At 34.7% G+C, this 144,179-nt stretch overlaps 11 protein-coding genes, 2 long non-coding RNA genes and 2 pseudogenes across 16 annotated transcripts; 7 read left to right on the top strand and 8 right to left on the bottom strand.

Annotated features, from left to right (window-relative positions):
- Positions 1 to 8,818: 8,818 nt before the first annotated feature.
- LOC102660187 (dnaJ protein ERDJ3A) lies at positions 8,819 to 11,504 on the bottom strand. Its single transcript, XM_026126277.2, has 5 exons — positions 11,364 to 11,504; positions 10,652 to 11,019; positions 9,898 to 10,236; positions 9,419 to 9,772; positions 8,819 to 9,336 (listed from the first exon to the last, which is right to left on the bottom strand). Exons 2-5 carry the CDS (start codon positions 10,994 to 10,996, stop codon positions 9,169 to 9,171), a joined length of 1,206 nt encoding a protein of 401 aa, XP_025982062.1. The 5' UTR covers positions 10,997 to 11,019; positions 11,364 to 11,504; the 3' UTR covers positions 8,819 to 9,168.
- A 125-nt stretch (positions 11,505 to 11,629) lies between these two features.
- LOC102660519 (uncharacterized) lies at positions 11,630 to 12,177 on the bottom strand. The gene is made up of 3 exons (XR_001385292.3): positions 12,137 to 12,177; positions 11,871 to 11,954; positions 11,630 to 11,772 (listed from the first exon to the last, which is right to left on the bottom strand). It is a non-coding gene; the product is annotated as an uncharacterized lncRNA (long non-coding RNA).
- A 4,859-nt stretch (positions 12,178 to 17,036) lies between these two features.
- On the top strand, positions 17,037 to 18,347 carry LOC102660060 (ERBB-3 BINDING PROTEIN 1-like; annotated as a pseudogene).
- A 15,349-nt stretch (positions 18,348 to 33,696) lies between these two features.
- Positions 33,697 to 36,014, top strand: LOC102661032 (protein SCO1 homolog 1, mitochondrial-like). The gene is made up of 4 exons (XM_006599845.4): positions 33,697 to 33,715; positions 35,117 to 35,329; positions 35,678 to 35,767; positions 35,932 to 36,014. The coding sequence occupies exons 1-4, from the start codon at positions 33,697 to 33,699 to the stop codon at positions 36,012 to 36,014; spliced, it is 405 nt and encodes a 134-aa protein (XP_006599908.3).
- Positions 36,015 to 39,417: 3,403 nt separating this feature from the next.
- Positions 39,418 to 43,158, bottom strand: LOC121173665 (uncharacterized). Its single transcript, XR_005888971.1, has 2 exons — positions 42,525 to 43,158; positions 39,418 to 40,431 (listed from the first exon to the last, which is right to left on the bottom strand). It is a non-coding gene; the product is annotated as an uncharacterized lncRNA (long non-coding RNA).
- A 1,144-nt stretch (positions 43,159 to 44,302) lies between these two features.
- LOC100800348 (chlorophyll synthase, chloroplastic) lies at positions 44,303 to 70,395 on the top strand. Its single transcript, XM_014768972.3, has 15 exons — positions 44,303 to 44,488; positions 44,715 to 44,759; positions 50,265 to 50,353; positions 51,657 to 51,744; positions 51,946 to 52,031; positions 52,140 to 52,226; positions 52,313 to 52,378; positions 52,454 to 52,537; positions 52,632 to 52,693; positions 68,676 to 68,751; positions 68,849 to 68,911; positions 69,041 to 69,122; positions 69,609 to 69,685; positions 69,813 to 69,860; positions 69,991 to 70,395. The coding sequence occupies exons 1-15, from the start codon at positions 44,371 to 44,373 to the stop codon at positions 70,051 to 70,053; spliced, it is 1,134 nt and encodes a 377-aa protein (XP_014624458.1). The 5' UTR covers positions 44,303 to 44,370; the 3' UTR covers positions 70,054 to 70,395.
- On the bottom strand, positions 54,965 to 67,231 carry LOC102659388 (leucine aminopeptidase 2, chloroplastic). The gene is made up of 17 exons (XM_041010225.1): positions 66,900 to 67,231; positions 66,714 to 66,785; positions 66,486 to 66,541; positions 63,384 to 63,476; positions 60,382 to 60,457; positions 60,179 to 60,294; positions 59,555 to 60,007; positions 59,416 to 59,463; positions 58,582 to 58,978; positions 58,295 to 58,489; positions 57,923 to 58,148; positions 57,131 to 57,257; positions 56,672 to 56,767; positions 56,305 to 56,382; positions 55,902 to 55,962; positions 55,498 to 55,684; positions 54,965 to 55,168 (listed from the first exon to the last, which is right to left on the bottom strand). The coding sequence occupies exons 7-16, from the start codon at positions 59,672 to 59,674 to the stop codon at positions 55,551 to 55,553; spliced, it is 1,482 nt and encodes a 493-aa protein (XP_040866159.1). The 5' UTR covers positions 59,675 to 60,007; positions 60,179 to 60,294; positions 60,382 to 60,457; positions 63,384 to 63,476; positions 66,486 to 66,541; positions 66,714 to 66,785; positions 66,900 to 67,231; the 3' UTR covers positions 54,965 to 55,168; positions 55,498 to 55,550.
- A 335-nt stretch (positions 70,396 to 70,730) lies between the features above and the next one.
- Positions 70,731 to 71,646, bottom strand: LOC100801781 (protein SLE1-like). The gene is made up of 3 exons (XM_041010221.1): positions 71,494 to 71,646; positions 71,337 to 71,359; positions 70,731 to 71,173 (listed from the first exon to the last, which is right to left on the bottom strand). The coding sequence occupies exons 1-3, from the start codon at positions 71,538 to 71,540 to the stop codon at positions 71,013 to 71,015; spliced, it is 231 nt and encodes a 76-aa protein (XP_040866155.1). The 5' UTR covers positions 71,541 to 71,646; the 3' UTR covers positions 70,731 to 71,012.
- Positions 71,647 to 75,421: 3,775 nt separating this feature from the next.
- Positions 75,422 to 76,930, top strand: LOC102670326 (uncharacterized). Its single transcript, XM_006599170.4, has 2 exons — positions 75,422 to 75,495; positions 76,244 to 76,930. Exons 1-2 carry the CDS (start codon positions 75,458 to 75,460, stop codon positions 76,659 to 76,661), a joined length of 456 nt encoding a protein of 151 aa, XP_006599233.1. The 5' UTR covers positions 75,422 to 75,457; the 3' UTR covers positions 76,662 to 76,930.
- An 8,828-nt stretch (positions 76,931 to 85,758) lies between these two features.
- LOC102661183 (histone H2A.Z-specific chaperone CHZ1-like) lies at positions 85,759 to 86,470 on the top strand. Its single transcript, XM_014768446.3, has 2 exons — positions 85,759 to 85,846; positions 85,935 to 86,470. The coding sequence occupies exons 1-2, from the start codon at positions 85,759 to 85,761 to the stop codon at positions 86,468 to 86,470; spliced, it is 624 nt and encodes a 207-aa protein (XP_014623932.2).
- Positions 86,471 to 86,645: 175 nt separating this feature from the next.
- Positions 86,646 to 88,658, top strand: LOC102660054 (uncharacterized). Its single transcript, XM_014768445.3, has 4 exons — positions 86,646 to 87,163; positions 87,278 to 87,869; positions 87,941 to 88,458; positions 88,560 to 88,658. Exons 1-4 carry the CDS (start codon positions 86,651 to 86,653, stop codon positions 88,656 to 88,658), a joined length of 1,722 nt encoding a protein of 573 aa, XP_014623931.1. The 5' UTR covers positions 86,646 to 86,650.
- An 11,782-nt stretch (positions 88,659 to 100,440) lies between these two features.
- On the top strand, positions 100,441 to 109,147 carry LOC100306543 (uncharacterized). Of its 4 annotated transcripts, none has more exons than NM_001400398.1 (6): positions 100,441 to 100,592; positions 100,691 to 100,780; positions 104,816 to 105,068; positions 105,360 to 105,462; positions 107,932 to 108,199; positions 108,743 to 109,147. In NM_001400398.1, exons 4-6 carry the CDS (start codon positions 105,379 to 105,381, stop codon positions 108,889 to 108,891), a joined length of 501 nt encoding a protein of 166 aa, NP_001387327.1. In that variant the 5' UTR covers positions 100,441 to 100,592; positions 100,691 to 100,780; positions 104,816 to 105,068; positions 105,360 to 105,378; the 3' UTR covers positions 108,892 to 109,147. The 4 variants fall into 4 exon arrangements, with proteins under 4 accessions (NP_001387327.1, XP_006598703.1, XP_040866099.1 ...); XM_006598640.3 differs by having other exon boundaries at positions 104,811 to 105,068; positions 108,743 to 109,091; XM_041010165.1 differs by lacking the exons at positions 100,441 to 100,592; positions 100,691 to 100,780 and adding an exon at positions 102,704 to 102,961 and having other exon boundaries at positions 108,743 to 109,091.
- Positions 101,341 to 102,701, bottom strand: LOC121173678 (protein trichome birefringence-like 3). The gene is made up of 3 exons (XM_041010347.1): positions 102,539 to 102,701; positions 102,162 to 102,411; positions 101,341 to 101,368 (listed from the first exon to the last, which is right to left on the bottom strand). The coding sequence occupies exons 1-3, from the start codon at positions 102,699 to 102,701 to the stop codon at positions 101,341 to 101,343; spliced, it is 441 nt and encodes a 146-aa protein (XP_040866281.1).
- A 1,329-nt stretch (positions 109,148 to 110,476) lies between the features above and the next one.
- LOC102661445 (protein MAIN-LIKE 1-like) lies at positions 110,477 to 111,952 on the bottom strand. Its single transcript, XM_006599848.1, has 3 exons — positions 111,800 to 111,952; positions 111,027 to 111,686; positions 110,477 to 110,923 (listed from the first exon to the last, which is right to left on the bottom strand). The coding sequence occupies exons 1-3, from the start codon at positions 111,950 to 111,952 to the stop codon at positions 110,477 to 110,479; spliced, it is 1,260 nt and encodes a 419-aa protein (XP_006599911.1).
- An 8,434-nt stretch (positions 111,953 to 120,386) lies between these two features.
- Positions 120,387 to 121,131, bottom strand: LOC102661710 (squamosa promoter-binding-like protein 8; annotated as a pseudogene).
- Between the last annotated feature and the right edge of the window lie 23,048 nt (positions 121,132 to 144,179).

Below are 144,179 nucleotides of genomic sequence, written 5' to 3'. Positions count from 1 at the left end.
ATTCTTAGAGATAGAGAGTACATTAGTGAATGCGAAGTTGAAAAGGGGAAAGAGAGTGAGGAAGATGAGGAGGAAGTGGAGAAAACACCAGAGGGAGAATTGTTGTTGATTAGGTGGTTACTTGGCCATCAATTGAAGTCTATGGAGGAAAGTCAAAGAGAAAACATTTTCCACACTAGATGTTTGATCAATGCAAAGTTTGCATGGTGATCATTGATGGAGGGAGTTGTACCAATGTGGCAAGTGCAAGACTTGTGTCTAAATTGAATTTAGTCACAAAACCACATCCTAGGTCGTATAAGCTTCAATGGTTTAGTGAGGATGGAGAGGTGCAAGTAAGGAAGCAAGTGGAGTTGGATATTTCCATTGGAAAGTACAATGATAAAGTTCTTTGTGATGTTGTTCCTATGGAGGTCATCCACTTACTCATGGGGAAACCATGACAATTTGATAAGAGGGATAATCATGATGGTTTCACCAACAAGATCTCTTTCACGCATCAAGGCAAAAAGATAGTGCTCAAACCATTGAGTCCACAAAAAGTGTGTGAGGATAAAAGAAAAATGAAAGAGAAAATTCTTCAAGAAAAGAGAGAAAAAGAAAAAGAGAGTCAAACACTTGAGAGTTCAAAAAGTCAGGACAAAAAGAGGGAAACATGAGAGGAAAAAGATGAGTGAAACACTTGAAGTGAGGGAGAATTTACTAGCTACAAAAGGAGAGGTCAAAGGGTTGTTTCATTCAAAACAACCCCTATACTTGTTGATTTTCAAAATTTATGTTTTGACCACTAACACTTTTGACAACTTTGAATTTCCTTCTAGTGTGAAAACTCTTTTGCAGGAATTTGAGGATGTGTTTCCATCAAGTGTTCCAAGTAGGTAGCCACCATTGAAGGGAATTGAGCATCAAATTGATCTCATGCCGGGAGCTTCTTTGCCTAATAGGCCAACTTATAGGAGCAACCCTTAAGAGACCAAGGAGATCCAAAGACAAGTGGAAGAACTCATTGGTAAAGGATGGGTAAGAGATAGCATGAGTCCATGTGTTGTCCCGGTAATTTTGGTTCCAAAAAAAGATGGTTCTTGGAGGATGTGCTCCGATTGTAGAACTTTAAACAATATTACCATTAAATATAGGTATCCAATACCTAGACTTAATGATTTGCTTGATGAATTGCATGGTGTTTGTTTCTTTTCCAAAATTGATTTGAAAAGTGGTTACAATCAAATAAGGATTAAAGAAGGAGATGAATGGAAAACCGCTTTCAAAATAAATATGGATTATATGAATGGTTAGTTATGCCTTTCGGTTTGCTAATGCACCAAGCACTTTTATGAGATTAGTGAACCATGTTTTGAGAGAATTCATTGGTAAATTTTTGGTGGTGTACTTTGATGATATCCTTATTTATAGCACAACCCTTGATTTTCATGTTGCACACTTAAAATCGGTGTTGTGTATGCTTAGGAAGAAACAATTGTATACTAACCTTGAAAAAAGAATTTTTTGCAAAGACCATGTTGTGTTTCTTGGTTTTGTAGTGAGTTCCAAAGGGGTTCAAGTTGATGAAGAAAAGGTCAAGGCTATCCAAGAGTGGCCTACACCTAAAAGTGTGACCGAGGTGAGAAGTTTTCATGGCCTAGCAAGTTTTTATAGGCTATTTGTGAAGGATTTTAGTACCTTGGCAGCACCTTTGAATGAGGTCATTAAGACAAATGTTGTTTTCAAATGGGGAGAGAAACAAGAAGAAGCTTTCAATGCTCTTAAGCAAAAGTTAACCAATGCCCCCATACGTGCTTTGCCAAATTTTTCAAAATCTTTTAAAATTGAATGTGATGCTTCAAATGTCAGGATTGGGGCTGTATTGTTACAAAAAGACCATCCAATTACTTATTATAGTGAAAAATTAAGTGGTCCTGCCCTTAACTATTCTACTTATGATAAAGAGTTGTATGCCTTAGTGAGAGCATTGAAAACGGGGCAACACCATCTTTATCCCAAGGAGTTTTTGATCCATAGTGACCATGAGTCCCTAAATTACTTAAAGGGACAGGGTAAGCTAAACAAAAGGCATGCCAAATGGGTGAAATTTCTTGAGCAATTCCCTTATGTTATTAAACATAAAAAGGGAAAAGGAAATATTGTTGCAGATGCCTTCTCAAGGAAACACATTTTGCTTTCTATGCTTGCAACAAAAATGATTGGATTTGATTGCTTGAAAGAAATGTATGAAGGAGATGACACCTTTGATGAAATCTTCAAAAATTGTGAAAAGTCTTCTAAAGATGGTATTTATAGATATAAGGACTAGCTTTTCAAAGAAAATAAATTATGTGTGTCCAAGTGTTCTACTAGAAACTTGCTTATGTGTGAAGCCCATCAAGGTGGGTTGATGGGGCATTTTGGGGTCCCAAAAACCTTAGATACATCGAAAGAGCATTTTTATTGGCCTAACATGAAGAAAGATATGCAGAATTTTTGTGAGCGTTGTATTGTTTGTAAAAATGCCAAGTCAAAGGTAATGCCTCATGGTTTGTATACCCCTTTACCAATTCTGGATTCTCCATGGATTGATTTATCAATGGACTTTGTTTTAGGGTTGCCTAGAACAAGTAATGGTAAGGATTCCATATTTGTTATTGTTGATAGGTTTTCTAAAATGGCTCATTTTATTCCTTGTAGGAAATTTGATGATGCTAATCATGTGGCGGATTTGTTCTTCAAAGAAGTGGTGAAACTCCATGGATTACCAAGAAGCATTGTTAGTGATAGGGACTCCAAGTTCCTAAGCCATTTTTGGAGGACCTTATGGGGAAAGTTGGGTACTAAGTTACTATTTTCTACTACTTGTCACCCTCAAATGAATGGACAAATGGAGGTCGTGAAATAGGACTTTGGGTACCTTGCTAAGGACCGTTTTGAAAAAGAATCTTAAAAATTGGGAAGTTTGCTTACCTCACATTGAATTTTCTTATAATAGGGTTGTGCATAGCACCGCTAGTAGTTCTCCTTTTGAGGTTGTATATGGTTTCAATCCACTAACTCCTCTTGATTTGTTGTCAATGCCTAATATTTCAGTTTTTAAGCATAAGGAAGGACAAGCCAAAGCGGACTATGTGAAAAAGATCTATGAAAGAGTCAAGGCCCAAATTAAAAAGAGGAATGAGAGCTATGCTAGACAAGCAAACAAGGGGCGCAAAAAAATTGTTTTTGGGTTCACATGAGAAAGGAAAGGTTTTCAGAGCAAAGGAAATCCAAGCTTCAACCAAGAGGGGATGACCCATTTCAAGTACTTGAAAGGATAAATGACAATGCATACAAGATTGAATTGCCCAGTGAGTATAATGTGAGTACTACATTTAATGTGTCTGACTTAACTCTTTGGGATGTAGATGGAGAAGCCGATTTGAGGATAAATCCTTTTGAAGAGGGAGAGAGTGGTGAGGACATGACAAGGAATAAGGGCAAGAAAACTTTAGAAGGACTTGGAGGACCTATGCCAAGGGCTAGAACAAAGAAGGCCAATGAAGCTCTTCAACAAGTGTTAACCATGCTATTTGAATTTATGCACAAGTTACAAGTGGAGAAGCTTCAGATTGTCAATTGCATCATGTTCCAAGAAAAGTAGAGAGTGCCACCTTTGTTGAGTGGTTTTATTAGCATTTTGTTAGGTGAAATAAAGGCCCAAACTTGTGTTAAAGTAGTTGTCAATTCTCTTTGGATTTGCACCACCTATGGGCTTGTTTTAATTTAAAGAAATTAAGGTTTAATAAGGTGGAAACTCTAGGCTTGTGGCTGCCTCTTGGCTGACCAAGAGTTAAGCATTTTTCCACATGCTTTGGTGTCTTAATTCTAGTTTAATTAGGTATAATGACACCATCAATTGTTGTTATTGGTGATCATTTGTCTTAATTCTAGTTTTAATTAGATATAATAACACCATCAAGTGTTGTTATTGGTGATCATTTCATCTTCTCACTTGTGTAACCAACTTGATGTCGTTCCTATTTATGGGTTGTGCATTTTCTAATAAAAAACAGACCTTGAATTGAGTTTTAATCACCTTCTAAAGTGTGAGAGTGAATCTCCTTAGTTACTTGAGTGATTCAAGAAATTGATTTATCAAGGAATACCACCTTGTGTGTGACACCAATTCCGGAGGAGTGATTCTTCCAACCACCTTCTTCATTATCCCTCTTCATCATTCTAAACCTTCATTCTTTAATCCCACTTGAACATCATTGTTATCATCTTCATTCTCCATCCAAACACATTCAGACTTTGAACCAAATCCCTTCCAATCAGCCCTCCATAAACTCGCTACTTTCTTTCTCCTTATCCATTCCATTTTCTGAATTTCATACAAGTAAAAAAAAAACTCTTTAAAGATTCATCCTTAACCCTTGTGCAAATGGACTTACATCGGAAGGACCTTTTAGAGTTTGACACAATTTGAAGAATAGAGCTTACAAGCTAGAAGAACTATCCTAGAAAGTCATTCTGAGGACTTGGAACTCCACACATTTAAAATTCTACTATAGCTAGGTGCATTATTGCAATGGGTGTCATACTCTTTTTCCTATCTCAATTTTTTATCCCTATAATAATGTGAAAGGGTTTTTACCAAGGTTTTAACGAGGCGCACTCTGGCAACCAACTATTAATCAAAATTTTCTTATCTCTATCTTTGATTACAAGCTAAACACATTCATGTAAATTATTAATAGTTCCCTTCCAAGTACACTCCTAAACTAAGGTTGAACTTCGACGATTCATTAACATTTATCTCCTGATTCATTAGCAAATTATATTGCTTATGTTAAAATTTCTTTCATTTCAATTAAAATGTAAACTTACACTTGCACAATTTACTTTTATCATTTTACCACCAAAGATTGTGTTGGTCAAATACAAAAACAGATAAGTCAATCGACTAAATAAAAAACATAGTAAGCAAACCAATTCTTCAAAGGGAAATTCCATTAATATTAAGTTGAAAAATGAAAACAATGATTAGAAAAGAGATACACAAAAAATTTGTACTTGTAAACCTAAAGAACTCAATACCTAGGCCTTACATGGTCTTCATCCTCGACCCCGACACCTTTAGTATGTAAGTCCTTCGTCGAGGTCGTCAGCCTCTCTGGCTTAGGGGCAACATCCTCTAGAATGTTGTCAATCATCATCAAATCCCCATTGTAGACATCTTTGTTGATGTCAAACACACTTGGGTCAGAGACTTCACACAAGTGCATCACCTGCCGAAGGCAATGGTTGAAGCCCGCCTCATATGCATTATATACATCATCAAAAGTTTTTTGTTGAATCCTCTCTTTATCAACAACAACCTCATTTTTCTCCTTTTTAGCAACTGCCAAGGCTGACCGAAGCCTAGAAATCTAGCTATCCCAAGACCTAACCAAGGCCTCCGCATTAACATTGAGCTTCTCCAACCTGTTTGCCTCGATGGTCAACACAAGCACTTGATCCTCCAAGTTCTTGTTATTCCCAGGCAACTTCATGTTAGCTTAAAGTGGCGAGTTCAAAGAGTCATCAACCTTCAATAGCTGGTCCTTCAAGGCTTCACCATTCAAGGACCCCTGGAGATGCTAGGCCATAACCAAAGCCCTAGAAAGAAAGGCCCATAATGTAGCCCAGTTGGCGACATCATCACCCTTGGTTAGTACTTGCTAATCATGGTCGGGTTGATGAAACAAACCGGCTAAAAATCCTTAACAAAAAACCTTGGTTGGTCAGGGCTGATAAGTTGGCCAAGGTCCCAACACTGGTGGGATGGAATTTAAGCATTTGTTGCTTGAGTATTTTATCGTAAGAGTTACTATCCCAATGCTCCCAAATTGCTTCGGTGTTTATGGTGACTCCTTTTTTGTGTTGTTGCTTCACCTTGGGATCTTTGTTAGGAGGAGGCACCACATCAGCTGAAGCATCTCATGGCCCCGATGTTTGATTCAAAGGGGGATTCGGAGAAGGATCTCTATTGATGGCAATTCAGTTCCTACGAGCCAAGCGGAAGGCATTCATGTCGGCACCGACATGAGTCATGATTCCTACAAAATAATAGAAGTGATAAATGCACAAGTTAGAGTGAGAAATTGGCGCACACTTGAAAAGAAACATAATAACCCTCAAGATCCTGGACAGGTTCCAAAGATTGCAAAAGTGACACTAGAAGCCGAGCAGGAAGTTGCCGAGGGAGTGTTTCAAGGAACTCGAGGTCTCGACCTTCAGAAGCTCCTTTGGATACTTGTCGTATTGACGAAGGCATTGTTGTCAATGGAAGGGAAACAAAGGGTTGCCCGCCAAGTCATAGAAAAATTCTTCCCAGTGACAGGCCATATTGTTACTGTAAAATAACCAATTTTAAAATTCTTGTAAGAAGATGTGAAAATATGAAAGAGAGGACCCTTTGGTATCCAGATCAACGATATCCATTGAGTCTTGTCTTGTGGACGACTACAAAATTAGTGCAAGAAGAGTCCATGCATTGCCAACACAAGGCTATACAAGTAGAGTGCATGGAACGTTTGCATGGCCGTCTACCCATTTGGATAAAGTTGCATTGGAGGCATGTTTAAGATACAAAGCATGCCTGCTGTGATATCACCAAACGGGACCCTTACATGCAAATCACAAAACAAGAAATCATATATGTAAAATAAATCTTTGTTCGTCCTTTCTCAGTTCATGAACACAAACTCCGCAGGTGGAGTAGCATCCAACTTAACAATATAAAGTGTAACCAAACAGTACTTCGGTTCCATTATTGTACTAATCGACAACTAACTCAAAAGGTTGAGTAGATTTGACTCGTGGTTGTATTTGGAGAAGTAGGTACCTACCTCTCCATCAACCTAATTGTACTTGAGAAGCATAATAGGGGGAGGTGAACACTTATCCTTCAACATAGGGTGCTTCTTAGGCCAAGGTGCAACTTTCATGGAAGTCCCCTTCTCGACAGCAGGCACCAGCACTGGAGCTACAATATTCTCACTCACCTTTTTTAACAAAAGGCTCAAAAATGCCAAAAAGTCACAGACCCCTCAATGGCTGAATGGTCAATTGAACTTGAAAAATTCGACCCCAAGGAGTAAGAATCAAACGACACCTCAAAAACTTCGTTATTGTACCCATGAACCTTAGACTCATTATCGACCGACTCCCCTGACAATGAACCTTCGATCGAAACCATTATTACATACCTTAAAAAGAATTCTTTTATAAGACTATCCAGCTCAGAACAAAGGAGTAAATATAAGCAGTGAATAAGGTGCCCCCCTATTTATAGAGTTAGGCATGCCAAGAGGCCCAGCCAACAACCTATCCCACTGTTAGATAAAAATAAATCTACGGAGGGAAGAGATCATGAGATGTTCTAGTTCCCTACGTGAGAAGATGGAGAGACATGTGATTTAACCGTTACATCCACGATGTAACGGTTACATCATACCATTTAAAAAACATAACCATCGGAGAAGAAGATCTTAACTGCTCTAGCACAGAGAGTAAAGGCCTTCTTTTTGGTCGAGGATAAAAAAGGGCTTAGAGGGCCAGTATACCGGATAAGTATTCGATCAAGACGAGAGAAACCTGATGCAATATACCCTATGAAGTCGAGTACCCTCTTAGCCATATACCCACATATTTCATACAACACATCTCGACCTTTCACATATACAAGTGATGAATACCATTCGACCATGATTATAGTCAATAAACATGCTTAAGGATAATTACTTGGTTAAAGGTACCTAAGCGGGATTAAGAGGCGTATTACCAAATTGGTAATCGGAACGTGCATGCATGTAGGCCCAAGGCCTAGTAAGGTCAGTATATAAAGGGAAGGAGCCCCAGGTAGATGGACTGATTCACTCTTGAGTATTCATTAGATATAATCAATAGCTCTCAATCGAATCCTTACTTGAGCGTTGGAGTGCCTTTTGCATGTATCCCCTTCTCTTTCAGACTTGTACACATCGAAGACATCGACAAGAACACCTCCTGACCAAAGTTCAAATTAATCAGGATCTCTTTCTCATAATGAACCAGGGGATTAAAAGAAAAATCTCATTCTAATCAAATGAATTAAGAGTCCCATGTAGCAAATATGAAAAGAATTAAACACATGAAGGTTCAGATGACAATCCTCCTTTTTATTTTATTTGAGAAGCCTGAGGATGAACTTGGGAGGAGAAGGTGGAAGCATATTATGTAAGCATACACAACTCAATATGATTATATTTTACTAGTTAAAAATCTATTTGATTATCCAGTAAACAAATTTTTTTTAGTAACATAACATTTTTTTGTTTTTAACTTATTATCTTATAGCTTTTTATATTTTCTTCTTTTGTATCTTTAATATATTTATCAATTTTTTCATTATCCTTTTTAAATAAATCATAATTTTTTTATTTTATATTTTTTTTATCTACTTTACCATTTAGTTTTGTCAAACACACATAATTTAGTATGCTAATTTTTTCACCTCAACTAACTTTTTCAACTAGTTAAACAATAAATAACATTTTTTATTATTATTAACATAGGGCCCAAAACAGCAAAATTACATAACCGTGGGGTAGTAATAGCCTGCCTTAGCATCCAAACTAAGCAATTGCTTCAGCAAAATTACAAATGGCCCTTTTTAGGTGTATGAAGACAAAAGCACCAATATTTATCTATTTTTTATTTATATAAAAGCCTTTATATCATACTCTTTTTTCTTTTTTTCAGTTTCTTCCTTACCAAAGAAGGTACATTATCATCTATTGTCTATTTTTTTTTCTTTTCACTTTCCTTCCTAATCCAAATATACCACCAATGGCGAATTCACAATGGCAGTAAAAGCTAGATAAAACATCCTTGAGGAATTAGCATGGATCAATAATATCCTATGTGCCGTTATCTTAATTAGATCATTTGTACTCTTGATAGTATAAAAAAAACAAAAGATTCCATGTATCTCTTGACTCTGTACATGAGCATGCAGCCATAACAGTCAAAACCTACTTTTATGACCTAATACTCTAGTACAGGCTTCCCCCGTGTTGCTTCTCTGAAGGGTACATCTCCACTGAGAACGGAGCTAATGAAATTCTCTATCTCCTCTATTGTCATTTCACCCATAAATATACTATACTTCCCTCTTCAAGGTTTATAGGCAATCAACAAATTATTTGATGATTTATAACCTGTTTTGTCAAATGCCTTTAGAAATGATTTTTGCTTTGCAGCATCTAAGAGAGCATAGGAAATGGAGTCCCTAGAGCTGCTGGATCCCTGATTTGGTCGTCTTGACAAAGATTTTGGAGAAACCTGAAAATTTTGCACAATCACCCTTTGAGAAAAAGTTTACATAACCCCCTTAAACTAGTAAGTGAATGAAATGTACACTTACCAAAGAGAGGATTGATTCAAGCTTTTCTCTAGCTTTAGAAGATCTGAAGGCACCAATTATGCAGACTGGAGTTTTCTCACCACATAGAGCCTCAATGTTTGATTTAGAAAGTAATGGTACGCGTCCCTCGTCTGAGTCAGTTTGTGCCTCCTTGGCCTGACCTGATGATTCCTTTTTACTTACTTTTTCAAAACTATCAAGTATGTTACTAAGATCAAGAACTGCAGATTTTAAATCTTTCACAGATATCCCAGTTTTTAGAACACGCTTTTCTCCATTTGGTAGCCAACCTACAATAGCTGGAAGTGCATCAACTCCTAGCGTTTTCACTCTTGGATCAGAAACATCATGAACCTACAAATCATTCAAGATATACATTAAATCTTACCCTTTAAAACAAAGCATAAGATTTTCCTTATAGGTCCAAAGAAAGAAATTAACAGAGAAAAATGTGTTTCACATCCACCCCTTTTACATACCTCTGCATCAATGAAAGTAATGCGTTTGTGATACAAGCCACTAAGGACACGCCAAATTACAGGAGTGTCCTTCTTGGTGGAGAGAAGCAGCACCATAGGCAACTTTCCAGTAGTGCTGAATTGATCAAGATGATTCAAGTCAGTTCGTTTTGAAAACCTTGGCAAATATTCTTGACAGAAAGCCTTCAAATTCTTAGCAGCCAAGTCTCCCCTATACTCGACCAAATAACCTTTTTCATTCTCCTTGTAAGAAAAAACAATAAGCCTTGGAGCTCTGCGTGGATATATGCTAAGCTCCTTACAGAATGAGACTTCCTTTTCACAGTTTATGCTTCCAACCTGTCACACAAAAGAGAGATATAAGCCATGCCAATTACAAAACAATCAACGAAAATGAATGAATTAGAATAGGATAAAATATGCTTTTAATTCATGTAAATACGGTTAAATTTGATTTTAGTTCACCAAAAAGCTTTTGTTTGTTTGTTTGTTGTCGTCGTCCCCATCAATTTTGTTTTAAAATACTCTATCACCACTTATTGATGACATGACATACATTTAAATATGTCATCATCCCAAAATGGTTATTGACACAGCATGCATCTAAACATGTCAAGTCAGCACTAAGTGGTGCTAAGGACCATTCTCAAAATTTTAAAAATTTATTAAGAACATCAACAACAAAAAATAAAGAACTAAAATCATATTTAGTCACATTTATAAATTTAAGCCAGTTAAGAAATTAAGTAAGAACCTTCAAAGCTCCATGCAACGAACTTGCAACCTCCTCTATAGTGGATTCAAAGTATTGGATCTCCATCGAAGAGGGCATATAAGATAACAAAAGCCAAGTCATCCCTGCATTCTCTATTTCTTTCTTGTAAATCTGTGAATTTACAGCTCTAAGACTTTTGGAAGAACTCTTGGACCCAGATTGAGACTTGGCTGAACTGCCAAAACCACCAAACTGACTCCCACCACCTCCACCACCGAAAAAACTGCCAAAAAGATCATCCAAGCCAAATCCAAAAGGATTGGAATCACCTGAGCCACCACCAACGGAAAAGGAGAATGACTTAGATCCTCCCTGACCACCCATACCTTCCAAAGATGAGCAATGTCCTTAATTGGCAAGAAACCACAAGAAAAACCATAAATGACCTCTATCAGTGTAACTATGACAATAAAGCTTCATCGGAGTTTCTCCATAGCCAATGACAGTTTTCATCATTTAGAGATCAAAATCCACACAGCATGAAAATTAGGCAAAGAAATCCCTTCGAGCAATACACATGAAGCAACCTAATTTCTTTCCAATTTTACTAAGCTGAAGCTTATATAGTCTATGACTTTACACCTATCAACCAAAGGTACAATAAAGAAAGGCAAGGCAACATGTAGTAAAATCCAAATCAACTTGTATTTTAAAAATGAAGATACAGTAAAAAAATGTTACAGTTGATTACTTTCTTTCCTGGCCTGACAAGCCTCAAGGCCACCTCAGCAGCAGTATTTGCGGCAGCAATGACATCAGCTGCCCTTCCTGTAACAGGACCTTCCTGAAGAACATGGGTGTGAGCTACGGCAGCAATGAATCCATCTATATGACATGCCATATCACTGCAACCAACCAAAGAAACAAACATCAACTTCCAAGTAGTATAAAAAACCACAAACTCCATTCTCCGACCACTCATCACAAATTTCATGCATTGAAAGCCTTACATTTTCAATATATCACCTTCTTCCAACACTGCCTCGTCACTGGCTAGTGGAGAGAAATGGCAGACAACGTTGTTTACAGACAAACATGTAGGGAAAGCAACACCTCTCTCAATCTTCCTCTTCACATTCTTGTACACATTTCCAGTTTGCCTACACACCCACAAAGCAAACCCTATAAGCTAAAATTCATAAATATTAAAAAAATGTCAAAGACAATGCTCCTTCATTTATGAATATTATAAGCTTACTCTCGAATGTATGAATCCCCTTTCTCACAAATATCCACAATCTTCGCTTTGGTTTACATTCTGAAATAACTAGCTTCAAGGCCTCTGTAAAATCATAGATAAACACAAGAAAAAAAAAACATCAAATCTTAGTAGAACCAAAAAATATAAATTAAAAAAAATGAACTTCAGCAAGGTTCCAGGAAAAATTGTGTCCAATGTATGAAATAACCAAAACCCAAATAGAATTTGAGACCACAAAGGCATTAAAAGAGTGAGGAACAAACTGTTAACGATCTCAGCCGCGGTTTTGTATTTGGTTACAACTTCTGCAGAAGAGAGATCCAACTCCTTATGATGAGAATCATGAAACTGGCCAAATACAGGCTAAAGGCCCAAGTGGAGAAGGACAAAGGCCTAAGTGGAGAAGGACAAAGCCCCCGAGTGGAGAAGGATGAAGGCCCAAGTGGAGAAGGATGAAGGCTCAAGTGGAGATGGATGAAGGCCCAGAGGCAGAGACACTATCAAGACAATTAATTGTTGCTGAAGGCCCAAACTAATTTGAAGGCCCAAGTTAAATATGTTTTTAGTTATAATTTTTATTTATTGTAGTTTTGGCCCAACCTATTTAGAAGACCCATGTCTATTTTTATCTTTTTGTTCAGATACACTATAAGTATTGGTTTTTATTTTCAATAAAAAAACTTTTGACATTTGATAAAATTTAGTGAGAGTTTCTCTCTAGGTTCCTTGTTGAACCAATTATCAGACTTATCAAGGTAATCCTTGTGGCGTCTACCCAGACTTATCTTCCTTCATTGGAAGTGGCGTCTACCCAGACTTATCTTCCTTCACTGGAAGTGGCGTCTACCCTGACTTATCTTCCTTCACCGGAAGTGGCGTCATCCAAAAACTCTACAGCCTGTATCAAGTGATCCGCCCCGTAAGGTTCACATCATCTGGTATCAGAGCTTCGGCTCTTGATACAGGTTCTATCTTATCCTATTATTTTTCTTTGTAATTTGTCCTGGTTCGTGTTTTGTCCTTGTTCTGTTATTTGTTTTTCTTGTTTGCGTCTTGTTGCGTTCTTGTTTGTGTCTTTGTTTCGTTCTTGTTCTTGTCACGTTTGTGTTCTTGTTGTTGTTCTTGTTTCTAGTGTCTTTCAGACTTTGTGTCATAAAAAAAAATTGTTTGGGTTCTGTTTCAAGTAAAAAAAAAAAAGTTGCAGAAATTTTGAAAAAAAAAAAGAGAAGAAAAGAAGAAAGAGAAAAAAGAGAAAGTGGGTGTTTGATCTTTGAACACGAAATTGAGGCAGTTAGAGGCTTTTTTTTTTGGCAGAAAATCGTGTACCAAATCCCCTTATCTAGATTCTCCTCTGAATTCTGAGCGTTTTGATATATAGTGGGCCTCAAACAGACAACCGTAGCAAAAGTTATGAGCATTTGAAGTTTAGTTGTCATATCTGTTATCTTATCTGTTATCCTATCTGTTATCTTATTTGTTATCATACCTGTTATCCAAATTAAATCTAATTTGTTATCCCAAATCTGATCTATTATCCAAATCAAATCAAATCAAAAAAATTTATCCAAATCAGATTTGTTATCCAAATCTAATCTGTTATCCAAATCAAATCCAATCTGCTATCCAAATCAAGTCCAAGTTGTTATCCCAAATCAAATCTGTTACTCTGATAATTCTATTGTCTTTCCTTTTATTTTATATTACCTTGTGTGTCTAATTCGGTCTATCCAGGAACTTAAGAGGGAGTGAGTGGTAAAAGGCAAGAGTGAAAACATCACACAAAAGCCTATATTGAGAGCATCAAACACGAGTGAACTACCATTAAAGAGAGAAACACGTGAGTAGAGTGTGGTGAGGTCCTGATTTTTTTATTAATTTACTGCAACATTCTTTGTTCCTTAATCATGGCAAGAGCTGGTGACAATGGTGGTGTATATCATCAACTGGACGAATCTCAACGCTTATTTCTGGACGCGTGGACTACACAAATGCAACGTTTGTTGAACCGTAACAAAGAAGAGCCCTACAAACGAATAGCCAAATCTTCCTCGTTTACTCTTAAACCTCTATCCCATAGAGAAGTGTGTGATGACCAAATCAGAATGAGAGAAAAGAGAGAACAAGAGAAAGAAAATAGTGAGGCACCACAAAGGAATATGAAAAAGAAGAGTGATACACCCGAGGAAAAGAGTGATACACATAAGAGAGAGAGTGATACACATGAGAGAAAATTTAATTATTTTGCAGAGGCGAGTGAAGTGAGGAAAGTGTTACCTGCTCATGAACCACTCAATCTACAGTATTGCAAAGACAGTAAAATTTCTACTGATAATTCTAATGAGTTTACTATTTCTATTTCTCCTAGTGTTCAACCATTATTGCAGGAATTTAAAAATGTCTTTCCTAAGGAGATTCCTCATGGACTACCACCTTCAAGAGGCATAGAACATCAAGTTGATCTCCTCCCCGGAGCTTCATTGCCTAACAGACCAACTTACAAAAGCAATCCCCAAGAGACTCAACGTAAGGATGCACATGCCAAAGTTGAGTATGTGAAAAGATTGTATGACCAAGTGAAGGTGCAAATTGCAAAAAAGAATGAAAACTATGCCAAGCAAGCCAACAAGAAAAGGAAGGAAGTGGTACTTGAACCCGGTGATGATCCTGGACATTTGAGGACAAATGTTTTCCAAGAAGGAGGGAATGATGAGAATCATGAAACTGGCCAAATACAGGCTAAAGGCCCAAGTGGAGAAGGACAAAGGCCTAAGTGGAGAAGGACAAAGCCCCCGAGTGGAGAAGGATGAAGGCCCAAGTGGAGAAGGATGAAGGCTCAAGTGGAGATGGATGAAGGCCCAGAGGCAGAGACACTATCAAGACAATTAATTGTTGCTGAAGGCCCAAACTAATTTGAAGGCCCAAGTTAAATATGTTTTTAGTTATAATTTTTATTTATTGTAGTTTTGGCCCAACCTATTTAGAAGACCCATGTCTATTTTTATCTTTTTGTTCAGATACACTATAAGTATTGGTTTTTATTTTCAATAAAAAAACTTTTGGCATTTTGATCAAATTTGGTGAGAGTTTCTCTCCGGGTTCCTAGTTGAACCAATCTCAGACTTATCAAGGTAATCCTTGTGGCGTCTACCCTGACTTATCTTCCTTCACCGGAAGTGGCGTCTACCCTGACTTATCTTCCTTCACTGGAAGTGACGTCTACCCTGACTTATCTTCCTTCACCGGAAGTGGCGTCATCCAAACCTCCGTAGCCTGTATCAAACGATCCACTCTTTCATCGTCCGACATGGTGGTACACCTCTTTAGTCCCTGTGACCTCTGAAACACCCAAATGAAATGGGACGAAGAAATGAGTAAAACAAAAACAAAAATCAAATCTTTATCCAATTGGGTCGTCCAAGAGAATGAAAAGTTGGGAAATTGATAGATTTTGAAGTAACACTCACTGTGGGGAGGTTGGGGCCGATGGCAGTGCTGATGAATGAGCGAAGAAGAATAGGGTTTTAGGAATGAAATGGTAAAGAAGCAAGTCTTGAAGAGCCAAACGGTGCTACCTGTGCTATTAGGGTTACAGCCAGAGGCAGCTTTGCCTTATATAGGAGTTTTTCATTTTCGTTGTAAGAGGACAAACCTTGGAGTAGGGTTTTTACATTCCATTTTTTCCCTTATTTATATTTTATATTTATACTACATTACTCATTTTGTACTGTAATGTGTACTGTACTATACACAACAAGTTGACTCTACAACATGGATGTAATAAAAAAAATCAATAAAAAAATATTAGGAGATATTTTTTGTTTAAAATAATTTTATGACTAGCTTTATTATTTATCATTAGATTATAAATATATGTTTTTATTCTTAAGAAAGGTGATAAATATTTATAATTTTTATTTTTAATATATTATTTATCATTATTTACAACAGAGTTCGATAAATGTGAACTATGAGGCACAACGAAACTCCTCGTCTGTAATGTGCATTTCTCACCTTATGCTGTTTTGTTCTTTTGAGATTACTTGGTTGTCATTTTAAGCTTTTTGAACCTTTTTTTTATCTGCATGATGAATGCTATCAAGCACTTCCATAAACAACCTTGGTTTTTTTTTGTATTCTGATTCTGATTCAACTTGGTTTATAATATATTGTAAATTTGATAGGCTGATCTCTGTATGATGAAGACATTATTGGTTATGGATAAAACTCCAATGAAGCCTGTTTGTCATAGTTACACTGACAGAGATTTCTGCAATTTGTATTCCATCTTGTTATGTACCTGTATGATGAACTTTATCATGTACTAGTGTCAAACATTTTTTGTATTCTGATAAAATTTTGGAAAATATCTTGACAGGTCTCTCTTGTTTCTTTCCATATCCCTCCTCTTAAAACTATCTTATTTGAATCCATAATATTATATTGTAAATTTTATGAACTGATCTCTATATGATGAAGATATCATAGGCTATGGGTAAACCCCAATGATGCCTGCTTTTGTCATAGTTACACTGATAGAGAATCATTCATCCACTGTTCTATATATAGTGCCCACCATTTGTCATCACATAGAGAATTGTTCATCCTGTTATAGCTTTATCAGCGTATATGTGGATTTTAATATTTTGTTGCATATGCTAAGGCAACTTTGCCGAGGTGATCAGGTACCATATTGGTTTCCTCTTTTCCCTGTTGCCAATACTAGAACTGGCTGAAAATAGTTTCATGGTTGTGCTGATTATATAGTCAGTACACTTGACTAGTCTAGCCAACATAGTACAGTACTACTGTATTAATTATTAAAACATTACTTAACACAACGTAGAACTAGAGAAGAGGAATATAATACAATATTCAAACCGTTAGATTAGTTGAGTTATTTTATTATTCATGGAATTGAATACAGTAGCATTTATAAAACCTTTAGTAAGGAAAACTTTGCTTTGATGATTGCTGGTATATTGATTTCCCCTTTTCTCTGTTGCCTAATTTAGAATAAGCTTTAAATTATTGTAGTTATGATGATCTATTAGTTCAACACGTTTGTCTATTTTAATCAGCACAGTATTAATATTATTATTCATAATTTCATATACATAAATGGCCTTATTTTAATTAGTGTTTTTTTTTTTCTTTTATCCACAGATCAAGGATGTAAGTGATGCAATTCAAAAGGTTGCTGCTGCCTATGACTGTAAAATCGTTGAGGGTGTGCTTAGCCACCAAATGAAGCAGTTTGTTATTGATGGGAATAAAGATGTGCTTAGTTTGTCTAATCCGGACACAAGGGTTGACGAAGCAGAGTTTGAGGAGAATGAAGTTTATGCAATTGATATAGTAACTAGCACTGGGGACGGCAAGGTAGTTCAATTATATCAACATATTTACTAGTATGGTAGAGCTTATGCATGATATAAAGTAAATTTTCATCCTCTTGCAGCCTAAGCTGTTGGATGAGAAGCAGACAACTATCTATAAGAGGGCTGTTGACAAGAGTTATCACTTGAAGATGAAAGCGTCTAGGTTCATTTTCAGTGAAATAAGCCAAAAGTTTCCTATCATGCCGTTCTCTGCTAGGTAATTTGATTACTTGCATGTTTATAATACTGTGTCTAGTTGGTGTGCTAATTATTATTGTCATCACTATTCTTAAAATTTTATTTGTTTTATAATAACAGGGCTTTGGAAGACAAAAGAGCTCGACTTGGTTTGGTGGAATGCGTCAACCATGAGCTCTTGCAGCCATATCCTGTTTTGCATGAAAAGCCTGGTAAAGAACTTTTGGCCAGTAGGCATGATTAAATCCTGTGTTGGCATTTATGTGAGCCTTCATGTCATGCATTGCATTGGTTGCTTTACAGGTGATTTTGTTGCGCACATCAAATTCACAGTCTTGTTGATGCCAAATGGATCGGATTGAATCACAACTCATCCACTCCAAGAATTGCAGCCTACAAAAACAATAGATGATCCTGATATTAAGGCTAGCCTTGGGCACAAAGACAAAGAAGAAAGGTGGTGGGAAGAAGAAAAAAGGTAGGCTCGAAGAGCATGTTGCTATTATTCTATAATAATTCCTTGTGTTGCCTCATGCTTCTGTATTATTGCACAGAACTCCATCATTTGCATATGTAAAGTTTCAATGTTACTTGTCGAATGGCTCAACAAATAATGCTTCTTGGTTGTTTGCACACAGGTAAGAAAGGGGACAAGGCAGATGAGACAACTGAAGCTGAGGCTATGAACTCAACAAACGGGGCCACTCCTCAAGAGTGACTTAACTACCCTTCCCTCTCCTCTCCTCTCCCCAAACAATGAAAGAAGCTTTTTCGTTTCATTTTCGACACCTCTTTTCAATTTTGGTACATTGTTCACCAAATTGTATTTTGCTTGCTTGGATGTCAATTTTAGTATAGTGTTCCGACATTGATTTTAATAGGAATTTATATATGCACATTTTAGTTGGGGGTGTGTGCATGGCTCCTTTTTTTCAAAAAAGAAAAAAGACAAACCGAACCAGTTAAATGGTTTAGTTCTTCATCCAAACTGGTTGATAATAATAAAGCGGTTTGGTTTTTGGTTAACTGATTCTGAACCAGTTTGAGTTGAAACATTTCCAAGCTGTTTCTTTTGTGCTGAACCGTTTTTAAAACCGTTTTTGAATGTGCAGCTTTTGAAATGATTTGTGAAATAATATGCAGCTTTTTAGGTGACAAACCAAAAAAAGGCTTTTTGAATTATCTATTATAATCTCAAATTAACTATGAAAAGAAACTGATAAGAAGTTATCTTCCATCTTCTATACTTTTTATGCTATGCAGGATGTGTTTTTAAAATCAGTTTCAATGATTTTATAATACCCGATATCAATTATAAAAAAAGATTCAATGTTGCTGAAGGGTAATGCAACCAGTATGGAATTAATATCAAATAATGAAAGGTAAACGGTGTGTGATTAAAAAGGAAGCAAATTTTAGAGTAAGCGTGTGTTTGATTTCATGTTCGATTTTTTATAATAGTTCAATAAATTCTAAAAATTTTAGGCTTACTTAATAACTAATTCACGCTTACTCTCAAATCTAATGTATTATGAAAGCCTTTTGGTTTGTCAAACATTGGTGCATTATCTTCCACCAAAAGGCATGGAGATTACCTAATGTGTATCAAACAATGGACAATATAAGAACTTATCATGATTTTATCATATCCTAAAGGTTCAAGTTCTCTTTGTCGATATCAGTTAAGCATGTTCAATTAATGAGTTTCATGTGCATGATAAAAAGTAGAAAGGGAGTATGTTAAACACTCAGTTTTGATTCATTGCATTGTTTAGTGAAGGTTATAGACTCAATTATTGATTCATTGTATTGATTGTTGAAGTTTCACATACAAGAACTTACTTATATAACACTATCTATCAGTATCATTGATAACTGAAGAAGAAAGGGGAGCAAACATAAACACTCAATTATTGATTCACTGTAGTGATTAGTGAAGGTTCCCATGCAAGAGCTTATATAATCTCTTTCTCAATATAAGTCAATCGTGTTCAATTAATGAGTTTTACATACATGATCAAAGAAGAAGAAAGGAAAAGAAATATGTTAAAGACACAAGTATTGATTCATTACTTTCATGGGTGAAAGTTCACCTGCAGAGGCTTATATAAAACTAGGGCTGCTCAAAATAACCAGTTTTATATAAAACTAGTCATGATTATAGATATAATATCCACTTATAATCTAGTTATTTATTAGTTATATGGTTATAGTTATGTAAATACTCAAACCATGAACACCCCTATATAACACTATTTTCAAGTATCAATTGGTATTCAACTAATGAGTTAAACATATATGATAAAATAAGAAAGAGGAACAAATATGTTGAAGACTCATTGTTTCATTGGATTGAGTAATGAAGGTTAACATACATGATCTTATTTAATGCACTCTTATCAGTGGATCATGTTCAATTAACGAGTTTAACGTACATCATAAAAGAAGAAAGCGAAACAAAAATGTTAAAGACCTAATCATTGATTCAGCCACTCTTTCTCAGTATATAAGTCAATTGTGTTCAATTAATCAACTTCACGTACATGCTAAAAAAGAAGGAAAAAAAACAAATTTGTTAAAAGATTGAAGTGTCGCATTGATTGATGAAGGTTCACAAAAAGGAGCTTATATAATGCTCTTTCAATATCAATCAATTGTGTTCAATTAAAGAGTTTAACTGTTTAACATACAAGATAAAAGAAGTGTTGGAAATAAGGCTTTTTATGTTTAGGAAAAGTGTTTAGGAATATTGGAGACTTTGAATAGAAACTTGATAGGAAGGAGAATTCTTTATGGAGGAGAGAACTTTGTATTTTTGCTTGATACAAATGTGTAGGATTACATCTCTATTTATACTACTCTAAGGAGAACTCTAGACACACTAATTCTAGAGAGTTCTCAACTCTAGAGATCCAAAGAGTATTCTAGAGAATATTACAACCATAAGAAATATCTAGACACTCCAAACACTACAAGAATTCTCTAGAAACATGACCCATAATTACTTAAGCTCAAAATAACTAAGTCCAAGGAACCAAATAATTAATTTAGGCCAAAATCAAGTTTATATTTCAACATCCCCCCTTAAACTTGATTTGTGACTCCAAGCATACTCCTTAGCTTCACGAAAGTTTCCAACTTGAGTGGCTTTGTGAAAATGTCGGCAGCTTGATCTTAAGACATCACATACTTCAACTTTACCTCTTTCTTCTCAATGCATTCTCTTATGAAGTGGTAACGGGTGTCGATGTGCTTACTTCTTTCATGAAATACTGGATTCTTTGCCAAAGCGAGTGCTGATTTATTGTCAACACATATTTCCATAGGTTCTTCTTGTGGCATTTTTAACTCTTTCAACAAGTTCCTTAGCCAAATTGCATGACAAACGCATGATGTGGCAGCGACATACTCAGCTTCACAAGTTGATAGTGTGACTATTGGTTGCTTCTTTGACAACCAAGTGAAAGCAGTATCTCCCATAAAGAACACAAAACCAGTAGTGCTCTTTCTATCATCCAAGTCTCCACTCCAATCGCTATCACTATAGCCAACAATGTTATAATTGTCAGAAGAGTAATAGTGCAAGCCAAAGTTTGTTGTACCTTTGATGTATCGAAGGATTCTCTTTGCCGCCTTGAAGTGAGTTGTGGTTGGAGCTTCCATGTAGCGACTTACTACTCCTACAGCATAGAGAATATCCGGCCTTGTACATGTCAAGTAACGTAAACTTCCAATCAAATTTTTGTAAAGAGTTGGATCCACATTCTCTCCTTTTTCATGCTTGCTCAACTTGCTGCCACATTCCATCGGGGTGCCAACTGGATTGGCGTCATCCATCTTGAACTTCTTAAGGACTTCTTTGGCATAGCCTTCTTGGGTGATGAAAATTCCTTTGTCTTCTTGTTTTACTTCGATGACGAGATAATATGCCATGAGCCCCATATCCGTCATCTCAAATTCATTTGACATATCTTTCTTGAACTCTTCGAACATGCTTGGATTGTTCCCTGTAAAGATCAAGTCATCTACATATAAACACACAATCAAAATATCTCCACTTTGCGCTTTGATATAGAGTGCATGCTCATATGGACACTTGATGAAGTTCTTGTCTTGAAAGTACTTGTCAATTCGAACATTCCAAGCTCTCGGTGCTTGCTTGAGACCGTACAACGCCTTCTTCAACTTCAAGACTTTTTCTTCTTGCCCTTTTACTTCATAGCCCAGTGGTTGCTCAATATAGACTTCTTCTTCGGGAAAACCATTCAAGAAGGCTGACTTCACATCCATTTGATAGATCTTCCATTTATTTTGGGCTGCCAAAGAAATGATCAGTCTAATAGTTTCAAGACGAGCAACAGGAGCAAATACCTCATCATAGTCAATTCCTTGTCTTTGACTATAGCCTTTAGCCACCAATCTTGCTTTGTATCTCTCCACATCTCCTTTAGCATTCTTCTTTGCCTTGTACACCCATCTTACTTCGATTGCTTTGTGTCCTCGTGGAAGTGTAGTAAGTTCCCACGTATCATTCTTCGTGATTGACTTGATTTCTTCGTCCATGGCGTCTTTCCACTTTATGTTTTTCGTTGCTTCTTGATAGCTTAGAGGCTCACAATCACCAAAAAGACAAAAGAGGTTAATGTCGTTTAGGTTTTTGGTTACCTCATAAATCTCTTCAATGCTCCTTAGTCGCGGTGTCCTCTCACTTGAACTTGTTTCATCCAACCTTGGTGTCGGTGAGGCAGGTGGTGTAATATGTTCCTCTATGATTGGTTGTTTAATTTCATCTTCTTCTTCAAAATAAGGAAGAAAATCATACTTATCTTCTTGAACACTCCAATGCCAACAATCTTCTTCGTCGAACTCCACGTCGCGACTTATGACGATCTTTCTACTATTTGGATTATAGAGCTTGTACCCCTTGGATCTTAAGTCGTAACCCACAAACACGTACTTCTCACTTTTATCATCGAGCTTTGTCCTCTTTTCGTTTGGAACATGGGTATAGGCAATGCTTCCAAACACTTTGAGGTGAGAGATCCCGGGCTTCCTTCCACTCCATGCTTCTTGTGGTGTCTTCTCATGCACGCTTCTTGTTGGGGAACGGTTTGTTAGGTAAACTGCACATGTCACTGCTTCAGCCCAAAACTCCTTCGGCATCTTTTTGCTCTTGAGCATGCTTCGCACCATGTTAAGTATGGTCCGGTTCTTTCTCTCTGCTACTCCATTTTGTTGTGGCGATCTTGGCACTATCAGTGGGCGATGGATTCCATGGTCTTCACAATATTTGTTGAACTTATTTGAAGTGAACTCTCCTCCTCGATCAGATCTCACGGCCTTGATGGAAAGACCACTTTCTTTCTCCACGAGGGCTTTGAACTTCTTAAAGTTTTCAAACACTTCTGATTTCTCCTTCAAGAAATAAACCCAGGTTTTTCTGGAATAATCATCAATAAAGAGGAGAAAGTACTTATTCTTACCAAATGAATTGGGTTTGATTGGTCCACAAACATCGGTGTGTATGAGCTCTAGCGGCTTTGTTGCTCTTGTTGTTGATTCCTTTGGAAAACTTTTACGAAATTGCTTCCCAATTAGACATCCTTCGCAATGTTGGTTTGGGTGGTTGATGCTAGGCAAGCCTCTCACCATCTCCTTCTTCGCTAAACGTTCTAGACCGTCGAAGTTGAGCTGCCCGAATCGTAGATGCCATAGCCACGAAGAGTCGGTATAGCAAGCCTTGAGACACTTTGCCACATCATTTTGAATGTTCAAGAGGAACATTCTATTCTTTGACATAGGCACCTTAGCAATCAAGTTATGTCTACAATCTCTTAAGAAAAGACTATGTTCTTTCAAATGGATGTCATAGCCTTTCTCTAATAATTGTCCCAAGCTCAAAATATTATTCTTCATGTTAGGCACATAGTAGACATTGGATATAAATTGATGACTCCCATTCTTCAAACGTATGAGAATTTCACCTTTGCCTTTGACTGGTATCTTTGAGTCGTCTCCAAATGAGACATCGCCAGTTGCCGCTTCATTGATCTCCATGAACATGCTTTGATTGCCGCACATGTGGTTGCTTGCGCCGGTGTCGAGGTACCACTTGTTTCTTTTATCTTCAAATTTGTTTTGGCACGCGAGTAGCAAAGTTTCTTCTTCTCCTCCTTTTTCTTCTACAAAGTTAGCTTTCTCTTCAACCTTCTTCGAGAATCTACACTCGGATGCGTAGTGACCAATCTTGTTGCAATTGAAGCACTTGATTTGTGATTTGTCATACCTTGACCATGAATTTCCTCTTCCACGACCTCTTGTTACTTGTGGATTCCAACTTCTTTCTCCATTGTTGAATTTGTTGGAGTCGTTGTTGTAACCACCTCTTCCTTCTCCTCCATGTCCTCGTCCACGTCCACGATCTTGGCCGCGACCTCGTCCTCTTTGGCTCTTGTAATTTGCATAGTTTACTTCCTTTACGTTGAGTTGTAGTAGTTGCTCCGTAGCCTCCTTTTGTTTAATTTTTCTCTTTTGTTTTTCTTCGTACGCTTGTAAGGAACCCATGAGTTGCTCAATAGTCATGGTCTTTAAATCCTTGTTTTCTTCAATGTTGGTAACAATGAAGTCAAAACTTGGATTTAAAGTTCGAAGTATTTTTTCCATGACCTTCACCTCATCAACATCTTCACCATTTCTTTTAAGTTGATTGACTACGGTCAATACTCGAGAAAAATAATCATAAATTGACTCGGACTCCTCCATAAACAAACGCTCAAAGTCACCTCTAAGAGTTTGAAGACGAATCTTTTTTACCTGCTCAACTCCTTTGTTGCAAGTTTGAAGCTTATCCCATGCTTCTTTGGCCGTCGTTGCGTTGGATATCTTCTCAAATGTATCTTCATCCATCGATTGATAAATGAGAAAGAGAGCTTTCTTGTCTCTCTTTCTTGACTCCTTCAACGTCTCCTTTACACCTTGGCTTAGCGAGGCTTCATCTTGCTCCTTGAAGCCATTCTCTATGATATCCCACACATCTTGAGCTCCTAGTAGCGCCTTCATCTTGATACTCCAATTATCATAGTTGTTCTTTGTGAGCATTGACATTTGGAAAGGAAAACCTCCATTCGCCATCTTTTGAGGATCTTGAAGCTCTGATACCACTTTGTTGGAAATAAGGCTTTTTATGTTTAGGAAAAGTGTTTAGGAATATTGGAGACTTTGAATAGAAACTTGATAGGAAGGAGAATTCTTTATGGAGGAGAGAACTTTGTATTTTTGCTTGATACAAATGTGTAGTATTACATCTCTATTTATACTACTCTAAGGAGAACTCTAGACACACTAATTCTAGAGAGTTCTCAACTCTAGAGATCCAAAGAGTATTCTAGAGAATATTACAACCATAAGAAATATCTAGACACTCCAAACACTACAAGAATTCTCTAGAAACATGACCCATAATTACTTAAGCCCAAAATAACTAAGTCCAAGGAACCAAATAATTAATTTAGACCCAAATCAAGTTTATATTTCAACAAGAAGAAAGATGAAAAAATATGATAAAAGACTCGATTATTGATTCATCGCACTAATGATAAAGGTTCACATATAGGAGTTTATATAATGTTTTCTGTTAATATCAATCAACCATGCTTAATTAATGAATTTCTCATACATGATAAAAGAAGAAAAGGAAATGGAAATGTTAAAGACTCAATTATTGATTCATTGTATTGATTGGTGAAGGTTCACCCACGTGAGCTTATATAACAACACTCTTTGTTAGTATTAATCAACCGTGTTCAATTAATGTGTTTAGTGAACAAAATAAAAAAGAGGAACAAAATTTGTTAAAGAAGGATGTAATCGGCGCAAGTCAAAATTTTCTTGCTGCCTATGATTGTAAATTTGTTAAGGGTGTTCTTAGCCACCAGATGAAGCAGTTTGTCATTGATGGGGATTAAGTTGTGCATACTTTGTATTTGTCTAATCCGGACACAAGGGTTGACGAAGCAGAGTTTGAGGAGAACGAAGTTTGTGCAATTGGCATGGTAATTAACAAGCAGTGGGATGGAAAGGTAGGTTAATTATATATATATATATATATATGTGTGTGTGTGTGTGTGTGTGTGTGTGTGTGTGTGTGTGTGTGTGTGTGTGTGTGTGTGTGTGTGTGTGTGTGTGTGTGTGTGTGTGTGTGTATTGTGTTCATTCTCTTGCAGCCCAAGTTGTCTGGATGAGAACTGATAAGCATGAAAGCATCTAGGTCAATGATATAGGCCAAAAATTTCAAATGATGTCATTCTCTGCTAGGTAATTTGGCTTCTTTCATGTTTTTATTACTGTGTCTAGCTAGCTGGTGTTATAATTATGATTCATTTCATTGCTCCTAAATTAAAATTTCATTTCTCTTATAATAGGATTTTGGAAGAGAAAAGAGCTCGTCTTGGTTTAGTGGAATGCGTCAATCATGACTCCATGAGCTCTTGTAGCTAGTCATTTCTTGTTCTTCATGAAAAGCCTGATAATGGCCAATATCATAATTTGATCCATCCTCCATGGTGTCATATTCATGTGATCCTTCATTGCCATGCATTATATTGTTTGCTTTTCAGGTGTTCACATCAAGCCAAAAAGGACCTATCAAATTGATAATAATCAAGTTCATATACTATAAGAATTTCGAATTTTACTATTGATGTGTAATATTTCATTTTTCGTAAAATAAAAAAATATATTTTCTTTAAAATTAAATAGAGTTTTAAAAACAAATAATGGTATTTTTGTAATTAAATAAATGACGAGAAAATAGTTTTATTAATTAAAATAATAGATTTTGAAATAAATAAAATAAATATATATTTTAGAAAATAAATAGATATTTTAACGAGTTATTTATTTATTTAGAAGGAGTTACATAGAGTTCTTTTATATAAAATAATAAAGTAAAAAATAGAGTAAATAACAAGCTCAGATTATCCTATTTATAAATAGAGATATATTATGTTAGTTTTTATATCTACCATTGGTCTCTCTCTTCCTCCCAAATTCGTCTCTTTTTGCCGCACATATCAAAATTTGTTCCAGTAAAACTACGATCTCAGACTCATTAATTGTTTATTGTCGTGAAATTTGGACACCACGTTAATAGATGAAGATTTGTGAAGTAATGTCTGTAGACAGAGGTATGCCCCTCACATAGAGAATAAATTTGATGCTCGGATCCCTTCTTCTTCTCTCTGATGCTTGGAAACCCTAGCAGAGTGACCGAAGGAGAAGCTTGAAGAATCTTAGGGAACCACTAGAGATACCACTACAGGCGTGATCCCACTTAGAGGCAAGGGATGGGTTATTGATAGATAGAGAGTAGTGAGAACATGTGTAGAGATCCTTAGCGGATCAATTAGGATGAGTTTTTGGATGTTTTTGTTATTTTGATTCTATCTTTACAATTATAACGGAGAATTGTATATGTTTAACAAATCAATTGATGTATCAATGCGAAATTACTATGAAATTGATGTGTTCTTGCGTTGAGCGTGAACCCTAGCATAGTGTGATAAAACTGAATGATTAGTATGATATATTTACTAATAAATTTGCATTATGAGTTTATATTTGAATCTAGCATAGTGTGATAAAGAATAAATGGTCAAAAGAAAAAAAAAATCCATGTGTTTGTTTTACATATTGCGGTAGATTGAAAAAGGTATTGTAATATTATATTAAAATAAATTTTCAAATCAAACCGAAATTGTATGCAAATTTTTATGTCATGTACCATTGCACTTTTGATATTTGATACCACACACATCAATTTCACTTTATTAAATAACGTGAATTGTAGTCTAAATAATCTTCTTTTTAGTTGCTTATTTTATACAAATTATTGACTTTATTATGTATCCTCCCATGATGATGATCAACATAAAATAATAAATTAAAAAAAAGTTGTAAAGTTAATACTTGCAAAAAATGTTCGTTGTAAACTCATTCTCCTTAAATCTGTTTAATAATCCTATTAATTTTGTAATTTTGTTTCTCTATTTTAATTGTCTACAAAATGCTCAATGAAATCCCTTGCTCAGATTAATAAGTGAATTGAAGTTCGAACCTTATTGAATTGTGTCTCTGAGTCAACCTACGTTATTTCTATATTATAAAATTGTTGAAATCCTAATTTGTTTTGAAACGATTCAACATTGTTATCAAATAACAAATAGTAAACTCAAGGTTTCACCTTCATGGACATCAAAACAAGGGTTCCTCCACTTAGACCTAGCAACCATTACATTTCCTTACCTCTGTCTCATACACACCCAAAAATCAATACAATTCAATTCTTTGAAGAAAGAGGCATCGACATTACATTCCATAGTACCTAGAAGCGGTGGTGTCCAACTATGATGGTCATTGAAAGGAGTACGATTTTGAAAAGAGACATTATCACTATTAGTCCTAAATCATTGCTGATAAAAAGTGTCATGTTATACTTCCTAGTTTCTATTGTATTTTCTAAATTTTACAAATTTTTAATTTGTATTTCCTAAATTTTATAAATTTTTTAAATTAAAAATGTAGAATTTTAAGATTAATTGGGTGATTACACTAACAAGGAGAGAGGAAGAATCTTAGATTCAAATCTCTCTTTCCTACAAAATAATAACAAATAATATTTACCTATAAAAAATATAAAATTTATAATAAAAACATAAATTTTGATTCTTCATAAGTCAATCATATGGTTCAAACATTTTTTTCGTAATAACTTATATAAAAATATAATAAAATAAAATTATCTTGTAAATTAAAATTCACTTATTATTTTATTTTTATAAAACTCTTTATTTTATTTTTAAAAAAAACTTGGTATACATAAATTAATTTTGTTTACGATAATAAATAATTTAATTGATTTTCTTATATGAAAATATTTTTTGAAAAACTTATTTAATGGACTCTGGAAATGAACCAATGAGTTTATGATATTTTAGTAAATTTTAATTGACAAAAAATATATTAAAAAAAGTGTGATTTGACGAAAAAATTGGTTTTTTTTTATGAAAAAAAACATTGTTAAATGCAACTTGAGGAAGCATTCTCCAACTACTAAACACTGGTCTTTTGTCTGCAATGGTTTATGGTTAAGGTTTTCACATAATTCCTCTAATGGCATACATCGTATCCAGCAAGGTTAACCAATTTCGCTATTCCACGCGCCTTCTCTTCTCACACCTTCTTCGCCATGGCAGACCCTCCACGCTTTTACCACCCTTCTCTTCTCATCTTCAACCACTCCATCACCCTCACCAGGTTCACTTTCCTTTCTCTTTTATTCACCCCTAAAGAGAGCAACAACAAAAGAAGAGGCCTTCATCTTTCTCCACTTGGGCCTTCAATCATCATCAATGGCAGCTATACAAATGACCAGCCTTGTCTCTATGACGTGTTGGGTCTGTTTAAGTCTGCCTCTGGTCATGGGCCCTTGAAGTGCTTCATGGTCCTTGTCCTTAGTTGTGTCCTCATCACTCCCTCCTTCTTGAAAAGGATTTGTCCTCAAATCCAAGGCTCCTCCATCTGCATCAAAAAGAGATAGATAAGACAAATTGAAAGTGACACTTACATTATACTCACTAGGCAAGTCAATCTTGTAGGCATTGTCGTTAATCTTCTCCAACACTTGGAATGGTCCGTCTCCTCTAGGTTGAAGCTTGGACTTCCTATGTTCTGGGAACCTCTCCTTCCTCAAGTGTACCCAAACCCAATCACCTGGTTCAAACACGACTTTCTTTCTACTTTTGTTGGCTTGCCTTGCATAGCTCGCATTTTTCTTTTCAATTTGAGCCTTCACTTGCTCATGCAGCTTCTTCACATACTCAGCTTTATCCTGTGCTCCTTATGCTTAAACATAGCAATGTTAGGCATAGGCAACAAATCAAGAGAGTCAAAGGATTAAATCCATACACTATCTCAAATGGTGAACAATTAGTTGTGTTATGGACAACCCGATTATAAAGCAAACTCAACATGAGGCAAAACATGCTTCCCAAGATTTAAGATTTTTCTTTAAAACAGTCCTAAGCAGTGTACCTAAAGTCCTATTGACTACCTCAGTTTGACCATTAGTTTGTGGGTGACAAGTAGTAGAAAACAACAATTTAGTACCAATCTTACCCCACAAGGTCCTCCAAAAGTGACTAAGAAATTTTGCATCCCTATCACTGACAATGCTCATCGGCAATCCATGAAGCCGCACTATTTCTTTGAAAAACAAATCAGCCACATGACAAGTGTCATCCACTTTCTTGCAAGGGATGAAGTGTGCCATCTTAGAAAACTTGTCAACAACAACAAACACAGAATCCTTTCCATTCTTGGTTTTGGGCAACCCCAAAACAAAGTCCATAGATATGTCAGTCCAAGGATATTCAGGAACAGGCAAAAGAGTATACAATCCATGAGGTTTAACCTTAGATTTAGCTTGTTTACACACAATGCAATGACCATAAAACTTATGCACATCACGCCTCATATGAGGCCAAAAGAAATGCTCTTACAGAATTTCCAGGGTCTTTTGACTCCCAAAGTGTCCCATCAACCCCCCCTCATGTGATTCACTCACAATCAACTTTCTAATGGAACACTTAGGCACACACAATTTATTTGCTTTAAACAAGAATCCATTATGCCTATAGTAACCATTTTCAGAAAACTTTTCACATGCAGCAAAAATTTCAGCAAAGTCCACATCATTCACATACATGTCTTTCAAAGACTCGAGACCAAACAATTTAGTTTCAAGCATAGCAAGTAAAGCATGTCTCCTAGACAATGCATCAACCATTACATTCTCTTTCCCTTTTTTATGTTTGATGACATATGGAAATTGCTCTAAAAACTCTACCCACTTAGCATGCCTCTTATTAAGCTTTCCTTGACCTTTTAAGTATTTTAAGGACTCGTGATCACTATGGATGACAAACTCTTTGGGTAATAAGTAATGCTGCCAAGTTTGTAAAGCTCTAACCAAAGCATACAATTCCTTATCATAAGTTGAATAGTTAAGGGCAGCGGCTCCTAACTTTTCACTAAAATAAGCTATCGGATGTCCCTCTTGCAACAAAACAACCCCAATATCCACATTTGACGCATCACACTCAATTTTAAATGATTTTGCAAAATTAGGCATAGCAAGAATGGGTGCATTAGTTAACCTATGTTTGAGGGCAGCAAAGGCCTCTTCTTGTTTCTTACCCCATTTGAAACCCACATTCTTCTTAATAATTTCAGTTAGAGGTGCAACCAATGTACTAAAATCCTTAACAAATCTCCTATAGAAACTTGCTAAACCATGAAATCCCCCCACCTCACTCAGTGTCTTAGGTGTTGACCATTCTTGGATGGCCTTAACCTTTTCCACATCCACCCGTACTCCCTCAGCACTAACAACAAAACCCAGAAACACCACATGATCAGTACAAAAGGAGCACTTTTCTAGGTTGGCATACAAATTTTCTTTCCTAAGCACACTTAAAATAGATTGCAAATGTTCAACATGCAAATCAAGACTAGTGCTATAGATAAGAATATCATCAAAGTACACCACCACAAATTTCCCAATAAATTCCCTTAAAGCATGGTTCATCAATCTCATGAAAGTACTAGGTGTATTAGTCAAACCAAATGGCATAACCATCCACTCATACAAACCATATTTTGTTTTAAAGGCAGTTTTCCATTCATCTCCCTCTCTAATTCTAATCTGATTATAGCCACTTTTCAAATCAATTTTGGAAAACACACATGCACCATACAGTTCATCAAGAAGATCATCTAACCTGGGAATTAGATGCCTATACTTGATGGTATTGTTGTTTATGGCTCTACAATCAGAACACATCCTCCATGAGCCGTCCTTTTTGGGTACTAGAATGACAGGTACAACGCACGGACTCATACTATCTCTCACCCAACCTTTGCTCAGGAGTTCGGACACTTGTCTTTCAATCTCCTTAGTTTCTTGTGGGTTGCTCCTATAAGCTGGCCGATTGGGCAAGGACGCTCCTGGAATGAGATCAATGTGAAGCTCAATTCCCCTCAATGGTGGTAAACCATCCGATACACTTGCTGGAAATACATCATCAAAATCCTGCAGAAGAGACTGAATACTAGAAGGCAATTTAAATTCATCAATTGGGTTAGCATGCAACATCTGACGTTGAGAAAACAATAAATAGAGGGGTTGTCTCACACAAAGCACCCTCCTTACCTCCCTTTTTGTTGCTAAACAAAGTTGTTTGCCCTCAAGTGTTTCACTTTTTTTGTTTTCTCTCTTTTCCCTCTCAAGTGTTTCACTCTTTTTCTTTCCTCTCTTTTCCTTCTCAAGTGTTTCACTCTTTTTCCTCTCAAGTGTCTCACTCTTTTTCTTTTCTCTCATTTTTTATCTGATCCTCACAAACCTCTTTAGGAGATAACAGTTTGAGAATAATTTTCTTGTCAGCTTCTTGAAAGATATTTTGTTGGTGAAGCCATCATGCACTGCCTGGGTATCATACTGCCACAGTCTTCCTAACAACACATAGGTCGCTTCCATTGGGACCACATCACACAACACCCTATCATTATATCTCCCAATGGTGAGACACACCTCAACCTGTTGAATCACTTTTACCTCTTCATCTTCACTAAGCCACTGAAGTTTGTATGGTCTAGGATGAGGCTTAGTTTCCAAATTCAGTTTGGTCACTAATGAGCACAACTTACCATTAATTACACACCTGGTGTGGAAAATATTTTCTCTTTGATTGTCATCCAGTGGCTGCATTTGATTTCCCAACAACCTTCTCACCATCAACATATCACCCTACATAGCTTCCTCCTCATACTCTTCTTCTTCCACTTCTTCTTCACTGATTTTAGACTTACTAGTGATTTCTCCATCAGCCTTTATGATCATGGTCCTCCTGGTTGGACATTCAGAAGCAATATGTCATGTGCCTAAGCACTTGAAACATTTTATGTTTCTGATTCCAGTATTGGATGAGGAAGTGGAGGTGTTATGTTTGCTTCCACCTACACTGGACGCTGCTGACTTTCCATGCGGGGATGTGGCTGCAGGGCAGAACGAATTACCTCCTTCCTTCTTGGATCTGTTGGTCCAGTTTTGGTTGTAAGTATTGGGTGAGTTCCTCCTTGTTGCACTTTTTCTTTTAATTTGCTGTTCAACCCGGAACGCCCTATGTAACAAGTCATCCAACGCCACATACTCCTGTAATTCAACAACATCTCTGATTTCAGGGTTTAGACCATTCAGGAAACGAGCCATAGTGTCTTCGGAGTCCTCTTCGATGTTGGCCCTCACTAACGCCATTTCCATCTCTTTATAATATTCTTCCACGGTTAAATTCCCTTGGGACAACCCTTAGAGTTTCTGTCGCATGGTTCTGTTACAGCTAGTGGGCACATACCTTTTTCTCATCACCCTTTTCATCTTAGTCCATGTATCTACCTCTCGCCATTCCTCTCTCTGGTATTTATGCCACCAAACAAGGACATAGTCAGAGAATTCAACTGCTGCTAGCTTGACTTTCTGCTCATTAGTGTAGTCATTACAGGCAAATACATGCTCAATCTTCATTTCCCAGTCCAGGTAGGCATCTGGATCACTTCTGCCTTAGAAGGGAGGAACATTGAGCTTTACTCCCTCAACCCGGTTCTGCCTCGGTCCGTCATTACCGCCATTGTTACCTCTATTCCCATCTATATTTCGTCTAGCATTCTGATTGGGTTGGTTCTCCAAAACTTCTAGTCATCCATAGACCTCCTCATTGGTACAGTCCAACAAACGTTGCATCTGTGCATTCATCACATCCAATAACAGACGTTGAGCTCCGTCCAACTGATGATACTCATCACCACCACCACCTACTCCAGCCATAATTCAACAGGAAAAAAATGTGCAATAAAAATTATTAAGGGTTTCAGGACCTCACCACACTCTACTCACGTGTTTAACTCTTAGATGGTAGTACACTCGTGTTTGATGCTCTCAATAGGCTATTGTGTAATGTATTCCCTCTTGCCTTTTACCACTCGTGTTTCCTCTTAAGTTCCTAGATGGACCAAATTAGACACACAAGGTAATATAAAATAAAAGGAAAGACAATATAATGATCATAGACAAATTTGATTTGGGATAACAACTTGGACTTAATTTGGATAATAATATATTAGATAGGATAACAGATATGACAACAGATAGGACAAGTAATCTTCAAATGCTCATAACTTTTGCTATGGTTGTCCGTTTGAGGCCCACTATATATCAAAACGCTCAGAATTCAGAGGAGAATCTAGATAAAGGGATTTAATCCACGATTTTCTTTCCCAAGAAACACCTCTAAATGCCTCAATTTCGTGTTCAAAGATCAAACACCCAAATCTCTTCCAAACTTTTTTTTTGCAACTGTTTCCTTTTTTTTGTCTTTCTTTTTTCTTTCTTTCTTTCTTTCTTTTTTTCGTTCTCTTTTTTTCTCTTTTTTTGTTTTTTTTTTCAGACGTCCAGCTAGTAGAATTCATTCAATAGGCAATCATCATTAGGCAAATTTGACAATTTAGCAATTTGACAATTAGGCAATTTTTACCCCAAACAGAATTTGAATAGGCTGAAACAAAAGTTATGAACAGAAGACATAATACAATATGACAGGCACAAGAACTTGACAAGAACTCAAACAGATTTTTTTTTGACACAAAGTCTGAAAGACACAAGAAACAAGAACAAGAACGTGACAAGAACAAGAACAAGAACGCAAATAACAGAACACAAGATGCAAACAAGAACGAAACAAGATGTAAACAAGAACGCAAATAACATAACAAGGAAAAAAAACACGAACCTAGACAAATTAAAAAGAAAAAAATAGGATAGGATAGGATAAAACCTGTATTAAGAGCCAAAGCTCTGATACCAGATGATGTGAACCTGACTAGGAGCGGATCGTTTGATACAGGCTACGAAATTTTGGATGACGCCACTTCCAGTGACGGAAGATAAGTCAGGATAGACGCCATAAGGATTACCTTGATAAGTCTGAGATTGGTTCAACAAGGAACCCAGAGAGAAACTCTCACCAAATTTTATCAAATGCCAAAAGTTTCTTTATTGAAAACAAAAACCAATACTTGTAGTGTATCTGAACAAAAAGATAAAAATAGACATGGGCCTTCTAAACAGTTTGGGTCAAAATTACAATAAATAAAAATTATAACTAAAAACATATTTAACTTTGGCCTTTAAATTAGTTTGGGCCTTCAGCAACAATTAATAGTCTTGGTAGTGCCTCTGCCTCTGGGCCTTCATCTTTCTCCACTTGGGCCTTCAATCATCATCAATGGCAGCTATACAAATGACCAGCCTTGTCTCTATGACGTGTTGGGCCTGTTTAAGTTTGCCTCTAGTCATGGGCCCTTCAAGTGCTTCATGGTCCATCAATTAGCCAGGTCGAATCTAGTTTGAGGGTGAAGTTTGTGTACAGCAGTACAGGATATACAGTGCCACATTTCAATTTGATCAAATAGTCCTGTTTCCTGATGCATTTCAATTTGATTATGAGGTATTGTGATGTTTTGTTCTTCCATCTATTGATTCAAATTTTATTGCTGCAGGGATACGTACTAATACGGAGGCTGTTAAGCAGGGACCTTCTACAGGAAAAGCTGCAATTGGGGGTCCATTTCGCGTTATCAACCATCACGGAAAACATGTAACTGAAAAGGATTTCATGGGAAAGTGGACTTTGTTATATTTTGGCTTTACTCACTGCCCGAATATCTGTCCAGAGGAACTACAGAAGTTAGCAGCTGCTGTTGATAAAATAAGTAAGATTTTGTAGATGATTTGTTGGTGTATGTCAAGCTAAGTTTCATACTATACAAAGCAAAATATGATATTTTATTCTCATTATAGTGGTCATTGAACAATTAAAATACCAAGTGATGTCTGAAATAACAAAATTCATGAGATGTACAGGTCTGAAGTGTGGTTGATCTGTTGAGATTCAATGGGATAGCGATGCAAATGACATTGGAAGTGTTTGTTGTTCTTGGCAAAATGATTTAACCAATGGTTGTTAAGAAAGCACATTGCAGTTTTTCAATCTTCAAGTTTTGTTCTTGTGATAATGTACTAATGGTAATCATATCCATGTCTCTTTTGGTTCCTTGCAGAGGAGAAAGCTGGAATTGAAACTGTTCCGGTTTTTATCTCTATTGATCCTGAGAGGGATATTGTTGAACAAGTCGGTGAATATGTCAAAGGTGCTTGGCAGTTGGCATCATACTTCTTAAATTACTTTTATGGTCTATTGTGTTTGTTTCCTATTTGTTTTTCCTGGATGCGGAGGGGGAAGTGGGATACATAGATTGGTTTATTATATCAGTTATTGAATTCTAAGGTCATTGCGTTAATTTATACTTTTCAGAATTTCATCCGAAGTTAATTGGATTAACTGGTAGCCCCGATGAGGTCAAGAATGTTGCTCGTGCATATCGCGTTTATTGTTAAAAAGAACAATGACATACAAGTTTTAGAAAGAATGCTCTTTTTCTTAATCTTCAAATTCAACTACTGCAGTTACAAAGTTACAATATATAGACTACTGCAGTTACAATATATTTAAAACTACTCCACATAACTACTCCATATAATTATTCCACATAACTCCTATTTACGAAACTACCACTAACTTCTTAACTTCTATTTACACGTCAGCATTCCCTCCCTTAAACTAAAAAGAAAAACAAACATTTAGTTTATAACTGACGCATCAACCATTCCCAGCATACTCTGTAATTTCAAGAATTGTTCTAACTTGAGAGGTTTTGTCATTATGTCTGCAACCTATTCTTGAGAATTACAGTAACTCAACTCCACAATTTTGTCTCTGGTCAAATCTCTAAGAAAATGAAACTTTATATCAATATGTTTGCTTCTGCCATGAAAAACAAAATTCTTTGATAGCTGTAGAATTATTGTCACATTGAATCAAAGTACTATTTTCCTCCTTATGACCAAGTTTCTCTAAAACTTTTCTCAACCAAATACACTGACAGACACAAAATGCAACAACTATGTACTCAGCCTCAGTAGTAGACAATGTCACTACAGGCTATTTTTTAGAAGACCATGAAACTGCTCCAGAACCAAGTAAGAATGCAAAGCCAGAAGTGCTCCTACGATCATCCAAATCACCAGCAAAATCATTGTCGGTGTAAGCCACCAAATTTGTGCAACCATCCTTTTTGTAGAAAATTATCAACATTGCCCAATGATCATAATGACCATTAAACCTTGGAATTGCAGGCTGCACGAAACTGCTACTCCCACCTTCTGCCATTCGTCTCAACTCGTTCTACTCGAAATAAAGAAAAACTGCAGTTTCTTTCTTGACTCACACTCACTGTTTTCCTCACACACTCATTGTTTTCCTCACATGCACTCAATATCAGGCCCCTACCATGGAGCTCTGATACCAATTGTTAAAAAGAACAATGACATACAAGTTTTAGAGAGAATGCTCTTTTTCTTAATCTTTAAATTCAACTACTGCATTTACAAAGTTACAATATATAGACTACTGCAGTTACAATATATTTAAAACTACTCCACATAACTACTCCATATAACTACTCCACATAACTCCTATTTACAAGAAACTACCACTAACTTCTTAACTTCTATTAACTTCTATTTACACGTCAACATTTATTACATGAAGACAACAGAGGAAGACTCAGATTATCTTGTTGATCACTCCATTGTTATGTATGTAATACTGTTTGTGCTTCAATAATACGACATTCTGTTTTACCAATTGCTCTTGATGTCGTATGCTAGTAGTCTGTCTATGAATTTGGAATCTTGATGTTTGGAAATGAAATTTGCAGATGATCTAATCTTTGAAATATTTCAATGGCAAGGATGAGAGTAGAAATAGTGGAGGTAATCTCCATAAAGTTTTGAATAACCTTTCTTTGAAATATACTCATCATGACTGACTGTTAACTTCACGTGCATGCCATGCACATATGTATATCCATCTTATTTAGAACTTAGAAGTCTATGATGGTCCTAGACATATTTCAATAACTTTTGACCATATTGAATTAATAGAAAAATTGAACATTTCTAATAAATTTCCATTTGTGTTTCAGTTATTAGTGTCATCATACCAGATATTGGATATTTTGGCTATTTGTTTAGCTATTAGCTTGCATAGCCAGATAGTTTCAGTGTCCTGGTTACTCCTATCTATTGACTCTCTTTCTGGTTATGCTTATGCATTTGCAGACATGTAATTGTATTTGTAAATGTAATTGCATCTGCAGGATAATATTGTTCTAATGAAGGATGTTTCTTGTTGCGTGATGAATACTAATTTGATAACATGGTTATTCTTTCCAGATACTTGATGAGTCTTGAGATGGAATTCGTAAAGTTTTTTGGCATAAACAATGATGTTGACTCACTTACTGATGGTGTTATTAAAGAGGTAGCGTAACATAAGAAATAACCTGCACAACCAGGCTATTGATACCCTCATTTCTTTATTGTGGAAACGAAATTGTCAATAAATTTTGGCCTTGTGGTAGTAAACTACACCAACATGTCTGGTTTTACAAAGCAACTTATTGGTGTCATTGTTTCAATGTTGTTGTTTAGCATTGTGCTTGAATTTTTTTTTTGGTGATATGTTATTGGTGTATTTTGAGATGCAACGACATTACAATTGTCATGTTCAACATGCCTTACATCAGAGGTGGCATCTATAATAAGAACTACCATGGTTTATATTGAAGATATATTAAATTATGATCTTTCTACAGGGAAGAGCTTACAATTAAAATGAATCTGATTGGTTTCCTTTCTTTCATTGGTAGCAATACCCTTTTGAATGTTACACTCTCCATCGATCATTTGCATGAATTTCTGTATGCTGGTTTAAATGTGGCTAGTTACAAATTTAGGACAACTTAAATTAGCTAAAGTTCGAATAACTAAAAAATGATAAAATAATTTGAAGTCATTGTTAAGCTACGCTCTGTGTATCCTATTGTGGCTTATTTTTCACGCTCATTTATAGCGTTTGATGGTTTTGCCTAGCTACCCCTAACGAGCATGATGATGTCAGCCCCAACACTCTTTTCACCCCCTGCGTTAAGGTTTCCTATTGCTTCTGTGATCCTTCCTTTTCACCTTGTCTGCTTTTAAACGAATTTTACTTTATGGTTGAATCTATCACATGCAAAGCATATTTGGTGAAGCATTTCATACTCGATATGAAAGTTTGTGTCTCATCACTTATACTTTTCGCACCAAATGCTTGGGTATAATATAATAGTCCCCTGGAATGCATTGACATAAGCCTGTCAATTTTGAATATCGATATATCATCCTTAGAAGAGTTGTATAGCTCAAGAAGTTGTTATTAGTATATATTCACATTTCCTTCTATTTCTTTTTTCCCATGACATGATAGTTGAAATAATCCTAACTAGGTTAACACCTCAACAAACATGAGAGGCATACACCAATCTCACGACGACACTACTAAAAAAAAGGTCTTCTACATCAATTTTAATGGCCTTTCTACACCGGTTACGACGCGTGGTGGTAACACAGTGTCGTTGAATACCGACATCGATTGGAGGACCGTCTTTGAAGGGTGACCTTTCTACAACGGTTGTGTAGCTCAACCGATGTAGAATGTGAGCTTTCTACATCGGTTCTAAGGTTGAAACCGATGTTGAATGGTAAGGTTTCTACATCGGTTATCAGTCAACCGATGTAGAATGGGTAATAATGGCAAGGTTTCTACATCGGTTATAAGTCAACCGATGTAGAATTTGAAGGGTTTCTACATCGTTTATCACTCAACCGATGTAGAATAATGAATTTTTTATTATTATTTTTGCGAAATTTATAATTTCCCCTTCAAATATTGATGTGATGTTAAAGTGCATGATTGTGGTTTACTAAATGTAAAAATACACATATTAGCACATATTTGAGCTAGTAATAGAAAAATCACAAACTACGTGTAAGACTAATGTGAAAAATCAAGAATATCAAGAAACAGTTTTATCATAATTAAATACTAAAAGAGTCCACTAGTGACAAAGCCAAAGAATGTATAGGACAGTAAAGTTATTATTTTTAGTATTTTGCTTCTACTATATTCAACAAGTTAAAAAAAAAGGTTTAGCAGCTTTAATTTTTTTTATAGCAATATCCATTATACCCCTTTGCGACTTATTCTATCTAATATAAGTTCCTTAGCGAGGAACCTATGTCACAAAGGATATTTTGAAGCGCATTGGATTCTACCTTTGATCCAAAGAGGTTATGCATTATAGCATCTCTTGTATCAAAATCAAAAGACACTATGGCCTACGGATTCCACCCTTCGTTTGCAAGGTTGGCAACCAAAAAGGGAGTGAATTAAAAGTTGTATCAGAAACTATATATGACTAAGAAGTTAAGACATATATATTGGAATCCAAGAGACATTGGATCTTGTAAAAGCAGGAAAACATGAGCACATATAAAGTGGAGCCAGTGGATGAAATAGAGCCACCTAAGCAAATAGGAATCTCCATGATGCCTAAACTAGTAATATTTAATTCATTGATGCAAATCAGGTTGTCTGCACTTGAGAAAAGCTCAATGCATTGAGCTGAATATGTACACCGTAAATTATGTTCATTGTTAACTAAGCACTATAGCTAGTAAATAGTAATTATCACAAGCATCATACTAAAACATCAAAAGAGCATCATGAGCAAATTTGTTCTTTAAAATAAAAGATAAAATTTCCACTTACATAGAAATGGTCCAGTTCCAGCAAAGTCACCCTCCACAAGCTTGAGCTGGATGGTCACTTTCCGAAACATATATTTTCTCTTAGATCCAAATCCAGCACCTGCAGTGTTCAAAAAAAGGTCACATGTTTAGATGAAAAATAACACATTTTGCAGGAAGAAATAGAGTCTTGAATTGGTGATTGTTGGCGGCAACCACCCTCTCCAAAGAAATCTCCCCAGGAAGAGTCTACTTGAATAACCATGGAAAAACAAATCTATAGCCTGAAGTACCTGGCCTAATCCTCTACATATATCTCTACTATCCTTCAGGATTCTAGACATATCACTTAATATTCTGCCGGGTAATAGTTTTAGTACCTTATTATATATCCCTCATTTTCCTTAAATGTTAATAATTGAAGTTTGTAAAAATTATAGATAACTTTAGTGCAAGAGACTCGTGAAACTTTGGATAAAACTCGCAGTGACAATATTATGCACGTGTTGCAGCAGGAGAGAATCAATAAGAAACCTTAGCTCTTACACTCAGTAAAGAACATACAGAGGATAGGCAAAAAAATTCTGCTGGATTACATAAAACAAACATATATTGTGCATATGTACTTCAGCAGTGCTGTTTACACCTTTTTTCTTTTTACATTCTTTCTCCGCACCCCCTTTGTCCCCCCTATAATATAGTTCCCCTGGGGTAGTATAAAAAAAAGATATTGTTATACCTTTTAAACACCGTTACATACAGGCAAACTAATAAAAGAATTGCACCCGTAATAGCATGGAGTATATTAATTCAATGGGATAGAGCCTTGCAAAAAAATAAAAAACCAAAATTAAACACGTTAATGTTTTAACAGCATTTTAATAGAGTTCATAAAAATATTGTAAGATAAGGGCAGGACCTCTGTTATGTAAAAGCAAAAATCCTATCAGTAATACTTGTGCGGCATATTGGACACTCAGAACAAGCAAGTGAACAAGATTTACACACTACAAGATCAAACAAGAGGCTATAAATATTCAGACAAAAATTGTAAATCCAAAAAAGGAAAATCACCAACAAATTTTTTGGGTAAGAGATTTAGACAAGTTAGGAAGAGACTCACAACAAAAATGTCGGCATGGAAGCATAATTGCTGTAGTTGGAGATTCAAAACATACTTTACAAACATGGGAATTGGCATTGCCATTTCCAAGGTACTTGAGTTCTTTTTCCTTCATTTCTTGCATGCGCTCTTGAAATCATAAATCGCACTAAATCTCTGAAGACCTTTCAACATGGGAATTGGCATCGCCATTTCCAAGGTACTTGAGTTCTTATTTCCTTAATTAGGATTATTAAATTGTGTTACCTTAATGGATTTAGGACTTGTGCCAATAATACTACTACACTTGACCATAATATAATTATAAACTAGAAACACAATTGCACGCTGCGCAAGCATCTTAATGTTTTACAGAAAAAAAATTTAATAGTAATAGGATATATTAAAAAGTAATAAAAAATTAATAGTAACAGGATACATTAAGTTAAAGAATGTCATTCGTTCCAATTTATATCCTTAGAAATCTAATTGTTTCTTATAATTGGATGTTTGCAAGAGATCAATTTTTTTATTAGGCTTTCTCGTGACTATCACTACAATATGTGTTTGAAAGAAATTAGTTAGTATATTACTTATAAGTTATAGAGAAATATTTTTGGTCAGTTTTGTATGTCTTCCTACAAAATAGGTTGGACATACTTCACTGATGTTTTGGTATATTTTCAATAAAAGTGTAGGAGTGCAGTAAAAAAAAAAAAAAGAATAGGAGTATGATGTTGATTGTGCTCATTTAAACTCTCTAGTTGAAACTAATTAGATGCATAGATGCATCTAAAATAAAGCTTGTAACTCCTAATCTAATTTATGCTAATTTCTCTAAAGACATGAAAGAGATAGATTGACGAGAATGGTCTATATAAAGTATAAAGACAATACCTAGTTAGCAAAATAAGATTGAAGTTAAGATTATTGGGTCAGTATTTTGTATCACAATCATATCATATCAAATAAATATCCCATTATTCACGGTCTTGATTCTCTCTTTTCCTTCTTCCCTACCTAAACCCTATTATTTCAAAACCAGCTAAAGAAAATCAAATAAGAATTTTCTAGGACAAAGAAAAGTATAAATAGCTGCACAATAAGGTTACCTTGAGGCGAACAACCAAGGGATCTTCTTTGGGCATTTCCTCATCTAGTTTCGGTGCATCCAAAATATGCTCCTTGGGAACAATATTACTTTCAACGTCATTAGTTTTTGGACCATTTATGTGTTATGCACCATCATTTTTTTTATCGATGTTTGATTCTGGAACAGCACCCCCGTCTTTTTTTTAACTTAGCAACAAGGACCCACATATTTGCTAAATCATTATCCAAGGCTTCTTCTCTTCTCTTGGCCTCTTCAGTTTTTTTCCGGTACTGCTTTTCCACAAATTCCTTCTCGGCTAATGCAACTTCCAGAGCTGCCTCTCGTTGTTTCCTAGCCTGTAGTTCTATCTTTAAATCATCAGCATCAAGACTCCTCAACTCAAAATCATCTACACCAGTTCCTGAAATTTCATTAGCACGGCTAGAAATCCTCCCCTTCCTTCCAGCTCTTGGATCATTGTGAAGAGGAGAAGGAGAAGACAGCTAGGGAGTGGGGAGAGGAACAGACCCCAGCTGGGAAAGAAAAGGAATGAGTGCCACATTTGTGGAAAGAAGAGGAACGGACGCGAGGGCGCATTAAAAATTAAAATGGCATGTATTCAAAGATGGTTTTCCGAAACCGCCTTTGAAATGTTCGCAATATTTACGAAATTGCCATCCTTATACATACTAAGACATTTTCCTATGACCGTGGTAAATATGATGTCGTAAAAAGAAGCTTTTTTAGTAGTGCGAGAGACATAAAGCTCTACAAATACCATAAATACTTTATTAATTCTTTCAAATCAATTTACTTAATTTTTTTTAAGTGTAATTTATGTTTCTCAATTTTTTAAATATCACAAATTTCTCAAAATGAGCTTAGGGAATAAGTATTTTCAGCAACTTAATGGTTGCTTTTATATATATATATATATCCGTCTCATTTTTTATTATTCAAAAACCGTGTCTTTTTAAAAACAGATAATATATTATTGACCTAATTGCATCTTTACTCAACTTTTATATTTTTGACGAATTTTATAAAAAAAAATTGAGAATAAAAAGTACAACTGTGTTATGAATAAAAAGACAAAGGGTAAAATTCTTAAATTTTTTAAAAGATGAGATAAAATATATTAAATTAATTTTTTGAAGTAACATATATAAAAAACTAAGGGTAAAAGTATTACTAATTCTTAGGTTTCTTTGTAAGTACTTTTATGAGAAGAAAATAAGAAAAAAATCATGAGCTAAAATTAGTTATTCAATAGTTTTTCATTAACTAATTTTTAAGATGTCCTCTCATCTAACTATTTATCAAAACTCGTTTCAAGAATTTTTTTTAAAAAAAATTAGGAATATTTTAGTAATTAAATGAAATATTATTATATTTTCATCCAATCACAAACTAATGATTTGTAGTTGGTTAATGTAAGAATTTGTACATTCATAATTAAATATAGGATTTTTCAATTAGGGTATTGGTTGAGGAATTTTAAATAGAAAACTTTTATATTGAAATTTAATACATTCAAAATGTGTTGGAAATCATACCAGAGAGACATTAATGACATTTTTTTAATGATAACTTGGTGCCTTTAAGAAATAAGAAGGTTAAATATATACTTGGATTCTTGAACTAAATTTGTAGATCCATTAGATTTAGAATGGACTTAATTAAGAAGGTTAAGTAAAAAAAACTAAATTTGGAGCGAGAATCGGGTCAAATAGAACCCTGTTTGAACCAGCAGTAAGTGACAATTGTCTTTGTTTATTCCAACTAGTTTATCACTACCACTTAAAGGATCGATAACCCGTGTCTTTTTCTGTGTATCCAAGGCATCTTCAAGCTCTAAATCTGCAATGGCTTCTCTACTCAACATGGTTTCGGTTCCACCAAGAATATCACCAACCTCACACACCAGAATCACTTCGCTTCAAGCTCGACCCGTTTTGCCAGCCTTTTCTGTCTCATTTTCCAGTAGGTGACTCACACCACCTCTTTCTGGTTGCTATTTCAGTCTACTCTTGTGTGTTCTGAATACCGTTTTGGCCCTTCTTTTGTTTCCCCATCTTCAATGTGCTAACCAATCATGTTCTAATAGTTTCTTAGCGACCAAGATGGTCAAAGTTGCAGTTTTTATGCTTTTTTGATGTGGCTTGTTTCAGTGGATTTGAAATTCTTGTTGTTTTTATGGACATTCCAGGGAGGAGACAATCAATTAGAGCAACAGAAACTGATACCAATGAAGGTGTTTGTTACGAGAAGCAACCCTGAACCGCAAATAACCAGGCCCAATGACGATAACAACTAGAGGTTAGCAGCAGGAAGGCCCAAGAGAGGAAGCAACACTCCTAGCTACTTGAAAGACTACGTACTTGAAGTTTAGAGCATTCATGAAACATGCAGAGGCGAGGATAACATATGGCATATTCTAGAAGTTGAGGGATAATATGGGGTATTCGTGTAATAATTCTGTTAGGCCATTAGACTGTTACGTAACCAAATTGAATGTATAAAAGGCTGAAAACGAGCTTATGAAGGATATCAGAAATAATATACATAGCCTTTTCTCTATTCTCTCTCTCTTTCTCTCTCTCTCTCTCTCTCTCTCTCTCTCTCTCTCTCTCTCTCTATATATATATATATATATATATATATATATATATATATATATATATCGTCTTCTTTCTCACGTAGCTACCCTCGTTCATGGAAGCCACCACTAACATTGGTGCTTTCATTGAATCCTCTCCGCCATGGCCGAAGCTACATGCTCCAAGACTAGTGTTGATCGTTGGGAAGATGCCTTCGCGAAACTCTCAGCGTCAATGACTTCGAAGTTCGATGAACTCCTTAATCGCATGAATCAGTTAGAAACTTCACATACCAACCCCCACGCTCCTCCGTCGTTTGCTGGTGCTTCCACGGCGGCCACAACAAACGTAGCCTATAGGTTGAAGTTGGAGGTTCCGCGATTTGATGGATCAGATCCTGAAGGATGGATATTCAAGGTTACGCAAGTCTTTGAGTACCATGCGACACCGGATCATGATCGCTTGACGACGGCATCATTCTATATGGAAGGGCCTGGCGTTAGCGTGGTTTCAATGGATGTATCGTAGCAGCCAACTCTCCTCGTGGTCAGCTTTTCTCCATGCCATTCACACAAGGTTTTCGTCTTTAGCTTACGAAGATCCTACGAGAGTTTTGTGCAAATTAACGCAGAGATCCACGGTATCAGCGTACCTTTCGGAGTTCGAAGCTCTCGCTAACAGAGTTATCGGCCTTCCGGTGCCGTTTGTTCTTAGTTGCTTTGTATCCGGCCTTAGCCCTGCGATTCAAAGGGAGGTACAGGTTATGCAACCTCACTCCCTGGCTCAGGCAGTCTCATATGCATGACTCATGAAGAAAAACTTCTCGACAGTCGCCGTCAGGGAGGTAGACCTCCTTCCACTGCACCACCTGTAGTGAACAACACGCGACCTTCACTTTCCTCGAATGGACCTTCGCCAGAATCATCCCTACTGCCATCTGTGACCAAACCACGTTCAGCAACCATCCCTTTCAAGCGGTTAACGCCATCTGAATTAGCCCTCCACCGTGAACAAGGTTTATGTTTCAACTGCGGCGAGAAATATTCGCGAGGCCATAAATGCACATCTTCTTTGTTCTTATTTGTCACAGAAGAATACGAGTACACTCAGGAAATTGATCCCGGACCTCCTTCGTTAACTCTTCCTCCCTCGCAGGAAACGTCACCAGTGCAGATTAGTCTGCATGCCCTCTCCGGTCAAGGAGCACCGAAAACCTTGCGCCTCACAGGCTTAATCCAGGATCATCGAGTCCAAATCCTCATAGATGGCGAAAGTACGCACAACTTCCTACAACAGGAGTTAGTATCTTCTCTACAATTAAGCCCACGAGATACTTCCACGCTGCGAGTGACGGTAGGTAACGACGAAGAATTACAGTGCAACCAGGTATGCACAAATATCTCAGTGAAGATCCAGAAGCATGATTTCCAGGTGGACTTCCACGTTCTACCAATTCGAGGGGCTGATGTAGTATTGGGGGTTCAGTGGCTCAAATCCTTGGGGCCAGTCCTAACGGATTACACTGCGCTTACTATGAAGTTTATCTACAATGGGTAACTGATCAAGCTCATAGGGGATCGCGATACGTCTCTGCAAATGATTTCGCCCTCTCAATTGTGTCGCCTGGTAGACACAGGTAATACCAACACCTATTTTCATATTAAAATGGAATCCCCCACCGTGACACCACTGCCAATTACGCACCCGATACCGGCAATCCAAAAGCTCCTCACTAAACATTCTTTCCTTTTCCAACCATTATCTGCTTTACCTCCATCGAGACCCACAAACCACACTATCACACTTCTTCCACACTCAGCCCCGGTTAACGTGAAACCCTATCGTTACCCTCATTTTCAAAAGAAAGAAATAGAAACCCAAGTCGCAGCCATGCTCAGGCAAGGTCATATACAACACAGTTCTAGCCCATTCTTATCTCTGGTATTGTTGGTTAAGAAGGGCGATGGAACTTGGCATTTCTGCGTTGATTACAGGGCACTCACGCGATCACGGTGCAAGATCGTTTCCCCATACCGATGGTGGATGAACTCCTGGATGAGCTAGGAGGCGCGGTCTGGTTCTCTAAGTTGGACTTGATGCAAGGGTATCACCAAATCCTGATGCGAGAATCCGATATAAGCAAAACAACGTTTCGCACCCATCATGGGCATTACGAATTTCGCGTAATGCCCTTCGGGCTTTGTAATGCGCCTTCGTCATTCCAAGCAACGATGAACAGGTTGTTCCAGCCACACTTACGAAAGTATATCATCGTCTTCTTCGATGATATACTGATCTACAGTCACAGCTTGGATGAGCACGTGCACCATTTAGAAATTGCGTTTCAAGTGTTGAAGGATGGCAAGTTTACCCTCAAATTCGCAAAGTGTTCCTTTGCACAGAAGCAAATAGACTACTTGGGTCACATTGTTTCCGGCGACGGTGTTCGGCCTATACCTGAGAAGGTACAAGCTATTCAGAGATGGCCGCAGCCATGAACAACTCGAGCCTTGCGTGGTTTCCTTGGTTTAGTAGGGTTCTATCACGGATTCATAAAGGGTTATGCGACGATAGCCAATCCTCTCTCTCAACTATTAACTAAGGCAGATCTTCTGTAGTCACCGGAGGCGGAGAACGCGTTTTAGACACTTAAGAATGCAGTCACGACGGCGCCGGTGCTTGCTCTTCCCAACTTCACTAAGCCCTTTACAGTCGAAACATATGCTTCGGGCTCGGGAATGGGCATTTTTCTCTCACAAGAAGGACACCCAATCGCCTTCTTCAGCAAGCAATTATGTCCAACGCTACTTAGGTCCTCCACCTACGTCTGTGAACTGGCCACCATCACCGCCACGGTTAAGAAATGGCGGCAGTATTTGCTAGGACATCATTTTGTGATTTTGACAGATCATAGAAGCCTAAAGTAACTGATGAATCAAGCTATTCAAACTCCTGAACAAAAAAAGTACCTAGCACGATTACTGGGCTTCGATTATGTTATTCAATATAGAACAGGCAAAAGCAATGTGGTTGCAGACACATTATCTCGGTCAGGGGGATCAACAACTGCTTCACTTCTCATTCTCTCGGTGCCTCACTTCACTTTCCTTGAAGATTTGCGTAGGGAATTGCAGACGAACCAAGAGTTTGTCACCTTGAGGGAGAAGATACGCGCAGAGATGCAGGCATACCCTGACCATTCATTAACTCAGCACTTCATCTTACATCGAGGTCGAATTTGGTTACCTCCAAACTGTTCGTTCATTAAGACCCTGCTCTCTGAATTTCATCAGTCCCTAACAAGGGGACACATGGGTTTCCGTAAAACCCTAGATCGCGTAGCTGAGAACTTCACTTGGGATGCTATGGCGAGCGACACGCACAACTTTGTTGCCAACTGCTTAGTTGTCAACTCGTGAAGTATGAGCCAGCAAAACCAAAGGGACTGCTATGTCCGTTATCTGTGCCGTCGCAGCCATGGAAGGACCTTTCGATGGACTTCATCGTGGGAATCCCTGCTTATCGTGGTAACACGTGCATCTTTGTTGTCGTGGACCGCTTCTCCAAAGGGGTGCACCTTGGTATGCTTCCTCCTCACCCACATCCCAGACCGTGGCTCAACTGTTCATGGATATGGTAGGCAAGTTGCACGGCATGCCTCGGAGCATCACGTTTGATCGAGATCCTCTTTTTGCCAGCAAGTTCTGGCAATCGCTATTTTCCCTGAGTGGTACTAAACTCAGAATGAGTTCTGCCTATCATCCTCAAATGGATGGGCAGACCGAGGTTGCGAATAGGATCATCGAGCAATATTTACGAGCGTTCATGCATCGCCGGCCAAGCGTATGGGGGCATTTTCTTCTGTGGGCGGAGTGGCCATACAATACATCCACTCACTCAGCCACAGAACTGACGCCGTTTGAGGTCACTTTTGGCCGCAAACCACCAAGTTTTCCACAGTACCTGACGGGCACGTCTACGGTGGCGACAATGGATGAGTTGCTCAGTCAGAGGGAGGCCATGTTTACCCTACTTCGACGAAAGCTTCAGAAAGCTCAGGCTCGCATGAAGGAAATCGCGGATGGACATCGTAGAGATCATGAGTTCCAAGTGAATGAATGGGTCCTGGTCAAGTTGAGGCCGTATCAACAAACCACGGTGTCTGGAACAGGTCAATCCAAGCTTTCAAGGCATTTTTATGGACCCTTTAGAATCATCGTGAGGATGGGCCCAATTGCATACAAGCTTGAACTCCCAGAGCACTCTCGCATCCATCCTGTGTTTCATTGCTCCCTTCTGAAGCCCTTCATGGGATCACCTAACACAGTGGAAGTTGAGAAACTACCCTCAGGGGCCATGGATAATCAACCTGTTTCCACACCCTTAGCTATTTTGGGCCATAAAACGATTCCTACGGACCATGGGCCAAAACAGATGGTTTTAGTGTAGTGGCAGGGCCTGCACCCCGACAAAACCTCTTGGGAAGATTGGGCAAGTCTTCAGGAGCTTCATCACCTTGAGGACAAGGTGTTGTTTGAAGAACAGGGGAATGTTACGAGAAGCAACCCTGAACAGCAAATAACCAGGCCCAATGACGATAACAACCAGAGGTTAGCAGTAGGAAGGCCCAAGAGAGGAAACAACACTCCTAGCTACTTGAAAGACTACGTACTCAAAATTTAGAGCATTCACGAAACATGCAGAGGCGAGGATAGCATATGGCATATTCTAGAAGCTGAGGGATAATATGGGGTATTCGTGTAATAATTCTGTTAGGCCGTTAGACTGTTACGTAACCAAACTGAAGGTATAAAAGGCTAAAAACGAGCTTATGAAGGATATCAGAAATAATACACGTAGCCTTTTCTCTATTCTCTCTCTCTCTCTCTCTCTCTCTCTCTCTCTCTCTCTCTCTATATATATATATATATATATATATATATATATATATATATATATATATATATATATATATATATATATATATATCGTCTTCTTTCTCACGTAGCTACCCTCGTTCGTGGAAGCGACCACTAACAGTGTCTTGGTTTTTTTTTTTTTTTTTTTTGGTTTGGTGGTGCTGCTCATTTCCCATTATTTTTGTGTTTCTCACAGAATTTTTTTTTTGCCCCAATTGGTGGGGTGTTTAATTTGAGCAATTCAATCTCAGGCACCGGGTGCAGCGCCATCTAAAGATGGTTCAAGCTTCAATCAGCTTCTTGGTATCAAAGGAGCTGCCCAAGAAACAGTGAGTCTACCTCAACTGTTCTGCAATTACAATTTTCTTTCCATTATCTGATGTAGATTTGTTGATTGTGTAACTACAGTCATAGAATCAGTCTAAATTCAGAGAATTGCAATCACTTGATTCCTTAGGCAGAAATTTTGCTTTTGCGTGCTTGTGTGTGTTTATAGCAGTTCATGGCTAGACAAAAAGCCTTATATATAGTCCCCTAAGTGATTGGGTAACTACAGTCATAGAATCAATCTAAATAAAGAGAATTGCAACAATTTTATTACCAAGTGACAAGGTTTCAACTTGCAGTTGCGGTTATGATTTTGTTGCTCTATTTGATATTGTGAAAAATTGTAGACAAATGTTGTTTGGAACCTTTCCACGTGATTCCTTGGGCAGGAATTTTGCTTCACAGGTCAACTAAGAACCACTAAATTAATAAATTTGGTGTTGGTTTAAATTGGTTGATGAAAGTATTATGTGTCTGTTTTAATATGTCAAAACGTAATTACAAATAGTGCTTACTATTAGCAGAGTGTAGTACAAGGACAAAGTGGCATGAATTAGATCACATAGTGAACTTTAACTATTTTCTTTTTAGCTTACCTTAGAATAGCCTGGGTTGCTTCCATAAACTTTTTGGGTAATCTCAATCTGCAAAGGCTTAAAGTAGGTGAAGACAATAGGTTTTCATAATGGCATATTTAGCAATTGATAAACTACTTTATATTAAATAGGCACTTCCTTCCTTTGAAATCAAGGTTTGCAAATTTCTGTTAGAGACATAACTAACTGGCTTTCCAAATGGCTATTCCGTTTAACCCGTGAAATATGTAAGATGCGATTGAACTGATTGAAGGGTTGGGAAAAAAAGTGTCATCATTTGCAACTAAAATGTTGAACCATGCATGATGCATCATTGGTAAACAAGCTGATATGAATCTAAATTCCTAAACTGATGATTGGACCATCTTGTAGGAAATTGTCTTTATATTGTTATTTGCAAACTCTTCCAAAAAATTTGCTGACTTCACTGGTGCACAGTATATTAATCTGAATATGTGTCTTTTACAATCCACCAATGCCCATTAATCTATTCTTATTTTCGTACACATTATTGAAAATTTATTTTAATATTTTGAGACATGGTAAGCTTGACTTTGGTTCTAAATTACTAACAATTACATTTGCAAGTTTATATAGCTTTGTAAAATTATGCAGTTACCAGATAACTGTAAATTAATGCAGTTATTAGATAACTTTTTTTAAAAAAAAATATTGTGTTTCTTAATTGATTGGGTAATATATGGTGCAGAATAAATGGAAGATTCGTCTTCAACTCACAAAGCCTGTCACTTGGCCTCCGTTAGTTTGGGGAGTAGTTTGTGGTGCTGCTGCCTCGGGTACTAAATTCTATCAACTAGCATAATGTTAAAACTTGACATGCATTTTCACTAAAATGTTTGGTCCTGCATATTAATGTGATAATTGTTTACACATGTTCAAAGTTCTATATTTAATGCTCCATCCTTCATGGTATAGAATCTTATATTTTATTTGAGACAACTTCTTGAAGTCCTCAATCTACTATGATCTCCGGTCAGGAAATTTTCATTGGAATTTTGAGGATGTTGCTAAATCAATTGTGTGCATGATGATGTCCGGCCCATTCCTGACAGGATATACACAGGTAGTGTTTTTTTTCTTATTTATATAAAGTTTTGCCAATTGCTATTGGATGGGAATATCTCACTGACATAAGTATAACTTTGAATTATTGGGTTGTTAATTTTTTTAGACTCTGAATGATTGGTATGACCGAGAAATTGACGCAATAAATGAACCTTATAGATCAATTCCTTCTGGGGCAATATCTGAGAATGAGGTATGTTTTAAACCTGAGACTGAGATGTCTTTTCTAGTTGCCATGTTTCATTTTTATTGTTTTACCTTTTGCTCAAAATCTTGCAGGTAATCACTCAAATATGGGTGTTGCTGCTTGGTGGTCTTTCTCTGGCTGGTATATTGGACATATGGGTGGGTACAATACACAATAGTCTCATGGTCGTTTTTTATCAGAAGCTTGATTGGTAAAAGTATTCTCTTTTACAGGCAGGGCATGATTTCCCTATAGTATTTTACCTTGCAGTGGGTGGAGCCATACTGTCTTATATATATTCTGCGCCTCCTTTAAAGGTAGTTTTTTTTTAATTGTCCTGATTTTTTCTTTATATTTTCTATTTCTCTTGCTTATTTTGATCATTTGACCAAGTTCTACATTTCTTTCTAGTTAAAACAAAATGGATGGATTGGAAACTTTGCCCTTGGAGCAAGTTACATTAGCTTGCCATGGTGTGGTATCTTCTACTTCGATAAACTCTAATTGCTATAGATTTAAACTGTTATCCTGGTTCAAGCTTGATGATCGGAGTGAGAAACATGTGTTCATTGGCTATGATGCAAGCTCAAAAGGCTACAAATTGTACAATCCAAACAATGGAAAGACAATTGTGAGCCGAGATGTCGAGTTCTATGAAGAAGGCACATGGAATTGGGAGGAGAAAGAAGACACTTATGATTTTTTCCCGTACTTTGAAGAAATAGATGAAGAAGCCTTAACTCCAAATGATTCAACTCCAGCACTTTTACCAACTCCTTCAACCAATGAAGCCTCATCATCTTCCAAAGGGAGTTCAAGTGAAAGGCCAATAAGAATGAGAAATATTCAAGAATTATATGATGAAACTGAAGTTATAAATGATTTGTTTTATCTTTTTGTTGACAGTGAGCCCTTAAACTTTGATGAAGCAATGAAAGACAAAAGGTGGAGACAAGCCATGGAAGAAGAAATCAAAGCCATTGAGAAGAACAACACTTAGGAGTTATCAAGCCTTCCCAAGGGTCAAGAAGCAATTGGAGTCAAATGGGTGTTCAAAATCAAGAAGAATGCAAAAGGAGAGGTTGAGAGACACAAAGCAAGACTTGTAGCTAAAGGCTACAAGCAACAATATAGAGTTGATTATGATGAAGTGTTTGCACCGGTTGCCCGCATGGAGACCATTCGTCTTCTTATTTCCTTGGCAGCTCAAATGAAGTGGAGAATTTTTCAGCTTGATGTAAAATCGGCATTTCTAAATGGCTATCTTGAAGAAGATGTCTATGTTGAACAACCAATGGGTTTTGTCATCGAAGGTCAAGAAGGAAAAGTCTTGAAATTGAACAAGGCGTTGTATGGTCTAAAGCAAGCACCGAGGGCATGGAATACTCGCATTGACAAGTACTTCCAAGACAATGGGTTTGTTCGTTGTCAAAATGAGTATGCTCTTTATGTTAAAGCTTTTAATAATGGTGATGTCTTATTTATTTGTCTTTATGTGGATGACCTTATCTTTACCGACAATAACCCAAATTTGTTTAAAGACTTCAAGGAGTCCATGTCTCGTGAATTTGATATGACAGATATGGGACTCATGTCATATTACTTGGGAATGGAAGTGAAGCAAACGGAGAATGGTATCTTTGTCTCACAAGAAAGCTACACAAAAGAAGTGTTGAAGAAATTTAATATGCTTGATTGCAATCCCGTGAACACACCTATGGAAGGTGGCTTGAAGTTATCAAAGTTTGATGAAGGAGAGAAGGTAGACTCCACAGTCTTCAAGAGTCTTGTGGGGAGTTTAAGGTATCTAACCAATACAAGGCCCGATATTCTATATGCGGTGGGAGTTGTGTGTCGCTTTACAGAGGCTCCTACCTCTCCTCATCTATAGGCCGCAAAAAGAATTCTTCGTTACTTGAAGGGTACAATTGATTTTGGATTGTTTTATTCTCCCTCCAATAACTATAAGCTTGTGGGATTTTGTGATAGTGATTTTGCCGGAGATGTTGATGATAGAAAAAGTACTACCGGATTTGTATTTTTTATGGGTGATTGTGTTTTTACATGGAGTTCTAAGAAGCAAGGCATTGTGACACTTTCTACTTGTGAAGCCGAGTATGTAGCTGCAACTTCTTGCACATGTCATGCCATTTGTCTAAGAAAATTGTTGGAGGAACTTTAGTTGTTGCAAAAGGAAAGCACAAAGATCTATCACTACTAAAAAAAAGGCCTTTTACATCGGTTCTAATGGCCTTTCTACATCGGTTATGACGCGTGGTGGTAACCCGGGATCATTGAATCACAACATCGGTTTTATGACCGAGTTTGAAAGGTGGCTTTTCTACATCGGTTGTCTAGCTCCAACCGACGTTGAATGAGTAGGTTTCTACATCGGTTGTCTAGCTACAACCGATGTTGAATGGGTAGGTTTCTACATCGATTATCAATCAACCGATGTAGAAAATGAAAGGTTATTACATCGGTTATAGTTCAACCGATGTAGAATGACTAGATATGGTAACGTGGCTACATCGGTTATCAATCAACCGATGTAGAAAATGAAAGGTTTTTACATCGTTTATAGTCAAACCGATGTAGTATTAGCAGATTTTCTACATCGTTTATCACTAAAGTGATGTAGAATGGGCACGAATGGAAAGGTTTCTACATCGGTCTTCAATCAACCGATGTAGAATTTGAAGAGTTTTTACATCGTTTATCGCTTAACCGATGTAGAATGAGGATATTTTCTACATCGTTTATAATTGAACCGATGTAGAATATGGATTTTTTTTTTTTACTTTTTGGAAATTTATAAATTAGTACAAGAAGCTATGCTGCTTTTCCACTAAAGTAGCAATGCCAAATCCTGTTGTTGAACGCTTCTTGTCATTTCACATAGGACCAACCATGTCAATGTGCATCCATTGAACCTTTTCATCAACAAACTGTAAGGGAAAATTGTTTCAGAAACTGCTAACATGAATGTGCAGTGGAACGACACAACAAGAAGCCAGACAACTAAGAAACACACACTTCCATATTTACAATGCATCTATTTTTTTCCAGCAATAATTCTCCTTAAATAAATGGTTTGTATATGATTATTTTAAACTTCAAATTGGGATAGTTCATGCACCAGTGCACACATTTTATGTGGAACACTGCTTGTCGAAGTTTGGAAGAAACACAATCACTAGGGGAAACATGGAGCGAAAAAATAGCAGTATATATCATTCAGAAAATAACATGATCTATATCATGATTTAGTGCAAACCTGTTTTAAGAAGAGAGCAGCCACAATAGCAGCACCTTGTCGACCACCAGTGTTCACATGTCAGCAACTCCTGATTTCATTGTTTCCCAGTAACTTTCCCCTAATGGCAACCTCCATAGTTTCTCCCCACTCACATCAGAAGCTTCAAAAACTTCCTTTGCTAGGTCATCACTGGGTGTAAACACACCTTCAAAAACAATAGTTTGCAATAGTAATTAGGACTCAGAAGCATTTTAAGAGATATACCTTTCAGGTCCAGCCTCTACCAGAGCATATACAAATGCTTTTGGTGCCGACTAAAATATTAGGCCCTTTTGTGTTTATTACAAGCAAATATTGGTATATGGTCTTAAAAAAAAGAACAGATTCACACTTGATATAATATAATTTTAGTTTATAATTACCAGCAATTGAGGGTCCAAGGGCAACAACGCAGGCCCCAGTCAAGGTTGCCAAGTCAATAATCTGAAGAACAGTTGACCAACCCATTAGCACCATTCTAAAAACAATTATTAAGCTTATGTAAATTGAAACCAAAAACCAAAAATATGAAGACAATAGAGTTAAGTGTGTAAATACAAAATGCCCAAAGTCAGCACTTTTCAGCAATCTTTGTATAAAGAACTGAACTTACCCACAAATATTTTTAAAGAATAACAATTGTATAAATTCATCAAATAATTAATCAACAAATCTATCAAACATACAAATAAAATTTTAAATGCTAAGCAAATCTTTTGGGAGGGAGACCTGGAGCTTTTATGATTTATAAGGATGGAAAGAATGCATAGCTGCGTAATGTTATACCTTTTCAACACCTTGATTACAAGCATATACCAGAGCATCTGCCAGGGTAAGTCTACCTTCAGCATCAGTGTTGTTAACCTAGGGAAGATGTTAAGCCTATCAAATCCTCAGTACAAGAACGGGGTAAAGTACTACACATGTTATATTAAATAAATCATCAAGGCCAAAACTCCAATTAATTGATTTTTAATATAACATATGTATACGATGCAACTGAAATTAGTTAATTTGTTTACAAATAAGAAATACAGCAAAGTAACGGCTGAAACTGAAACAAAATCCACCAGATACTACGAGTCAGTATCACATTAAAAAGCATAAATTTAATGTACAAAATCTACAAATAAAAAATATAGTAAATCCACACCTCTATAGTCTTTCCATTTGAAGTTGTGACAATATCTCCAGGCCTCATACTTGTTCCACTTATCATATTCTCACAGGTTGCAACAATAAAATGAACCTGCACATGTAGGATTTTTAATCTGGGCATTGCATGCATTATCATTAATACACCACAAAAGACACTACACAATCTCCATCAGAACTCTAAACAAATTAGCCACCAGAAAAGAATGAAAATTCATATTCCATAAGTTCATTATGGAAAACATTAGCTGAGCCTGAGACAAAAAGTGCAATTGGTTTTATCACTTTTATGTATATGAACCCATGATTTGCCACATCCCACCCATCACCACCCCTAAGAAAAGCCTTGACATAACATTGAAAGATAGAAAAACATAGGATACCATGCAACAATCAATCAAACCAAATGTTATTCTATGCAAAGAAAAAGACATGACTATTGACATAAATGACTGACCTCCACCCCTAGAGGTTTGATTTGACCAAGAGCTTTCGTTGTTCCTAAAACTGTTGTTGAACCACCCATATCAAATTTCACGAGTTCAATTGAACAGCCAGGTCCAGTCTTGATGTTGTAGCCACCACTAATAATATGCAGACAACATAAAATAATAATTTAAAGAGATAAATAGACGTTTTCATTATAATGATGGATATTTTATTATATTAAATAAGAATCAATTAAAATGATAAGACTTTTAAGATTGCGGAGGAAATTATGAAAATAAATTACTAGATATTTATTAAAAAATTAAAAAAATAGGATAAACAATGTGATATACTAAAGGAAATAATAAATGATAAATTTTAATAAAGTATTGAAGATAAAAATGAAAAAAAAAATAACGTATAAAGCTCAAAAGCTGCCTCAACTAGCATCTAAAAAACTGCTACAGGCTGGTGAGATATGTTTGTTTACCAAATATCTCTATTTTGGTCAAATAATCTTATAAACTAGTTAAATAAGCAACAAGTTAACTAAAATGGTTTGTCAAACATGGAAATCCCATTTCAAATTGATCACTCTCTTATTGAAGTTATAATACTGAAATCAAACCAATTGATCACTAGGGAAAATCCCTGTTATGGAGTTACAACATCATAATGAATTGAAGTTATAATGTTTAATGTCACACCAGATTGAAGTTATAATACAAAAAATCAAAACCATGGATAACACACTAGGGAAATCCCACTTCAGATTGATCACTCTCTAATTGAGTTATAGATAAATAGGTCACCTATTTACCTGTCAAAAGTCAAACCTTTGCCAACTAAAGCCAACTTGACATTGACAGGTCCACTCAGAGGTTTGTAACATAGATGGATAAAATGAGGAGGATTTTCCGAGGCTGCAGCAACACCCAGATAGGATCCCATTTTTAATTCAGCACATTGCTCGGCATTTAATATTTTAGCAGTGAAAACATCACTGTAGGTAGAAGCAATCTTAGCTGCCTCTTCTGCCAACACCCCTGAGGTAAACAAATCATCAAGCACTGATCAATTTTAGAGAAACAAAATTCCCTCACAGATATGAAACTGGCCAACTGCACCCCAAGCAACTACAGAACTAGGAACAATAATCACATATCATATACATTCAAAGTGTCATATGAACCTGGTGTGAGCACATTAGCAGGAGAATTTACAAGCTCCCTTCCAAAGATAATTCCGGAAGAAACATCTCCTGCGTACTTCAGTTTCTTCTCCAGTTCAGGTCCCATCCCAAGACCAATAATATCAATGGACCTAAGTGTTGATTTCTTTGCTTCTGACTTGTATCTATTATCTTCAAATAATCCCAGCACAGCCCCTGGCACATTTCAAGCCCGCACATTGTCAAGCATAACTACAAATCACAAGCTTTTATATATATCCCACAAATATAAACCATAAATTCAATACCAGAAGCAATTGCATAAGCACTGCTAAGCTTTGATTGAGCAGACAGTCCTTCAGAAGAGGCAAGAACGACAGCAGCACTGCTTTCTTGAGAAGACTTGGCAGCCTCCACAACGGCATCGCCAAGACCCTTAAAAGGTGAAGGAGTGGAAGGTGACTGACCAAGACCAATCAATCCAACCCTCTTTGATCCAAGTCCTGTAATTCTAAGAACAGTTGACTGACCAACTTTGCCAGAGAAATCCTCTTCAGAAGAGGCTTCAGCTAATAAGCCACCCAACTTTGAGTCAATCTTGCTCAAAATCACATTCTCAAACTTCGAGTTTGCATCTCTAGCCAAATCTTTCTCTGTAACACCCACTGCCAGAATGTCCCCTTTCCATTCTGTCACATCAACATCCTTAGCACCAAAAGAGATCTTCCATGAATTTTCACAAACATAAAACGCATTTTCAACATCACATCAATAAACACACACAAATACGCCAATACATTTCAAATCCAATCAGTCACCCCTAAAAAAAGTTAAATTTAAAGTAAACCCCCACAACGATAAAATCCATAAGTTATTAACTTTTTACATCGTTAAATCATATAAAGAGTTAAACAAAACCTGGGGACGTTAGATTGAATGAGAAAAACTAGTTAACGAGTTTAGACTGGCCTTGGGTGTTTCGATGTTAGAAGGATGTGAGAGACCGAGAGTGGCACGTGCGAGAGTGTGCGACATGAGTTTCCTCGTTGGAGAACACATACTAAATTACATTTAAAAGATATTGCAATTTGACTTTTCTTTGAAGGGCCATAATGTATTCATATGCAATAGAATCTATATACCTCCTTTCTAACAAGCCTCAAAAACTCTTCACGTTCCCTGCTCACTGACTGAAAAAGTATCAGACAAATGAATGACTCCAAGCATTCATCAGTGCATAAAAACTTAGTCTGGCAAATATAAAAATTTACTTTCACTTACAGATGCTGATGCTAAAACGGCTAATGCACGGCTGAGCTCCCAGAGGTGCTCCTGTTTATCCAATGTCTTTTTTTTTACCTCTCCTAGTGTTTGGTTGGTTGTTGAAGCCCTCTCTTTCATAATTAGCTAGTCTATTACTATTATACATTTTTGGTTTTGTTGTTGTTATTTAACTGGGGAACTCATCATTCTAGTAATTACAAATTTGTGGGATCAGGTTTGTGGATTTTTGTACAATGCTTGTATTTATACTACCTATGTTTGTCTAATAATCCCTAACTTTAGTCTTTTACTTAGATTCTTTGTTGTTCCCAAACGTTGTTATAGGACAGGGTGGGTACCACAGATGAGGTTGGGCCTTTGTGTAATACATTAGCATAGTCCGTGGAAAGTTATCCCATCCCCGTATACAATACTCCACAAAGGACCGAGTCAGTACAACCCAAGCTGAGCCTGTTCACATAACATAAGAGAAAAATATAGGATTCTGCCATGTTGATAGCCAATTAGTAGCTAGATATTTTATAACCCTAGGACTGCTAAACCTTAAAAGGGCATCCTACTTTAAATTTGCAGTAGAAAATAAAATTTATAAATGTTTATAGATAATAGATATAGACATACCAGTAAACAGTTTAAAAGACGTCGGAAGTGTTCTTCGTTGAGTAGTCAATGCTAAATCAGATTTCTTTGATAAGTAAAGAGCAGGGTCAATAATGATGGGTCTTGCTCTTTGGTTCCTGCATATAAGCAATAATACAAGGAAATCACAATCAACTGCAAGGGGAGAAAAACATGCAGAATATAATTTAGAGCAATTCACTCACAGTTTCCAACCAACAATGCGTGTATGTTCAATGAAATTGATATTTCTTGACAGATTTGAGAAAACATGAAGCAAATCTGCAAAAGCAGGAAACAAAAATCAGATGACTTCACAAAGCATCTATATGAATCTTGATTTATATAAATAACAAGGAATGATCTATATGAATCTTGATTTATGCCAAACGATACCAATATGCAATTCAATCAAACTTTAACTATAAATACATGGAATGATCTATATGAATCTTGATTTATGCCAAATGACAGAATATCAAAATATTAGCAATGCAGAAGATGTTGAAACCAGAAGACTCAAATTATTGAGTATAACAAAATACCCTCAATCAAATTGCTATGCAGTTAAGCAGGTACTAGAAACTTTATTTTGCATTTTAGGTCAAAACGGAATACATCTTATACTTGACAACAGCCCAAAACAAGTTTAGATTTGTAGTATGAATTTAATCCATCTACTTTAAAGGGAGTTATCTTGATTCTTGAGCGTTGAACACTTTTGTCCATCTCATACTTCACCATCATTCCCAGCAGTATAGTAGCTCTTGTCATGCAAAGAATAGGCCTAACCATATCATAATCTATGCCGCACATATATTCATAATATAAGTTGTGGTTTCTTTAGCAACTGATTGGATTGGGAAAAAAATCCTCTGAAATTTGTCTCTTAAGTGAGCAAGCATAATTAGTAATCAACCTTAATTTTAGAGGATTAAGACCACAACGCACTTTAATTAATACAAGCATGTACAATATTTATATTTATGTTGATTACTTATAGGTCTGGTTCTTTGAAATTTAAAAGAATTTATTTATAACAATTAAAATAAATGAAGTGCATTGAATATGCGTCTCATCCTTTGAAATAAATGAATTTATTTATAGGTCTGGTACTTATAGGTCAGCCAGAGTTGTTCATTCACATTATTCCTGACAAGACCAACAACACATTGTCTATCATTGACAAAGGTATTGGAATGACTAAGGCTGCTAAGATTAAATATTTGGTTAGTCTTTGTGAGATTATCGCCAACTGTGCTTGTTAGTTAGTCTATTTTCTCTAATGTTTGTGCGTTTGATGTTCCAGAGTTGGTCAATAACCTCGGTACTATTGCCTCTCTTATAACAATTTTTCACTGGCATACAACATCTGAACTGATCAAAACCAAAAGATAATATATATATATATATATATTAGTAAAAAATAGTTCAAATGACTATATTATGGACAAAATAAATTAGAACTAGGAAATCATCTATCATGTATGTCATGATATGCAGCGAGTAAATTTTCACGACCTCATCAACCTCAAAACCACAATCCTCAGAGAATTGGATTGGTAGATAAAGAAAAGTTATTATTATAGAAAAATGAGAGTGAGAGAGGGATGGAGAAGAGGTCGAGATATCTTGAGGAAAAAAATAGACACTCCATTTTAAAGGTTTCAAATGTGGACATTCTCTCACAATTGTTTACTATGTAATTTCATTTTAGTTCTCATCCTTTTCTCTATATCATTATTGTTTTACTTTGCTGGAAAATGTAGGATGAACCAAAAGTAATACTTGAAGTACCTTCTCTGATGAATTAATAAATTTTATTTTAGTTTCCTAATATATTTTTTATTTTATGTTAAGTTTCTAATAAAATAAAAAATTATTTTTCATTTTTTTATTTTGTTTTAATCCTTCTAATATTTGCAATTTTGTCCCTAAAATTTGACGATGATTTCTTATTAATCCATATTAAATATTTATCAAAGGAGCTCATACAAATGAACAAAACATTATAAAAATGGATATATTTAAAGAATTAAGACAAAATAACAACAACTAAAAACAATTTTTTTTATTAAGGACGCAAAAAAAAATAGTGACTCAATAAAATTTATTAATTAACCAGAGACTTAGTATAATTAACCTTATTATATATTTATTATTAATATTTCAATTATAAATTATATTATTTCTAAATAAGCTAGTCTATTAACCCCTTTGGACTTTTCTAAAAGCCCATAGTTTAGCCTACTTTACTATAAATATTTTTGTTTCTAACTATGGACCTAACTCAGTGACTGAGAGTGTTTATGGTGGGGTTCCTATGATCTGCAGGCCATTCTTTGGTGATCAAGGAGTGGCTGGAAGATTGATAGAAGATGTTTGGGAGATTGGGGTGGTAATGGAAGGAAAGGTGTTCACAAAAAATGGATTGCTTAAAAGCTTGAATCTGATTCTGGCGTAGGAAGAGGGAAAGAAGATTAGAGACAATGCTCTTAAGGTGAAGCAGACTATGCAAGATGCAACTAGGCCTGAAGGACAAGCAGCACGGGATTTGAAGACTTTGATTGAAATAATTTCTACTACATCTTAATGTATGGCACAGTTAATTGGTTGTAATAATTTGAGTTGCAATATTAAATTAACCCAAATGAAAAAAAAAAGGAATAGGTACAATAGTGATATAGATACCAGCATTAATAAATTATTAAGAGTGGTTTAGTTTAGTTTTTTTTCTTATAGAGATTACATGTACTTTTAAAGATAGAATCTTTGCTCAATTCGAATTTGTTAGAGTTTATATTTCGATAATTTCCATTAAATCCCACTTTTATGACCTGAGGTTGTTGCTACCCTATCAACTACTAAAACATTCCTATTAAGAAAGACTCATGCAACAAACTAAAGATAGACAATTAATGTCACTAGAACAATATGTTGAGGGTAAACCCCTGATAAGATGAATTTTTAATGATAAGACAATTTCAATAAGCAAATTTCAAGTCTGTTGAACTTAAGTTACTAATGATTTGTTTTGAGAATGTGATTATAAGAACATGAATTTATTTTATACCATGGAACATCAAGCTGGAGGTCAATGAAACTAAAGTATGCAAGTGTCCAAAAGCTTAAAAGGTATGATGATTTCTCATTACAAGCAAGGCCTGCTAGAAGGACAATTGTTAGAAGCATACCAAACTGAGCATACCTTCAGAAGATCAAAATGCAATCAGACCAAAAACTGTGTATGATCATAAATATGATCGGGATGAATTTGACTAAAAGGTAGCAAGCCAAGAATCTGCATATGATTAAAAGCTCCATCAGAAGATGCAAATTGAACAAGAACTAATATGAACGTATCTACATTGTTTTGAAGCAATAAATTGCTATATCAGAAGCAGCATGCTTAAAACTGAAGTGAAATGTCTTCCAGAAGTAAGAATCTATCCTAGAATTTCAAGTACTGATTGAAACAAAGCGAAACAAAAAAGACAAAAAGACTGATGTACAAGCACTACTACAGGTATTCAGAAGTAGTTTGAGAATCATGTTGCAGAATATGAAGCTTTAGAAGAAAAATTCTTGATCGATTCCAAAAATTCTCAAACAATGTGCCTTGGGAAACCTAAGTCAAAACTGCTTGTCAAACTTCAAATTCAAATACAATTTATAGATAAGGATTTTGAAAAAGGACCAAAGGTGATTTCAGAAGTGATAAAAGACAAAAAAAGAAAAAAAGTCAATACACAATTGTATGAAAGAGGCAACTTATACTACTTTGGAAGACCATTTGGTCACAAACAACTATTTTGAAGCCAAAGAGCCTACAAATAGATCCACATTCGAAGTGTTCATTGCAATGAAAGAAATTAAAGCAACATATTTTCATATTTATTTTCTCCAAAAGTTTAGATAGTTTATCCAATTAACTTTTCTAAAACTTCATTACTCTCATAATTTCTTCTAAACATAAGCTATTTATTTTTAGTTAACAATTGTTATATAAAAATTGTTTGATTCAACATTTCTTTTTTAAAAAAATTGAATCAAATACTGTCTAATTAAAAAAGAAACACCTATGTGCCTACAGGTCATAAACTCAGTAGGTACTCAACACACATGTCATATACTCGAGCAAGACCAAACGCATGATCCCCACTAAAGGAGTATAGTTCAAACTGGTGAGGAGCAGTTACTGAGTTGTAACCTCCTCCCTTAACTCATATACTCACATAGAGAAAAGAAAATTTACATCTTATTCATTCTCATACACATAAACATCTCTAACTTAATTAATTTGATTTAAAGTTTTTTGATAGGTACTTTCACTGTGTACTGAAAAAGGAAATCGGAGATCATATAACACTAGATGAAGGAGAAGATTGAATTATTTCGGCTAATGAATTTGTTAACGACAACCTTAAATACTACTTTTAAAGAATTTATCACAAATATAATTTATAATTAAAGAGCAGAGCATTATTTTACATTATCAATCTAGTCTAATTGGTTTCCTAAAAGTATATAATAATTATAATTTACTAATAATTATAAAGAGCAGAGCATGTACTATTCTACACTCCTCCCATTAGATATCAATGCCTACTGCAGACATCCTGAGGTCTCAAAGCAGCCAAGGGAAATTAAGTTTTTTTTTTTTAAGTTGAAAGATGACTCTTAGCTTGGCTACGAAAGTCATGCAATGTGACTTCCTAAGTATTGGGTATGCACCAATATCTACTAAGTTTTGAAAACCGCTTCTATGCCAAAAACCAAAAGATAAAGATAGCTAGAAGATGTTTTCTCAACTTATGTTTTCTTCTTATTCAACATCTCTCTCAATTTCACACACTCTGCTATGTGCCTTACCTCATTCAGAACCGTAAGGTTATTAAAGACCCAACCTCTTACAATGTCAATATCAGAGGAATCAAATCAGCTGATACAACAACAGATATCAAGAAGGCATACCACAAGGCAGCTCTCCGACATCATGCAGACAAGGTTAGAATCTTATGTGCCTGCATTATAGTTATCTTAGTATGAGCTTTTGGGTATAAAGGCGAGCCACCCTCATTTTTAGCTTTCAAAACTGTTGTACTTAGGAAACTTTATTTTATCTGTTTCTGGTTTGAATCTAGGCTGGTTAGTTGTTGGCTAGAAGTGAAGTTGGAGATGAAGGCCAACTTTGGAAGGAAATTTCACAGGAGGTGTACAAGGATGCTGATAAGCTTTTCAAAATGATTGGAGAAGCATATACTGTGCTTTCAGACCCAGCCCAAGGTTATACATATGATTTTTCTACTAGTTAATGAATCTGAATTCATTATTAAGTATAGTTTGAGAATACGAGCTGGGTGGGCAAGAGAGAGAGAGTTGACAAATAATGATTGAATATATGAATGGCTTACTGTGCTATCTTCCTAGCATTAACATGCTCTATTAAAATGCTCAAGTTCACTCCTGTCTGAAAACACTTATTTTTAAGCTGGAACAAAAATATTATATGCTGCTAGCCTTTTGCAAACAGAGCTAACAAGTAGTCAGTTAGTAGTTTGAATTATGCTCAAGTTCACTCTTGTCTTAAAACACTTATTGGTACATCTGAATGACTGCATAGTTAGATTGATTCTCTATATTTCAGTTGTGGTTCAAGACAAAACCTAACTATTGACACAAAATTAAAACTAATGGATGTATATGCAGATCCAAACATGAAAGCACAATTGGATTGGGAAAGTCATTACAAAGGATTATACTTGTCACCGGATTATCCCACTTGTAAATCATATAATTGTCAGTTGTCACTGACAAAGGATTTTTATATATGGCGAGGATTAAATATGAGATTTCTAACTAAAAAGACAGCGGCATTCATCATGGGGAGAATGTTGAGGATCTACTAAGTTTTGTAAGTCTTCCTTTTATCTATTTTTTCTACTTTGTCAATTAAAAGTATCGATTACAGGATTACAAGCTCCATAAAAATAATGTAAAAGTGGAATCCATGAACTAATAAGCATGTTTTGCAGGCATGGATAAGTTGGAACGAGCGGACAGCTATATATATTGTAGATCCATCATTAAACAAGAATTCACGAAATGAAATGATGAGATGTATCCATATTGGTTTACTTTGTGTTCAAGAAAATTTAGCGGACAGACCAACCATGGCTACCATTATGCTCATGAATGCTAACAATGTAACCCCAACCAAGGACAACACACAGTTGCTAAGAATTAAAATACAAAAAACCAAAAAGATTGTTGAGACACATGATCAAAAAAACTGCGAAATTAGTCATACCTTAACAAAAGCACTAGGAACAATGTTAAGCGAAGGAAGCTCACGATGTCATCCCTCTGCAATTACAGCACTAGATTAGACAAAAAGCACGACACTATAAACACAATAAAACAACCAAAAATGCTCTGAACCCCTGTTGCAGTAGCGTGCAAATCAAATCAATTAGCATAACCTATGATTATACTTTTAAAAATTGAAATCATTTTTTCAAAAAAAAATTAAAACTACCTGAAGTTGAGTCAGATTGTTGAGCCTAAGGTGGAGGTTTTTGAAGTTCAAGAGGGTGGCCAACCACATTATCTGCCTCATTTCGAAAGTTTAAAAACTAAGAATTTTTGTTAGTTAAAATTGTAAAACGGGTACAGAACTAAAAGGGGTATTTTACTAGAAGCTGATCTCGGAAAGATGTACGACCTTTGTGAGTGGTAACGGAATTTACATCGGCGGCATGGATGGGAGCTTAGGCACAAACGGACGAGGAGCGCAGAGCGAAGCTGCTGCTAGGGCAGATAACGTGGAAGGTATGACGGCAGAGGAGCGCGGGCAGAAACGGACGAGGAGCGTGGAGCGAAGCTGCTGCTAGGGCAGATAACGTGGAAGGTATGGCGGCAGAGGAGCTCAGGCATAAATGGACGAGAAGCGCGGAAGAGGAAGGTATGGCGGCAGAGGAGAGAAGCTGCTGCTAGGGCAAGCGCGTCGTGGGAGATTTCGAAGAACTGATCGAATACGTGAACGCCCGAATCGAAAAGACACACTCACGTGTGTGGCACGTGCAGCAACTCTCTCTGTACAAAGGCGGTTATTAGGCCATGATCGTCTTTGTATGTTTATGGGCAACATACAAAGGCGGTTTACTTGTCACACCCGCAGTAGAAGAAAGGGTGTAAATTACGAAAAACCCATTGCGCCATAATAACAAAGACGGGTGTCCGCGACCGTCGTAGTAAGTTTCGTTTTATTTACAAAAATGCCACTGAGACACATTCTAAGGCGATTCTAGGAAACCGCCTTAGAATGTGCGACGTAAAAGAAGGATTTTTTAGTAGTGTATGTTGATAATAGATCAGCACAAGAGCTTGCCAAGAATCCGGTGTTCCATGAACGAAGTAAGCATATAGATACAAGGTATCATTTCATTAGAGAGTGCATTACCAAGAAAGAAGTAGAATTGACTCATGTGAAAACTCAAGATCAAGTTGCGGATATTTTCACCAAGCCTCTCAAATTTGAAGATTTCCGAAGATTGCGAGCAAGACTTGGTGTGCAGAAGAATTTTTCCAATTAAGGGAGGATGTTAGATATTAATTAGAAAAATAATAATAACAAGTTTTATGAGCCTTAAATTGTGGAAGATGAAAGTTGTAAAGTTGTAAGTTACAAAGTCTTGAATAAGCAATTATGTGAGCATTCAGTATTCTTGAATAAGCAAATTATGTGAATAGCCACTCTATTCTAGTATAAATAGGGGATCATATTCTTGTATTTTGTGTGCCAAATGAAATAAAATCTTCTTCTTCTTCCAACAATGTACATGTTTTCAGTTAATCCTTTGGTTATTTGTATACTGAGATAGATGAGTTGCTGAACAAGAATGGTTCTTAGCTTTTATATGCAAGATGCATGGCTAATATCTTTTTTTACAAAATATTTTTGTATAGTATAATTAAAATATTAAGAGGGTGGGCCATGGTGGCGTACATCACTACATCTACTTTTCCCAGACACCAGCAAGTGGAAGCCAGGTGCACTACGCCGCCCTTTTTATACAACAAGAGAAATGTTAGCATACTTATAATACACTATTATCAATTGAAATTTATTGGCAAAACACAATTTTGTAGCTCCTACATATTTAATGAGTTTCACTTATTATTTTTTAATTTTTAATAAACTTTAGTCAATAATAATGTGTTAGTAGCACTCCAACAACAATTAAGCCTTTCTCCACTTGGTAGGATGGGCCACATGGAGCTCTTTTTATAATATATTAAATATTATTGCTTTTGGATAGCATTTTACTTTTGGAATGTGGCAATTATTGCTATAAAAGCATAATTGGGTGAATCCTACATTTCATCAACAGAGAATTATGATTAAACTGGTCCTTTTTTATTTACTAATAAGTGTTAAGTTCTATTATCTGGACTTGCACTGTATCTCAGAAGATCTTGATTGGTTTCTTACTGACAGGTGGGCGGGTCAGGCTTTGTTTGGAACTCTTACACCAGATATAATTGTTCTCACACTCCTATACAGCATAGCTGGAGTATGTAATATATTCTACATGGCACTTTGTTGGATATGAATACGATAATATGCCAAATAAGAATGGTTATTAATATTGTTGTTGTATCACATTGCAGTTGGGAATTGCTATTGTCAATGACTTCAAAAGTGTTGAAGGGGATAGGGCTCTAGGGCTTCAGGTCTACTCTATTGTCCTTTGCCTTTCAATAACAGTACTCTGAACTCATTCATGTTTTAGAAATTCTAATCATGTACAGTCATTAAAGTAGCTTCTACTGACTTTTGTATTGGCTACCTTCTTTGAGTAGTCTCTTCCAGTTGCTTTTGGTGCTGAAACTGCAAAGTGGATATGTGTTGGCGCTATTGACATTACACAATTATCTGTAGCTGGTAAATTTTGATCCCTCAAATATATACAAATAATTACTATATATACAAACAAAACAGTTAGAAACTTTTCACCATATTTACTTAATCATTATCCTTGTCCTTGTTTACTACTTGTAGTTTGATTTTTGCTTTTATCTTTTGTCTAAACCATATTTGATATTTGTACTTGGTTATAACCAAGATGGCCATTTTTTATTTTGTCAGAGTCACAGTTTGTAAAGTTCTATCTAAACTTAGGTCTCAGAAAAACTCTAGCACTGGTTATCATAAATTGTTGGCATCAGCATGACCGGTGATTTCAAATTGACAAGTAAAAGCAATATTATAATCAACACAGAATTAATATTGGAAACCAGGTTTTTAGGAGAGGTTACGAGGATTTTGTGCTTTTTTTTCATATGTTTCATAATTCAGTATTTCTCATTATAAATCATTATTTTGTAACAAGAAATGCAAAATGGATTAAATTGTAACTTATGGTTGCAGGATATCTACTTGGGGCTGATAAACCGTTTTATGCGTTAGCTTTACTTGGCCTAATAATTCCACAAGTCTTTTTTCAGGTAAGTACACAATTGCACACATGTTAAAATATTGTTTACAATCATGTGACTGCTGCATACACGCTAAACCGTTCTTTCTAAATTTATGTTAGCATCTCACTGGTTCTTATCATCTTGTGCCTTGCAGTTCAAGTATTTCCGCAAGGACCCTGTGAAATATGATGTTAAATATCAGGTACATATTGACCTTAAATTTAGCTTCTAAGCATAAAAAAATGGAGAAGTGGCCAAATGAGCAATGCCCCAGAAGTGGACATCTTTTTAGAGTAAATTATTCTAAACTAATTGAACACTCGTGTTTGCAGGCTAGTGCACAGCCATTTTTGGTGCTTGGTTTGTTGGTTACTGCTCTAGCAACTAGCCACTGATCTTTGATGTGCAAAATTTGCCAAAGGGGCATTAAATTCATAGAATAAAGACGAAGGGAGCCACCGGTTAGAAGGATAAGAGTGGCTTCTCTTAGGTACCTGCATTCAAGATTTGTGGCATAGCTTTTGTTGGCCACCCTACATTCAAGGAGGAGTATGACCTAGGCTTGTCCAGTATTGTGTTTTTTTTTTTTTCCTTGTTCTCCTCGTTTCCACTTGTTCAAGTTTTGATTATTTTAGGATGAGAAGGGGTTTCTTTTTAGGAAGCTTTAAAAGACAATAAATTGTACAAAGTGTAGACACAGACATGTTATTGTTCCCTCGAATCTGGGACCCTTATGTTTGGCCCGTCATTGATTTGAGATGAAAACTTGAAACTTTAGTTATTGTTCTCGACTCTTCATCCGTTCCACCACTCACGTTATTGAGTTCATGACAGAATTCATTTAACATGTATTTATACAACTTATAAACAACACAAAACTTGATTCAATTGCATGATGTCCATTCTTTCACATTGATCAAATTTATACACTACATAAAACATGCCTTGATTGTGTAATCTGTATCCGGCCTTTCAATCTCATATTAGCTTCTCTTTACCCTCCTTGTTCCTTATATTCTAAATGCAACTTTCTTAAGACCACTCTTAAAAGCTGCTTGATGGAACTCAAACGTTTAAAAATAAGAGAACATGTATTATAAGTAGTAAAAGAGTCTCCAGTGATAGTTTAACACTTCCTACAACACCATCATGATAAGCATGATCCATATCATGCCCTAAGATCGATAAAGACTACCTAAGGTTCCTAAACCTAAAATACCAACCATTCCTACCAAACAGGAGCATCAAAACATATATTTTGTAGTACTAGTCTCCTACACATATTCACTACTACATCAAAACACACATATTAGCTAAAGCAACTACAACAAATCACTACTTGCTCAAACATGCTTTATTTATTCTTAAACTTAGACTCATCGATGTCTATGCCTTCCTCTTCAGCACGCTCTACACCAGACTTGTCCATGGTGCTGAGGCCTCCTTTGCGTCCCATCTCTTGGTACCCTTCTCTCCCCATCTGCTCCTTCCTCGTCTGCCCTCCACGGTTCCTTCCTACACATTCATTCACATCATAAAAACTCATTTTTTATAAAGTAACCACAAATACTTCAATGAAAAAATTGACAATTAACATGTATGCTCTTGATAAAGGGATTTATTAGTTCAATTGGTTAAACAAGATACGCGAGTTATTATAAACGTAAACCCCTTATACCTGTATTCGCCTGTATCTGATTCCTACATATTAAAAAAAAAACATGTGTTATTGAAAGAGGAAGAGGAAGGGGTTGTATTGCATGCCTTCAGCAAGATGTTCTTGAGCCTCAAGACTCTTCCCGCCATTTCCACCAGGAACCACAGTTTCACCTTACCTTGCCCTCTCATGAAGTTCTTCACGGTTTGCTTGCTGAGATTCCATGTTAATTACTTGCACTAAGATCTTTTGCTTCTCAAAGAAAAAACTTCACGATTGTTAACACATGAGGGTAGAAACTAGAAAGGTTCATCCTTCTTTAGTGTGTAAAAGTATGCATGTGATGTTGTAAAGTAATAAAGATAGCAGTAAAAGATAAGACTGGATTTTGATGGAAACGTAGGTGTAGGCATGCATGGACACGTGGCTTTTGGTGAGGGAGGACAAGCACTTAGGAGTGACACATATATACGAGTTATACTAAATATAATTTGTAAACCAACAGATAGATTTCAGTGATTTAGGAATATAAATGCACAAGTGTACTTGTAATCGCTACAAGTGCAATTAAATTGTGATGATATATAACAGCAAGCTGCTCAAATACGTACGTGACTAGAAAAGCTAATTAACATGCATTCCCTATTATTATATTACCATTGAATTTGAAATGTATGGTTTAAGAAAGGACATATTAAATAGTTGGATTGAAATGGAAACAGATCCAACAACTAGTTCAATTGTGCTTGCACGATTGGTGTGCATAAATTGGGTATTAACCTGTCAAACCGATTGTTAAGGAAATATGATTCAACAATCGTATAGTTTTAACGGGTAAAAAATAAATTAGACAATCAATTCATGGCGATATTGGGCACAGAGCGAGAACTTAGGATCTATTTTTTTTAATATCCACTCAATTTAATTCTCAATTTACATTAATTTATGTTTTAATCCATATCATTTTGCAAATAAACATGATGAAAGAGATCTATAAACTCATATGAACGTGAATATATTCTTTTTTTTTATTTATTTTTAATTTAAAATATTATAAAATATAAATATTATATTATATAATTTTTTTAATTGGTTTTAAAATTATTTATTTGTTAAATTAAAATTTATAATTTTGTTTTTTTTAATTTTTTTAAAAGAAAAATATACAGATAAAGAAGAACATTTTGTTTAACAATTATTTATAGAAGAACACTATATTGCATTATCAATAAAATACTTAAACAATTACACTCGGCTAAGGAAAAATTTAAGATAAAGATATGTTAGGACAATTGTAAAGCGTCATAGTGTGTATAATTGTATCATGTACAACATATTTCAGATCATCATTAATTTTGTCATATTTACAATATAATTGTATTTTTAAATATATTTCATTATTTTCGACTATCATCTCACTTACTACACTTCGAAATTTTGTCTATTGTATAAGATAGATGTATTAATTATTTTTTTAATTTGTTTTACTACTAACTAATTTTTTTATTTTTTGATACATAACAAAAAAATATCAACAGCACATAAATTTAACTACAAAATTACATACAACGTAACTGAAAAATTGTACTATAATTTTATTCAATTTTTTTATTTTTCTTTATCTGTATATTTTTCTTTTAGAAAAATAAAAAATAAAATTATAAATTTAATTTAATAAATAATTAATTTTAAAACCAATTAAAAAAATTATATAATATAATATTTATATTTTATAATATTTAAATTATAAAAAAGAGTATATTCACATCCTTTTGAGTTTTCAGCCGTTGGATCTCTTTGGAGTGATGTGAATCAAAACACAAAGTTTAAAATAATGTAGATTCGAAATTAAATTAAAATGATATACATTGGAAAAAAAAAAAGAGAAAAAGAGTGTATTCAAAAAAAAAAAAAAAAAACCATTTCTCTTCTCCTCTCTCTTTTCAGTTTGATGTCTTTCTTTCTTTTTTTTTTTTAATTGTGTTTTTATGATTATGTGTGAGTAATCTACTTATTTTAGGATTGAGGCTAATGTCACTGAAGTATATATATAGAGATTGAATGATGATAATTCATCTTATTGAAGATATACAATCATGAATATTGTCTTGAGACTATACGGGACAACAATTTGATGACTATTTGATTATCTAATGGAAAATTTGAAGACTATTTCATCTCAAGATCGTTGAACATTTTTCTATAATTGCATAAAAAGAAATCAATAAAGTATCAGAATCAAACTTTGGGCACATAACAATCTCAAGTATTATGTTTGACATATAAAAGTAGACATGACAATATATATAATCTTGCAAGATAATTAAAGTAAGTTTATTAAATACAATAATGGAAAAATCTATCTGCTTTAAAAATAGTACAATGACAATGTTTAAAATAATTAAAAGCACAATAAATACATCCCAATGTTCATGATTGTGTAATATTTTTTCGCAATTATAATAATGTACTCAAGTTACTTTTCTTTGGCCACTTATTTCACGCAATAACTATAAATTCAATATGTTTGCTGATTAAAAAAATAACAAATTCAATACATCTAACTATTAAATCATGTGATATTTTCTTGATGATTATGTCTATCTAATTTTAGATAAAATAAACATTTATTGGCATGCAATTTTATAATTGAAAATGTTATAAGTATACCAATAAATGTTATAGCAATATTTTTAGACAATTATGAGTGAAGTTAATTAATTAAGAAGTGAAACCTCCGAAATTTTATTATTTACAATAAAATTTTAGTAATAATAGAAAGTTTTTAAAAGGGGATATTACTAGCAATTTTTTTTTTCCATTTTAGTGCTAATTTGACAACTGATTGGCCAAAAGGGGAGTATTTTACAAACAAACTACTAAAGTATGGCTCTTTTGAATCATTTTACCAAATTGAGGTACTGAACACTAAAATCCTAATCTGACTAAAGTTTCCTGTGACATATCATTTTTCTCTTAAAACAATAAATTTTATTTTAGGTTTAATTACTCATTTAATTCCTATAATTTCTAAACATATTCATTTTAGTCTTTATAATTAACAAGTAAATTTTTTAATTCCTCGTGTTTACATTTTAATTTTCAAAAAATTTCTATCGTTAAATCTTTTTAATTCTATTAGTTAAAATTTTTTAATAGCAAAGACATTTTGAGAATTAAAATATAAATTTTAGAGATTAAAAAATTTGTTGATTAACTATAGAGACTAGAAGAATAAATTTAAAAACTATAAAGATTAAATAGGTAATTAAATCTTTATTTTATTAATGTTAGGTGGTGTTCCTGTGAGACATTGCATTGTTAATAGTTATAAAAAAAATGTTGTTATTAAATATTAACATTGCATCTCACGTGACATTAATAAATCAAAATTTAAAGAAAAAACTTAGGTGACACTAAAATCTCTAATCAAAATGTCAAATGTAGTTTTCAGTGTTGTTTGTCTCCGTTTAGTAAAATAAAACATAATTTTTAAGTTTTATTTGGTTAAAATAAACAATAAATAAACACACCCCTTTCTTTTTAATTATTTGATTTTACTGTTGTTATAATTATAATTCTTCATTCACTTTCTATTCATTTTTATTTTTGTTATCCAAATAAAATTGGATGTTCATAATACATATATTTGTAAGTTTTATATATGACTATTTTCGTTCCCTTGTCAAGAAAATAAAACCGATTGATATTAATAAATCAAAATTCATTTATTTTTTTTTTAAAAAAAAAACTTACGTGATACTGAAAACTATAATCAACTAACAAATTTTTAGCATTAACTCTCTCAATTTAATAAAATGTGTCAAAAGAGTCTAGCTCCGAAACAGCAAGAATTTTCTGAAGTTGAAAAACAAAGCTAACAATTGCCAATTTCACAGAACAGTGACGTGTATCAGTGTATGTGTGTGTCTCTTTGGGACTAAAAATAAAATACGTATAAAACGAAGCGCGTTTAATATTTGGGTGGTCTCATATTTGGGAATTTTCTGAATCGATGTATTGTATCATATGGGGGTCCCATCTCCTATGCCCCTATTTAACATGACTTATGAGCACACACCAACGAACAATTCTCAAACAGAAAAGCACTTATTCTCATCTCAGGGAAGCCAGAAACAAACATGCCTGTCCCGAATTCCACTCATTTCACTTCAATGAGGTTAATACTTAGTGTAGTTTTGTGAGGTTAAATTATTTATTTATTTTCTATAATTTCATAGTTCTTATTTTTTTAGTTCCTATAATTTAAAAAGTGATTTTTTTAGTCCTATAATTTATAAGTTAATTTTCTTTTAATCCTGTATTTTAAGAGTGTTTTTTTTAGTTTATATAATTTACATTTTACTTCTCTTAGTTCCTATAATTTAAAACTATAACGACTACAATAAAAATAAAAATAATGAAAATATAGGAACTAAATGATTAATTTAACCTTTTGTCTAAGTGTTATTAGATTTGCAAATTTAATCGGTTAGAACGAAAACCGGATACAAGGCCGAGCTGATACAATTACTTGATCGTTTATGATATTAGCCCAGTGACACGTCTTCAACCCAGTGTTGAACCGAATAAATCGGTCCGGTTCGGATAACATTGTTTATAAATTATAACTACTCTATTATCACAAATATGTTGCTATATGCTCTTTTTTATAACCTTATTTGACGGTGATTCTAGTATTCTGCTAACTTACCATTTCACCATCTTTTACAAGCTTCACTTGCACACCCTGCTAATTATTTTACCCGATTTCTTCTTTCTATTGTTGACCAATTGGACATTTTTGGTTGTGTGTGTTTTCAATCGTATTCTGCATTGAGCTTCATTTATTTCTAGCAAAACTGCATCATAATTCTGGTATGTCTAACTTTTTTTTTAATCTTTTGTCCCTTATTGAATGTTCTTAGGGACCAAGTGGACAATTTATTCAAGGAATTGAAAGAGATCCATGACAAATTCTTAGCACTGATGATTGCCTTGGTTGCAGCAAAAAACAGTGACACGGGAAATTCTTTGTTTGCAAAACAACACAAGCTGATGATTTCTTTGGTTTTGGCCCTTGTTCTTTACTCCTTCTTGGCTACGCTTGGGACAATACTTCATACACATAATAACAGGAACACAAACCTTCTTCTTCCTATCATAACATGTGCTATGCTTATGTTGGGAATTGTTGTTTCAATTCTGGCTTTGAGCTTCATCTCAACCACCGTTGCTTGGATGACTTTGACCATCTGGGTTGGAATATTCACATTGATTGCTTATGAGTATGGTGCTCTTAAAGAAATTAGGAATTGGATTAAGGGTCACATAACACGGGACTAAGGTTGATGCTTCTCTGGAGAAAGTACCATTGGCAAACTCTGATTCTATACTCTGTTCACAGAGTTAGAGTTTCTCAGTTCTGTTGTATTTTGTGGTTGTTATGCTTTTTCTTTGTTTTAGTTTGAGTTTGGATCCTAGATTCTTGATTCAGGAAGCATCTGTAGTCGAATTGATGAAAGTAACTCTTCTTTGTAATGCTTAGTCGATTTTTGTTTTATCTAGCTCTTTGTATGATTAATGAAGTAAAGAATGCCAAAATGGTTGATTTTGATTTTTTTTTTTATTAATGCTCGTGTATATAAGCTTAACCGTCCTAAAAGTTGAAGAAGATTGAAAAATAGAAACAGAAAAAGAAAATTGATTTTGAAATAATTAATATTAAAAAATTGATTTAAAGAAAGATGTTAACATAAGATTTATGTTTGGAAATTATATTTTAATATTGGATATAAAAGAATTGATTTTATTTAAATAATATAACAGAATCATTTTTGAAGTATAGATATAAGAAATCCTAATCACATATTTTGACTTTCCTAGTTTACGATGCAAATGCCATTCATAGTTTGACATTCCTATTAAATCCAACGTTTCTAAATTTTTATTTGGCAAATTTATATTATTTAGTCTTTTAAGTTTAATTGCAATATTATGAATTATGATAACCGAATATGTATAAAAAAAAATTATAACGGATTTGTGTAAGTGTTACTGAAAAAATTGTTAGATGTCCTACTGTGTTGTTAAACCTATCCCAACAATGTTTTTTTTTTTTTTTTCTGAAGAGTTCATATCATTTCACTAATAAGAACATTAATATAATCAGGTAGATTATCAAAAGTTTTGGGACTAGCATAGAATTGAGACGTCCTTGTAAGACAATTCATTAACAATGTTAAGAAAAGAGTTGTCAGATATGATATTTTACACCGTGTGAATGTACCTTTCCATTTTATTTTATTTTTTACTTAATTTTGATTTTAATGTCCTTTTAATTCATGATCTACTATTTTGATCTTCATTTTTTTGCAATTTTGTTCTCTAAATTTTAGAAATCTATAATTTTGATCTAATCTTAAATTTATGTCTACATTGATCATTTAACGGTTGATTAATTATGTTCAGTATTTTGATGAGGTAGAAATTAACATTTAATAATTAAAATTAAATTAATTAAATAAAATATAGAAAATATAAAATATAAAATTGAGTATTGAATCAAAATGACATATTTTTATAAATTTGGAAACTAATACTGCTGAAAAAATAAGATTCAAACTTGCTAATAAAAAATTGAGAGAAATTTTAATTTAGCATTTTTTTTATCAAAATCATTAATCATCAAATTTAAATAAACAGTGCAATTCCATTAAACACTAAGTTGAAATTTTATTATTAAAAAAAATTGACATTTATGGTTATCAATAACTATAGAACCTATTTTAAAGCAAGTCCTCCGAACACACAAGAATAATTTCGTGAAGTTGCAAAATGAAAAACAAAAGTTAACATTCACCAATAATGCGTGCCAAATTCACAAAAGAGTTATGTTCTTAATGAGCTGAGTAATAATGACTGATGCATATGTGTCTCTGAGACGTAAATAAAATTAAAATATATAATGAGTGATTTTGTTTAAACTTATAATAAATAATTAAAGAAAACTTTTTAAAAAAGCGCTTATTTAATAAGCATATAGTCATAGGATTTGTTCTTCAAAATAATGAGAAAACTATTTATTTTAAACAGAAACAATTTAGACAAATAAAATATAAAAAAACTATTTTTTATTAAAATAAATACACAAATAAATTTAAACTGGTCAATATCTATAAGGAAGCACTTTTAGTACTTGGGGGCCCCATATTTTGAAATTTTGAGTCAACCAACGAAACTTTCTGCAAACATGAATAGATGGTTGACTATCAGCTTGACTATCAGTTCCACCTTCACCAGAAGTAAATTTTGAACTCTTAGAAGATAACTCAGTCTTCCTCTGTTCAAATTTATCCTACATAACAAGTAACATACTAGCTTGAGTAAAATACCATCTTTTCAGACCAAATATTGACATCATACTAGAGGTTTATAGCAACAAGCAAGTATTATAAATTTGAAAAATAAAAGGCAAATACAACTATTTTTAATTGTATCGCGAGTCAGGATGTTTGAGTAGTACGACAAATGGAGCGCTGCAAGTATCCCATCAGACTAATCATACCCAAATGTGCCATTGGCTTAAAGTAATAAAAGGTTAATTTATCCCTTCAAGAACCACACAATGAAATGTACCATAAAAGAAGTTATATCACTTTGTACCAATGCTATATATTATTCTAAGACCTAAGCTAATTGCTGGCATAGTGGCATACTCAGTTTGGCGTGGGGACCTCAACCATAAATAACATACACGAAATAAGATAAACATATTAAGCGTGCTCATATAATTGTCAAAGGTTTTAGCATGGCAATAGAAACACTACATGTGCATTAAAATCAAATGCCAAAAAAATTAATCAATGTAAAATACCGAGAGAAAATTTCTAAGATATCTTAAGTTCAATTTTTTTAATTGTGAAAACCAAATCCTGAAGACATGACTATAGATATAGAGACTAGAGAGTAATAAATTCTATTTTAATAATACTCATCATGTACTCAATTTATTATTATTAATCTTTTGGTTGGTGCACCTTACTCGGGCAAACATTTAATTTCTAAACAACAACGACAAATTACAACATTGACATAGGCCAATATTTGCAGTTAGTTGAGATTATAATTAAAATAAACATAAAATAAGTCTCAAATGCATTCATTAGTATAAAACTTACATATGAAGATTCTGCACGAGGACCCACCCAACTTTGATCCTTTTTTCTTCGATGAGTACGAAAATAAAACTCAGCCAATGATGGATCTGTCCCTTTTTCCTCCTTCTGTAATAAATGTTGAAATAAACTTAAATATCATAAACTTAAAACTTAGCCAATACTAAAATATAATAGTAAATAAATGATACCATTCTCTTCCAATGCAAACGATGAGGAATTGATCCACCAGTGTGAAGAGACGCACCGTCCATAGACTTACGATTTCTTTTATTTATTTCAGATTTATTTTTGAAACTTGAGGATTCCCAATGTGCCTTCATTTGTGCCCACACATCATCTTCCATCCAAGTTGGTTTTTCATTTAAATTTTTTCGAACATCTTGCATTAATTGAGTCATTTTAGCTGAACCCCTTTCCTCAAAGTTGTGCCGCACCATGTCCTTATACTGAGGTGGCCATGTAAACTTTGACTACGTTGGTTTTGACCAAAATGGGAAAAAAATTATTACATTACACACATTTTTAAAAATAATATAAAAATTGAATATTTTTAATCAAACATTGAAATTTGATTACTTCAAATATATTAAACCATGAATCCCTTTGACCTATAGATAACTTCTTCCATGATGGTTTTGCCTCCTCCAAGTTAGTACGTATGATTGAAGCAATTGTCCCAATTACCAAATTATGTTGATCAAAACTATGCAAAAAAAACAAAACAAAAAAATGATGAATAATTATAAATCAAATAATAGAAATTCATATCATATGCTAAGAAAATAAATGACTCACCCATCCCCCTCTGGGAGTATCATGATTTTGTTCATGTTATTGCCTTCACTAACTTGACTAGATGAAGAAGATGGGGCTTTATTGGCCATTGGATATTCTTCCATACGTAGGACTTGAGTGGGGATTTGTTGAGATTGGGTGGTACGGGATTGTGATTGAGGTAGAGGAGGAGGTTGAGGTTGAGATTGAGTAGATTGGGTGGTATGAGATTGAGGTGAAGGTTGAGTAGGTCGAGGTTGAGTTCGAGATCGGGTTTGAGACAAAACTTTTTAATTTTATTTAATTTTGATGATCAAGTTTTATTTGGAGTATATTTGAGATTGAAATCAACATTTATTTGCTATGTTGTAGATTCATTCCAAAAAAAGAAATAGGCTTGAGCACAAAAGGTTGCATTATTTGGTGTTTGTCAAATACAACCAACAATTGAAGCAAAGATATAATGCAAGAGATGAAATTGATCCAATTTCTCTTAATGATATTGATGTGTGCAATGAATGACTCGTGGGAGAGATGGATCAAGATGATGATAATGATGCTGGAAATAATTTGGTATTTGAAGATGATGATGCTCTAAATTGGGCAACTGTGTAGCAGGCTTCGGGGGTTGGAGAGTGTAGGATGTATACTAGGCAGAAAAAGCAAAAAACAACAAGTGTTGCTGCTGCCCAAACTTTTAAAAAACAGGCAATGGTTGTTGGATCTTCATCAAGGAAGCAAAAAACAGTCCAAGAAAATGATGAAGATCTAGATTTTGAGGAGAATATTGATCTTGAATCTGAAGAAGAAGAAATCATGGTCAATTTTGAGGCGTCTGATGGGGAAGAGGGAGAGGGAGATGTTCCATTACCATATGATAACAACTAAGATGATTATGTTGGGATTGGAGAAGATGATTAGAGCCTCAACTTTCACTTTGCTCTTTGCATTATGTTTTTATCATTTTCTTATTTTGAACTCTTTAATGAGTTTATTTGGTGTTGGTACTTGATTATTGTATGAACTCATGAAACTTTTTTAGTTTATTTGAATGCAATCCTTTGTTTTTTCAATTTCAATGAGTTTATATATATGTATTTTTTTTTCCGCCATGACATCCGTCATTTTTCGCTATGCCATCCGTCATATTTTTATGGCAGATTTTTGGCTTTCCGCCATGAACCGCCATCCGTCATTAACAACATTAGATTCTAGTGCCATTCAATGTACTAATTCATAGGAAGGGCGAAAGGGAAGGAAGAAGTACCTGTAACTGATTTTTAATGGTATTCACAATGCTGCTGCCTCTATGCTCCTTGTAGCAGCACAATGGCATGAGTTTCTATTTGTTTTGTTTGCAAAAGAAGGCCCAATTTCAGTTATACAAAACCGCATAAATGCAACAAATTCAATTTTTTTTACTAAACCACATATATTTTTTTCTTGGCATCCCTTAAAGCGAAGTTTTGGTCGGTCCTATGAAGCATGAACAAAGACACAGAGAGAATACAGCAAAAAATAGAACTTCACAGCGAATTTCAACAAAAAGCTTGCAAAGAAAAAAGGTTAAAACAACAATTGAAGCATTCATTCCAACTAGAATAATAAAGAAAAGAAACAGTAGCATATAGTAACATTCTAGAACAGTTAAAAACATGAAACGATTCTATAAGGACAAAATCACTGAGTCAGAACGATCACTAGGCATAAAACCAAGATTGTGTGCAGTGAAAAGAATGGAATGTTACCAGAAGCTTGGGTGACGCGAGCCGTAGAAGCCGAAATTGGAACTCCCAGTGCTGCTGGCTGCTGCTATGCTACGAAGCTTTGCTCTCGTTGTAGCGGTGGCGGCAACGGACTAAGCCTTTAACGGCCCACTATATAGCTGGGTATGTGCATTTGTCCATGCTTCAAGCCCAAATGGGTCTTGGACAAGGGAGAATGTTAGAAGGCAGTTGCGATTTACACTTTTCCCATTTACTAATACACTCCATTTTCTGATTTTATAATTTTTTAACACAAAATAATCCCATTCCAGAAAATAATCAAAAGACAAATAAGGTTCCTTCAATCACAAAGACTCACTCTCTTACTCAACTTTTTTCAATCATTGTGCTTCTAGAACAAGATCTTGATTTTGATTATTATGAGAATAGTAGTCAAAATGAGAGCACGACAATCAAGGTAGGCATTATTTCTTTATTTGAGACTTTTTTGTTTATGTAAGAGATAAGATATTTTGTTGTTTGGGTTTTTGAATTGTAAGCTAGTGAGTGATTGGGTGAGCTTGAACTTAAATATAAGTGTACTGAGGATGCTTTCGTGAATAGGTAGGGAAATTGCAAATCACAATAATGGGAGTGTGCATAAAACGAAGGTAGAGGTAAATTTGTTGAATAGGAGGTGGTCTCAAAACCGTTACAAGGAGAGAGCAATTTTAATGGGACATACTGACATGACGGAGGAGTGTCATTTGTGGAACAAGGGTATTTTAGGGGGAAATTGTAAGAAATAAAAAGGAGAGTGTATTAGTAAATGGAAGGAGTATAAATTGCAACTGCCGTTTTAGATATATAAAACCGTCCATGTGTTATTGTTCTAACTTCTAAGTGATAACAGATCAAAGAAAGACAAAAATTGGGAAATTGGATTTTATTAGCACAGACCCAATGCGAGAGTGCTGGTATATACAAGTTGGAATTGATATAAGAAAACACCTAGACATCTTTTAGACATAGAGTCTCTTTCCCCTTTGGGTAAATTCTAGCATAAAAAAACAGGAAGAAAAGAAAATAAATTTCTCTACAAATTAAAATCAGTTATTTATTAATTAATTATTAACTAATTTGTAGCTCAACTCCTCTGAAGGATGAGAAGATATTTATAAATTAGTTAATAATTAGTTAATGAATAACTCATCTTAACTTATAGAAAAAATTGTTTTCTTTTTCTCTTACTTTTTTCTTAGAAGTGTTTTAGAAGATTACATCTAAACAAACTCATAACACCCCAAATTAAAAAGGATTTTAACTTAATTGGTTGAACAAAGAATGTGAATTATTATAATTTTCTTAATATTTTCTTTCATTCTTATGAATAAAAAAAGTAACACGCCATATATATACTTTTCACTTTCTTCACCCAAGTACCATTTAGAAAAATAGTTCCACTCTTTTTTTCAAGTGAAATATTCACCTAATATTTATTTTTTGAAATATCTAATTAATGAGCATAGTATAAGTCTACAAGGACGAATCTAGAAGGGGTGAGGAGGGGTTGGAGTCCCCTCTCTTACAACTTTTTTTCTATACACATATAAGTTAATTAGTATAAAATTAATTTTGTATGTTGTTATGATAATAATGATTAATATTAATTAATATAAAATTGTGTAAAATTATTTATGTTTGTTATTTTATCACAATGATTAAAGTGATAATAATATATAATTTTGTAAAACTAATTATGTGTGTATTGTTATCATAATAACAATTAAGATTATCATCATTTAATGTAAAAAAAAATCAATTTTATGTGTAAATATATTAATTTTAAAAAAATTATTATTTATTAAAAATTAGATATTTAAACAATTATATAGGAAGAGAAAAAAAATTTCAACCCTCTTTGTAACATTTCCGGATTAGTCACTTTCTGCAACTATGTAGGCAAATTTCCCCATCTCGGGTAGTTTTACAAACCATTTTCCCAGATGGGGTTTTCAAATAATTTCCGGGAGGGGGCACTTTTTCACGTAAAATGCATGGAGTTACAAGCAAACCGCCATTGCCAATGGCGAGTTTGCTGCGCAAAGCCCACGTGGCAGGGAAACCGCCACTCGTGTTGGCGAGTTGATGGCTGGTGGAACTCGCCACCTCTGCTGGCGAGTCTGGTGATGGTTTCGTAAACCACCAGTCAAACTGGCGGTTTTGCTTTGCAGGAGGTGCAGGCTTGCAGTCAGGCGTAGGCACATTGATAGGGTAGCTTTTTAAGAGAAAAGGGAGTTGCAACTGCCATTGGCGATTTGAGTGCAAGTTGCAACTCCTCCTAGCGAGTTGGGGTAGAGAAAATAGTCATCTCTGTTGGCGATTTAGTGCCTATATATGCGAAAAATTCTTTCAGCTACACGCTCACAATCACAGCTTTGAGTTTTCTAAATGCACAAGTAGCTTTGAGTTTTCTGAGTGTTTAGGGATATTCGCGTAAGGTTTTAAATTTGTTTCTTGAGCTTAAATATTTGAATTAGGTTTGTAGTTTTGAAATTAATAATTTGTGTTATAATTTTTTTTAACTAATTTTTAATAGCAGTTAGAAGGTATAGTTTTGATTAATTTTTTAATTAAATTAGTTATATATTTTTATTTCGTAATTCCAGTAAAATAATTTGTATTATAATTCTTTTTTAAGTAATTTTTTGTAGCAGTTTGAATGTATAGTTTTATGAAATTTTTAATTAAATTAGTTTTATATTTTATATGATTGTTTGTGGAGTGAATAGGCAATTTAGTCCTTGAGATTGTAACCACTTTGCATATTAGTCCCTGACTTAAATTTTAATTCATAATAGTCCCTAACTTTACCTCCGTTATGCAAATAAGTCCCTGCTGTTAAAATCTAATTTCCTCCGTTAGTCAAATGTCTATTTGGCAAACGTAAGCATCCAATGTGGCAGGTTTGAGTCCAAGTCAGCAATATTATGTGGCAAGGCAAGGACTGAATTGAAAAATTAGGTTAAAAAGAAATCAAAAATGAAGTAAACCCATTTTCCCTTTCACTGTCTTACTGCTGTAGGGTTTTTTAACTGTTTGCCTCTTCCCTCCCCTGCATTCTCGTCATTGAGGGTTCGCGCTTTTTGTCAGGTTGGTGGTTTCATTCAATTCGTTTGCATTGTTTTGGTGGTTTGATTTGGGGTTTTATATGTTCGAGGGGTTTCATCTACATTGTCTTCGCGCTTCGTAGGGAGGTTTATGATCCTTTATTATTTTCGTTTATGATGTTCTGTTTTTATAGATGACAATGTTTTTGGTTTTTGATTGTGTCTTCGCGCTTTTTGACAATGTCAATGTCTTCGCGCTTTTTAAGGTAGGTTTTTTTATTTCCTAATATCTGACCATGTTTGCGGTTTCTGATTGTGTAGAATGAATGACAATATAACTTTAGTATTGCACCATGGAGGAAGATTCACTCCACGTGCCAGTGATGGAAAGGTTGAATATATAGGCGGAGAATTTGACGTTTGGGAGGATATATCTGCAGATTGCCTGAATGCATTTATCTTATATGATCTGGTGAAAGCTTGTAAGAAGTATAGTAATATAGGAGAATGTTTTTGGTTGATTGATAAAGACTTAGATTTTAATCATGGGTTAAGGAGTTGTACAACTGATGGAGATATATTACACTTAGTTAGGGATGCTTTTGAAAATGAGAATGAGATAAATGTTTATTTTCATCATGAAGTAGATCCAATTTTAGAAGAAGTCCCACAGATGTTGTACTTGGAATGTGATCCAATTCGAAAAGCTGTTGAGAATGAGGATGATTTAGATGATGTACCTGTTGCTGGCCATGAGGAAGGTAAGTTTTAATTCATCTGTACTTGGTCCGACATGGTTACCATAATTAATTAATATGATTAATTTTTACTTTATCACCATTGATGCAGATGTTGGTGCTGGAGAGCAGAGAGATGCTGGTGAGCAGATGGATGCTGGTAAGCAGAGGGATGGTGGTGAGCAGAGGGATATTGATGCTGGTGAGCAAAGAGATGGTAGTGAGCAGAGGAATACTGATGCTGGTGAGCAAAGAGATGGTAGTGAGCAGAGGGATGCTGAAGCTGGTGAGGAGAGAGATGCTGATGGTGAAGAGAGAGATGTTGCTGATAGTGAGGAGGAAAAGGAAGTTGACAGTGATGAGACAGATGCTGAGTGGTTTATAAATTTCTCTTGTATGTTGAATGAAGTTGAAGCTGAAGTTGAGACAGATGGTTATCATTCAGAGGAGCTTAATATCCCCATTAGTAGTGATGATGAAGATGAGGATGTTGAAGTTTATCCTCAATATAGTCAAAGTAGTGGAGTTGGTGAACAGAAGTTGGAATTAGGGATGGAGTTTGGTACTCTAGATGAATTTAAATCTGCCTTGAGGGAGTATAGCATATTGATGGGCAGGGAGTTCAAGTGGAAGAAGAATGATAAATAGAGGGCTAGAGCAAAATGCAAGAAGGCATTTTGTGATTGGGAAATCTACTGTGCAAAGAATGAAGTTAGAAACTCTTTTCAGATAAAGACATTTAAGCATAACCATAATTGCTGCAGAGAAGTGAACAACAAACAAGCAAATAGACAGTGGGTGGTCAGTAAACTTGAGGGCAAACTCAGAATGCAGCCAACCCTTAAATGTGTTGAAGCTTTGGAATATTTCAAGCAAGAGTTTGGAGTGCACATTGAAGTTACAAAGATGTGGAGAGCCATGAAAGAAGCAAAGCAATTAGTGGAAGGGAATGAGAGGAAACAATATGCCAAAGTATTTGATTATGCACATGAATTGTTGAGGAGCAATCCTGGATCAACAGTTAAGATCAACACAGTGCCAAGTCCAGAAGGTCCACCACAATTTCAGAGGCTATATATTTGTCTTGCTGGCTGTAAGAAGGGGTTTGTTGCTGGATGTAGACCATTCATAGGTCTAGATGGATGTTTCCTAAAGAGTGCATTTGGAGGAAACTTGCTCTCTGCTGTTGGGCTTGATGGCAATAACCACATCTATGTTATTGCTTATGCTGTTGTGGACATTGAGAACAAAGACAATTGGAAATGGTTTTTAACTTTGTTGCATGAAGATCTTGGGGATTACATACAGAATGGGTGGAATTTCATGTCAGACATGCAAAAGGTATGACATGGTGTGATTTGCAATTGTTATCATAAGTTAGGTATTTAATTGAAGTTAATGACATAAGTTAGGGACTAGTCCAGAAGTATTTACTACTTTGTTGCAATTTTTCAGGGACTTATTCCAGCTTTACAGGAAGTCATGCCTGGTGCACCTCATAGATTTTGTGTCTTGCATCTTTGGAAAAATTTTACAAAGCAATGGAAAAGCAAGGAACTTAAAGGAATTGTGTGGCAATGTGCAAAATCCACTACTGTTGCTGAGTTTGAAGGCCATATGGCCCATTTGAAGACAATCAACTACCAGGCTTGGGAGTATTTGAATAAATGGCCCAAACAAGCATGGACAAAAGCCCACTTCAGTACAATACCCAAGGTGGACAATATATGCAACAACACTTGTGAGGTATTCAATTCCAGAATTCTGCAGTATAGATGCAAGCCTATTATCACAATGCTTGAAGAAATTAGAAGTTATATCATGAGAACCATGGCTGCCCGCAAGGTTAAACTTTCTGGAAAACCTGGACCATTATGTCCAGTGCAGTATAAAAGACTAGAAAAAGAATTCCATTTTGCTAATCAATGGACTCCCATTTGGTGTGGTGATAACATGGGCCTGAGATATGAGGTCCACATGTGGGGGAATAAGGTTGAGGTCAATTTAGGTGAATGGACATGCACTTGTGGAGTATGGCAACTAACAGGTTGTGTTCTTTATAGTTTTTTTTTTTCATTCCTAACCTACATGTGTGCTGATTTTACAACTTTGATGTAGGGATGCCATGCCGACATGCCATTGCAACAATAACTCACAAAGGAGGGAAGCCTGAGGACATGTGTCATGAGTGGCTGTCAATAGAAGCTTATAATAAGACATACCAGCATTTTATTGAACCAGTCCAAGGACCACAATATTGGGCCCAGACACAGTATACACACCCTGTTCCACCACATAAAAGGGTCCAAAGAGGAAGGCCAAAGAAAAATAGAAGGAGATCTGTAGATGAGGACAATGTCACAGGACATAAGCTAAAGAGGAAATTGGCTGAGTTTACATGTGGAAGGTGTGGCCAAACCAATCATAACATTAGAAGCTGTAAAAATATTGGAGTTCCTGTTAGGCCAAATAAATATGTTGCACCATCAACTTCAAATGAGGATGACCACCTATTATCTCAAGATGAACAAGCTTTGAATGAGGCTGAAGAAGCTGCTGCTCATGTTCAACAAGATCAGGTGGAGATTAATTTATCTCAGCCTCATTTGTCACAAGATAGTGACATGGAGTTGATGGTAAATATTTGTCACAACAAAGTAGTTTTATCTCAACCTAATTTGTTGCAGCACTCCATTTTTATATATTACAATTATTCATGTTTGACATTTACATGTAGGTCCCTGCAACTATTGTTCCACCAATAGCAAGGAATAAGCTAACCATAACAAGAGCCAAACAAAGGAAGGTTGCTGATAAAGATGATGCAGAAAACTGAAGAAGCATTTTTTGTTGCATTTTGAAGGTTGCTGAAGGTTGCTGAAGACCCATTTTTTGTTGCGCATTTTGAAGGTTGCTGATGAAGAAAACTGAAGAAGCATTTTTTGTTGCATTTTGATATTATGATGTGTAGTTGTATATTTTGAAAGCTTCACTGGCATGTGAAATGATGTAAACATTATGGCCTACTGAACAATTGCTTCTAACTACCATGCTTTGGGATGTCAAATATTATGTGAAATTGATCTAAAGTCATGTTTCTTCTCTTTCTTTTATAAATTATACACTGTGTTGGATTTGGAGTTGGAGTAGTACAATCCATCCCAACATACATTATGAGCTGCTTCTTATTACCTAATTCTCTTTCTTTTATTAAATTATATTTAATAAACTGCAAATTTTAGCAATAAATTTCACCAACAAATTATATTTAATTGAAATGGATAATTGACAGTAGCAACAAAAGCTGCTATTACACTACAAAAGCTACTTCCTATTACAAATTCTTCAGCAAAACAACAATTGATAGTAGCAACAAAAGCTGCTATTACACTACAAAAGCTACTTCCTACTACAAATTCTTCAGCAAAACAACAATTACAATATCAAAAGCTGCTATTACACATTTTACCTAAAATACATTCCCCCTAAAACTAACATTACAATTAAAAATGAAAAACCTAACAACACAATGTTTGTTAAATTTCTCATTTTCTTCTGCAAAGCTTCAATTTGTAGCCTCAAATCAGCCACTACCATTGTTTCTCTTGAGACAGAAGACGAATTAGAAAGTTGGTTTTCTTCTTCAACCCATTGAAAAAATTGACAGTTATCTGGGTCTGTTTGGGGTAATGCACAAGTATAGAATAACCTTCCTGGGTTCCTCCTTGTTCTTGCAGTTCGAATAGCTGCACGTCTTCCATGGTGGCATTGCCGAATGAAACTACCAGAAAATGCACAACAACTGCCACTTGCAGACATGGACAAATCAAGTGAACAAGCAGCAGGGACTGAGCCTCAGAGTAGAAGAAGAAGAAGCAACTCAACGTGGGAAGAAGAAGAAGAAGAAGAAGAAGAAGAAGCAACCAGCAGCTTCGTAAACCCTAATTTTTTTGGGGAAGAAGAAGCAACCTTGCATGTGAGAGACAATTTATAGATGCAGACCTCAGTGCCACGTTGGACAATCTACATGGCACTGAATTGCCACTTATACACCTCACTAACGCCGTCACCTGAGAATTTAACGACAGAGACTATTTTGCAAAACTTATGTAAAGTTAGGGACTATTATGAATTAAAATTTAAGTCAGGGACTAATATGCAAAGTGGTTACAATCTCAGGGACTAAATTGTCTATTCACTCATTGTTTGTGTATAAAAAATAGAAGAAATTTGTCAGCAAATTTTTAATTGGTTTGAAATTTGGTTCTTGAGGGTTAAATTTGTGAATGAGGTTCGTAAATTTCAATAAAATAAATTATATTATAAAATATTTTTGAAGTAATTTTTTAGACCAGTTTGAATTTATAGTTTTTAATAATTTTTTAATTAAATTAGTTTTATATTTTACATGCTTGTTTGTGTGTATAATATAGAAGAAATATGTGATGATATTTATTTAAAGAAAATATTTGAGTCCCGGAAAAATTTGGTAAATATGGAATTTTGAGTATATTTTTAATTAGATTAAGTTGGTTTTGATAGTTTGTTAGTGTGTTAAAAATTAATGAAGCATGTATTGTCAAAAGTGTGTAAAAGTAAAAAAATTTGTAACATCATAATTATTTGAAGTAAGTATTTTGAGTGTGGAAATTTATTTTAATATAAAGTTATATTCATTTTTTAATTAGATAAGGTTGATGTTCATGATTTGTTGGTGTGTCTTAAAAATTTATTTGCATTCAACTTGAACGGTATTTAAAATTAAATTTTTTTCCCATTATATTTATTTGAAGTACGTATTTTGAAGTTATTATTGTGAAAATTAATTATTTATAAATAATACTAACTTTGTTTATGGTTTATTTGGGCTTTAAAGTTACTACCTTTGGAATCGTATTTTTTTTTAAGTGTTTACCATCCAAAATATTTCAAGTTAATAAATTTTTTATAGAAGAAAATTTTAATGTCAAATTGTGTTGAAGAAAATTTTTGTGATTACATTTTACTATTTTGAATTTATTATGATTAATTAATTAAAATATTCTTTTTGTAGGTACACGATGAATTCGGTTATCAATGGAAGGGTATATGAAGATAATGATGGTGTAATATTTGAAGGCAGTAAAAAAGCGATTCAGATTAAACGTGGAATTAGTTTCAATGCTTTGAAGAAAAAAATTGGAGACAATGTAAAATTACAAAATAATGAAATTATTTCTGCTATCAATTGTAGATTTTTAGTGTCAGGAAAATATATTGTCTTGCAAATTTGCGATGACGAAGACGTTGAAACGATGCTGGAAAGTTTTAAACAACAAGAAATGTCAGTTCTAGAATTGTACATAGAAAAGGATGTGGCTCGTGGTTCAATGTTTCATTCTGCAAATTCGGTTACATCATGTGGAAATTATTTATCTAATGATGACACACAACCGCGCGCCAACAAATATGAGCAATTTACATCTTGACGAAGATGATGATGATGATGATGATTATCTTGTGTCTAACTCATACGTTGAAGAGTCTTTAGACGAAGATGACAGTGTTGACGGTATATCTGATATAGACAATGAAGTCACCGAGATGATTCCACTAGTAAGAATTGTTCACCCAACAGAAAGTATAATTTCATCTTAAAAAATACTTCAATACATTTATTATTTCACGACAATTGTATTTAATGCCAAATAAGTATGATTTGAATTTTTTTTGGACTATAAGGTGTACAAGGAATTCAAAATCCATTTTGGAATGATGCTTTGCATTATAATAATATCAACTGGAGTCATTCTGATGAGGATGACATTTGTGGTTTGGAGATGCCATCCAGTTTTAATGTTGGCCAAAAATTATATGTTGGCATGAAATTTGATAGTAAAGATGTGGTCAAGAATGCAGTCAAACAATATGTTATGAAGGTGCATCAAAGTTTTCAAGTGGTTGAAAGCAAATGGGACAAGTATGTGGTTTGTTGCTTGAATAAAAATGCAGATTGTCCTTACCCTTTCTACATGAGGGCAATTCTATCTAAAAAAACTGATTCATGGAAAGTCACTCAATGGGGTGGACCACACACATGTCTCATTATGACCATGACCCAAGATCACGAGAAACTTTATTCATATTTAATTGCCACTTGTGTAGTAGGTACGTACTTTATGTTCATATTATGTTATTGTTTAGCCTTAATTGTCATTTAAATTTTGTTATTCTATTGACAGGCATGATCAAAGAAGATCCATCGATAAAAATTTCATTGATTCAAGAGAGGATTAACAGTCAATTTGCGTACAAGGTGTCGTACAAAAATGCTTGGTTGGTGAAACAAAAAGCCATTGCTATTGAATATGGCGATTGGGATGAGTCATGCGAAACTTTCGTCGTGGCTAACACACATGCAAAATCATTCTCCTGGATTGTATTTTCAAATACTACATGACGATTTTATCGTTGGAAATACGGTTAGTCGCAAACAACGCCAATTTCATAGAGTTTTTTGGACTTTTGGCCAATGCAAAGAGGCTTTCAAGTACTGTAAGCCAATCATACAAGTTGACGGCACACATTTGTACGACAAATACCGTGGGACCCTCTTAATGGCCACATCACAAGATGAAAATGGTGGTGTCCTTCCTCTAGCATTCACGGTGGTCGAAGGTGAGACGTTGACAGTGTGGTCATGGTTTTTGGCACACTTGCGTGAACATGTCACAGATAAAAATGGTATTTGTCTGTTATCCGATCGACACGCGAGTATAAAGTTCGTTGTCGCTAATGAAGCACTTGGCTGGCAACCTCCCCACGGTTATCATGTCTATTGCGTGCGACACATAGCAAGCAACTTCAATCGAAAATTCAATAGTGCCAAACAAAAAGAAATGTTGAAGAAATTGGGTAAGATTTCATATTTGATGGTCACGTTTATTTTACTTTCATTTATACTTAAAATTGTTATTGATAACTAATTTTATGCAGCCTACACTCCTTGCAAGCACATTTTTGATCAAAATTTAGAAAAATTTCGTGAACTGAGTCCAGCCATAGCAACATGGATTGATCGCATCTCAAAGGAAAAATGGACGATGGCTTACGATAGAGAAGGACGTCGATATGGCCACATGACAATGAACCTCTCAGAATGTATCAATAAGGTTTTAAAGGATTGTCGCAACATTCCCATTATAGCATTGGTGAAATCAACGTATAGTAGGTGTCGAAAGTACTTTGTTGAGCGTGGCCGCCAAGCCCAAAGACAGTTAAATGAAGGCCAAATATATTGTTCAAAGCTTGTTAAAGAATTGAGGAAAAATCAAGAAGAAGCTTGTACGCACATCGTTCGCGTGTATGATATCCACTCCACAAGGTTTGAAGTAGAGGAGAGCTTCAACCCTATAACACAACGTGGCAGACAAAAGTGGGCAGTTAACTTGAATGGTCATCATTGTCAATGCGGAAGGTATTCTGCGCTTCACTATCCATGTTCACACATTATTACAGCTTGTGGTTACGTGAGCATGAACTACTACCAATATATAGATGTTGTTTATACAAACGAGCACATCTTAAAAGCTTACTCTGCACAATGGTGGCCTCTTGGGAATGAAGCGGCTATTCCTCCTTCTGATGATGCATGGACACTTATCCTTGACCCAACTACAATTCGTGCGAAAGGTCGGCCAAAATCAACAAGGATAAGAAATGAGATGGATTGGGTCGAATCATCTGATCACCGACCAAAATGTAGTAAATGTGGAGCCGAAGGGCATAACAGGCGTCGCTGTCCAATGCAATCTGAGCGTGGGAGTTTTTCAAATCGTTGATTTATGTATGTTAGTCGAGTGACTTGTATTTGTTTACGTTTTGTTCAATGTATTGAATTTCTGGGGTTCAATGAATTCGGTAGTTAAAAACATTTTGCCTTTTGTACATTACTTATTTGTGGGGTTCAATGAATTCGTTAGTTAAAACCATAAACATAAAACCCTTAACCAAAACCGTACCCACTAACCATAAACCTCAACCTAAACCAAATCCATACCCACCAACCCTAAACCTAGACCCTAAAACCCTAACCCCTAAACCTAAACTACTAAACGTAAACCCTAACCACTAACCATGAACCTAAACCACTAATTCTAAACCCTAACCACCAGCCCTAAACCTAAACCACTAACCCTAACCACTAACCACTAACCCTAAACCCTAACCACTAACCCTAAACCTAAACCACTAAACCTAAAACCCTAAACACTAACCCTAAACCCTAACCACTAACCCTAGACACTAACCCTAAACCTAAACCACTAACCATAAACCCTAACCACTAACCCTAAACCATAACCACCAACCCTAAACCCTTAACCACTAACCCTAAACCCTAACCACTAACCCTAAACCTAAACCATATACTTAGTTTGATGCGCGACATAAAAATAGTCATTATGATTACTACTATTACTTAATTTGATTTGTCTACTTTAATTTTTCTTTATGACTTTATTTATTATTCTAGTTTGATGCGCGACATAAAAATAGTCATTATGGTGTCCGCGATGGTGATTCCATAACAAATGGTCATTGAAAATGCAATTCCATAACAAATTCCATAACAAGTAGTATGAGATACCATAAATTAAGTTTGAAATTCAAATTACAAAGATACAACACAAATTTTAAATAGAGACATCAAAATCAGTCATTATGGTGTCCGTGATGGCGCGAGGATGTGCCACATGGTCGATCCCACCTTCGGGCTTGACGATCCAGATTTCTTCTTGCGCGCTGTCTCCGCCCTTGTTGCTCAGCCTCTGCAAAAAACTCGTGACGCAAATCAACACCTAATAAGTCATCCATATCAGGTATTGCTCCGGGTACATCCCATTGTGGACCTAATGGGGCATTAGGTGTTGCCATTAGGGCATCATGTTGCTGCGAAGGGGTCATGGTCGGCCATGAAAAATGAGGATGTGTTTCCGCAACACCACCAAACGAATGTTCGCTTGCAGACATATCAGTGTCATGACCTTTGAAAGGATACTGATACATCTGCGAAGGATACTGAGAAAATGTTGGTGGCGTGTAATACATTCCATGGCCACACTGCTCCATTTGTTGGGAAAAATCTTTCGCTTGAACAATCCCCCTTCGTCTGTCAAAACCTCGAGTTTCAACACTTGACTGAAGTATGTGAAACTGTTGTAGGGGAAATCGACGCTCTGATGCTGGACCATGTGCCACAGGGTCAGTGATCCTTTCTTGCTCTTGGGATAAAATCGCTAACTTTTCTACATATGGCACGAGATCATCAACTGTCCATGTGTTTCGCCCTTGTGGTGACACCATATACTGCAATGTCTCGGGAACTTCACCCTGCAATTATTAGGGTAAGCAAATTAATGTTGATGCTTTAAAAAATAAATTGAAGTTAAATAATTAAAAAGAAATAAATACCAATGTAGTCGTGTTTGCATTGTTTGGGTCGACAAACATTTTTGTTTTTCACCTATACCAGACCATGTAATCCGAGTTAAAACTCAATAGGCCCTCTTGTCGAGGATAAACGTCGACCCTAAACTCAACTCGATTATTCCACTGACTGATAAATGAGGCCAAAAGCTGGAACCAATTTTCATCTTGTTTGCCTTTCAGCGTTAGCCCATGGATATTCTGTGGTTGCGAAGGAGACTCCGGAATAGGTTGTTGCATTTCAAATTGTCGCAACACTCTATTCGATTGGTGCCACTCTACAACATGGAAACAAATGAGTGGCACCACTGCGCACCACGCCACACTGCCAACCAAACAAATGGGAGGCAACATCGACATAACAGTTGCTGTGTAAGGCTCCCACAGAAACTGCATACAATAACACAATTGTTAATTTATCTTAAACCATGACATTTTATTTATTATTTAACGAATACATAATGATCTTGTTACCTCATGTCGTTTCATGATATCCAATTTGCGACGGAAAACTATTAGATCATCATTGCCAATATGTTGGTTTCCACGTCGTAGCCACCTACAAAAAAAATATGAAATAATTAGTGCTGACGCATTACATTATTGATTATTTTCAAATGATTTTTTTAAACAACTAACCTGTGTCCGAGTGGTTTGTTTTCTATTATAGGAGGAGTTCTCTTTGGAGCCAAAATCGTGCAGCGTTCCCATGCCCACATTTGGATTAAGATGCACATACCTCCGATTGATTTTATTTTGTAATTGGTGGCGCTGCACATCTCTCTGTATAAATAAGCAAGCACGGCAGGTCCCCATACATACGTGCTGCACTGTTCAAATTCCCGTAAAAATTGGAGGTACCTTAGGGAAACTTTACTGCTACTTTTGTCAACAAATAGAACTTCTCCAATGAATCTGAGGATCCATGCACGGGTAAACCTTTGTAATTGTTCTACGTTACCGTCATGGATATTTATTTCTGAAAAATGGTGAGCCAACCACTTAATTTGACCACACTGCCTTGAAGTTCACCTTCCTGTGGTCTGACTCCCATATCTTCACACAATTCAGCCCAATCAAGATTAGTCTGACCAATTAATGGTGCCCCCTCAGTATGAAGACCTAACAAGACTGACACATCTTGAAGAGTAATCGTAGCCTCTCCGCATCTCAAGTGAAACGTGTGTGTCTCGGGCCTCAATCTTTCAATCAAGACTGTAATTAATGAAGAATTAATTTTTAGGTACCCCATCTTCATTATCCAATAAAATCCAGATTGGCGAAGCAGAGGAATAATTTCCTCTGGTATTTCTTCTTGTCCTTGATAGATGGGCACAGCTCGTCTGGTATGTAATTTCCTATCTGGTTCCCCATTCCAAACATGTTCGGAAACATGTTTAGGTTGCAGCCATAAAACGTCTCCATCTATTGGACCAGACTTAATGTGTATACTAGATGAAGATGACGACGAAGATGTCATTGATACTGTAAAGTAAAATATAATACAAAAAATTGACAACAAAAATTTTACATTAAAAAAATTAACAACATTTACAAAAAATCAATTAAATATACATACCACATAATTAAAATCTGAATAAATAACAAAATATATCAATTTGAACAAATAACAAAATTAAAAATAACAATACGTACACAAATTTAAATAGATGTTCTAAAATAGTCTACAAATAACAAAATTACAAATTTAATAGCTACACAAATTTAAATAAATGTTCTAAAATACTCTACAAATAACAAAATTACAAATTTAATAGCTACACAAATTTAAATAAACGACCAAATTAAAATACATAAATTTGTTACACGTACAAAAATTTAACACAAAAAAAACTTAAAATACTACCTAAAATACTCTACAAATAACAAAATTAAAAATTACATACCTACACAAATTGAAATAAATGACCAAATTAAAATACATAAGAAAATTAAAATTTGTTACACGTACATAAATTTAACAGAAAAATACTACCTAAAATACTCTACAAATAACAAAAATTAAAAATTACATACCTACACAAATTTAAATAAATTACCAAATTAAAATACATAACAAAATTAAAAATTTAAACACGTACATAAATTTTACACAAATAAAGTTAAAATACTACCTAAAATAGTCTACAAATAACAAAATTAAAAATTAAATAACTACAAAATTTAAATAAATGACCAAATTAAAATACATAACAAAATTAAAAATTTAAACACGTACATAAATTGTATACAAATAAACTTAAAATACTACCTAAAATATTCTACAAATAACAAAATTAAAAATCAAATAGCTACAAAAATTTAAATAAATGACCAAATTAAAATACATAATAAAATTAAAAATTGTTACACATACATAAATTTTACACAAAAAACTTAAAATACTACCTAAAATACTCTACAAATAACAAAATTAAATATTAAAATAACTACATAAATTTAATTAAATGACCATATTTTTTTTCCAATTATTAAAATTTAAATTAAATAAAAATATTATACACAAAAAAATGGTATTAAATCAAAAAAATTTCATGGAATAAAAAATTTAAACAACGTGTGTGTGTGTGTGTGTATATATATATTTCAATAAAAACTATAAATAAGTCAATTAAAAAATATTCACATTCTAACTAAACCTAAAATACCATATATAAAATACAAATAATATCATACAAACCTAATAAATCTAAATCAAATAATAATAACATAACAACTAAAATTAACGTACAAATAATTTTATCACAAATAATAACATACAAATTTAAAAAATCTTAACAAAATCATAATAATAAATCAACTACAACTAACGTACAAATCATAATATACCAACTCAAATTTGTAACATATATATCTAACACAAATAATATTAATATTTTAATGTACTACTTAAAATTTAAAAATTCCATCTAACATCAACAAACATAGCATATGTATATATAAAACAATTAATACCATGGTAATTTACAAAATTTAAACAAAATAATATTATCAATTTAACTATAACTAACCTAACATATATCTATATATATAACACAACTAATAACATATAATTTATAAAACCTAACTTAAATAATATTAACCTATCAACTAAAGTTATCAAGTTAAAAACCACTTACCAAACACAGAAATCACGTAATAGGAACCACGTACAAGGAGTGAAACCACTTCAAGAATAAAGCACAACCCTACAAACATAAACAAAATATTTACCATTCATATATATATATATATATATATATATAACACAATAAATATTTACCATTCAAAAATACTTACCAAAAACAAAAAACTGGAACAAAATAACAAGAAAGCAACAGTGTAATGGGAGAACTTATGAAGAAGAATAAAGCAATGGAAGGAAGAAGGAAGCGCAGGTGCACTCTCGGGAGCTTCCTCTTTTATAATGGAAGGAGAGCAAAAATTTGAAATCAAGCAAACCGCCAGCCATGCTGGCGATTCCTGTCAAACGCAAATCGCCATCCTCATTGGCGATTTGCTCTACACCCTTGACGCGACTTCACGAAGCTCTGCCACGGCCTGAGCTGCTGCGTACCAAGGCCTGCACCCCTCAGTCCATGGAACTCGTCAGTTTGACTGGCGGTTCCCTATGTTGACGAAACTCTGCGCATGTCGCCATTCGAAGTGGGTAGTTGGTCACTACATGCTCGTATCGCCAGTGTCAATGGCGATTTGCTCACGGACACCAAACTCGCCAGTGGTTCTGGCGGTTTGGGTCCTGCATGCATGCATTTTACGTATAAAATTGCCCTCTCCCGAAAATTATTTAAAAATAAGCCCATCTGAAAAAATAGTTTGTAAAACTACATCAGATAGAGAAATTTACCCAATGTATCAAAAGAACTTTATTTACCAAAAAAACAACACGAACGTAGTCAGTAGTTAGATAAAAATACTAGTTACAGTATAGTTGATTCTCAAGATTCTGCTAAAGCCAAGAATATGACTGTACAAAATTGAAGTTATGTTTAACTCGGCTTTTCTACCTTGGCTCCCAGGATTAGCGTCCAATCAAATTGAATGAGTATAAATAGCTACTAGAGTACCAGTGTATTTGAATAACACCAAAGAATCAATTATAAAATTATAGTAATACCGTAAAAAAGTAAAAATAACTATTTATTGTTTTACTTTTACCATGAAAAATCAATTGATTATTTCTCATAAAATATCTAATCCAAACTCACTAGTAGTACTATAATTTGGCAGAACCCTCTCTAAATTTGGCTAATAATTAAACTCCAACATGCATATACAAGCAGTTAGTTGCCTAGTACTCTTGTGATCTCAGCATTTGGCAGTAATCGATAACACGAGTTGAACATGCTGAGATTAATGCAAACCACTACACCATGATTCATTGTCTTACATTTAAGGTCTTTTTATGCTGAGGCCTGAGAGTGAATGGAAAATAGGTAAAATGAGACCAAATTCAATATATTTTAATGGGTTAATTTGGACTCTTAAGACTTTAGTACCCAAATATTTAAAATTGTAATACGAGGACTCCAAACTTACATTTTGCCAGTTTTTCTTGAATAATGAAACAAGGAAATTGACAATGAGTTGACATTAATTCTGGAATATCTGCTTCTCCTCCATTGCGCATTTTCCAACAGCAACACCCATACAAAAGAACTTTCTTAAGTTGAAACTTCACCGTTGCCTTAATGCCTTTGTTTCATTGACTTTTGACTCCAAGGATTCCTGATGAATCATTAATGCTGGAAATTTACCTGCATTCGTGTGCTCATACAGTCACACACACACACACACACACACATATATATATATATATATATATATATATATATATATATATATATATATATATATATATATATAAACACCATGGTCCATGGTATCAATCCAAAACTACAAGAACTGAATATTCAATTGACACACTCGGCTACCTTTGTAATTTTTAGGCAAAAGAAATAAGTTAATAAACAAAGAATCCATTAGCCAACCCTATGCAGGATCAGCAATCAAATTTTTCACTTATCATAAATTTCCAAGATTAAAAGCTGAAAAAAAAAATGAGTTAAGCGGTCCTTGTCTATTTAATGTTTTTTTTTTTATAAAAAAATTACAAGTAATTCTTATAAAATTTCCTATGCCTGGTCTATTTATTGATTTTTTATTTTATTTTTAAAGTTGGCACACCTGCGAATTTTCCCGGGATCTCGTTAACACAGATAAAAAAAGTGACTTGTTGAGTTTTGAATTACGCTACACACTTCGTACTCCAACCTCAAATCCAGTAAGTTGTATATATTTTTCTTTCGTTTCGTGTTTTATTATACTCTGTTTTTGTTTTCCCCCTTTATTCTTTATCGCATAATTCCCCCTTTTTTTCAGTTACCTACACTGACTCTCAGCTTTGAACCCTGAACTCCATCGCCGTCAACCGCCGTTTTCCGCCGCTTCAACCTTCTCCGTCCACTTCAGGTGCCTATATGTGTGAATTAGGGTTTTGTTCGAAGTTCATTTTCTGTATTTTTTACTTGAACGGCGTAAATCTTGTTCATTTCGTGCATTTGAAAATATTCAGATTACTTATGCGAAGCTATTAGGATTCTCAGATTCGTATTTCAGATTCTTAAATTATTTAGCTGTTAATTTAGTTTACATAACTAACGAAGGGAGAGACATCGTTTATGCCCTGACAGGCATATACTTCTGGATTTTAGTGCCGATTAGGACTGCTATTAGGGTTTCTATGTGGTGACTTGGTGTCTTGTTCGTGTGTTTTGAAAATGTCCTCTTGTGTTTTTTGTATCAGAATCATTGTGTCCTGTAAAAAAGGTAGTACTCTAATTACTTTGCTTAAATTAATTTTTTCATTGATTGAATTCTGCAGTTGGTGATTCTTATATGCATTTGCAATTTTCTAGGTTCCTGATTTGAGGCCAGAGTAATATTGTATTCGTTTGTGTGGAGTGTAGTGTTAGGTCCATTTGTGAAGTAGGGAAATTAGAACATGCCATACTTTAAGGTCATTTGCAAGTTCATGCTTCTATAGCAGCACTGCAGCAGCTAGTTGTTCAACAGTTTAAACTTAATATACAGAATTTTTTTGTACTCTACCTCTTAACCATATCCTTGGAAACTACCAACCAAATATGCCCACTGCCAGTGCGGTGAACCTAAAGTTGACAATAGTACTTCATTGATATTATCCACTCTATCTGAATCAGTTTTCCTCTGTGCCACTGGATGAGTCCTCCCCAAAAGTGTCTCTTTGGTTTTGTTTGGTCTTGAACCTAAGTTTCGGTGAGATTTGTTTGACTCTGTTGTTTAAGCTGGGAATTCAAAGTTCAAGATCTTATATCATGTTGTGATCCAATATTAACTCAAATCCTTGTTTACAAAACCTCTTCTATTTGTCTGTGCATGGTGATGTTGGTTGGGTTTTCTCTGCCTTTTCACATGCATTTTTTTGTAATTGTATTAACTATTTTATGTGACTACCATCATTATTTATTAAACTTATGGTTTGAAAGAAACCAAATATGGATGTTACAGACTGAATCTAGCATTAAGGTATAATCCATCTTTATGATGTTTACTACATTAAGTTACATTTATTTAGGTTGCTGCATTATTGGTTTTGTCACAATAGGGGTAGGGGGGGGGGGGGGGGACTCTTAAAAAAATTCACTATGCTTTTCCGGTGTTTTTTTCTTAGGGTTAGCTCTGGGTTGAAACTGCCAAAAATAGTCATTTTAGAATGTAGGTTTTATAAACTAAACATACATATCTATGACCAAAAAGTATACATAAAACAAATTCTTCAATTACAATTGGCATGTTGGAGTGTGGAACTTACCGTGGCAAGGTGCAATCTTCTGGCTGCCACTCCCAATGGTGATAGTCAGAATCATTCCTCCCATTCTTGACACAAGAAAATTGTCTATCTATGTATGGACAGCTTATGTCAGAGTAGAGAGGCTTTATTGAATGGTTAAACACCCATTTCCCATTTGCAACATTGCACTCCTCAGGGTCAAAATCAAACCTGTCATCAATCCATGTTGATGCATTCACAACCCCAACCTCCTCATCTGCTTTTTTGTCACCTACTAGGACAATCATAATATGAGATATCATTGCATTAGAATCATATTGAGAAACAAAAAACATAAAAAGGAATATAATATGAGATAAGGTGAGATAGATGTTGTGGTTTATGTAAAGCAGACTTACTAGACTTTGTTTTGGTGGTTTTTCTAGGACATGGTTTGAACTTGAAAATGGACTTGGAAGAGAGGAAACTGAGCCTCTCTACATACAAGATAGCCACAAAAACAAGAACACATGTTGTGATGACAATGATGGGAAGAGGAAGCTTTCCTCTGGGATACTTCATTATTCCTGAAGGAATCATGGGGGATGAGTAGTGGAGCTTAACGGTGGGAAGAAAGAGTTAATGAAGTGGTGCTCAACACAACAGAATGATGATGACATTGTACAAAAGGTTTAGAGGGGGAGGTTTTATGCATTTTTTGAGTAGGAGTGAAGTTAAAGCATAGTATACCTTGGCATGACTAAAAAATGCTAAAAAGATACTGGAGGTTAAGGAATGGGTTGAAAGGCTAACATCTTTGGCACCTCATACAATTTGGCCAGGTAGAGGAAGCTATGCATTTAGCCATACATCATGTTTTCTAGTTTCTGCATCATCAAGTAGACCCTGTAGAATATTCATTTGGTGGGAAATATACTATTCTTGTCAAGTTTTTGTCTCTCACTCTTATGACTCCTTGAATATTCAATAATCAGTAGTTCTGTTTACACCATCAAGTAGATGCTGGTCCCAAATGATTATTTTACTAAATTGTGCCTTACTCCATTTTTTGGGCACTACTTTTTTATGTACGGAATAAGCATTGTGTATGCCTCACACATAGATCTATTGTATAGGAGTTGATGAATCCCTTACTAGTATTTGCAATGTAAATCAGAATTCATGCAAATGAAAGATTGAGTTAGATTTATAATATAATTTGTTTTGAAAATTTGAATTTGTATAAGCATTGAAAAAGGGAACCCTTTAAATTATATGGATATTTTATAAAAAGTCATTATCTGAAATTTTTATATTACGATGACATTAAATCAAGTCGTTATGGTATTTGAGTAAAATTATACACCTAATATAATCATGAATCTCTATCATTCTCCATTTAAAAGGAGGAATCATGTTCACCAATTGAATATTGTTCTCTACACAAACAGCTACCAAACAAGAATGTTAAGACTTAAGATCACAAACCACGTTTGGATGTGATTCCTCTTTACCCAAACATGCCTTTGTCTGTAGCACATAATAAGTCCAGCAATCTTGTTCTTCCACTATACACACAATATATCGATTTATGCAAGGTTGTTCCAATATTGAGTGGGACATGATAGCTTCCAATATGTTCTTATTTCAATACTCAACTTATCCTTTTCTTTTTTGATAGCAACTATTAGTTGCATGGGCAACATTTTTTCTTCATTGGCTCCCGGTATGTCCATTTGTCCTTTTGTGGTTTTAGAGGAATCTTGAAAAATTGTTCCTTCTCACCTTTTTGCTATTCTATTCCTTCCAAATCCTTGCTAGCTAGATTTGGACGTCAATATTTAAATGCTAGAAAAATTGGGTAGAAAAGACCTTGTGTTTTCTTTTTAGTAGAAATTGATATTTATGTTACTCTTTGTAGTGCTGTATGATTTCTTCAGAACTTTTACCTTTATGCAAAAAGGAGAAGAGATGGTTCAAATGTACTCAATTGAGTTTTAGGGACAGAGAGAGAGAGAGAGAGGAAAAAATAAGTAGTTACAAGAGTGACATAATTGATCCAATTTAATTAAGATGAAGTAAGACAGAGAGAAAAAGGTATGAAAATAAAGCAAACAAACAAAGTTGTAATTGATTAAGTAAAGTTCTTAAAAAGAAATAGAGGGTTAGGGGTTGAATTGCGTAGGAGACTTAATGTAGGTGAGATACACTATTTGAATGTACTTGAAAGTTACCTTGAAAGGGAAACTTACATAGCTGAATTTGACCGTATTGGAATAGAAATTTGTTTCTATACATGATTTAGTGATTTGCCAAATAACTCTTCTTAGATAATGTTTTTCACTTTGAAATTGAGGGGATGGCTGATTTATTTTACTATATCAGAAAATAATAATTAATTGCCTGATTCAGAATATTTCAGCTTATAAATTTCAATACATGATGAAGTTATAACATTTTTTCTGTTATAAATAATACACTATATAAGAAAAAATGAGTCCCCATACTTTCCTTGTGCAGATCTTAGTAATTTCAAAACGTGCCAAATTAATCCATTCAATATGGGTGAAGTCACTGACAAGAAAAATGAATCCCTTTAATAAGTAGTAGTAACATGCATGCTAGCCAATTTTTATTGGTCTAATCGAGTATACACACCACTTGTCACATACAAAATTATTCATTTTCAAGAGCAGGTAATTATGAAGAATTGAAGATCATGGTTTAACAAAGTGGCGTGTGAAGAGTGTGAAGTGTGAGCTGTTTCTGTGGGAAAGTTGGAGGGCAGAACGTGAGAATACCTTCCAGAGAAGTAGCAAAGCAGCAATGAATGCACCAACCCTAATATTGGAGGCTCTAACAACTTTGAAATTAATTACATAGTGATGAAAGCCACCCATGATCTTGGCTTTACAAACTCGCTTTAGCATAAGCAGAAATCAACGAATTGTAAGTAACACTGGTTTGTAGACTATTCCTTCATCCTTATATTTGGTTTTCAGTTCCATTTCATAACTCATTTTTTTTTTTGGGATCAACAAATGTTAGTTGTGAATTGTTAGTTTTTTGTTAGTGGAGGGAATTGAACCCACGACCTTTCCCTCCCTCCCTTGTCCTTTTCTTAGTTCATATATAAACAAATAGCATTATTTTTCCATTTGGATTCAACTGAATGCTTGTTGTTGCTGACAATACTTTGTGCAAATTTCTCTAGATAATATTTTCTTTACAATTTTACAGGAGTTTCTTTTCTTCAAATATGGATGAGAACATGAAACAGTTCCAAAAGAAATTAACAGAACTGGAAGTGGAAGCTGAGCATATTCTTTTAGCCCGACATCAGGTAATTCAAATTGATGGTGATTAATGCTTTTACAAAGACTTGGATACATAATAAGTAAAAAATTCATTAAAAAAGAGTAAATTCTAGCTTCTATTGCTACATTGAGGACAATAGTTGGTGACGTAACTAGAAAGCACATGGTCAAGTTTATAATTATTATTTGGTTCAGCTGTAACTTTTTGCTTGGTTGGTATGAAGTATGTGTGTTAGGATAATAGAATCTATTGCTGCATTCAAATATTCTCTTGGGAACATGATAAGGCTGAATTTGACACACCTTCCTCTCATCTAATATCTCCACTTTTCCATTCCTTATCGCCCATGTTCTTCCAATATATTTCTTTTACACCTGTTTTTATGGTGAAAATATCCTGTTCATCTCATTAGTGAATCAATATAACCAGAGTCTGTTATGCAGTTCTTCACATTTCAATGATGTCTAATGTCTTCAAGATGAAATAGTTTTGTAGCATGTTAATCAAGGGAAAGTACGAACCTGGAGATTTGCGTCCTGTACAACTTAGTCTCGAAACATTAAAAAGGTGTATTTTGACCCTTAAGTTTTTTCAATGGGTTTAAAACAACCTCTATGATAATTTTTCCATTAAAATTTGACAAACTCGCAGCTAAGAAAAAAATGTAAATTAGCACCTTGATGTTTGAATCATGTAACTTAATCTTAATTATAGGACTTTAAAATGGTGTATTTCTGCTAAGTCACACATGATTCAAATTATAGGGTGCCAATTTGTATTTTTTTTCTAGGGTTAATGTTGGAAACATATTACTCACATCACATGTTATATGTGTGACTGAATCTGTCAAATTTTGATGGAAAATTAATAGAGGAGTTATTCTGCACATACCTTTTTAAAGTTCAGTGACTGAATCGCTGACCCAAACCTTATGTTAAGTTGCATTTTTCCCTTTTAATCATACAATTTAAGTTTATAAACTTGAATGGACCAAATCTAAATCCTGTGAAAACATCTAATTCTACTATAAAAAAATACCAATGTTTCTTAACATTTTAAAATGTGAATATAACCTCCTTAGAATGCCAAATCCATTCACAAATATTGTGTCAAAAAAACTAGTATGGTGACTGTTGTCACCTTTCTTGAATGATAAGATTTTTTAGGGGTAGACAGCTGGGGAAGTTGGGGGGAGGAGAGGGACTAAGCAAATTACTTAGAATGGCTCACTTGCACTTTTGCACAAGACTCTTATGCCCTTAACCTCGAATTATATGTTTTTAATTACATGACCTGCTAGTACTTTTCATTTAACTATGTTCTTATCCCTCCCCCTCCTCCCTCCATGTTGAAAGCTTGCTAAGCTTTCAGCTTGTCTGGAAAGGAAACCCAAACTTACAACCCATTCATTTGTACACTTTTTAAGAAAATGGTGCATTTTAAATGTAAAAATGTTTTGTAATTTGAAAATATTTTTTTTTAAATCCCAGTAAGTATACATGTAGGTGGTTTGGGTATGTATGGAGAAAAACTGCAGGCAAAACAATTAATGAAGATTCAAAGGTTAACCGTTTGTCTATATCAAACAAGATTTACTGCAAAACATAACATTGTTTGATCAATGTATGTAGCCAACCCCACCTAGTGGTAAAAAGGCTGAATTGTTGTTTAAAGATTTTATGGTAATTATAATTTTTTTTAGAGATAAAGCTAGTCTAAAAAAAACCCTGCTCTAGTGCCTCTCTATAAAGTTAGAAAGAGTAGCTTACTAGCTTTTGAAAAACTAAATTATAATAGTTTTTTTTTTCCTTTCAAAAAAGCTTATTTAAACTCACCCTTGAATGACAAAAACTATTTAATCTCGACCTATCAACCAAAGTAGTTGGGCAACTAACACTCCTAAACTATGAAACTTTGGCTTTGTCCGTGGTAGATAGTACTCTTAGATTAGATATCTTTGCTTGATTTGAACTACAGCAGAATTGTAATCTGTAATTTGTACCTTTAGTACCTCTGGTACTCAATTAATTCAAATAGATTATTTTGGCTGATAAAAAAAAAAAAAAGATTAGATGTCTTTGGTGTTATATCTTTTTTTTTCCCCATTATCTTTGCTATAGTGCCCATCCTACTATCAACTATCTTACTATGGCATTTTTGGTGTATGCTGCCCTGTGTTTCTACTAGGATTAATAACTATAAATAAAACCTGAACTCAATCAATTCCATACCAAAAGCTACAAAGAAGCAACCAAAGTGCCTAATGACTAATGCATTCTGTTTGGATACACAAAGTAATTAATTACTTAATCCCAAAGTAATTTCCTTATTAATATGCTATGCCCTAAAGAGCAATCAATTCAATACCATAGTTTCAACGAAAAAATCCTGTTTATTATGCCAATAAAGCCTTTTTTTTTCCTACTGGATGTTTTTAATATCTTTTCTATGAAATTAAGTTGCTATGCAATTGTCCCTTTTGGTAAAAGTACAGCTGGTTGAGAACGATAGATTGAGAAATGGGAATAGAGAAGCACTTACTGCATTAAGGAAAAGGGCTCGAACAACAAAGAGCAGTGTTCCATCTCCTTTTGAATCAATAATGAAGGGAGTTGCAGGGTCCAGCTCAAGACCTTTGGTGCAAGAGGTTTGCACCACCTGTGGCAAACATGACTCTTCTGAGCAGACGTGGATGATGTTTCCAGGAACTGATCTGTTTGCCAGAATTCCATTTCATGCGGCTCATACTATATTGGAAACAGGTTTTTTCATTGTTGTCCATCCTATCATGTAAAGATTAAAAAGAAAATACTAATTTGAAAAAAAAGCAAGAAAATGTATTTAAATGTTTACCCATGTTTGTTATTTTTTTCATGTGCTGGGGCATAATGCTTGCTTAGCTATTGCTCATTACTTCTGTATTTTTGGGGTCATTCTATGGTAGTAATGTTTGGCCATAACCCCTAAATCCTACCATATTTTCTACAGTGCAATGGGGTCATTCTGATGATTTTTATAATTGATTTTTCATCCTGGAAGGCTGGAACAAAGAATATGTACTTAGTTAGATAAGCAAATGATTTAGTATGGATGATCATTATTATGCACCAACTTTATAGTTTGGGTAGAAGTTCTGATGAGACTGACTATCTGCATTCCTATTCTTTAATGATCGTTATTATTAATATTGGGACTGTCCTCAGTTTGAATATAGCTATGCTATGAGTTCTTGCTTTATTGAAAAACTAATTTCTGATAACAATTAGTTGATTTTTCCTTTTTACTGACCATGTAATTATGTACAGATCAAACGCAGCTTGACTTTGAGTCAAAGAGACTACAGAGCATTGTGAAGGAAAAATCTTACATTATATCAGAGGCAGGTGTTCTTGCAGACAAGATAAGTCCTGGAGTGCTCAAATCACTTGTATCCTTAAACGACAAGCCAAAGTAAGATGCTTTGAGCTGACTATTTAGTGAGAAACCTTGTGGTGGCAGTATCAACTGGGTGGAAAATGGCAAGTGTTTTCTGGAAGTCTTTCTTGAGGCATTTAGGCTGAGGCTTATCTATTCTGTTGCTGTGATTGTGTAAAAAGTTCCCATGTTTATACTATGGCTGCTACATTCAATCCTAGAAATGGAGCAATTGTTACACATTCAGAGCATGGTTGGTTTTAACTTTTTTTTTAAAGAAATAACCATTTATTTTTACAAACTCTCATATTATTTTTTTTCAAAAATAAGCTATACCAACTTGGGCCTTATTCTTAAAAAATGGCAAAATTGCCCTTGCTTGGTTTTCCTCCTACGGATCAACTTACGGATCAAGTTGATCTGGAAGTCTCTTACGGATCAACTTGATCCGTAAGAGGAAAAATAATTATAATATACTTTAAAGATACAGTATATTTATTTATAATATAATTAAATCTATTTTTTTTATTTTATTAATTATAATATATTTATAAATATTGATTTATTATAAATAATTAATTTTTTAATATATTTTTTTAGAATAAATTTGTTTAGAAGATGATATTAAAATACTTACTCAGTCTCATTATAATTATTGTTTAAGGTTATTTTATTCATATTAATAAAAATCAATAAATACATAAAAGATAATATTGTAAAGAATTAATCATATCATCATTATTATTATAAAGAATATAAAAAAAATAATTAGTATTATATTAAAAATTAAAATACTAACTACTTTATAATACATTTTTTTCCATGATCATTAGTATAAGTGGGAAAATAGTAATTATAAGAGAATTTAAAAATATTAGTTCGTTATATAAGATCTTAGATAATGAATGATGTCCATTTTTTGTTTAATTTTTTTTTTACACCCTTTTCAACTTCTTTATTTCAATTATATTTAAAATTATATTTAAAATTATTTTTTTATTAGTTGGTAAACTAAGTTAACTAGACCATTTTAATAATACACGTGTATATAGACACAAATGGAATACACAATCAATGAAAATAAATAAAACTAACATTAGTAATGAAAATAAATAAAACCAACAATACTCATGAAATGAGTTCATGTACAATATCTGTATATACAAGGAATATCAATGTAAAATATGTACATAAACTACGCCTGATCAGTGCGCCGTCTGCGTCTACACCTAACGTATACTAGATGGTCCTGTATCACACTCCTGGCCAATCTAAGGCATTCTTCGACCACCTCATGTGTCGATGAGCCAGGCGTGACCACCCCTAGACTCAGATGACGCTCCAACCTCTCAGCAATGTCATCACAAACTTCCTGTTACATACAAAACAAACTAATTACACAAATTATTATGCAAATATTGAGGTAAATGACGTAAATTATTAGTATTACTTACCACTGCATGTTTGGGCTCCTCCGCAGATGTCGACGATGCTCCTGGCTCCGGCACGCGAGGGATATCCGTCTGCGGGGCCTGAGGGACGACTCGGGACTGCGGGGCGTGACCATGAGGCAGAGGATCTAATGCGTGACCTGGTGTCATGAAAGGATGGGAGATGCGGAAGAACTAGTCGATGTAGTCACTGGAACATGCCCCTGGCACAACACACACCTCACCTGCAGGTACGATATGATCCTCGTAGTACATCCACATGTCGTGTATATCATCATACGAGACCCATGAATCGACAGGAGGAGCAGGAATGGTCTGCGTGTAGCCAAACTGCCACACGACCCTCTCCGGTCGGTAATAAACAACAACAGGCCCCCAGCGCAAGAGACCAGAATAGCATGATCTGACATGGAAGTCCCGGACCTCCCGATGCTCCCCATAAGGGATCCAACAGACATCTGAAATCCGGAGTCGGTCCAGGCGCTCCCTGTACGACGGTGTGCGAATGCTCTTCACGGTCTTCTTCGTCGCGATCCACCTGCACGCACGCGGAGAAGCCTTGTCGTAGTCTTGATCAGCGGTGGACTCCGCAACCGAGGGAAAGTGCTCGTAAATCCAGCACTACAGATGTAACATTCAAATTATAAACATTAATAATGAAAGTGTAACAAAATTTAAAGTTGAACATTGTTTAGCCTGAATGAATGAAAAACATATTTGTTACCTGCACCAGTGTGATGTAACTGCCAAGTTGTCGACTGTGGCTCATAGATGCATCGCTCAGTTGGTCGTACATATGAACCAAAGCAGCCACTCCCCAGGCGTACCTCTCTGTTATACTAAGGTCACGAAGGGCCTCCAAGTAGACAACATGGACATTGGTTGCACTCTTGTTAGCAAACAAAGTGCAACCCAGTAGGTGAAGAAGATATGCGCGAGCCATAGCTGTCCAATGACCTGCCTGGCATCGGCGCTGATATATATCACGTACCCATTGCAGGCGTACGTACGGTCCGCGACACTGGACTGTCTCAGCCCTAGCAGACTCTGGAGAGACCATCAACAAGTCCACCAGCATTTGAACCGCATCGTCCACGTGCAAGGGCTCAAATGCGTGTAAGTCGCCAATAACGGGAAGATGGAGAAGAGAGGAGACGTCGTCCAATGTGATGGTGAGCTCTCCCACCGAGAGATGGAAACTAGACGTCTCCCGGTACCATCGCTCTACAAACGTGGACAAAAGTCCCCGATCGCCGGTGTCTACCGAACACGCGATCAGAGGACTTAGTCCTGTACCAGCAATAAGTCCCTCAATGGCAGGGACAGGCCTGCCTAAACTGTGGACCTTCCTCCCATGAGAGGATAGCTTCAATTCAGGATGCTCCTGAATTGAAGTATAAAGGAACACAAAATTCGTTAAAATTATTATTTAAAGGAAAACTAATTTCAATCATAAAGTATAATTTATAAGTAACTAAAGCTAAATAGTATAAATACCTCTCCCGTCCATACGCTGCAAGCAACGTGATCCGCATACGCTGTCAACACAGATGGGTCGCTCGGACCACCCGGAAATCCCTGAGGCTGATCCTCAGCCGCCTCTGCGCCTACGTCTGCAGGAATGTCCTCAACAGCAGCTGGTGCCTCCATCGGGTCATCCTAAACATCTGGTGCATGGATGACTGGCTCATCGACGTGATCCGCAGTCATAGCAACTCGCTGCCTCCGTGCGGATGCAGTAGGCCGTCGACGCTGCGGAGCATCATCGGAATCATCACGATCTCCTCTGCCCACACCTCTGCCAGTGACCTGACCTAAGGGACGACCTAATCCTCTAGTCCTAACCATGATCTGCAAATGAGTACCGCAAAATCCATCACTCATTTCATTCTCTCAAATTTTATGCGTGAGTCTCACAAAGCCACCAAAGCCAGATGACAAATGAAAATGATTGAAATCATTGAAAGCATTGACTAAATCAATAAGCACACACACACTTGTGTGTTCGAAATCATTGAATGAAGATGGAATATCCAACTTCATCACCTATTACATGTGGTTGTCAAGTTTTCGAATGCAGAGTTCAATCACAATTGAATTTATCTTATTATTTTCAGTAGTTAGTATCTGTGATAGACCTGCTATTTTGTATCTGATGTTGCTTCACATTGAATTGATCTTATTATTTTCAGTAGTTAGCAAGAAATTGGAAACATGTGTCTATGATAATTGTGAAAACATCCAAATTTGATATCAATCTCTATCACAATCGTAGTTACATTGTTAACCATAAACAACGGGAGATGGAACTAGTGCTAAGAAATAAGAGAGTGAGATACATACATATATAGTTAAGGAAGATATTCACAGATGATAACCTTCTTAGGTACCTGATAGTAAGCTTGCTTGATCATTAGGTACCTTTTTTTAATCAAGGAAGATATTCTTAGCCTTCCCTGCTTCCAGGTGATTTTTTGTGTAAATATTTAAAATTTTATAAGGCTATAGTCTGTTTATCAATTATGACTTCTTACCTTTATCTACTATTTTCACAGAATCAAGAAATTATTGCAATCAAGGCTCCAAAAGCTAGTTGCATCGAGGTCCCTGATCCTGATGAGGTGGGATCTACCTTCTGCTAATATGAATGTTGCAACTTGTTTGGTATAACAAGCTTTTAATCGATTTCTCACTCAAATAAGCAGGAATTAGGTTTTCGGCAAAGGCAGTACAAAATGATTGTTCGAAGTGCCATTGGACCAATAAATTTGTATCTCTTGAGGTACTTATTTGCTGTAACATTGAAGCCAAAAGTTTCCTTATTACTATGTTATCTGTGTTTGCTTTTGTTAAAATCTTTGCTCTTTGTTGACTTAAGGTCATTTTTTTCCTTCTTTCTCTTGGGTCTTCAATAACTGATAATTTTTAATCTTTGAAGCAAGGACGACCGCAAGTTTGAGGATGATAGTGCCAACCGGATGAAATTAATGGATCCATCATGGAATAGTGATTCCATCAGAAAGAGGGGTGTGGGATTATTAGAAAGCCAACATGATGAAAAAAAAAATCCTTCTGAGCGTTTCAGTTTGCAGGGTTCACAAGCATTTGGAATTCAAGAAATTACTCCCACGGATTTTGAAGTATGTATTACTTGAAGCTGTAAATGATAAAACCATAAACTAGGAAGACAATGTTTAGTCATTGTGTTTATTTGCAGATGGAAGATGACTATTGGTTTCAATCAGATCCTGGAGTGAGCCAAATAGAATTGTAGGGTAGCAATATCTTCTAACCAATCTTTATTATATGAATTTGATTCTTGGATTTCACCACTACACAAGAATACAAGGTGACCAATTTAAAGCTGATAATAATGAATGATCTTTTTTGTCTCTTTCTTTTCTGTTCAGGAAATGAGTAGTTGGTTCAGATAGATGTGCTTCTAGACGATTAATCCAATAAGAAGTGTGGGATTTGCTTGAACACAAGCTTCACTTAAAAGCTAAGTCTTTACCTTTGTTCGAAATGCATTTCACTAGATTTAAGTTTCTTGTTTTTCTTTTTCTGCCATAACTTAAGCCTATACCTAATTCTTTACCCCATGTGTGGTTCCTAAAGATTAGTATAATCATCACATACTAGGTATCTTTTGGAATTTTTTAAATGAAGAAGAGGATACTATTTCGATAATCAATATATAATCATAATTCATGCTAATCAATCTAATCAATATAATCATAATTCATGCTAATCAATATATACTATTTCAATAATTCCCTGAAAGAGGATACATCTATATATAATCATAATTCATGCTAATCAATCTAATTCATCCTGAAAGAGGATACAATTTGTAAAATGAAGTTGTGGCTATTTACGGATCAGGTGATCCGTAAGCATTTTCCTCTTATGGATCAAGTTGATCTGGAAAATGCTTACAGATCACCTGATCCGTAAACAACTCCAAGCTTCCCTACTCCGACATCAATGGCGGAAAGGAAAGTGGTGCTTACCTCGACGGCCGACATTGACGATGCTCGACGGTGGACGCTGGTTCGTGGTCCATGGCTCCTCTTCACGGCAACACGGCTCCCTTCACGGTGGTTTGTGGCCGAGGAAGAAGAAGAAGATGGTAGCGCGATGAAGAAGAATGACAAATGCCTTTCTGCGAGGAAGAAGAAGAAGAATGCGAGAAAGAAGAATGTCTTTGTGGGGGGAAAGAAGAAGAATGCAAGGAAGAAGAGGCTTTGTGCGAGGAAGAAAAAAAGAAAAGAAACTGCTGGGTGTGCGAGGAGAGAGAGAGTAGCGGGAGAAAGAGAGTCATACGTTTTTTAAAAAAAATAACCCAGGGGCATAAAAGACTTTTCATATAAAGTGCTGGGTGCACCTAGCAACACTCTTCCTCTAAACTTCCTGAGCCTAATGTGATGTCTTTATTATCCAATGGTGTTAAACCCAACCTCACCTCCAACCTTCCGACCAAGTACTTAATTTAGAATCAATGGATAAGAATGTTCATGCTCGGGGGCTTATGTAGTTATTGCTTGGTTTATGCAAATCTAATAGTAGTGATGGTAGTTGGAGTGTGTGGGTGGGGACAAACACGAATTGGGTCGAGTAGAAGCGACTAATTTATGATCATGCGACTAATTTACGAGAGATGTTTACTTTTAGTTTTCAGTTGTATCTCCAACATAATTACCTCTGAAATTGGATACCTAAGGGAAACAAAAAGGGGGTAGGGGTTTGTTAAATTGAGCTTAACCATTGACTTTGATAAGCTAAGACGATCAGGCATTCAGCAACCATGTGTTTTCCATGTTCACATTTCTTTGTGGTCCCCTTGTGAGAAAATGAGTAGAACAATTGCATTGGTACGCATGTTTAACCAAGAAAGATTTTGTTGGACAGTCTGGAAAGGATAGCAATATAACCAAAGGGATTGTGATCTTACAAAGTGTTTCCAGAAAAGTAAGGTGTGGTAGAAAAGAGAGGAAAAATTAAAGTGTCGGCATAATTCCAACACTTCATGCAATTGAAGTTTTAGGGGGTGACTAGCTTTTCCTGTTACTTTATTTCCAGGTGAGGTGGTCCAAACCTGTATCTTAAGTTAGGGAATAAGATATGTGGGAACTAAACTAGTTTGGTTGTACGAACGAGGCAAATAACCCTGTTCACAATAAACCGATTTAGGGAATAAGTAATGCAATATCCTTTTCGTCCACTTTCTCTTACAAATCTTCCAATTACCTTAAGAGAGTTGTAAATGAAAAACAAATGTATTTAATGTCTTAAAAATATGAAATGCATTTAGTATTTGTCATACAAAGGAAGTAGGGAATCGGTAACAGGATATTGTAGGATTTAGAATTAGTTTTAGGGAACTCAAAGTGTTCAAGTGCTTATCAAGATTCGTGTTTGTTTGGTAAGTAAATATGAAGTGAATTTGTAATGATTTATGATTCACACTAACATTCTATTTTGAGAAAATATTTAATTTTAATAAGACTAATTAAATTTTTTGGTAAAAAAATAATTAAATTGTTCTGTAATAATTAAAATTTGTGTAATTTTCATTTCCTATGTAAATTATGTAATATTTTTCTTATGTAAAATATTTAAATTGTAGTATTCTAGTTTATTCTAAGTGATTTATATGGATTTTTATAGAAATTTATAAGGCTAATATATGATAAAATGGATTATACAAATAATAAATTTATAAATAATTTATTATAACATTTTTATATGTAAAATAAGATATATTTGAAAATTGATTTAGTCAAATTATAGGTTTGGATAAGTTTTGTTGTAAAAATAATTTTTTTTTATAAATTTTAAAATAATAAAGTATATTTTTTATTATTAATATTTTTTTATTTACTTTTAACATCATATTTTAAAGTCTCTACTTTGGACCTTTTTTTTCAATTTTTACTAATATTTTTCTTGAATGCGCAATAATAATATTTATGCCTTGAAAAATTTTAAAGAAGAAAAAACAAAAAACATTTAAAATTATAGCGTTTAATATATTAAAAAATTAGTAAAATATATGTTAAAAAACGTTTTTATTTTTAAAATTATAATAACCATACTAAGCATATTTATTAATACCTCCTATTCTAAAATTTAATTATTTATCTCATTTAACAAGAGAATATTTTCAAAACTTTATATAATCATATTGAATGGGTAAAAGGGGGTATTGTGTTCTTTTTCATCATGAAAACTTAAAAAAAAAACCCTGTAGGAAACAATGTTTATGTGATTTTTTTTAATATCAAATATGAGAAACTAACATTCTCAACTTTAAATTCTTGTGAAACTAAAAACTTTTCTTCTACCAAATGCCACCAATCAGAAAGGAGGAAAAAAAAATACTACTTTCAACTAAAAAGTTATCATTTTAGAAAAAAAATGAAATACAAGTACGTGAACATAGCTAAATCTCAAACTGCATTTAGTTTAATTAGAATCATATCTAAGTTTAGTAAACGTTTTTTTTAATTAATTTCGATACGACGAATCCAATGTCTTCCTATACCCGATATGGGAATGAAGTGCCCATGCTTAAGATTTTGTTAATGCATGTCTTAATTAGATCAATGAAATGCTAAAACATTTTTTTTTCTTCTTTTTGGGTACATAAGAACGAACTTATTCTACACGTGAGAAACCATAAAAGATTACAAAGTAGAGGGAATCCTTGTACAACTTTCCCAGAAAAAGGAAAACAACCAAATAAATGAGTTCTATTTGATGTTTAGTCAATACTTTAGACATTCCAAAATCACATTCGTGGCAAATTTTGATTACACAGTAACTCACTAGTATGGTTAAAAGCTTATATTCTTTAAATAAAATTAATTCCCGGTATAAAACTGAAGTTTCTTTTAGATGTGTGTGTTTTTATACTTAAAAAAACAATTATACTTAATTATCTACCTAAAATATTTTCTTAACATCAATTCTTTCAATATTGATTTTTTAAAATTAATATCTAACTTCCGAGTGTATATAAAGAAGAAACAAGAAAACTCCCCCATCATAGTCATCATCATTATCATTAATTCATTATTATTATTTGTTTTCAAAATCATGCTAATAATTTACCCATAACCTTTTAATTTTTCTAGCTCCACCCCTTTACACAGAGCCGAAAAACGCAAAATTGGGTCAAGCGACATACCTATATGGTCCATAAAAGAAATTGGGCTTACCTTATATTCAAGAAAGCCTAACTCCAGCCCTTCTTTACTTGTCTCATGAGCTATGTCATTGTTGTGTTAATATCTAATGGGCGTTGCTAGGTGCATCTAGCACCATTGCTTGTGCGCCCTTCATTTAAGTGAAGTGGTAAAAATGCCCTTCACTTAAATCTTATAAACCCCATGTGTTTCATCCATTCGCTGCAACAGCCCACGTTCTTCCTCTTCTTCCTTTGTTCTCCGTTTTGCGCCGTGCCGTCACCATCCTCCGCTTCCATTGCCGCCATTGAGACCGTGTCCACCACCATCGTGCCGTTTCCGCCATCGAGATAAACTTTTTGGTTGATATTTTGTTAATTTAACGTTGAATATATATTTTATTAATATTTTACAAATAAAGTCATTTTAAACTATATTTTAAATTTTTATTAGAAAAATTATTTAAGAAATTAAAATAAAATTAATAGTTTATATAAATATTTTTGGTAACTTATATGTGTGTGTGTGTGTTATAATGTTAATCAAATACATAAATTTAGAAAAACAAACAAAAATCATTGGCCTTTTTTAGTAACTTCACTATCTGCATGAGATATAACTTATAAGTTTTACATTGTTTATTTTCTTCTTTTAATAGACTCGAGCATATTATAGTAACAACAATAAATTCTTATTTTACCACGTATGGTTGATTATATGAATGATACAATGTTATTTAACACAATTAAAAATTAAATTGATTGTGTTTCACTTATTACATTTTTTGTCTCATTCCTAACCAATTTTCAGCATTATTGCACCATTGCAAGATTTTAAAGCATTTTTTTTGTTTTTTTTTTTGTTTTTAACCTTATCTTGAACCTCTTCATCCCACTAGCAAGATTCCTTATCTCTCAAACCAAAACCTTTTAATTTGCCCAATACTCTTTTAGCAACTTTCCTTGTCTTCTTAGACATCTTATCCCATGTGAGGTTAACACTCCCTTGTAACCCAATTACTTTCCTTTTATAATTTATGCTTAAAATTCAAAAATTAATTTGTAATACCCTAATTTTTAAGATTGTAATTATACCTTAATTATTTTATTTCTTTATTTTGTAAAATGTGTTAATCCATTTAATTTCACAATTATGTAAAATGGAGGAAAACATGAACTCAAATTTTAGTGAATTTTTAAAACATTTCATTAGTTACTTTCTAAAGTTGATATCGCGTAATAAATAAAATGACTCATTCATATTTTCGAAAAGAAAGCATAGCGTAGTTTCGCTTAGAAGCCTACTACTCATATAATTAAAGTGGAATAACAAAAATGAAATATATCCGAAATTCGAAATATATAAATATGCATAAGTGTTTTCCCTGGGTAAAATAATAAGTATAACCCCTAGGTACAATTGTATCTGAAAACAAGATAGATGACTAAATATACACATAAGCAAAAGTACTGAAAACTACACAAAAGCAAAAAATCAAGCATCTGCGCATAATAGATATACCTAAGAAAGTGATCCACACCTCTGGTCACGTTAGGTATCCGTAGCCTCCAAGTGAACACATCTTGGTAGGAAAAAGATAGGATTTAAGCTAGTACCTGGACAGTGACTGCTCATGACAGATGACGGAGGAAAGGTCTATGTTGCTCAACCTAAAGCCAAATGAAGGAGGAGTATTTGTCTTTGGAGGCATGTGTAAAGAGAAGATCACAAGTATAGGTAAAATTGGTATTCCTTCTCTAGCCTTCGTAGACAATGTCTTATATGTTGAAGGTCTGAATTATAACCTATTGAGCATAAGTCAATTTTGCGACAGTGGTTATATTGTGTCATTCAACAAAGACCAGTGTATAGTTAAGACATAAGATGCAAGTCCTTTTCTACCAGACAACACAACTATCTATATGAGATTAATTTGATAGATCTAAGTAAACAAAATGTATTGTGTTTGCTTTCTAGAGAAGATGAGAGATGGATTTGGCAAAAAAACTTAGGCATGTCAATTTGAAACACATTTGAAAACTATCTAAAAAGGATTTAGTAAAAAGATTGTATAAGCAAGCCTTCAAAAGCTGAAACGTCCAAGGAGCCTTTAAAACACTAAAGTTGGCGGAAAGTAAAAGAGGAGTCGAAAAATAGAGCATAGGGAGAAGCTGAAGCGACAGAAATCAAACTTCTAAGAGAGCTTAGGTTAGAGGAGTGAGATTAGGGTTTTAGAGGTTGAAGGAAACATCCTCAACCCTTCTTTGCCATTTTCTTTCACTAAACTATGTTCTTCCTTGTATTGAGAGCCTATTTCTTGTAATGGAAGGCTAAGCCTCTTGGTTGGGAAGTTTTGCTGAACCCTTGATGTAATATTCTTTCACTATCTATTTAATATTGTTTTTATGTGTTCATTGCTTCTATCTATGCTTTTTTTTACATGCTTGTGGCTTGATCACCCATTTGTATGTATAGTTAGGATTTTTAGCATTGGAAAATGCTTTAAAGCCTTAGAACTTGGTAGAGCAAGCTAGAAAATTGCATGTCTAGGAATGGAGTGCAACTGCATGTGTTCAAAAAAATGTGGTGTAACATTTTTCGTGGAAAAAAAAAAACAACATTGTGTTGTGCAACTGCATGTTTGCATTGATAATTCAGCCAAAAATAGTCATCAAAATTAAGGATCTTTCTGTCATTTGAAAAGGCTTTCAATTTAATGAACATTTAATTTAAACTGAAAATTCAACCGGTTAGTCAGTATTGTGTTTTTTGTGTTCAAAGTGAAATAAAATAGCTATACGACAAGAACCAAAGGTAGGTGTGTAAAAAGATGAAAGCGCCCTTGAGGGAGTTGAACTCAATGATTGATGCAATTTTCAACGGTGAGGAACAAACTAGCACCAGCACAACCTACTGCATTACTGGCATAATCGTTGAGTTAAGCCGGCGGCGATGACAGTGGCGGCTTTGGAGTGAAACTCGCACACCTTGTGGCGGTGGTGATAGTGCTTGGCTTGCGACAGATCAGCATTGCATCCCTCGGCCTGACACCGTGGCGAGTTCGACAAGATAGTTGAACCGGGTTCGACGGGCCTAGACCGACGGTAGAGCCGGCTCACGAAGTCATCCTCAGAGGACGAGAAGTAAGTTCGTCCTCCCATATTGAGTCCAATTCGTGAGCCGACAAAGTCCATGGGCCAACCGACTTCTTCAGACTTGGGGACAAGGAGAAGTCTGTAGGGCTCGGGCCCGTTTCTAGGCCCAGACCCGACAAGTCGATAGTGTTGACGTGAGGCAATGGGTCAAGTGAAAGCATGGAAGGGGGTGGGGGTAGGAGGTGTTCGACGCGTCATGGAAGGCGCGTGGGTCAAAGAAGGCGTGGTGATGTTGGTGGTGGTTCATCTGGTTATGGTGGTGGGGTTGCGGGTTGAAGTGGCTGTGGGTGAAATCTACGGTGGTTGTCGCGACAGTGGTGGCGGTGGAGTGCATTGGCGCGTGTAGGAAGTGGTTGGGGATGAATGTGTTGGACGCGTAGTGGTCGAAAATTTGACGGTGGGTTTGGTCGGAGGCCGTGGCAGAGCTGTCTTCATTTCTGGTGAGCATTATCGTGGACGGGTTCCCTCATTCATAGTCCAACATGTCTCTTTAACTAATATTATTATTGTTCCAGTTTAATGAGATATTTAAAAATTAATTTTTAAATATGCAAATATGTTAAATAATTAAAGAGAGGACTTTAGCATTAATAGTAATTTTATAAGCTTAAACACAATCTATCTTCGATAAAGTAAAAGAAAATGACACATGTATCTTTAACATTGTAAAGTCAAAATTAAAAATTTACCCCGATAGTTTAACCGACTTTAATATTGAGTTTTGGTATGTAAATTCTAAAGATTGAAATTTTAATTTTAATGAAAAACAATATTAAAGTATTCAATCTATAGTTTATCCTTTTTGTTTGCCATGAGATATATTTATATTAGAAAAAAAAATTAAGGAAGTAGTATATACAATGAATAACGTACTAAAGAAAAGAAAAGGAGATCAACAAAGAGGGTTATGAGTTCAATGGAAGTTTTGGTAGAAAATTTTAATGTTGCTTTTTCTAAAAGAAAAGAAAGATTGTAATACAGTCTTAAGTATTTATGAAAAAAGAGATGGATATTTTAAAATGCACTAGACTTTTGCCCGTGCCGATGCACGGGCTCACACTCATATTTGAGATTTCTTAAATGTTAGATATTACTAATATTTAAGAACATTTCTAAAAAATTAATTTGTATATTTAAGAAAATAATAAATAACCATATATATAGTAATATGATAACACTGGTAATGAAATTACAATTCAAAGTACTATAACAGACACACATAACATATTGACGAACAAACAATTATATAAAAAATGTATGAGGTTCCATCTTCAATCAGAGTCTCTGATCCCAAACAATAAACTTGACTCCACAACTTTAATCTGCATAGAGGAAAACACTACTGAGTGTTGGCGTTGGATCAATGGTCTGCAATAGTAAATGTATACTCTAAGTACATAAAAATCACATAGTAGACAAAGAAAGATAACTTACATGTACTTCAAGTAAATGAAGCTCTACATTTCATTGTCTCTTGGTTCTGCAAAGCTGAACAACCACTTTCACTAAAGTGCCGACTTTTGTCAAAAGCCCAGCCCCTATTATTTGGAAACAACAAACATTGAATATAACAAAATAATAAATATGTCATAGAAAAATTGAATCCACAAACATAGAATATAAGATAATAATATTTGTAGTTTTGTTAACAATGTTCAACAGAAAGTTAAAAAAAAATTATCCATTACCCGTAGGTAATTAAGTTACAACCATAATATATAAAAATAAAACAAACATAAATAATTAAAGAGCTCTTCAAGTGGAGTCAACTTCGTCCTCTTCCTCATCCCATTTAACGTGCTGGACATTGCTACTTTATACAACAATACTAACCAAAAAAGTGGTAAATTTATATGAATATGCTTTAGTGGGAGTGATGTAATATAATCGTATATGTGCCAAAGTCTGTCCCAGTAGAGTTTTTAATGGGAAGATGACATGTGATAACCTCATGTTAATTCTGTAAATAATTCAATTATAATTAATTAATTTAAATAATTTGATTGATTCAAAATAATAAATAACGAATACAACCAATAATGTTTTAATTTTGATTGATTCCAAATAATAAATAATAAATACAATTAATTTTTTTATATTCATAGTAACATATTATTATATTGAATTTAATTATACAATAAATCAAATGTAATAATGACAAAAATATCATAAGATGATTCAACAATTAATTACGTGTATATTAATATTTAATAAATTGTTATATATAGTAATCAATTATTATATGCTAACAAATGTAACAAAATTCATTATTTTTTAGATGTTGAATCATTGTATGTTAAGATGATTTGATACAATAACAATTAAAATAATTTAAAAAATAATTTAAATAAATATTAATTGATTACATGGTAATAATTGAATAAAGAAATTAATAATAACAGTTAAAGTATTATATATTAACCTTAATGATACAATAATTCAAATTTAAATTAGAAATTTTAAACTGGCCACACGTAGAAAGGAAAAAAAAATCATATCAAAACCGGAATGTACTGATATTGATAATTATTTATTCAACATGTCAATATTGAATTTTACAAACATTAAATATATAATACATTTATTTCTTTATGTTGCAGCATGACAAAACCAAGGCAACTGATGAATGCATGTTATTATATCACTCCCACTAAAGTATTAGGTTAGCTTAAAATTCTTACTTTATGCTACTTTTCCTACAAATAGGAGTATGAGTCTGTGCATCGGCACGAGCAAAAGTCTAGTTTAATTTAAAAAGCAAATTCATCAATAATAGTTGAAACAAATATAGAAAATGAATATAAATTAAAAATATGATCTTTTGAAATCCAGAAATTGAAGTGAAAGCTCAACAAAATCCAAACAGCCCAAGAAATATTCATTCAAGGGAAACTGAAGCAAATTAAACGCAAAAGATAAAAAAAAATGCTGATTGACATTGACGAATTTAATTTATTTTGATGACGAATTTAATAACAAATCCAAACATCTCCCGTGTTTTATTTGAATAAATTAAACTGTAATAGTTTAATTTTTATCTTTAACATTTTTAAACTATATTTATTAATTATTTATTTATTTTTCGTTTGAAACATTAATGTTATGTTAACATTTAAATTTAAAAATAAAATTAATTTATTATAATGATGACTAAATGTATTGATATTGATAATTATTTATTCTCATGCAAATTGATTTCGGTCATTTGATTTAAAATGCAAATCCATCAATAATCGTTGAAACAAATATAGAAAATGAATATAAATTAAAAATATGATCTTTGGAAATCCAGAAATTGTAGTGAAAGCTCAGCAAAATCTAAATAGCCTAAGAATCATTCATTCAAGGGAAACGGAAGCAAATTAAATGCAAAAGATAAAAAATTAATAAATGTTGATTGACATTTACGAATTTGAATTATTTTGATGACGAATTTGATAATAAATCCTTACATCTCTCGTGTTTTGTTTGAATAAATTAAATTTTAAAAGTTAATTTTTTAGCTTTGATATTTTTAAATTATTTTTATTAATTATTTATTTTATTATGATGGACGGTAGACAATGTTGTTTTTTTTCTAATAAAAAAAGTTAATTTTCTATTGTAAAACCCTTTGTAAAGTCATAAGAATGGTGAATTATTACTAACATTAGCATAACATCTTAAATTTTGCCTCCATAATTTCAATCCCATTTGAAAAATGATTTTTTGGTAGAGTACAACATTAAATAAATATAGCAGTTGAGTGCTAGAACTCACAAATGAGCATTCGACCATTTAGTGCTCATTCACTTTTTTCCTAGATTGGGTTCAACTATTTAAGTGTTCTTCACATTCTGATCTTATAAATCCATTTCAATCGGAATAATATGTTTACTATTACTATTAGCATCAACATTGAATAAATTAAATAAATTTTTAATTGATTACATGTTACTAATTGAATAAATAAATTAATAATAACAGTTAAAGTATTATATATTAACCTTAATGATATAATAATTCAAATTACATGTTAATAATTGAATAAATAAATTAATAATAACAATTAAAGTATTTTATATTAACCTTAATGATACAGTAATTCAAATTCAAATTAGAAATTTTAAAATGTTGCAAGATCTGAGTTTCAATTCTATAGACACAATAAACATAAAATGTGGAGGAAAAATCTTTAAAATTACAACTAATATATTTCAGATAACGCTTTGGGTGACAGTTTCTTTATTTGTCATTTGAAATGAAAATTAACAAAAATACGAAAAAAATATGCTTATTAATTAAACATTAATAAATTGACAATGATTACATTGGAAAATCAAAGGGATGGTATCAATCGATCGATCTCCCTGGAACGTCAAAAGAATCGAACAATTGTAAAAAATATAAAAATGAAAACAAACAGAAAGATGATGTTGAAGAAAAGTGGAGATGAACGAACACCGCTGAAAAGCCATAAACACAATTGTTAGCCATTAGAACACCACTGAACATACACTTTTTCAACTCCTCTTGATCTATTGCCCCATTAGAATCCTCAACTATAAGAAAAGCCATAAACACATCTGTTAGCCATCAAACCACACAAAATCATACCACAAAAAATTAGATAAAAATGCAACCTTTATTCTTCAAGACCGCCCTATGAATCATATTGTTGCAAAAAATCAGCAACAACTCTTGTAGCAAAAATGACAGAAGATAATATTCTAAAAAAACGAAAAAGAACAGAGTAGTAACCTCGAGTTGGCATTGACGGAGGAGTCCCCAAAGACTATCACCGTGGAAATCTTGATTTCTCATATGGAAAACATCAAGACCTCAAAAAATTAGACAAAAAAAAGGGGAAAAAAAGATAAAAATGACAACTTTATTCTTCAATACCACCCTGTGAATCCTATTATTGCAACCCTTGCATGGGCAAAGTGTTGTAACCTTCAGCACCGCCGAAAATCAAACCAGAAAAAATCAGACCACAAAAAATTAGACATAAAAAAACAGAAAAAAATAGATAAAAATGTTACCTTTATTCTTCAAGACCGCTATGTGAATCATATTGTTGCAAAAAATCAGCAACAACTCTTGTAGCAAAAATGATAGAAGATCATTTAAAAAAAACAAAAAAAAATAGAGGAGAAACAAAAAGCGAAGAAGAATCAATAACAAAAAAAAAGAAGATAAAAACTAGACAAAAAAAACGAGAAAAAATAGATAAAAATGACACTTTTATTCTTCCAGACCGTTCTGTGAATCATATTGTTGCAAAAAATCAGCAACAACTCTTGTAGCAAAAATGGCAGAAGATCATTTTCAAAAAAAAAGAAAAGAAAAAGAATAGAGGAGAACAGAGAAGAGAGAACAAAAAGATACCAATTGGGGAGAGAGTACTGAGGGAGAAGAGAGAATTGAAAAGAATCCAAAAATCATTTTCTAGCCAACCCAAGTAAAGAACTGCCAAACCAAGCCAAAAAGTTTCGGCCTTTGGGTTTTCCTCTCGGAAGAGAAAACAAACAAGTAAGAGCCTTTGGGTTTTTCGGCCAAACCAAGCAAACAGAAAACGAAAATGCAGAAGAATAGTTTTGAAAAGAACCCAGAAAAAATCATTTTCCGGCCAACCCAAGCAAACAACTACCAAACCAATCAAAAAAGCTCCGGCCTTTGGATTTTCCTCACGGGAGAGAAACCATGGGCAAACCAAGCAACAACCTTTCGGTTTTTCGGCCAAAAAAATAGGAGAGTGATGGATTCCCTCATTCTCGTCCAACATTTGGAGAACAACAACACCAAAGCATTGTCTTCAATTACAGTGGAATGAGAGAGAGTGAAGAACGGGTAGGAAAAAAAGAAATGAGAGAGAGAATGAGAATGGGAAACAATGGAGAGAGAATGTGCATTTTTTATCAATTGAGATAATTGTGCGTTTTCAAATTCTGAACGGAGATAATTGGAACCGCATCGAGTAACTCATTTAATTACGTTTTTTGATAATGGGTAACACATCGAGTAACTCATTTAATTTTTTTTATTAAAAAAAAGCATAAATGTAAAAATTTGCTAGGCCAACACGTCACCAAAGGTTGATGTTGACATTTTTGGGCGAAAAATCGGAGCACCACATTAGGACAGATGGCAAGGCAGAACCTTGTTTGTAGAAAGATAGTAGATAGTAGATATATTTTTTACAAGGAAAAAGAATTATATTAAAGGATAAGAGGAGAGGATTGAGATTGAAGCATAAGTGGTTCTAATAAAAGAAAAGAAATAAGAACTTTATTTCTTTTTATTTTATTAATTTAGAAAAATATAATAAATTGACGTGCAATCATCATTTTCCACTGGTTCAATTCAATGGAATGAACAAGCACGTACAGACACACATTGAAACTCAAGATATTTTCTCCACAGGTGCAATTTACCCATGGTTTTGTACCAATTAATAGGGGTGGGAATAGGCCAGGCCGGCCTACAAGGGCGTACGACCTGGTCTACATAAAGCCTGGTCTGAACTGACCTATTTAATTAAAATGGTAGGCTCAGGCTTTTTTAAAAGCCTATTAAATTAAATAGATCAGGCTTAGGCTTATTAAAAAGCCTTATAAGCCTGATAGGTTTTGGATTGAAGTGTGGTGTCAAATTAATTTGTGTAGTTGCTCATAGCTCATTTGTGTAATTCTTCTTAGTGCTTACCCTTCTCAATTTTCTAACAAATGATATCAAAATTGATGGTTCGACATGGTGATCAGTTCGGACAAGTATAATGGAGTTGGTAGTGGATCCATGGACATGGGATCCCTAGTATCAATAGTCTTTCCTGGTGGGTAAGTTCATGCATGGAGTTCCAACAGCGAGTCGCCTAGGTGTTGTGGTGGTGTAAGGTACTAGAGCATGTTACCAGTAATGGCTAGGCGGGTCGGGACAACCACGGTTAAACTTTAAGGGCCACCATGAAATACTCGTGGATAAATGTGGCTTTTGCTGGAAGGAAAGACTACCATAAGGAAGAAACCACTACTAAAAATTATACATTTAACATCGATAGGTTAACATCAGTTTTCGGCAAAACCGATGTTAACACAAACACGGTGGCATACTTGTAATTAAGACCAGATTATTAACATCGATTTTTAAAAAAACCGATGTTAACATGTAATTGTTAACATCCGTTTTAAAAAAACCGATGTTAACACAAATGCAGTGGCATACTTGTAAGTAAGATCAGTTTATTAACATCGATTTTTAAAAAACCGATGTTAACATGACGTAGGTTACATCGGTTTTGTGAAAACCGATGTTAACGATCCTATGTTAACATCGATTTTTTTTAAAAAACCGATGTTGTAGTTTTAATTAAATTTACAAACTCAAAAGCCTTCTCTTCTCGTGCTCATCAATCTCTCGCAAACCCACCCTCTTGCTTCTCCCAGACACCCCACCCTCATTCTCGCAAAGGCACCCTCAGGCCGTCGTCGTCACTGGCATTGTCCCTGAGCCCCGGCGCTGAGTCTCGCATAGCCACGCTCAGGCCGTCGTGGTCGCCATGACACTCACCCCACCCTCGTGTTTTGGTAAGTTTTGTTGGTTTCCTTGAACAACCTTCATGTTTGAACAAACTTCATTGTGTTTGAACAAAGTAAGTTTTGCTCACCCCACCCCCACAGTCTTCGCCATTCTGTTAACTTCCCTTAGTTATAAGTTCCCTTAAACTGAGCTTTTAACTTCCCTTAGTTGGTCGCAACCTGCATTTGATCTATTTAGGAAAGCTGTTGTTTTGACTGTTTGAAGGTTTAGATACCCTGAAACTAGGTTCAGGCCCTTTGATTTGCACTATATCAGAGGTGAGTTAGCCTATTGACAATTACCCATTTGTTCTTAGTGATTATTATTTGTGTTGTTGTTGATGAAGCTCCGTTGCTGCAAGTTTAGGAATTGTAGTTGTTATTTCTTTCATCCATAGAAGGAACATTGCAGGTAAAATTATTTATTTGTTCTGTAACATTTCACTAAACCTATGGTAGTATAGCATGGGTTTGTTCTGTACTTGCGATATGTAGTTGGCTAAACTTTGTGTTATGTGAGGCATTTGGTTCAACATTCCATATTGCCTTTACCTTGTAGAATATGGATAACCTAAACTGCATGTCCTATAGTGGCAAAACTATGCTATTTTGTCAGCATATAAACATGTTTGCACCCCTATACAGTCAAGTATTGTACATGGATACCATAGAAAGTAGAAAGAATAGTAGTGTTTTTCACTTGATTATGCAGAAAACTGATTAGAAAGATATATAGTAGAGAGAAAATGGAGATAAAATTTGTCTAAAAAAGTATATATGCACATATAAGTTTAATTTGGATTGGATTGAGTTGCTTTTTAAAATTGAATCTAAAACCTAATCCACAATTCACTCTTTCTTATTAAAAGGATAAAACACATAGTTTAGTGTTTCTAATTAAAGGTAGTATGCATATATTAGAATTTCGAAGTCCACATTCCTTTAGGATCTCATATGTTGAAAGCCTCATAGGACAAGTTTTCAACATTCCTAAAGGTAGTATGCACATATTACAAAAGTGATCATGCTCCGAATCATAATTGATAACTAGCATGTATGGCTCCCTGAAGATAGAGAAAATCCAAATAAAGCCCTGAAAAACTAGAGAAAATGCACACATTGAATTATTGCTATCCACATATCATAATTTGAGTTGAGAACTTGATAGTAAAGACATAATGAGAACATGATCACTTTTGTAGAGTTTTGTCTTTCATTTAACTATGGTACTTTAATAAATAATGAGAAGTTTATATGAACTCCACAATTCTGTAGGCTAAGTTATTACGTAGTTGTTTGTCCATGCAATCTGGTCATATGAGCATTAGTAATGTTACATAGTTTGGTTGAGCATAAGCTGAATTACTTTGTTGTAGTTGAACTAGGTTTGGCTCTAAGTTCTTCTAATGCCATTACTCATTAGTTCTCAAAGGTTATTTTCTGCAAAATGTGATACATATTGTTGTTGTGGCAGTATGGCCCATGGCTAATTGGCATATGCTTTTTATTTTTAGGTTATCATTTACTATTGCTTAGTGGCCTTGCTGTGGAAGCTATTTGATTATAGCAACTCCAGGTAAAGCACATTGTTACTATTGCTTATATATACATGTATATGTGTAAATCACATTGTTACGTTGTTTTTAATCGTAATTCCTAGCTAGTAGTGGTTGTAGTTTATGTTCGTTGTGCTGTTTTGTGCTCACTTGAAATCTGCACTCACGTCATTTCAAGCAGAGATAAATGTCAACGCTTTAGAATGATTTGATTTTTCACAAGTGTTTACTATCCCCTCAATCAATTCTAGCCTTGAGTGGCATGATGGTAAAAAGCAGTGGGTAGAAATTCATTAGTCTTTGTTCTATTGATAGGATTAATAGCAGGTGATGGGTGTCCATCAATTATTAGTTAGGATAAGTAAAGCTTAAAGTGGAATAATCCAACATCCATCAACTTTGTAAGTTGTATACCTGAAACACTATATTTAATCGTAATTCCTAGCTAGTAGTGGCTGTAGTGGGTAGTAGTGGCTGCATTTGAAGCAATTGGTGTCTCAATACCAGGAGTAGATTAGAACCATGGAGATTTGAATCAACTTTCTCTGCATTTTGTTTAGCCACAGCTGACCCATTAAGCTAAGGATGCATGTTTTGTCTTGGTGCTGAAATTTCCTCTTGTTGTGAGCAATGATTTGGTCTTGGGCTGAAGTATTGGGCTGTCCTACTCCCACTTGAATAAATTTCAAGTGTTTACTTGTCACACACAGTGACATATAACTTAATTTATAACCTCTGCTGAAAGAACCAGGAATTTAGTTGTGAGAAGTGAGAACAACATTCAATGAAATAAACTGTTGAAGTAACTCTTGACACCTTTTTTTAAAAATACTGAAAGTACTCTGCCTTCTCCTTCCCCCAGCCCTGTCTCCCTCCCACGGTCGCCCTCCCTTCTTATGTTTCTATCAATTTTCTTCTCTTTAAAGCCACCTTGATCTTTCTTTCATTAAACAAAAATTAAAGTATGGATTTCAGCTTAGTATCAAAGTTGTAGATAACACTCAACATTTTGTTGAAATTAACTACCAAATGAAAATCAAAGTATGGATTCCCAATGTGATAGCCTCAAAATTGCTCTGCTCTAGGAAGAGTTAGTTGCCTTGCTATTTGGATTGTGCTGCTCATCATCACATGTACAAATGTTTGTTACCAATTAATGTTTTTATTACTTGTTCACTTCCATTAATGACAACTGATATATGCTATACAAATTGTATTCATGATGAGTGAACCTTAGATTCGCGTTTGAGACTGAATGCAATGATTCTTGAGGACAGTTTGCATTAATCATTGTATTCAACCATGAATTGTCTGTTTGGACAGTTTGGGGAGACTGATATTTTTATGGTAGATTCATGCGTTAAGGTTAACATTATTTTGTTTAATTTGATGAAATTTCGGTACAATGCATTTCTAGTTGTTCTTTGAGTGCATACTTGATTATCAGGAAATTAATTTCAACAATTTCATGTCGTGTACTTGGAGACCAATCCGAAATGCTGCCAAAATTTTGTCAAATTTAATAAAATAGAATTAACCTTGAAGTATGAAGCTACCATTAAAAAAGGTCTTCCTGAATGGGATAATGTTACACCTATAATAGAAAAGTGAGATTTTCATGCATCGAATAACTTTGTGAGTATCACGGAGTTATTATTTAGATGGATCGAAGTTGGATGAATGAAAGTCGCATGAGCCCTGCATATGAGGAAGGTGTCGAACTATTCTTGCAATTTGCCTCCGAAAGAAGTCGATCGGATGAGGACAGAAAATATTATTGTCCTTGCATCAATTGTTTGAATGGAAGACGACAAATACTGGACGATATACGGGAGCCTCTATTGTGTGATGGGATTAAGAAGAATTACACCACGTGGATATGGCATGGTGAATTGACAGACATGCATAGTGGGTCCCAATTTGAACCGTTTGATGTAGAAATGGGAGATCGCTTGGAGGATATGATTCGTGACCTTGGACAAGAGTCTTTTCAACAAGCACATGCCCCTATGTATGATACATTGCAAAGTCATTCAAAGAAGCCTTTGTATCTGGGGTGCAAGAATTCCTTGACATTGTTGTCGGTGGTGTTAAGTCAAGTTAATGCGAATGTCAGATATGGCTAGAGTGACAAAAGCTTTAGTTCACTGCTTCAAGTAGTGCATGATCTGCTTCCAGAGGAAAACACATTGCCTAAGAGTTACTATCAGGCGAAGAAGATACTGTGTCCAATGGGTATGGAGTGTCAAAAGATTCACGCTTGCCCGAATGATTGCATACTTTACAGACATGAATTAGAACAAATGTCCAAATGCCCTAGGTGTGGGGTATCATAATACAAAATCAAGGATGATGAGGAGTGTAATACTGATGAAAACTCAAAGAAGGGTCCCCCAGCGAAGGTGTTGTGGTATTTGCCGATCGTTCCAAGGTTTAAACATCTTTTTGCTAATGGAGATGATGCTAAAGACCTTACATGGCATGCAAATGGGAGAAACTACGATGGAATGGTCCGTCATCTGGCTGATTGCACCCAGTGGAAAAAGATAGATCATTTGTTTCCGAATTTCAGCAAAGAGGAAAGAAATCTTAGGCTTGGACTAGCCAGTGATGGAATGAATCCATATGGAAATTTAAGCACTCAACACAGTTCATGGACAATTCTACTAGTAATTTACAATTTTCCTCCTTGGTTGTGCATGAAGCGAAAATACATGATGTTGTCTATGATGATATCGGGCCCAAGACAGTCAGGAAATGACATTGATGTTTATCTAAGTTCGTTGATTAAAGACCTGACAAAGTTGTGGGACGAGAGGGTTTTAGTGTTTGATGGGTTTCAAAATGAGACTTTTCTAATGCGTGCAATGCTTTTTTGTACCATTAATGACTTTCCAGCATATGGGAATTTGAGTGGTTACAGTGTTAAGGGTCATCATGCATGCCCCATCTGTGAAGAAGACACAAGCTACATACAACTGAAAGATGGTAGAAAAATAGTCTACACTAGGCATCAGTGTTTTCTAAAACCTCATCACCCTTACAGGCGATTGTAAAAGGCATTTAATGGAAGTCAAGAACATGAAACTACGCCGATACCGTTGACTAGTGAGCAGGTCTTCCAGCGAGTTGAACACCTAAATACTACATTTGGAAAGACCTAAAAGAAGGAAAAAAGTAAGACTTGCATATGGAAGAAGAGGTCAATTTTCTTTGATCTTCCGTGCTGGTCTGATCTGGATATTAGACATTGCATTGATGTTATGCATGTGGAGAAAAATGTATGTGATAGTGTCATTGGGACACTCCTTAACATTCAAGGCAAGACGAAAGATAGTTTGAATACTCGTTAAGATCTAGCTGAGATGGGTATACGATCGCAATTGCATCCAAGGTCTGATGGTAAAAATATATATTTGCCTCCAGCTTGTCATACTTTGTCCAGAAAGGAGAAGATTAGTTTCTGTCAATGTCTGCGCCGTGTCAAAGTCCCACAAGGATACTCTTCAAATATTAAGAGCCTTGTGCAGTTGAAGGATTTGAAGTTGGTAGGGTTAAAGTCTCACGATTGTCACGTCTTGATGCAACAATTGTTACTGGTGGCCATACGAGACATTTTGCCTAACAAAGTCAGGTTAGCCATAACTTGCCTGTGCTTTTTCTTCAATGCCATATATAGTAAGGTTGTTGATCCTGTGAAGTTAGATGAGCTGGAAAACGAGGCTGCTATTATACTGTGCCAGTTGGAGATGTATTTTCCTCCTGCTTTCTTTGACATCATGCTTCACTAAATTGTTCATCTGGTTAGAGAAATCAAATGTTGTGGTCCTATTTTTTTGCGGTGGATGTACCCGATTGAGCATTACATGAAGATCTTAAAAGGGTATATGAAAAATCTACATCGTCCAGAAGCATCTATTTTTGAAAGGTACATTACAGAAGAAGCCCTTGAATTTTGTTCAGGGTACATTGAAAAGACTAAACCTGTTGGGCTTCTTGAGTCTCGGCATGACGACAGAGTGAGCGGTAAGGGTTCAAGAGGACTGCAATGTATCACTCCAAGTGTATAACATTTGTTACAAGCTCACTTGTATGTGTTGAATAACAATAATGAAGTATTGCCATACATACTTCAGCATGAAGGTTTAGTCAAAGAAAGTAATTAAAAAATGTCAAAGAATTGGGTCTTGAAAAAGCATAACAAGACTTTCCTTGATTGGTTTAAAGATACAATCTTTGTTGATGAAAATACTTCTGAAACGTTAAGAAAGCTAGCAGATGGGCCTAAAAGAAATGTTATAACTTGGCAAGGATATGACATAAACAAGTATTCCTTTTATACAAAAGCACAAGACGAGAAAAGTACAATGCAAAATAGTGGGGTCACCCTAAGGGCTGAATCTCAACACTTTGCCAGTGTACATGATGACAATCCTTGTGTAGCTTCCATCCCTTACTTTGGGTTCATTGAAGAAATTTGGGAGCTTAACTATGTCAAATTTATTGCTTGTGTTTTCAAATGTAAATGGGTTGACAACAACACCGGCGTGCAGACTGATGATGTGGGATTTACGTTGATAGATCTTAAGAAACTCACTTACCAGAATGACCCTTTCATCATGGCAGAACAAGCAAAATAGGTATTTTATGTTCAAGACCCTTGTGATGAAAAGTGGTCAGTAGTTCTACACAGGAAAACAATTGGTGTTAATGTAAAAGATAATGATTCATACATTGAGACTTATGTTAGTCCTTTGTCCATACAAATGTTGCCTAACATCGTCGAAGAAGAAGAAGCTAACAACGTTCATGCTAATCGTAATGATCATGATGAAGTAGAATTAATTAACATCGTCTAATGTAATTTTTTTATTATGCGTGCAATGATTTGAGTCCATTCATTTACATAACCAATTACAGTTTTTTTTATAATGTTAATTAAGTAATGTTTTTTTCTCTGTAGGCATATGGCTACTCCATCCAACTCTCCTCCTCCCACTCCTCCTCCTACAGAAGCAACATCATAGTCGTCGTCTACTTTGAAACGGACAAGAAAAGCCACACGACTACGTGCATTGGCGACTAGACCAGCTGGAGTTGATAGACCGGTGGTCCACGTCAATCTTGCGACCGGGAAGGCCGACGTGACACACGAGACTTGGAAGCAAGTCCCTGCTGCTCAGAAGGATTTGATATGGGAGGATATTCAGGTATTTTAGTTTTCATCTTGCATATTGTTTATTAGCCAAAAAATTTCATTTATTAACAATAAAACCTAATTTATTGTTTGTCAGGCTGAATTTGATATCTCTGAAACATCTAACATTAGGACAAAGAAGAAAATACTTTAGACTGTGGGGGAGTGGTGGAGACAGTTTAAGTTTGACTTGACGTCAAAATGGGCACTTGCAGTCGACAAGGACAGTGTCGATGACACTGTATGCGAAAAATACGGCATTAACAAGGAGAAATGGGCCCAATTTTGTCAGAGCCGCAGAGACCCCTCGTGGGAGGTATGTACATTGTGATTTTCATTCTTTTCAAGTTTAAATTCACTTCTTATAATACATTGTAATCATGAGTTTCATTAATGTTTAATTTTTGCAGGATGTGCGAAAAAAGGCACAGGTCATCCAGAAGCAAAACAGTGTCCCCCACGTGTTGTCTCGTGGGGGTTATGAATATTTAGAAAAAAAGCTGATGGATGAGAAGAGAAAGAAAAAACAGGAGGAAGCTACTCAATCCAGAAGCACTGAGGCTGTGATTGATCCTTCATCTCCCATCAGATGACACGTGAAGAGGAAGATGACCCGCACAAAAAAAAATGGCCAGATGACGTTTGAGGCAGCAAAGGAAATTGCTGAGAAGATTGTAAGTCACTTTTAATTAATAATCGTAATTAGTTATGTTTATTTTGTCCCAATGTTTGGCGTGCAAATGTGTTCTGTACAGGATTCATTGGAGGAGCAGGCATCACAAGGTTCGTTTGTCCCCCATGGACGTCAGGATGTCCTGACTGCTGCCATTGGATGACCAGAACACCCTGATCGTGTGCATGCTACTGGAGCCGGTGTGACCATCAAGCAATACTTTGGACCGGCTCAACGGACCTCCCGCACTTCTTCCTCCATCGCTCCCGAAGAACTAGAGCAGCTGACTCAACAAATCAAGGACTAGCTAGAGGAGTCGATCACAGAAAAAGTGACTCGGCAGCTGAGGAGTTGTGTTGATTCCTCTGCAACCGATCCAGACACGGGTGACTCAGACAAATTCAAATTGTACATCGAAGAAAATCCTCCTCGCCTAGTTGCCTTAGGAAGAGTTTATGAGGGATCCACAGTCGTTCACAACATCCTTTTGTTGCATGATCAAGTGAAGGTTGGTGTTGAGGAGGTTAAAGATGCAGATGCTCCCATTCATGTACCCACTGACAAGGTTATTTTAGTGGGGTAGACACTTAACACCTTCCTTGTTTGGTCGACACATCTCGTCAAGTGTTTATCAGAATAGGTATTTTACTCTCATTATATGCTTCTTTTTTTCAATTGAATTGTTCAATGTAATTAAATTATGTTAATTAACTATGTTGGATAAACAGGGAGCTATGGGACCAGCAAAACCTACAGATAGGCCGGATCTTGAGGTCAAGGATCCCCTATATCTAATGACATTGACCATCCCACAACTTTTTTTTGAAGCCGTTGCAGGTTATGTGGGATGCTTCCCTATTCGGGCTGTTTAATTTAGACTTCCCTTTGTACATAAAGCATGAAGATCTGTCTGAAATAACACACGGTGGTCAATGTCTCAACATCTCTGTTATACAGCTGTGGATTCTGTAAGTCAATTTAGATTATTATTAATTACCTAAGTTATTGTTTTAAATTCATACATAATTTAATTTATGTTAACAACAATAGGCATCTGACTGAGACAAGTATGCGATTAGGGAATTCCGACGTGTATGGATTCCTTGAGCCACAGTGCATCCAAAAATCTTTGCAATCGCAGTTTGAATCAGAAAGTTACATCAAGAACTGGATGCAGAGTTCAAAATGGGATGTCTACCTAGGAGCCTACCTGAATGGGTAAGTAAAACTAAATAAATGAATTTAAATAATGTATAATACTAAAATAACCTATATTGGTCTCCACTACAGTGCACACTGGCAAATGGTCATCATTTTGCCTAAGGAAAATCTTGTTGTCCGGTTTTGTTCCTTGCATAATAGGCCAGACAACTATCTGAAAGGAATAATTAACAGGTCAATGTTGTTTTTCAATACATTTGCATTAGTATTAGTTAGCAACATCAATATTTTCATGTTCCTTGTATTCAACAGTGCTTTGAAAGAACTTAACGATACTCCACAACCTAAATCCAAAGCTGCAGGTGCTAAGTGGATTGTTGTTAAAGTAATTAATTTAAACAATGTTTTTACTTATATATATTTTATGTCTGTGTACACTAATATGTAGTTAACGTTGAATATCTAAATTTCATTATGTATTTAGTGTAATAAACAAAAAGGAAGCACTGAGTGTGGCTATTACGTGATGCACTGGATGTCAACTATAATCTTAGGAAGTTTCAGGAATAATTGGGAAATGGTAATTGTTTATTTCATACAAATTTAATTTTCTTATCATTGGTATTATATTATTAACTTATGTTTTATTTTATCATGCAATATTTTAATGATGTTAGACCACTGGAATTAGACACATTGAAGGCGCTTCGCATCCAGTGGGCAAACTATTATCTCAAAGTTAGAAATGAAACTTAGTTTACTAGCTTGTAATTTTAGTTAGGATGTTAGACAACTTTGTAGTTTTAGTTTAATTAATTAGTTTACTACCTTGCGTTACATTTTTTACAATTGATGTAACCTTTTAACATTAATTGAATATTCTTTATTCATGATTATTAATAAATTCTTTATTGATATATAGTTATCAATTGATTTTTTACAATTGATAGTTTACTAGCTAGCTTTCTGCCGAAAAATGTTTCAAAAAATAATGCAAATGATATATGTTGTGTTGTGTGATCTGATTTCATATTTGTAAGTTAATTTTTGGGTTTATTGAAAAAACAGATAGTGTATTAAAAAAATTCCTAATAACAACATCGATTTTTTTAAAAAATTGATGTTAACTATTTATGTTGTTCATTAACATCGGTTTTTGTTGAAAATCGATGTTAATGTATTAGTTAACATTGGTTTTTGTAGAAAACCGATATTAACTATTAACGTTAACATTGGTTTTTGTACAAAAATCGATGTCAACTTCCAACACTGCTATGAACATTGATACCTTTTTTTGTGTAATTCTTATTATATAATATCGGTTATTTAAATCGATATTATCATTTTTTTGTTAACATCAGTTTTCGAAAACCAATATTAACGTTAATATTTTCAACGTCGGTATCTTCAACATCAGTTAATAACCGATGTTAAAAGTCCTAAATAACTGATGTAAAAAACATATTTTCTAGTAGTGAACTCACACTTGAGGGGGAGATTGTTGGAGGACAAGTGTGAGGTAAAGTTTCACATCAAATAGGAATTAGAAGGTTGAGTACCATATAAGTGAGGATAAGACCCATAAATATTAGCACACAAACTCTATCTATGAACTGTACAAAACACACGACTCCTCAATTGTTCTCAAAATAGTTTTATCTCGTCACGCTTGTGATTGAACTCGTTGGGTCCCTACAGTGGTTCCTACCATAATACTTTTCGCGCATTAACTCATCGCCCTTAAAGGGACTTAACATTAACTCGTCACCCTTAAAGGGTCCTATAGTCGTGTGATTGTACGATTCATAGTTCACAACTCAATGCACACAATATCCCAATGCACATATGTATTACGAGTCAATGCATACTCAATTTATCACATATATTTGATCTCAATCACAATGGTATAATCTCAAAGTAGTATGTTATCACACCTCATGAATCATATACACTTTACCTATGAACTATGCAATACACACGATTTCTCAATTGTTCTCACAATGATTTTATCTCGTCGCACTTGTGATTAAACTCGTCGGGTCCCCATAGTGGATCCCATCACAATACTAATTGCGCAAAAACTCATCACCCTTAAAGGGTCTTACAGTTGTGTGATTGCACAGTTCATGGCTCACAAATTAATATACACATCTAAATACACATATATTTCACCATTGATCACAGGTTCAATTTGTCACTTACTCACTTGTTGTTTTCCTTGAATTCTAAGCTTGTGGATCTTTGTTGTGGTCTCCTAAGGAAGACATCATTTAAGTCCTTGTCCCATTCCTTTTTTATGATCTTGGTTCTAAAAAATGAATGAGTTAGATATGTTAGGATAGGATGGATCTCAACCTATGTCAAAGTGTGAGTTTTTTACTTTTGCATAAGGACAAGAAAAGTTCAAGTTTGGGGGAGTTGATTATTTCCAAAAATACTTAATTGAGACATGTGGATTTAGGCAATTATCTCATCTTTTTCTTATTTAGGACTTTGTTTATGCCCTTTTTATGTAAACTTTTAATTTATAGTTTGCTCTCTTTAACTTGTCACTTTGCTATATCTCATATGCTTATTGATGGATTATTTTGTAGGAATTTGAAATGGATTGAATTGCATTATTGGAGCAAGGTTCAGTGAAAGCTTGAAGTGGAAATTACAGCTCAAATGTACATAATTTAGTATTGGAGGGCCCAAATTGAAATTCCTTTTTGGAGAAGATGAAAAAAAACTGCAAGGAAAAATCAACTGTAGCCAAATAGCTTTTGGCTTAAGCTGAATTCAGACAGAACTGCACAAACGTACTATATGTTTAAGCTTGAAGTTTTTGGCTTAAACAAACCCTCACTTAAGTGTAGGTTTTTGGGACTATATAAATAGATTTTCACGATCATTTTTTAGGGAACGTTTGTCACTTTGTAAGAATAGCTCCTTTACTAAAGTTCTTCTTCTCCAACTTTTTTCTTTCGTTGTTCTTCCATCTTTCTTGCTTGCTATTCATGGATATGGGTAGCTAAACCCTCCATTGTTAGGGTTATATTGTATTCAAACCTTATGCTCTCATGTATTTCTTTTGAAATAGTGTTATATATTTATTTTGTTCTTTAATGTTAACTTTTTACTTCTATGCTTCATGCTTATTATGTATTGGCCACCAGTAGCTTGATTTTTAGATGATATTGTTATTGGAAAATACCTTATTTATCTTAAAGTGTGGTAAAATGCCCATTAAATCTCAGAGATAGGAATAAGATGGTGGTTAATGGTTATTTTTGTCACTAAACTTAAAGCAAGTCTCTTTGTTAAATGTGCAAGGGATTGACATTTAATGGAGAAACTTAGGTCTTTTCACCTAAGAAATTAGGATTAGAATATTGTCTTTGAATTGAGATTGGTATTATCATTGGATTACAAGTTGAGTATCATGTTTTAGTGTAAAGAGAGTTTGATTCGGTGAAATCCAATCTCGACAACCTTCATCATTTGAATTTTATATCATTTTATTGTGTGTTTATAAAAAATCCCAAAAATATTGTAACTTATAGCTTTGTTCTGGTTCATCTTTATGGTTGAATGCTATGTTCAAATCATCATTCTTTATTTGTCTGTTTAGGTAGTAAAAATTAGTGATATTTGCTAAGTATTGTGCAAGTCTTTGTGGAAATGATAACTCTTATTTATCGAATACTACTTAACGACTTGGTATGCTTGCCAATAAGGCCTTGACAACGGCACCAAAAAACTTGTTGACTCATTGGCAAGCATCCCCGACAATGACTAAGTATTGTTCAAGAAATGAGGTTTGGAAATAAGAAGCATACTCTTACTGGTCCTTATAAAATCGTTTGTATTTGGTGTAGTAGTCCCATAATTTTGTCATTTGGTTTTCTTTACTGGCAAAATTGTTGTTTATCATCATAGGCAATCGTCTCACATTATTATCACTAACATGGATATTCGAGTTTGTTGTACACTCCATGTCATCTTTTTCATTTGGAACATCCCTTTGCTCAGCATCTTCATGCTCCACATTAGTAGGGCACATGTCATCCTTCTTATTTGAAACATCCCCTGGCTCTACATTAGTCTCTTTATTCGTTTCCTTTGAGCAGGGGTCAAATTGCTATTTATGTGAACCAATTCTTTGGTATACCCACATGTCTTATGCGTATCTAAAAAAAAAAACCATTGTTACAATCATCAAATGACGATAAATTATTATAAAATCCTTAAGTGAAACACATTAACAACATTAATTACATACCTTTTTAGAGTTAGCATCATTATCACCCTGCATTTGTTTTGTTTATTTCATGGCCACTTTTTGCTTTTAATTGATTGAATGAACAACTGATTACCTTTCAAATTAGAGACATAAATATCAGTTAATCAATAACTATATTAGTAGAATTCAAAATTTTCAATATATCATTGAAGCAAATTTTACAATATATAAGTATACCATGATTAAATATTCAATGGAAACAAGCATATTGTGGGGAACATGGGAAAAACTTCAAGACAAACCTAGAAAATCGTTTGTCCACATTGGAGAAACTTTATGCATGGAAGAAAAAATTGTATAATTGAAGATGAAGACAGGTTACAAGCTATTTATGAGATAAAGTTCAAGAGACTGAAAACATTAGATAATCTAGGAGTTAAATCAAGTATAATTGATGCTACTAGGGCATCAATAAGGAAGTTGCAAAAAAAAAATCAATATTTGCATCATAACTATTGAAACTATAATAGGAAGAATACATAAATTGAGGAATAACCGATTGCAGCCTCAACTTGCAGCATTGATTAATGCATTCATAAGAATGTGGAAATCCATGCTGAAATGCCACCAGAAACAATTTGGAGTTATCATGGAGAGTAAAAATTAGTCTCTAAAGATTAACATGGGTCTGCAATGAGAAGAAGGTCGTAAGGCAATTGTACAAGTTGAAAAGGAGTTTTTCAATTAGTGCAATCAATTCAACAATTGGGTTAAGACTCGAAAATCTCATGTGAATAATTTCTATGAGTGGCTCATAAGGTGCCTTCCTAATGAACTTGAAGAGACAACTGATGGCATTGCCTTTTTCTTTCCAAGTCAATTTGATGCTCCACTAGTTTTCATAATTTGCAATGATTGGAATCACATAATGAGTAGAATTTCATAGACAGGGGTGCTAGAGGCCGCGCATGAATTTACTCTAGAACTACATGAGTTATGGGAAATGCAAGATAAAGTGCAATGCCAAAGAATCAAAGTAGAGTATCTTAGAAATGACTTTGAGAAACAACTTATTTGCGCATAGACATTGGATGCTCGGAATATGAGCATAATAAAGTTTAGAGATAGCTTGATTCTAATAGCGATGCTTCACCACTAGATGATCTAAAAGTGGATTTAGATTCTATGAAGAACTATAAGTAATATAAATTAAAAGCAACATAGTTATTATTTATGAAACAATATGTGTGTATGCCACACTTGTGCTCGTGTTTGGCATTGTGGACAATTAGGTATGCTTCAAAAGCAATAAGTTTGATACGTATATTATACTATATAGAATACCAGATCATTTTAAGAATATATAAGCTTATAATAAAGACAAGACACACAACAATTTGTAGGTTACAAAAATAAAAATTTAACCCTGACAAATGCACAAAATGGAGACATGTTCTTGTCCATAATTACATTAATAAATTTTCACCAAAAAGTTATCTACAACTAACAACAATGTCACCACAAATTGGAAAGAAGTGTCAAGAATGATGATCCAACATACAAGTTGACAAAGAGTTACCATGGAAGTTAGTACTTAGTAGTAGTATAAAACATGTCTAGAGATTTTATGAAAGAGGAAGAATTGATACATATGCACCCACAAATTATGGCATAAATCAATATAATTATTTCCTTTCAAGAAGAATAAGAAAGATTCACAAAGTTTAGATACCTCACATCTATCATATCCAATCATTTCAAAGGTTTCCAAATCCCAAAATTTCATTGTTCTATTTGCAGCTCCTGCAAAAAAATTTGTGAATTTCAATAACTTAGCTCAAGAGGGGAGGACTAAACAAGCCTTAAGACCATTTACTTTAGCCATATTCCTACACAATGTGGGACATCTTAACATAACACTTGTACAAACATTAAGTTTATGGAAATTTTGAAGGTAGAGAAGACACAACTATAGAATGCATTACAATTGACACTTTGCAAAACCATACAACACAATTTACATCCCCAATACTTGGTAACATCTAATTGATATCAATAACATACATGTGGAAGTTTCATAGGTTGAATCTCTTATCATTATGAGACTTATCTCATTGACATTAAATAAAAGACCTAAAGAAGGAAAGAAATACATTTTCCTTGTTTTCTAAAGATTTAACATTAAGATGGATTATATATAAATACAAATGCTAGAAGAAAAGTTCACTATTTAATTTAGGGCTTAGTAAAATTAGTATAAAATGAAGAGCAGGCCAAGAAAGGAGGTTGGGCAAGGCATAGTGCAATATGCCTTGTTAGATTTATGTTTCCATCAATTAGCTATAACAAATATGTTAGACAATATCATGCTTATCCCATGCTTTAAATTTGAATTTGATTATGTTATTAATTGCAATCACATATATATGATTTATAGGCCGGACACAATTCATGATACGATAAAAATAATAAATCACAGTTAACTAGGAAAATATGACAATTATGTTTAAGTCCTTAATTGATAGGTTTTCTACAAATGCATGCTTCGCGTTATATGTTCATCATATAAAATATCTGTGAATGAGATATTTGATATACATGAAATTAGAATTAAGCTAGCAGCTTCTAAACCTTAGTCATTTATTGATTGATTGGTTGTAACTTGTATAGGTGGACTACATATGTTGCATATGTATAGGAAGGGGTAGGATCTTATCAAGAGGAAGCAAGGAAATTTTGTCAGTTTCAAGAATGATCTAGTCAACTAAAATATGCTTTAAATTCTTGCAAATAAAACAAAGGAAACAATTGTACCATTCATAATTTTGTAATATGCACTCCATGACAAAGAATACTACTTTAACACTCTGACTCAATAGGCAATAAACCTTTTATTCAACACTATATGTTTTTATACAAAAACGTTTTTTACCATTATGTTTATCATATCCAATTATGAAAATAAACACAATTTGTTCATGTAACTATGTCAGCACGACAAACATATTATTGTCAACAGAAAATTCAACTGAAATTTATGATATTTCAACCTGACTAAATTAATCATACTAACATTGTAACATTAGATCTCAATAACTTAATAACATTAAAGTTAAACTTGAACACATAAAGCACTCTTAAAGAAACATTGTACAACACATAAA

Source organism: Glycine max, chromosome 16 (assembly GCF_000004515.6).
Source record: "Glycine max cultivar Williams 82 chromosome 16, Glycine_max_v4.0, whole genome shotgun sequence".
NCBI classification, from domain to species: Eukaryota; Viridiplantae; Streptophyta; class Magnoliopsida; order Fabales; family Fabaceae; genus Glycine; species Glycine max.
Note: the sequence above shows the minus strand (reverse complement) of the source record. Positions and strands in the feature narration are given on the sequence as shown.

Bases quoted from the DNA above. Each gene is read 5' to 3' on its own strand.
- LOC102660187 (XM_026126277.2), bottom strand. From the start codon at position 10,996: ATGGGTGGTCAGGGAGGATCTAAGTCATTCTCCTTTTCCGTTGGTGGT. The intron at 10,237-10,651 runs GTTCTTACTTAA...TTTGTGTGACAG, and splicing joins CGTTGCATGGAGCTTTGAAG to GTTGGAAGCATAAACTGTGA. The intron at 9,337-9,418 runs GTAAGTGTACAT...CAAAATTTTCAG, and splicing joins TTGAATCAATCCTCTCTTTG to GTTTCTCCAAAATCTTTGTC.
- LOC102661032 (XM_006599845.4), top strand. The intron at 35,330-35,677 runs GTAAGATTTTGT...GGTTCCTTGCAG, and splicing joins AGCTGCTGTTGATAAAATAA to AGGAGAAAGCTGGAATTGAA. The intron at 35,768-35,931 runs GTGCTTGGCAGT...TATACTTTTCAG, and splicing joins AGTCGGTGAATATGTCAAAG to AATTTCATCCGAAGTTAATT.
- LOC100800348 (XM_014768972.3), top strand. From the start codon at position 44,371: ATGGCTTCTCTACTCAACATGGTTTCGGTTCCACCAAGAATATCACCA. The intron at 52,379-52,453 runs GTGGGTACAATA...TCTCTTTTACAG, and splicing joins CTGGTATATTGGACATATGG to GCAGGGCATGATTTCCCTAT. The intron at 69,686-69,812 runs GTAAGTACACAA...TGTGCCTTGCAG, and splicing joins TTCCACAAGTCTTTTTTCAG to TTCAAGTATTTCCGCAAGGA.
- LOC102659388 (XM_041010225.1), bottom strand. From the start codon at position 59,674: ATGAAAGAGAGGGCTTCAACAACCAACCAAACACTAGGAGAGGTAAAA. The intron at 59,464-59,554 runs GTAAGTGAAAGT...ATACTTTTTCAG, and splicing joins CCGTTTTAGCATCAGCATCT to TCAGTGAGCAGGGAACGTGA. The intron at 57,258-57,922 runs GTAAATAGGTGA...GCATATTATTAG, and splicing joins AAAGGTTTGACTTTTGACAG to TGGTGGCTACAACATCAAGA.
- LOC100801781 (XM_041010221.1), bottom strand. From the start codon at position 71,540: ATGGAATCTCAGCAAGCAAACCGTGAAGAACTTCATGAGAGGGCAAG. The intron at 71,360-71,493 runs GTAAGGTGAAAC...TTTAATATGTAG, and splicing joins GAACTTCATGAGAGGGCAAG to GAATCAGATACAGGCGAATA. The intron at 71,174-71,336 runs GTATAAGGGGTT...ATGAATGTGTAG, and splicing joins TCAGATACAGGCGAATACAG to GAAGGAACCGTGGAGGGCAG.
- LOC102670326 (XM_006599170.4), top strand. From the start codon at position 75,458: ATGCCTGTCCCGAATTCCACTCATTTCACTTCAATGAG. The intron at 75,496-76,243 runs GTTAATACTTAG...GAATGTTCTTAG, and splicing joins ACTCATTTCACTTCAATGAG to GGACCAAGTGGACAATTTAT.
- LOC102661183 (XM_014768446.3), top strand. From the start codon at position 85,759: ATGTTGTACTTGGAATGTGATCCAATTCGAAAAGCTGTTGAGAATGAG. The intron at 85,847-85,934 runs GTAAGTTTTAAT...CCATTGATGCAG, and splicing joins TGTTGCTGGCCATGAGGAAG to ATGTTGGTGCTGGAGAGCAG.
- LOC102660054 (XM_014768445.3), top strand. From the start codon at position 86,651: ATGCAGCCAACCCTTAAATGTGTTGAAGCTTTGGAATATTTCAAGCAA. The intron at 87,870-87,940 runs GTTGTGTTCTTT...ACTTTGATGTAG, and splicing joins TGGAGTATGGCAACTAACAG to GGATGCCATGCCGACATGCC. The intron at 88,459-88,559 runs GTAAATATTTGT...ATTTACATGTAG, and splicing joins ATAGTGACATGGAGTTGATG to GTCCCTGCAACTATTGTTCC.
- LOC121173678 (XM_041010347.1), bottom strand. From the start codon at position 102,701: ATGAAGTATCCCAGAGGAAAGCTTCCTCTTCCCATCATTGTCATCACA. The intron at 102,412-102,538 runs GTAAGTCTGCTT...TTGTCCTAGTAG, and splicing joins AACCACCAAAACAAAGTCTA to GTGACAAAAAAGCAGATGAG. The intron at 101,369-102,161 runs GTAAGTTCCACA...TTGAACAACTAG, and splicing joins GAAGATTGCACCTTGCCACG to CTGCTGCAGTGCTGCTATAG.
- LOC100306543 (NM_001400398.1), top strand. From the start codon at position 105,379: ATGGATGAGAACATGAAACAGTTCCAAAAGAAATTAACAGAACTGGAA. The intron at 105,463-107,931 runs GTAATTCAAATT...GTAAAAGTACAG, and splicing joins TTCTTTTAGCCCGACATCAG to CTGGTTGAGAACGATAGATT. The intron at 108,200-108,742 runs GTTTTTTCATTG...AATTATGTACAG, and splicing joins TCATACTATATTGGAAACAG to ATCAAACGCAGCTTGACTTT.
- LOC102661445 (XM_006599848.1), bottom strand. From the start codon at position 111,952: ATGGAGGCACCAGCTGCTGTTGAGGACATTCCTGCAGACGTAGGCGCA. The intron at 111,687-111,799 runs GTATTTATACTA...ACTTCAATTCAG, and splicing joins GCAGCGTATGGACGGGAGAG to GAGCATCCTGAATTGAAGCT. The intron at 110,924-111,026 runs GTAACAAATATG...TTACATCTGTAG, and splicing joins GTTACATCACACTGGTGCAG to TGCTGGATTTACGAGCACTT.